Source organism: Saccoglossus kowalevskii, chromosome 20, assembly GCF_978046115.1.
Source record: "Saccoglossus kowalevskii chromosome 20, keSacKowa6.1, whole genome shotgun sequence".
Taxonomy (NCBI): Eukaryota; Metazoa; Hemichordata; class Enteropneusta; family Harrimaniidae; genus Saccoglossus; species Saccoglossus kowalevskii.
Window position 1 is genome coordinate 14,459,461 of NC_140660.1, and position 116,448 is coordinate 14,575,908.

General features: G+C 35.1%; 6 protein-coding genes across 8 annotated transcripts; 1 reads left to right on the forward strand and 5 right to left on the reverse strand.

The window, feature by feature from the left end:
- Positions 1–9,231: 9,231 nt before the first annotated feature.
- On the forward strand, positions 9,232–22,359 carry LOC102809509 (uncharacterized). The gene is made up of 17 exons (XM_085494293.1): positions 9,232–9,356; positions 9,760–9,790; positions 10,002–10,218; positions 12,450–12,533; positions 12,731–12,802; positions 13,690–13,755; positions 14,512–14,601; positions 14,729–14,812; positions 14,935–15,018; positions 15,142–15,225; positions 15,362–15,445; positions 15,575–15,658; positions 16,295–16,378; positions 17,871–17,954; positions 18,645–18,960; positions 19,427–19,492; positions 19,923–22,359. The coding sequence occupies exons 1-17, from the start codon at positions 9,292–9,294 to the stop codon at positions 19,933–19,935; spliced, it is 1,608 nt and encodes a 535-aa protein (XP_085350419.1). The 5' UTR covers positions 9,232–9,291; the 3' UTR covers positions 19,936–22,359.
- A 524-nt stretch (positions 22,360–22,883) lies between these two features.
- Positions 22,884–36,580, reverse strand: LOC144364567 (C-type mannose receptor 2-like). Its single transcript, XM_085494294.1, has 14 exons — positions 36,520–36,580; positions 36,116–36,162; positions 35,177–35,227; positions 34,741–35,056; positions 32,556–32,621; positions 32,127–32,161; positions 30,037–30,087; positions 29,606–29,921; positions 28,041–28,106; positions 27,609–27,643; positions 25,727–25,777; positions 25,296–25,611; positions 24,515–24,580; positions 22,884–23,587 (listed from the first exon to the last, which is right to left on the reverse strand). The coding sequence occupies exons 4-14, from the start codon at positions 34,890–34,892 to the stop codon at positions 23,566–23,568; spliced, it is 1,176 nt and encodes a 391-aa protein (XP_085350420.1). The 5' UTR covers positions 34,893–35,056; positions 35,177–35,227; positions 36,116–36,162; positions 36,520–36,580; the 3' UTR covers positions 22,884–23,565.
- Positions 36,581–41,521: 4,941 nt separating this feature from the next.
- LOC146730037 (uncharacterized) lies at positions 41,522–51,008 on the reverse strand. The gene is made up of 12 exons (XM_085494392.1): positions 50,941–51,008; positions 48,994–49,027; positions 48,429–48,582; positions 47,533–47,613; positions 46,381–46,440; positions 46,216–46,275; positions 45,999–46,070; positions 44,653–44,736; positions 43,588–43,668; positions 43,132–43,236; positions 41,960–42,025; positions 41,522–41,841 (listed from the first exon to the last, which is right to left on the reverse strand). Exons 1-12 carry the CDS (start codon positions 51,006–51,008, stop codon positions 41,522–41,524), a joined length of 1,185 nt encoding a protein of 394 aa, XP_085350518.1.
- Positions 51,009–54,510: 3,502 nt separating this feature from the next.
- Positions 54,511–74,492, reverse strand: LOC102809391 (uncharacterized). Of its 3 annotated transcripts, none has more exons than XM_085494209.1 (18): positions 74,373–74,492; positions 73,544–73,577; positions 72,654–72,816; positions 70,970–71,050; positions 68,270–68,332; positions 68,108–68,170; positions 67,949–68,008; positions 67,789–67,848; positions 66,318–66,422; positions 65,080–65,145; positions 64,638–64,797; positions 61,758–61,823; positions 59,194–59,259; positions 58,847–58,893; positions 57,003–57,059; positions 56,507–56,822; positions 55,675–55,740; positions 54,511–54,709 (listed from the first exon to the last, which is right to left on the reverse strand). In XM_085494209.1, the coding sequence occupies exons 1-18, from the start codon at positions 74,438–74,440 to the stop codon at positions 54,670–54,672; spliced, it is 1,581 nt and encodes a 526-aa protein (XP_085350335.1). In that variant the 5' UTR covers positions 74,441–74,492; the 3' UTR covers positions 54,511–54,669. The 3 variants fall into 3 exon arrangements, with proteins under 3 accessions (XP_085350335.1, XP_085350333.1, XP_085350334.1); XM_085494207.1 differs by having other exon boundaries at positions 64,638–64,953; XM_085494208.1 differs by lacking the exon at positions 61,758–61,823 and having other exon boundaries at positions 64,638–64,953.
- Positions 74,493–79,700: 5,208 nt separating this feature from the next.
- Positions 79,701–103,869, reverse strand: LOC144364566 (C-type mannose receptor 2-like). Its single transcript, XM_085494393.1, has 22 exons — positions 103,759–103,869; positions 101,756–101,789; positions 99,008–99,152; positions 98,074–98,151; positions 96,634–96,723; positions 95,937–95,990; positions 95,114–95,191; positions 93,545–93,616; positions 93,070–93,141; positions 91,714–91,824; positions 90,305–90,373; positions 89,747–90,062; positions 88,770–88,835; positions 88,359–88,405; positions 87,321–87,377; positions 86,370–86,685; positions 85,320–85,385; positions 84,715–84,761; positions 82,489–82,560; positions 81,905–82,220; positions 80,650–80,715; positions 79,701–80,145 (listed from the first exon to the last, which is right to left on the reverse strand). The coding sequence occupies exons 1-22, from the start codon at positions 103,782–103,784 to the stop codon at positions 80,124–80,126; spliced, it is 2,220 nt and encodes a 739-aa protein (XP_085350519.1). The 5' UTR covers positions 103,785–103,869; the 3' UTR covers positions 79,701–80,123.
- Positions 103,870–109,486: 5,617 nt separating this feature from the next.
- LOC144364561 (uncharacterized) lies at positions 109,487–112,743 on the reverse strand. Its single transcript, XM_078014471.2, has 3 exons — positions 112,610–112,743; positions 110,492–110,513; positions 109,487–109,958 (listed from the first exon to the last, which is right to left on the reverse strand). The coding sequence occupies exons 1-3, from the start codon at positions 112,668–112,670 to the stop codon at positions 109,670–109,672; spliced, it is 372 nt and encodes a 123-aa protein (XP_077870597.1). The 5' UTR covers positions 112,671–112,743; the 3' UTR covers positions 109,487–109,669.
- Between the last annotated feature and the right edge of the window lie 3,705 nt (positions 112,744–116,448).

Consider the following 116,448-nt stretch of genomic DNA (forward strand, 5'->3'; position numbering starts at 1 on the left):
TTTGAATTAAAAAAACAAACATTTTAGTGTGAGACAATAGCAATGTTATCAGGCACATTGCTATGCAATCTGATTTTTTAAACAATAATATGGTGATGTGATGCATTGTCTAATACTTACAGCGTTTCTTGTAAGCTTCTTTATGATTTTCCACCTTACAAAAAAAAATAATGACGAGTAGAGAAATATCAAATGAATTATGATCGATCGACTTTTGATATACTGATATAAATTAATTATGCAAGGTTTTAAAATACCATCAATTAAGACACAGCAGCAACTGTAGCACATGATGTGCGGTTAATTCGTATTGTTCATAGAAAGTAAAAATGACTAAACGAACACAAAACAAACGACCGACGAAAAAACAATTGACAATTGTTTTACATAAGTTCAATTAATACAACTGAAAAATATAAACGGCAATTACTATTATGTTTACAATTGACACTTATGCCATCTGAAATAATCCGTTTGAGAATGTTGTCTTTTTTAATAACTAGCTTATTACACATGCAAAATTATTTTGAATGACAAAGAACACTAATTTATAGAGAACGCTGACAAAGAAAAATATATCATCATGGCTGAGCTACGTCACAGAAGGTTTTACGTTGCTAAGATGCGCACCACTGTACCATGTATTTCTATAGGCTCTGTGCGAGCTGCTGTGGAACGCTGGTTGAAGAGCTGATAAAAACAACTGACTTAGGGGTAATCTTGTTACACTGTAAGGAGAATCTCAACTACTAGCCCAAAGTATATTTTTATGAGAGTTTTCAACCGTTTTTTTTTCACCGGATGTGGTTGCCGGGTGATAAATGCCCGGATGCTCCCTCCAGAGAATTGATTGATATCCAATGATCTAGTATAATCGAATTGACAAATATACTTTACGTTATTGTATTTGAGCACATCAGTTAAAATGAGCATACAACACTAATTCTCGACAAATTGTTCAGTGTCTCTTAATATTATTTTTCTTTGTTAATTCTGTAGCTTTTTGCCATGCTCAAACTGGTATGAAGTCACTAGTGGGTGAAATCTTCTAATACATTATAGTCAAAAGAGGTCAGTACGAGTTTTCTTATGTAATATGGTTAGACCATTCAAGGTTGTTGTTAACAGTGACTCCAAATAAATATATTTTGTTATCAAAACACCAGTTATATAGATTTTTTAATCTTGATTAAGATGAACTGATGTATTAGCTAAGGATTTATTGAACACATACGATATTGTGTCGTCTGCAAATGACACACATAAGGAATAGACCATTTTCCGTTCACTGCGAGAATCACGCGTTATGCGTGAAATCGAACTTAAAACAGGACAAACAAAAGTCATAGCGTCGTAGTCGCGTCAAACATCGCGTGGGATTCGACAAACGCGAAAGTATTTCGGGGACATTTCCATGCTTAATAATGTGCTGTCCACATTTGATGATAGGCAATTTCGATTAAGTAAGGGTATTCGGAAGCAATATTCCTCTGTCGAAGATCGGCCGGTCAATGTAAGCTACGAAATAAAGAAATTCTAGTTCAAAATCAAATCGTTCGATTTTTGCGGCAGACGTTCGACGCGCGTCTTTCATGCATCTCGCGAGATCTCGCAATTGTACGGAAACTCATCTTTACGTTCGTGTTAAATTGTAACTCCAGCACAATAAACAGACATTCCATAAAAATACTGGTTTAATAAATTAACATACAGCTGCAATTTGTAGGGAGGGATGCTTGAATTTCTATAAATCTTCATCCGACTAATAAAAAAGATTCAATATTTAAGAAAGATTCGACATTTAATAACAATTAGTCATAGGGGTGAGTTATAAACTTGGAATCAAAACATTTATATACAACATTACACGGCATCGATTAATTTAAAATGGAATTAAGGCTAAGGTTATATGAAATGCATGCATCACTGTAAATCCGATGAAATGATCTTTTCAAAATCACTCTCAGAACAGTTATTCTCTGACATTAATTTGAGAAATTTAGGAAATCTGCAAGAAAAGCAATTCGTGAATTGAAATATCCCGAGAACTACATTGTATTTCTTATTATTTCATATTTAATGAGAATGTGAAATAGTTTTTAATTATCGTTGTTCGTTCGTATTTTTCCTATATATATTGCAAGATTCAGTTGAAAGTTTGCACACAGTTAATATTAGAAGTTATTTTGTGATTTGATCGAATTTGTCGAATTGGCGGCCACTTTGTCTAAAATGGCGTATATAAATGTGTCCCGAATAATTTCTTGTAGATGAACAGAATTTCAGGATCACATACGGGTTACAGGCGCATGCCATTTTAACTGTTTCTCAGAGATGATCTCTTGGTTTCGTTCAAACTCGGCACAGTGCAGCAGACTCTACATACTAGATTTTAGTTATACATTATAATGTTTATTATTCAACAGAATATGCTCAGCACGTTGCGTGCAACGACTCAGCGAATTATTTAGCCAAACCTACACCCACATATCTGGATTGCTGTCAGTGCTAACGCATTAAATACAGAGCGGAAACTGTGCATTGTCAATACATATATATATAGCATAACACATTTCTGAATCTTCTTGTAAAAAATAGTTATTGTCACGGGCGTTTCTCCATATAAGTCATATAGGTATTGTAGTATTGTATATCCACTACTTTATTACCTTGGTGTCTAAACAATATAAATGACGTCAGAGAAATGTGTGTATACATAAACATATTTCGTGAATATAGGTTATGAATCTTTTCTTCCTGACAGTTGAAATGTCAAAAATACTGTATTCACGGGAGCTACGCTACATCACAGAATGTTGCTAGAACGCGTTCCTGTACAATGTATTTCTCTAGACTCTGTGCAAGCTACTGTGAAACAGTTTTCTGAGAGTTTTCGACCTTTGTTTTCACCGTGATGGTTGTCAGGTGGTGAAAACGCCCGGATGTTCGCCCGAGAACAATTTATACTGAACAATAATAATGATGATAGTACATTCCCATAACGCCATACATGATACTTTATAGATACTGTACAGGCTTGCTGTGGTGAGTATGTGGACTCATTGCATTTCTGATCAGAACAAAATGGTTTGTGCATTTTTCATCTGAGATGGTTTGACTTTATCCTGTTTAATACTCCAAATCGTACGTCATGCACGACGTGACGAAACACATACCAAAAATCTCACCCTTATATATTCCATGTTACTTACACATCGTCCACTGTCTCTTTCACCTCGTCAAAATCAATATCAATATCTGTGTCCATATCCATATCTGGTTGATTTTCCACATCTGGGGCTTCATTCGTCGGGGGCGTTGCATTTCCTTCCATGTTTGATTCTATACAAAGCGATCAAGACAAAATATTACACATTACTGTACGGTAGCCTAGATGTAGTAGACGACGTACATATGTCAAAGACAATATGTATCCATCCACTGACTACATGTATAAATTGTGTTCACGTTTTTTTTCAACAAACAGCACAGTTTCTCAATAATCCGTTGATTTATAATAATATGATTATACAACATAAAGGCGACATACCAAACGTACAATTACCCGAACAATCGCATTGCCTGTGTTCTACCACATCACATTTCTCACAAGATAGTTTATGTAATATAATCACTTACCTTTACGCCGTTGCCCTCTGATATAAATTGAATTCTTGGCGCACGCCTGTGGTATTGGTTGTTTCAATAATTGTCCGGCTTTAATACACATTGTCACGAGATTACAGTATAGTTAAATATAGTGCATCGTAACAATTTCGATGTTTGCTGGTTAGACGTTAACATAGCTGGAATTTTGGAACAACAATTCGAGCGACAAAATAAATTTTAACATCATTTTAAAGTAGTGTTACAAGTGGAGCATATCCTGGTGATTAAAGAACATAAGTAAACAAACCACCATCATTGAATTGCAGTTTTTCAGTGAATAAGTACGAATTAAAGAATCTGGTTAGAAATAAGAGAATAAAAAAGTACAAATAATGACTAACAACCCTTATAATTAAAGTTATGAAATATAATTCATATTACGATCAAATTAAAATAAATAAATCACGTTTTCTCAGTAAATTATGCAAAGTATACATCTAAACATATGAAGACACAAGTAATAAAACACAACATCTTAAACAAGCGTTCTCATTGAAAATTTATATTAGATATTAACATCAAATTTGCTCTTAGTGGCGGGATTACAAACAAATATATTTCAGGCGTGAACAAGTTGGTTTGATGGCAGTTTAACACATTGTTAGCATTCATTCACTGCTGACTGCGTGTTGTTGAGTAAAACATAATGAAACTTGTCACACAGACTATGATATGATTTAACAACAGGCAGAACATTGAGTGCGTGTGTTTACCATTGCTAATAGAATGTTATATTTGTTTCTGTCCACATAGCACGGCTAAAGTGTCAATGAAAGCTGCTTACAAGATTGTACATGATTGGCTACCCAAACCCAGCACCTAACAGGCAGACCAATCAGAGAGTAGCTTGTATGTTGTCAGAAGTTTTTTTTCGACAAATCAAATTCTGTCTTTTATACATCATTCGACTATATATTAGGCAATATCAAAATTGTAATTCTGAAATTGAAACAAAAAGAATATTGTAAAGAAATTACCAACACCAGTCAATCAACAATTATTAGTCTCACATTTTATGACGAATGAGATCCCAACCATTTATGGTGTAGAAGCTTTCCGGAAATGACGCATACAATAAATTTACTGTGATAATTGTATCTCCTACTCAACATAAGTTTAAATTTATCTTGAACTCCGTTAGACATTTTCTCTCCATACACTAATTGACAATGAAACACTTCGACAACAGGAATGAAAAAAAAAATACAGCTCGCGGCATCAATAGTCGACCAGCCATTGAGGGCGTGACACTCTCGATTAGAATTGATGTTTCTATATTTAGTGCATACTACGTTTGTCGTATCGAGTGGTGGAATATTGCAGGGTAGACGAAGCTCACTTCGATCCTGGTGGCGCTGTGGGACTAGCTCAGTACACGCCGGTGGTGCGTTGAAAACGCAAATACCCTACAAGCTAAATCCACAGAAGTAGCAAGTTGCGGAAGGTCGTCATTCCACAATAAATAGTGGATGTCAGAAACGCAATAGAACATATTTACCTGGCCAGTCTATAATTCAATTATCATTTGAATACGTTCTATTAACAATGGAATAAATAAAAAGTGAACATTTCTTCTCGGGTGAAAAAAATACATGACCCCGAACGACTGATATATGTACAAACACACCTATAAAAAAAATTCGACATATAAATAAAAAACAAACAAACAAACAAGCGAACAAGCGATCGGTAATCAAGCATATCCCTTCACAGTAACATAGCCATTTAAATGACAAGCGGTCTGTGACTAAAATCTAAAATAGTCGAATGGAATAGATGATTTTCCGTACAACTGCGAGATCTCGCGAGATGCATGAAAGACGCGCGTAGAACGTCTGCCGCAAAAATCGAACGATTTGATTTTGAACTCGAATTTCTTTATTTCGTAGTTCACATCGACCGGCCAATCTTTGACAGAGGAATATTGCATTCGAATATCCTCTTTTAATCGAAATTGTCTATCATCAAATGTGTACAGCACATTATTGACATGGAAATGTCCCCCAAAATACTTTCGCGTTTGTCGAATCTCACGCGATGTTTGACGCCACCACGACGCTATGACCTTTGTTTATCCTGTTTTTACGTTCGATTGCACGCATAACGCGTGATTCTCGCAGTAAACGGAAAATGGTCTATTGTAAGGAAAGAAAAGTCATGAAATAAAAGCAAAATTTGGCAAACTGTAGATGTTCAAATTCGCTGCCAATCATGTTATATTACATTTCAGTGCATACAGCCAATAAGTGAATGTGTTTCAGAAAAAAACTGGACAAATTCAGCTCCATATATTTTTCTTATATATATAACGCTATTTTATAGACAAGACGTAGTCAGTAAGTTATCACTGTGATTGAATACTCTATATAGATTTTCTCAAGAACATATTGAGAGCGTTTGAATACGCTGTTTCAAATACCCTGACTAGAGGTATATTAGAGATTTATACCAGTGCGTCGGTGGTAAGCTCTGTATCTAGTTATCCCCACCAAACGGCACTAAATAATCCAGTTCCAATAATCCAGGTGTATGACCTATAACCTTTTGGGTGTCATCACGTGATATACAGTGTTATTATATGATACATGTCAATTAATATAACTTCACATGCTGAATTGTCAACAGGGACAACCTATCAGCGTCAATGATTCAGCTGAACAACTGTTGTTTGTGGGGTTAATACGTGAATAGGATTCATTCTGACTGTACCTGAGAACAACAGGTAAATGTATCTCAATTATAACTTCCCATAACAAGGTATATCACTATACTACAATTTGACGTATGTTTTAAGTGGAGTATACCCACTGTTACACGGTTTGTATAATACGCTGTTAGAAGTATATACACGCATTGTGTGTAATCATATTCACGTTGTTTTAACTAATCGATTAACGATATAGACATGTATTTATATGACAATGGTACAGTTCCCGTTATTTAACACAGTTATAATCAAGATATCGTTTACAGTAATCAGTTTAATAACGGTTTTTACGTCTTAAGTTTGAATGAATGTTGTGGTTAATTAGAATAAAATATGCAAGACTAGCTTTAGAATCGTCTAGATTAGATTAGATTATGATAACGTTTTATTTTCTGGCTAGGAGCTTTACGTTCGATGGTTGTTAGGCACACCAAATCCATTCAAACGAGAAATATTATCGGCATATATATTTATTTTCCAAGTATACACGTGAACATAGTCTGGTAACGTCACCTGGTACAAAGAAGTTCCCGATAAAATTGTATGATTTACATTTTTATTGACGTCAGTTAGTAATTATTTCTGGTAGTAGTACGTGCTACGTACGTTAAGTGAAAGAACAGGTCATTTGAGGTTTCCCGTCGCAGAGGTACTATCGCGTAAACACAATAGTCTATAGGACGCAGATTGTATTTAGGAGCAAACACAAGCGGCGAGTCACCAGTCAAACAAATACTTGCAATGTTGACGTGTTGCTAGTTTATTATACAGAATACTTCTACCATCAAATATCACTAACGTGCGCCATTTTGAAATTATTTATAATGTCCATAATACTGTGTCAATTTGGATCACGTCCAGTATGTCAGGTTAATACAGACCGTGGTCATTTAGGTGTGTGTGTATCATGGAGCATATGCTTATGTCTATGAAAAAAACGCTCAGATTACAGAAATGTTCTCATTTGTTCGTGGTACAAACTTTCATTGTTTCGGCTTTATTCAATTATAATTTGATGGGATTGTTTTTCAGTTTATGACATCAGCAAAACTGATATAAAACAGACCGTGGTCATTTAGGTGTGTGTGTATCATGGAGCATATGATTATGTCTATGAAAAAAACGCTCAGATTACAGAAATGTTCTCATTTGTTCGTGGTACAAACTTTCATTGTTTCGGCTTTATTCAATTATAATTTGATGGGATTGTTTTTCAGTTTATGACATCAGCAAAACTGATATAAAACAGACCGTGGTCATTTAGGTGTGTGTGTATCATGGAGCATATGATTATGTCTATGAAAAAAACGCTCAGATTACAGAAATGTTCTCATTTGTTCGTGGTACAAACTTTCATTGTTTCGGCTTTATTCAATTATAATTTGATGGGATTGTTTTTCAGTTTATGACATCAGCAAAACTGATATAAAACAGACCGTGGTCATTTAGGTGTGTGTGTATCATGGAGCATATGATTATGTCTATGAAAAAAACGCTCAGATTACAGAAATGTTCTCATTTGTTCGTGGTACAAACTTTCATTGTTTCGGCTTTATTCAATTATAATTTGATGGGATTGTTTTTCAGTTTATGACATCAGCAAAACTGATATAAAACAGACCGTGGTCATTTAGGTGTGTGTGTATCATGGAGCATATGATTATGTCTATGAAAAAAACGCTCAGATTACAGAAATGTTCTCATTTGTTCGTGGTACAAACTTTCATTGTTTCGGCTTTATTCAATTATAATTTGATGGGATTGTTTTTCAGTTTATGACATCAGCAAAACTGATATAAAACAGACCGTGGTCATTTAGGTGTGTGTGTATCATGGAGCATATGATTATGTCTATGAAAAAAACGCTCAGATTACAGAAATGTTCTCATTTGTTCGTGGTACAAACTTTCATTGTTTCGGCTTTATTCAATTATAATTTGATGGGATTGTTTTTCAGTTTATGACATCAGCAAAACTGATATAAAACAGACCGTGGTCATTTAGGTGTGTGTGTATCATCGAGCATATGATTATGTCTATGAAAAGAACGCTCAAATTATGGAAATTTTCTCATTTGTTCGTGGTACAAATTTGCATTTTTTTGGTTTTAATTACTTTATTCAATTATAATTTGATGGGACAGTATTTCAGTTTATGACATTAGCAAAACTGATATATGGTTTTTTATTATAAAATGTCATATATTTGTACACACATAGACTACAATCTTGTGTCCACCATGTAATAATGGCAATTTGATGTGCGAAATGTAAAATTCGTTGTTTAAAATAACATTGTTTTACATGATATGACCTCATGTTTTGACCTGCATTCACTCCACAAGTGTTCTGCTTGTGTCAGGTGAAAAGTTAATACATTTTATTTTTTGCCTAAATGATCTTAATACAAATATTTGAGATAATCGTTTTCTATTTGGCTCATTAAATGTATTCCTCTTGCTTCATTCAAGCAAAAAATGCATATTTTCAAATGTTTTATTGCAGTTATTCAGTGATAGTATCTGCATTTTTCCTTATTAGGAATTGCGAATTCCAAAAATATGAAAAGAACATGCAATATTTCTAAGATGGTGGATATGTTTGAAATTTCCTATAATGTCCAACGTCTTTCTGACTTTCAAAATCTAAATGCTTGGATTGGGAAGACATTTACCACGTCAATACCATAAAATATGAACTCATACAGTACGTGGACGCACCGACGTCTGCTACTTGTCAATAAATACTCCCGCTGCATATTTCTCACAATAATATCATAATATATCATAAATAATGCGATACTTGTGCAAAATATATTTCATTGTACTATTGTGTATTTCAAAACAGAGTACTAGAGGTAAAGCTATAATCAGACAAGTGTACCCGTGTGTTGTACATTTTCCTAATCACGCCAATATGTCAGACGAGCCGGGAGGTGCCGATAATGTAATTGACATCGTACAGGACAATGCAGATGACGCGTACGTATACTTATATCTACCATGATTGCTATTTTATTGTGAACTTAAAGCGGCGAGGGTTCGTCATCTGCGCACGCGTCGGAATGAAGTACAACGCCACAATAGCAGCACATGCTAAAAGAAGAAAGACTTGTGGGTGGTTGGATGCTTGTTTGTAAACAGCGACGCGCTATGGCCGTCTGACTCATGCGCAAGTGACGATCCCCATGTGTTATCATGAATTATAGTGTTATATTTCGTGTTGTCATAATGCCTTTCTAAACTTCATTTTACATATAATGCAGTCTATCGCAATAGTGTATACAACCATAACCAAGTATTTAAATGCATACTACAAAATAAAACGTATTTTTTCCATTTTTATCGACAAATACTAAAGTTGATTTGTGTCTTTTTCTTTCAGGTGGGATTGTATTAAGCAATTGAAGAAATTAGTAAGTGTTTCGATTGAGTTTAAATGCTATTCAAAACATTAAAAAGTAAAGAATAATGTAATTTATTTTTATAATTCATGTTACAAGGGTGAACGACATGAAAAGAAAACTATAGAGTCAGTAAAATAAGTCGGGAATTTTAACATGGTGAGTGTGGAAGGATAACTATAAGTAACTATGATAGATATTAGTCACACTTTATTCAATCTAGCGTTGCTGTAACAACTCATCCACCGCAGCCACCGGCACAAGCACCTCCGGAACTGCTGGCAGCACAGCCACAACCGCTGTTACTGCTACTACCGCAGCCACTGTCGGAACTACCACTGCCATCGCCGCTGTCACCGTGCTAGGTGTTGTAGCTGTTGTCACCACAGTCACGGCTATACTACTCACCAGAAACACTGGAACTAATGAAACCATTACAAGTAGGTTATGCATGCACAGTGAGCGAATTAGTAGCGCACTCATTTTTATGATATTATCGTAACAATAAATGTTTGTCAACCCGGTTTCACGGGATTATAATTGGTTCATCATTATCATTACTAGGTACCTTCTTGAAGACAGCTCGTTCACGCCAATAACTACACAAAACATGATAGTTCTTTCTCAACCCCATACTTTCATATGAAAAAACGGCAATTATCGACAGATTTACATGCAATGACCGAAGTCATCAGCGGCTCTAACTTTAACTGTGTATCCACTTCTAAGCAAATACGACGATACATACTGAATCTGCCATAAACGCCGCCCTCTTAAGTTTCCCTCTAGAGTTGAAATTATGAAATGGTTCTTCCAATATCTACTCAAAACATGATTGTTCTATCTCAACGCCATAATTACCTATGAAAAAACGGCGATGTCTGTATGGTTTACAAGCTGGGCAACGACCGACGCCATCAGGGGCTCCAACTCTAACTGTGTATCCACTTCTAAGCAAATACTGCGATACACTCTAGAAGACACTAACGTAAACGCCGCCCTCTAACGTTGCAATAGGAAATTAAATTACGTGGTGATGAGTAACACTGAATTTAAACCAATCATGAAAACATCCGTTGACATTATAATAGCAATAGCGAATTGTGTCACCTCTAAGTGATCTATGGACTTGATGTTCAAGTATAAAGTACAAATGCGTGTTCATAGCAGCCTGCTTTGTTAGTTCGCCACATTTTGATTGACCATCAGAATAATCATCACATATATTGCAAGAGACGGATGCGTAGCTACTGCCTGGGTACATAATAGGTGATATCCACCCACTTCAAAATCTCGCGTATTGCGTGGATATGCAAATTGGTTTATAAGTTAGCTCAAGTGCTAAACAGCTAATATCAAGTCGGTTAAAATAGCTCAAGTACTGGCAAACCAATTTCTGCTTAGGTGTATCTTTAACGCATGCATTTCGGTTCATTTGGTGTACTTTATTAGACTCAGCAGTCCTCAAAATCTAATATTACATGTAAGAACGTAACAAATCCGACGAGATTTCACATTTTCCTTGTAAAAGGTTGATGGCTGTTTCCTCTCCGAACTCCCACTAAACACAAAATAATGTTCATATTAGGATATTAGGATTTAGATCGTGTCGTGTTCCGAATCACTCCAGGGAAAGTTATAAGCAGAAATTGTCTTATGAGCGTGGACAAATCGTCGGTTTGCCACGAAAATAAAATGATTTGATTAAAAACTTGAATTAGTTTTTTACAGTTCGGAGACGAAAATCCGATTCACAAAGGGAAGTATAGCTTTGAGATACTCTTATTATTTACTGTTCATGTGTTTACGCCATTGCGATACTTGGTTTCCCTGCCTATACGACTGATTCTACGCATAACGCAGTACTCTCCCAATGTAAGGGAATCAGGAAATATGTGGTATCGGAATAATCTAAATAGTTTATCAACGTTTAACGAGATTCGTGCGTATATGTGTGACGGCGCCCCTCGCTAAAAAAAGTGGTAGGGGCGTCACCCCTCCAAGTCGAAAACTTCTGTGTCAGCAAAATTGGCCCCTCGATCAAAATGCAGGAAATAGCGTTTCAAAGGCGACACCTCATTCCACACTAGATCATTGGTATCACAAGTTAGAAAAAAAAAACAACAACAAGAAACTGTTTGAATGTGAAATGAAAAACGTCTTTAATGTTGATATAGTTGACAGTAAATAAAAAGTATATCGACTGTTGGGACGAGTAAAAATACGGTCATTTATTAATAATGCAAAAAAATGGTGAATAGTATTATTTTATACTTAATTAGTGATATTAATATTTAAATATATCAATTCATTTCTTTTAGATGTTAATGACCTAAAGCTACAATGAAAGCTCTTTTACGTCCTCTTATACAAGCAATGTTGATTAAATTAAATTAAACAAAATGTAACTACATAGAATAATGTCCTTAAATTTCGCCCTCTAGTGGTCGAAGGAATTCAGTGACGTCGGCCACTGGAAGTCACTGTAGGTATATGTGTAGTCGTTTAACATATATTAAATATACTCGTTAATGATGAACGACTGCAGATCAAAACGATTAATTTGCTTTGAAGAGGCTTCGTCGCTCAAGGCGCTATTTAAAGGTACGGACTGAAATATACATTCAACGTCAAATGTTGATGGTTATTAAATGTTTATTTTTTTCTCTAGACATGACTACTTTACTTCCAAATATATCTTTTTCGGTTACTCAGACTGAATTGACAACACTTTTCAATACTACATCATTGAATGGTGAGTTCATAATTTCTGCTATGTTTACCGTTTTATTTTTGTTACTGGCTTTTCGAACCACTCCCAACATTTTCTTAGAACCTTAAGACTATGGATTGTAACTAAGCAAATTTGCGAACAAATATGTAGGTATACATAAAATGTATGTGTTGATCGGAAAAATATGTTGCTTTTAAAAAGATTATTTACTTTTACAGACATAACTTCGCCGCATGTATCAACACCAACTGCCAAACAGACGACGGAGTTAACGACGACTATATCCACGGGTACGTAGTTATTTCTATGAGATGTGTATGCTGTAAATGTAGACTATGTTGATGTAGTTATATGCAATATCACGAGTATATATACAAGCAGCGCATGAGATTTCAAAGTAGCAATCTCTGAAAGCGTCTCGCCACAGTGAGCAGACGCGCGCGTACATTTCTACAACGCCTACCACTCCAACGATGACGTCTCGAAATAACGTTCGATATAAACGCGGGTCTATAGAGATTATATAACGATGTACAGGCCACATAATTTTTGATACTATGTTTTCCAGTGTGGTTTGTAAAATCAGTTGTGTGATTCGAGAGATAATTACTAAAAATATGGTGACGTTTCATTGAAAAACGACTATAATTCGACGTGGAATTGGAACAGTGATAACGGGAAATAATATGAGGTTATTACGAGGATACTGCAAAATATGCACGAAGTCACTACAGCGTGGGAGTATCGACCGACGTGTGAAGTTCCCTAATATGAGCTATAGTGTGAAGATGGTTCACATGAAGATAGGACATTGGTGGATCCACATATTGACTAAGCTTGTTTACAATATAAATTAAAATACAATGCAGAACGGAAAAAAACACGATTGCTTGTTCGTTCATTCAAATCAGTTTTGTTTCCACGCTAACTCTATGACATACTATAGTGGTATTAGAGGATTAGATTAAAGAGCGATATTCGTCGTGCCGCGCATGTGCGTAATTTGTGTTGATGAACAATGATTTTCCCATAATCCAATGCGCTTTTCTAATGAAATCACGAGTACAAGTTTTGTCCTGGGCGTCGTTTGTACTAATTACTAACTAGAAGCTTTTTTTTACACAACCCTAAGAAAACTATCTACCACATATCATTTTTTATTTACTTTCCCCTACAGAAACCAGGAGCCAACATGTATCTACCACGCTCTTATCAACAACAGGACGTCTACCCACTACAAAAGGTATCTGAGTAATGTAAACCCAACCCAATTTGGTTGTGTCTGTTGTTTTTTGTCCAACGCATTTAGTGTATAATCGTATTGATATTGTTTAGTTTACAACAGATCTCTTTCATATTCTATGTCCTAATAAAACAGTGCTGATGATCGGCAATAAAACTTATTCGCGAAATAGTGTTTTATTGTTTTTTGCCACTGCGTCCATGGTTTTTGTCCTCTGTGTAACCGTGGTGAATAAAACATTGGGCGCAATAACGGAAGACAATACCTAACGAGATTCGTGATCACAACGAGACGATATCTCGGCGACCATTTACGTCAAGGGTATGTTGATGAAATCAGAGTATTAATACACATCAAAACAAAATACAATTTTAATTCAAGTACTTAATAATTGTAATTCAAGAACATAATGAACACGTATTAAAAAAATAAAATGTATTTGGCTACTCGGGTTTGAATCAGTTAGACATTGTTCATATGTAATTGGCAGTCAACATCCACGTGTGGGAAGGATAGGGTATCGGGGATTAGGTATAATACTAATCAAACACAACTATACTATGTGTTGCCATAGCAACGATCATTACTACCACACACAATTGTGGTATTCAGTAATTTGTGAATACTATCGTTAATAAATAATTTAAAATATTATATCGAAAACAATGTAAATATATATATATATAAACATTAACTGTAATGTATAATATGCCAAACATACCATAATGATTGCCAGTTAGTATTTTTTACTTTTAGATATCAGTACACGATTAGTGACCACAATGCCTGCTACAACTGAGTCTGTACCGCCACCGACAACTCTCAGTGCTATCACGCCAGAACTAGGTAGTAATTAATGTATCGTAATATTGGGACATAAATTGTCTCTTTTATCAAATTACATGTACATCAACAGATTTACGAAAGTAAAATTACGTCTATTTAATATTAATTGCCATTTTTTGTATTTAAGTCTCCAGTACACGAATCGTGACTACACTGGCGGCTACCACTGAATCTAAGCCAACAACAATCATAGCTACCACACCAAAACAAGGTAGTTTGTATTCTATAAATTGTATTAATTAATATGTATTACGATTATAAAATATCAACAAACAATATTTTCGATAAAAAATCTGTCATACAATATTAAATTTTAGTTTGTTTATTTTGCAGACACCAGTACACAGACCATGACTACACAGGCTGCTACCACAGAGTCGGAACCAACAACACTAATTATTACCACACCAAAACCAGGTAGTTAGTAATCTATATGTAATATTGGTTAATAAATAAGACGGTTATGAAATGATATCATAGAATAAATAATATCAACATTATATAATATATAATAAGACATTATACCATGTTTACTTGCAGACACGAGTACACAAACTATGACAACATTGTCTGCTACCACTGAATCTGAACCAACAACACCTTTTACTACCACTCCTAAACCAGGTAAAGAGTAGTCTATAAATAATATTGGTTAATAAATAAGACAATATCATAGCGAAATAGATGTGAACAATCAACATGTTTGTTTATACAATATGATATAGCGTAAGAAAAGATAGTATGTTTATTCACTTTGCAGACACTAGTACAGGAATCACGACTACACTGGCTGCTACAACAGAGTCGGAACCATCAACACTGAATATTCTCACAGCAAAACTAGGTAGATAGTATACCAAATTAATGCGTAGTTATGAGATGATATCGTGGAATGAATAATATTATCAAACATTACATTCAATGTCCAATAATCTGTTTTACAATAAGCATTGTTAGTATGTTCTCTTCGCAGTGATCAGCACACATTCTGCTACTACTCTGGCTGCTACTACCGAATATGAAGCAACGACACTATTTACTACAACCCCAAAACCAGGTATTGTTAATAGATAAATGCTATAGGTTAATAATACGTAAGCCTGTTAAAAGAAACTATCGTGTATTTAATCAATACCAACAAATATCTTCAATATAAACTGTGCATTACAACGATAAAGACTTTCCGTTTTCGGCATTGTAAAATTCTTTCGTTTTCTCGGGAGAGACAAACCTGAAAAACAAACAAACTGATTTTGACAAGATAATTGAGAAATATATAATACGAATAATTCATAACGAAATGTATTTTCTATGAACCCATAAATAATTTAACGATTATACAAGAATATTACAGAAAAAAGACAATTTGCTATATTCTCTATAGTTTTGCCTTCTATCTGTCTTCTATTTATCTTGTCTTAATTGTGACTGAAAGAAGCTGAATGAAATTACAAACTATTTAGTGTGTTCAACAACTATGTATAAACAATGACTTTAATAAATATGGTTTTACTTGGTAAAAATACTGTTGTATTTTCCTGCATAAAAACAAAAGAATTTCACAATGTGCGAAACGCAAACATTATAGTGTGTGTGATTGCTCGAAATCTCTAGCTATTTAGAATAGTTACTTAGAACAACGATAACCTAATACTATTTACTGTATAAAAATGGCAGTATGGTCTTCACGCAGAAACCAGTACACGAATAATGACTACACTAGCTGATACAACTGAATATGAACCAACAACTCTGATCACTACAACATCAGAACCAGGTATCGATTTTCAACTATTACCAGATTCTTTAATAAAATAACTGTTCATTTCTTTTTTTTAAAAAAGGGCCAAATAACACGAAAATTAGTGTTTGAGATATTACATACCGTTTGAGATTGTAGCATTGTGTTTCGAGGTCTCAATACCCGACTAAAAAGTCTTGTCAAACATTCCGTGTAAGCTAGACATCATTAATGACACGATTCTGTTCATTGAGCAAACAATGAGTGATTTCCATTCATTTTAATAAGACCGTGAACACGAGGTTTCGCATTTTGAACTACACAATACTACCTGTAATAGCAAAGTGAACACGAGGGATTGAATTTATTTATTTTTGACTACACAATACTACCAGCAATAACAAAGTGAACACGAGGGATTGAATTTATTTATTTTTGACTACACAATACTACCAGCAATAACAAAGTGAACACGAGGGATTGAATTTATTTATTTTTGACTACACAATACTACCAGCAATAACAAAGTGAACACGAGGGATTGAATTTATTTATTTTTGACTACACAATACTACCAGAGTTAAGAAGTTGAATACGAGGGTTCGCATTTATTTATTTTGAACTACGCTACACCACCAACAACAAAACAATACTACCAGTAATAAGACAGAACTACTGTAATAAAAAAGTGAACACGTAGATTTTAATTTATTTATTTTGGACTACACAATGCTACCAGCAACTAGAACTAATATAAACCTTGTAACCAAAGACAATTCTCGCCTATTTTATGATTCACAAAAGTGGAAATATAGACATCATACTTAGCTACTGAAATAAGGGAATGAACCATTTCGCGTCGCTCGACAACCCAGGAAGAAGACACTGAGTTTAACTTCGTAAAGTACTTGCAAATAAATATTTATCGTTAGAAATCGATAATAACACATCTATAATCTGAAGTAATTATGACCTCAATAATCACGTGTTTTTGCAATAGCAAAATGTATTGTTTAAGGCTATTTATGTTTGAACCGGCATGTGAAATATGGTTTCAAATAAAACAATATTTTTAATGTTATATTGCGTTACATATGAGTTATCCAAACTCAGGTGGTCTATAAACATAAAAAGAAAAATAACTGGAATATTTTAATACGATTTTATAGAAATATAAACAAAGGTTGACGATTGTAATTTAATTCAATTTAATGTTTGGTGGTCATCACCTGCACATGCGTCAGATGGCCATAGCGTGTCGTTGTTTACAACAAGCGTCTACCCATAAGCCATCGCGTTTTGGCATGCGTTGGGACTCAATTCCCGCGCGTGCGCAGGTGACGGCTCTCCTGCTTTACCAACATATAAGAAGAGTTTTCAGTTACAACTTTTCAAAGTTGTAACTGAATATGGCGGGATATGTCACAGCCATTAATAAACACACAACACTATTATATGCAAATCTTCAAGAACTTAAAGTTTATAGTTCAAAAAATATAAACTATTTATTTTTTTATTTTTCTTGCAGTGGTTTCCTCAGAATTTCTGACTACATATACCCCGACAACTACGTTAGCAGCAACCACAAGTGTCTATAGTACATTTGATCCAGGTAAGTGTTATTGACATTGATGACGTCATAATTAGTGTAAGCAGTAACATCATTTCAAAGAAAAGATTGCTTTTCAGTAATGTTGCTAGTTAATCGCGTATTTGCATAATTATGATAACGTAATTATGCGTTACGTCATAGTCCGGTCACAGATGAAAATGCACAGAATTATTCATTTTGCAATAAACTGTGCTCCCGTATCCTAATATTCGAGAAAATGATGCTTTCAATTTAGTAGATAGTAACCATTATAATGCTTTTACTGTAGATTTCAATGACAGAGATATTGAATTGATATAAAAATAGATTCTAAAATGTGTCGTAATTAGAATCGCGTTCTATGTAATATATGTGAATTTAATGATTTTAGGAAAATCTTATGACAAGTATGTCAGTGACTGCAAAAGACATGATGCCATGTGTTAAACTTCAATAATCATTTACTAATATGCTGTATTATATATAATGTATAATTATCCCAGTGATTTAAGGATTTAAACCTGTTCGTAACTTATAATTATATTTTCACTATCGAACATAAATTTTAGTCTTCCGTATCGAAAATATGAGTTATTTTGAATAATTACAGAAATTAAATACACGCTTGTATATGTCCAACTGCATGATGACAGAAGTTAAAAGAAGAAAGTGTAAACACACATTTATATACAACGACGTACTTTTTTTCAGATCGTCCCTTTATTAATATTGGATGCACTCGATACCAGATATATCTTGGGAAACTATCGTGGGACGAAGCTAAGACATCCTGTGAAAATAATGGAGGCGCACTTGCTTCGTTGCACACAGAAAATATCAACGAAAAGGTCATAGAATTCATCGAAAATAGTAATTTGGACGATGGATACACTGATTATTGGATTGGCTTGAATGATGTTTCCAATGAAGGGAGTTTTGTATGGGTAAACGGAGAGCCATTTGTTTACACGTATTGGTCGTTGGGGAATCCGGACAATACAAATAATCAAGACTGTGTACAGTTATGGTGAGTAAAAAATATATTACATGAAACATCTATGCATATAACATGCCACGTGGTCCACATCGCAGTTTGCTAAGAACAAACTCCTTCGTAACAATGATAGAAAAGAGTTATCAATTGACCATTAGAGTGCAAGCGTGACTTAGCTCTTTATATATTGCTTGCTGGCTGTATATCAGTATATCTACACGTACATTTTTAGGTAAACATGTATTGTAGTTTGTTTGTCTATGAAGTTTGTTTGTAAATTTGTTATTGAGCAAAGATCGTGGATGTGATGCTGTTTCCAGTCAATTATGTTCGACTTAATTTGCGTCAACACGGGAAAACTCATCCTGCCCGGACACGACGAGGATTGACAGATTGAGAGCTAAACAAATAATTGATTAAATGAATTTATCTTGGAATGTTTAAAAAATACTATGCCTTGAGTATGTACTAAAACTATCAGTTTATTTAAATATGTTAGGCATACGTATGGCTATAGATGGGATGATGACATTTGTTACTATGTGAAAAGATACATATGTCAAAGGTATGTATAACATATTATTTATATTAACGCATAAATATATGTCTTCACTAAGCACGTTACTGTACATATATATAGTACATTCTGGGATAGAACTTTTATTGTTTATTATGAAAAAATAATAATATTTTAAAAAAGATACTAAATTATGTTTCTACTTTTTAAATCAATATTGACTATCGACTATTTTACAGGACATTTTGTATTGTATCTCGAGAAATAACTGGTGACTGCAATCAACAAGTTCTGTTTTTACTGAATTTACCAACTGTTTCGCGCTTGCTTTATTGACTTATTAATTGGTATTATATATTGAGATAAAACTTGCGACAAGCACAAAATGAAACACGTTTTGAAGAAACTATAATTGAAATACTAATCTTTTGCGAAAATGCGATTTTTTATCTTTAATCATCGCGTTCTTTCTTTACAGTGCCATATGTTGACAATGTAGTCTATGCTGATTGGATGAAGGCCCGCTCACTTAAAAAGGAAAGTTAAGCCATATGATCTGAGTTTAATTAATACATAACGTGTGTGTAAAAAGATGCATTACATGCACAATTATTAATTCTTGAGAGAATGTCTCACAATTTATATGTTTGTAAATATATAGTTAGTTAGGCTCATTATACCCAAAACGTGATCGCAGTAAACATGTACATATATGAACGTTCCGTTCATTCATTGTAATTGTCTAAAAAGGCTGTTTTATTTCTTAGTTCATTTTCATACAACAATTGTGAAATGTCTGTTTAAAGTTTTGTCAATCATTGATAGCCAACTACCATTTTCGTTTTTGTTTTATGTGAGGTATTTACAGTTGTACTGTATACATATGTCTTCTCATTTATCTGCACTCATTGAGGGAGACGATACCTTTTGCTTACACATTCATACAAGTTATTCTATTTTAGTATAACTGTCAATTGACTGAATTGTTCTTAATGTTATGCACACATAATTAATTGTATTATAGACTATGTCAATCTTACATTACCCTATGATATTTGCCATAGTCAAGCACGTAACCGAGGCGCTAATTTTTCATCTGTATAGTTGAAATATAAAAACTAAAAATATAAAAAGTAATAAGTAATATTATAGGATGCAAATATCACAATCGGATATAGAAAACTAATTTTAAATTCAAGTAGTTTTTATTTTATTAATTGTATACTATAAGTGGAAGACTTCTCGAATATTGTTATTGCCAATGACGGACGTAAGAATCTGTTTTCCTTTCACTGGTTGAGCATTGTAACAAAATATACTTGTCAACTGTTTGTTAGGCGAGGTACATAGCTGCCTAGTGTATTATAGATGAATAGTGTGAACTCTATCGCAACTGGTCGCATTCTCCAATGTATAGTAAATTTAAATAAAATATTAATTTAGGAATGGTTTATTTATAATAATCGATAAAATGGTATTGCTATTTTTTATATATTAAAGCGCGGTGGTCGTCGCGCTGCGCATGTGCCACATTTGTGTTGATAAACATTTGATTTTCCCACAATTCAATGCGCTTTTCAAATGGAAATCACATGTATGAGGTTTGATCTGGGCGCGACTTGCACTGATTACCGCCGGTGACTCCTTTAATACCTTCCAATCACCTCAAAATTACCTAATTAAAACTTGTAAATGTCTCAGTTTGTACTCTTTGATTTGCGCAACAGTCAAAGTCGCCATCTTAGTTTATATGAGACCCATATATCTCATGCATGCATGGCACGACGACTGTCGCCCTTTTACAATTTGTTTTTGTTTTTTCGCAATAAAGAAAAAGAAACAGAGCAGACAAAGACAAAACCTTGACTGGTATACGGTTGTGAAACAAAATAAAAAAGAAAATTACTTTACTTGTATTTAGCCAACCTATCATTTAAGATCTCCCATTTACGATAGTGATATTGTTCCATTCCTTTATATAGGACTATTTCAAACTCTATGTTTCTGTTTTCACGGACTAGTGATTTAAATGCATTTACAGAAGGGTCTGTAGCATATCCTCTACAGTTATGAATATACTTTTTGAGCATTAAAATAGAGTGGTTTAAAATCAGTTTTTCCTCAGTTAAAAAAAAACTAAAATTATATTTACTTTATTATACACTATTTGTTGAATATTACTACACTCTGCCTGCAATGCATTCCAAAATCTATGAACATGGTGAACGTCAATTAAAATATGTTCAATTATTTCATTATACAATTGGCAGAGTGAACACAAAGGAGAATTTACAAGGCTCCATTCAAATAATTTTGCATTAACAGGTAAGTATCTATGTAGAATTTGGAACTTAAAAGCTCTCATGGATGCAGCTTTAGTTGTCCGAAAAAGAAGTGTAAATATCACATTACTCATTGTCGCATACGACTTGTTTACCACTTCCGTGTGATTGAGAATGTTCTAGAACCGTACTGTGTCTGGGTGGAATTTTTAGAAACTGATGAATAGGTAATAGAACACTGTAGGAGGCAATAGAAATTTGTATCAGGTTGCCATGACAACATCAATTATATGAATAATCTATTTAGTAAATAACTTATTATGTGACATAACAGGTAGCATATCAATGACGGGGTTGATATTATGTATTAATAAAAAACAAAACTATTGTGTTCCGGGCCACAATGACTCGCTACAAACTTTGAAGCAGCTTGGCCGAATATTTTAAAGTATATTTTTCACAAGGTGGGTTTATTTTAGTCAGTATAAGTGATCTGAGTGGTCAGTACTAAAATATGGTATAAAATAGAGCTTGGCTGGTTGGTTGGTTGGTTGGTGGAGGAATTATGTTGACCTTGCTGTGGACGTTTATACATCGATAATGAATACAAATTTTGCTATATATTGCATTATATTTGGAGCAACATCGATATTAACCGTATATTCATGTTGGTACTCATTGCATTACTCTGACCTTACACTTTAACAATCATCCACATGGTGTTGGCCAGTTTATTATTAAAATTCACCACTTATGGTATCTTGGTCATTGGCAGGATATGCGTTAGGAGAAAGGCTGTTATACACTACTTTATCGCTATCCACATCAAAAAAATATTATGTGACCTCTTTCCAAGGATTAAGACATTCGAAAAATATACTGCATGAATATCACCAGAAATGTAAACGATAGAGAATTTGTTCAACCCATTCTAGAAGTTTCGTTACACACAGAGGTGAATACAGGAACATAACTATGCAAAACTGAATTGCACTGTCTGTGAGTAAATTCCATGAGTTCTAAACTAAAATATATCATATTTAAATAAAAATACATGAACAATCCTCATATAAACTGAAAGCCTGATAGCACTATATGTGTACATTTCAAATTTACAATTAATACTGTATAAGTAAAATTACACAAACTCGGCAATATCACATTCAGGTACGCTTTATTCTATAACGCATTTTAAACAAGTGAGCTTTTCTAAAATTACAAAAAATGATCTAGCACATTTATACACAAATTGCTAAAATATTATAATTATATGGTGCACGAAAACTAGAAGTTCTTCTTTCTTTGTTTTATTTGTTATACCTTATCGATTATAAATATTCAACGGTAGGAGTCTTAACGATTATAACTGTTAGAACTATTCCCTTAATACTATGATATAAGTCTTAACTGTTAAAACTATTCCCATATTACCACGGTACACGTTATAACAATTATAACTGTTACCGTAATACTGTGTCATGCGTCAGGAATATTATTTTTCAATAATTTCTAAGATATGCGTTGTAATGTTAAAACATATTTATTCCATAAATCTATTGTGTTCACCCTGGCGGTTATAAATGCTATAACTATGGTGCACGTAATGTTAAAGTTTTGTATTTCCCCCGCAATTCTATAGTACACATAACCTAATGGTTATAACTGTTGTTCTCCTCAAGTATCTCCAAGATTACGATTGTTCTTCCTATATAATTCTCGATGATACACGTAACCTAATAATTGTAGCGGTTTTTTTTCATAACATTGCATTACGTGTAACTATGTGGTTATAATTCTTCTTCCAACTATTATATGGTACTTGTAACCAATTAGTTGTAACTAGTCATCAATACATATATTTCTGTAATGTAAAAAAAACAGTTGAAGATGAAAAAGCAATAAACTTTTGAATTAGATTGACCATCGATTGTAGTTCTGTTTGATGATGTAGTCATTTATTAGAACATATAGATATGTAACAAGCATAACATTTATATGCACTGCAAATCACATTGCTGCATCATTAAAAGATGTGATTTGAGAATGGATGCACCAATCTAGGTACGTCTTTACTGAAAGTCACTTTTTTCACTTATAAATAAATCTCATCACTATTATTATGCTTTTACAATTTGAACTCTCTATTTTGCAGTGGCAAGAAAACAGAAAATGTTCGCTATACTCTTTTATACGACAATTTAATGATTGTTAAAGGATGTATTAGTTTGTATTAGAAATTTCCCTGTATAGTTTACTATGCATAACATTTGACTAAAATTTCCCACAATCCAATGCGCTCTTGAAATTGAAATCACAAGTTTGATGTTTGATGAATACCGCCGGAGACTCCTCCGAAACCTTCCAATCACTAACAAAATATGTAGTTATTAAAGCATGGAAACGTCTCAGTTTGTACTCGTTGACAGTCAAACTCGTCATTTTTGTTTATATGAGACCCATATCTCGCGCATGCGTGGCGCGACGACTACCGGCCTTAAGCACCATGGTCAATCGCTGCTATACAACGTCATAACAAAACATGGAATGTTCTTATAGTTCCGTGTATGATCACTAGGTAAACTGTCTGGGGCTATTTTTATTGTCTTCAGCTACTCCAAATAAATACTAATTCATAAATAATTTGACAATTAATTTGCTTGTTAATAGTTAGATTTTAACATAGCAACGTATGGTGAACATAATGAACCACCAAGTACAAGGTGAAGTTTAGAGTGGATAAATAAATAATTGTAGTCATAACAATATTATCAAATGTGCATTTTCTTACCTTTGGCATATATATCCTTTAAGATTGGAGCAGATTTCATCATCCCATTGAAAATTCTTTTCATTCCTAACAGGTTTAAAAGAAGAATACTTATAATACGGTTATCACTAGAGAAACGTTGAACAAACAGTCCATATTCATTGACATTGATCGTAAGCCCCAAATTCGTGTTAAATCATAATTTAAAGAAGATCGCAAAAATTATTTGCCTCTTAATACGTGCGTGGTATTACAAACATTTGTGTTGATATTTGGATGTGTAGAGCGGAAACAAAAACAAAATGTAAATATTAATGTCAGGAATACCACACGTTATCCCCGGTATTCGTCCTTCACGTCATATGTGCACCAGTACAAAATGAATTAATCAGACCACAACATATACCGAACTACCCATTGTAGCGACGAAGAGCACAGTGTGGGTACGTCGGAGCGCACACTTGTTGTGGCATATGAACAATTTTATTTTGGAATTGTCGAATATGTAGACGATGTGTAAGAAGAAATTGGTAAGATTGTGTTGTGAATTAAATTATTAGATTATTACTGCAGAAGAAAACAATAGACAATTATTACATTTGTTCACTTTATAAATTAGTATTCCCTAATCACACAATTCATCTGTCAGGTTCACCAAATAATATGTCAGTAAACGCGATGGTGGGAGAAAATAGAACACTGTTTGAGAAGCAAAAATTCTCGTGGTTTTCTCGCTTTCAATGAGCCATTTGTTGCTAGGGCTGGTTTGTGGCCATCGCCATTTGATACCATTTCTACTCACCACAATTGTCCACAGTCTTGATTTCTCCAATTATCTGGATTGTGAGGTGCCCAGTCTGTGTATCCAAATGAATCCCCACTGAGCCATTCAAAACTTCCCTCTTCTGAAATGTCATTCAATCCAATCCAATAGCTGATTGTTCCATCGTCCAGATTACGGTCTATGATGAACTGTATGATACTGTCGCTGATTGTGCTCGTATATAAAGAAGCCAACACAGCGCCGACGTTTTCACATAATTGCTCAGAACTTGCCCATGTCTGTGTGTCGTTGTACACGTAGTAACGAATGCATCCTATATCAATATACCGACGATCTGAACATGAAAACCAACATGTAAATCTATCTATAATTCAATGAAATAAGGATTGAAACAATGAATGCATAACTAAATCCATGAACAGTTGACCAATAATGTTAGTATTGCTTACCTGGGTCACGTGTTGTAGGGAGGAAAGTCGTTGCAGCTTGTGTAGTAACCTCTGCAAGTAAGAGTGACAATCAGATTACGTATACAAATTATGAATTGTACAGAGACATTTTAACATTGAGACAGCACAGTACAAGTTTCATTTATTCCCATTCTTTCTCGGCCATTGGCCATAACCTTCACGTTGAATATTTTGTACACTCTCACATATTATGACTAGATTCCATTTTATTGGAGTCTAACCCCGGGTAGAACTAACCAATCATAGGTGTGGCACAGTGACCACTAACATGTGATCTGTCAATGAAGGATTTCTAGTGGTATCACAGGCTGTGGTTCACTAATAATAATAATAATAATAATAATAATAATAATAATAATAATAATAATAATAATAATAATAATAATAATAATAATAATAATAATAATAATAATAAATACAAGTTTACATAACAAGTAGGATTTGAGTTTGGTTTCAAAGATGTCCACATTTGGAGCACAACAGACGGTGAGGAATGTTCAAATGACCGGTCACCATAATTCTTGAGATGAGTTCTAGGTATGGCAAGTGTATGTTTCTTACTTGAGCGAAGGGTTCTCTGGTTTTGATTTTTTTCAATAAGGTCCGATATGTAGGGTGTGTCAATCAATGCAGTGACTTGTACGTGAGTAGTAAACTTTTGAAGTGTATCCTATAGTGAACTGGCAGCCAATGTAATTTACGAAGAACAGGAGTGATATGATCAAACTTTTTGGTACGTGTAATTAGACGGGCAGGATAGTATAATGTCATCAGTTATGGTAATTGTTACAAATATAGAGAGTCCATCTGGTGAAAAATTCATGTTACTCATTTGTTACTCACTATTCATAGGTCAAGCAATGTAAAGTTAGTGAGATTTTGATTCTGTGATACTGAATCTCTCCCTAAAATCCAGAATTACGTAAGACAATACTGTGTTTTATACATTGATGTGCATGTTCCTGATATAATGTGTTCATGTTGTGTTTCCTTTAACATCAGTGAATTTGTTTGCAATATTTTGAAACATCTTGTAATTTATAAAAACTTTTATTTGAAAAACTAAGCAAATTTACTAGACAATAAAAAAACTATAGCAGGCTGACTGGAGCCAAGGAGTCGCACATCGGCGATCTGACAAACACAGTGTGTAATGAGTTATTTGAAGCATGATTGTGGTTATTTGATTTTGATCCATATGAATATATTACTTAAGTCATAACTATTCATGAGATGATCACCTCTTGCGTACACAGTACACCTGCCGCGCTTATAGTATGGTAATTGTAAGAGAACAATGACTGCGAATTCCGAAAGGCCACGTTTGTGCAGACACGTAATCATTTATGCATTTATTACTAAAGACTCTAGAGCAAATTTCATTCCTCTTTTCATTCCATATTTCGTGCAGAATAGTTGTCTGAGCTTTCTGAATACTATCAAAATGAAATAATTTATTTAATAATTGTATGGATGGTTTGGAGAAGATACTTTTAGAACAGATGAAACCACCGTGCTAAGACTTCTCTGTGATGCAGCGTTCCCCCATGAAGAGTTGGCGTCTCTTTTATCTTTGATCTGATTTTATATGGAGCAAGAGCCTATATATTCACGATTTTTGTTCAAAACTTAAAGATTCTAATGAAGGATACACGTCATAAATTATGGAATATCACATAAACATATTTAAATGGCATTACAAGATATATTAGGGAAAGTACAAAATACGTTTGATACCATGGGACTGGTGACTATTTGTTTCTCATTACAATCTGCGCTCTCATTGGTCATTTCTGAATACATAACAATGCTCTTTATTCTAAATTACCCATGATGCATAGAGCATATCTCAGGTACTCACCAATTGTAGTTGTGTCACCACAGCCATCGAGAGGGCTGGTGATAAAAAGGATTGAGTAGTAAAAGGTAAAGAAGGTACATGTGCTCACGTTAATCACACTCATTTCTAATCTTTGAAGTGAATATAGCAACTGGTGCTTTAATAATCTAAAAGCAAAACGTTAGTGTTGTGTGTCACTACTGCCTTAGTATTGTTAACGTATGATGGGTTTGTCTTATGATCACTTTTGTTTTTGTTGCCCGTGCCTTCTTCCTAATACAAAAATCATACTACACCAAACGTTGGTACTGTTTAAACATTGTTTTGTTTGTTAATATTTAAAAAAAATATCAACAAATAATATAAAATACACAAGGTAACATATAGATTGGTATATACATAATTGTAATTACTATTAGATGTGATATAATTAATACATGTACATTTCCTTACCTTTGACATATGTATCCTTTCTGGTTAGAGCAGATATCATCATCCCATTGATAATTCCGATGAGTCCTAAGGGGTAAAACAGGAATACTTTTAATATGCTTTAAAATATAGTAGCCTATTATTGTTTACAATTTACCGAGTATTACATAGTCGCTTAGTTTCGTTATTGGTTTCTCCGAGACACTGAAATCAACATTGTCATATTCACGATTACAAAAGGCAATGCATCTAAAACTAGACGATGATTGTACTTCGAAATATCGTTATTATATTTAGAATATCATTAAAGTTTTCTGACTCGTTTTATACCTAGAACGATATAATTTTTGGAGTTTTTTCCGATTCTGATTATACCGATGATGCAATCACTTTCTCTGTATTTTTACGTCATGTGATTTTTATTTGCTATGACATAGTTTAAATTTTCGGAGATGTGTTTTAACAGTTGTATTAGACTTTATTTGAACATGTTTATTGTAAAAAATGCGGACCGTGTCCTCAGCATAGTAGATTTTTTTTAATAATTATAGTATTTGTATTTGCAACATTTTCGTCATGTTTAGAAATGTCCTTGGAATTTGTACTTAATTCAACGTAGTTTTTTGCACAACACACGAATTTAAATTGGCTCTATCAATGCACCATGCGTATCTGTGCTTGCATTACATAGGCCGGAGGAATAGTGAACGTGATGGCGGTCATTTGCTCTAACGTTGTGTCGGTGATTGCATATTGTAATAATTGGTATTGAATAATTCAACTGAAGCAATTATTACACATACCAACTGTACACAACACAGGTTACAATAATTTCCAATTTTTATTCACCCCATATCTGAAGATAAAATATGACGATGTCATGGCATTCTTTTTAGTAATGATTCAAGTTAATTAGTATATTGAGTACAAATTCGTTTGGCAAACTAAATCCAATAGTCATGCCATGATTTATATTTTCATATATTTAGATGTCCGCTTTTTGGCAATTATAACGACATTCACTGATTACGGCTGGATAATTGGTCCCTGGTGGAAGGGCTGAGCGAGATATGTCAACGCTCGCTCGTAACGTGTCATCATTAGGCTTATACGACGTGTTGGGCGGCAGTCGAGTCAGTGATTGGTACAAATTACGGATATAAATGTCGCCACGGCATGTTATTTTAATACTGTTGGCGACCACGGGTATAAACTAACGACATGGATGTAGAAGTAACTTCCCAATATAGGGAGCAATTAATCAAATATGATACGACGTGTTAAATACTTCGTGTGATTGGCTACATGGGTGGAATGTGTGGAGGCCACGCCTCAAGATCTCGAACTTCCATGTAAGGTGCGATGGTTTTGGAAAGGCGAATAAAGTAGTCTCGGTCACTCTACACGCGGCGCGAAAACTAGAGGTTGAGACGAATTCAATTTATGTGTTGGTCTTTGCTTGGTCGAAAGGGTTGCGGACGTATCGATCCCCGGTTACCTGACTTAACGCTAATAAGACGATAATTAAACCGTTATAGTCACCTATTGCAAAAGAATATTAGTTTTCATTGAGGTTTTCTACTCACCACAATTGCCCACAGTCTTGATTTCTCCAATTATCTGGATTACGAGGCGCCCAGTCTGTGTATCCAAATGGATCTCCATTGAGCCATTCAAAACTTCCCTCTTCTGAAATGTCATTCAATCCAATCCAATAGTTGATTGTTCCACCATCCATATTACGGTCTATGATGAATTGTATGACACCGTCGCTGATTTCGCTCGTATACAAAGAAGCCAGCTCAGCACCGACGTTTTCACATAATTGTTCAGAACTTGCCCATGTCTGTGTGTCGTTGTACACGTAGTAACGAATGCATCCTATATCAATATACCGACGATCTGAACATGAAAACCAATATGTAAATCTATCTTTAATTCAATAAAATAAGGATTGAAACAATGAATGCATAACTAAATCCATGAACAGTTGACCAATAATGTTAGTATTGCTTACCTGGGTCACGTGTTGTAGGGAGGAAAGTCGTTGCAGCTTGTGTAGTAACCTCTGCAAGTAAGAGTGACAATCAGATTACGGATACAAATTAATATGAATTGTATGAAGGCATTTTCACTTTGAGACAGCACGGTACACGTTTCATTTATTCACATTAAAATGTAATCTGACAGTATAAGAATAATTCTCGGCCATTCGCCATAACCTGCACGTTGAATATTTTGCACATTATACCCATTTTATTGTCTAACCTCGGGTGTGGCACAGTGACCACTAACATGTGATCTGTCCATTAAGGGTTTCGAGTGGTAACACGGATAGTGAACTATTAATATAACGTCATCATCTGTGTTATTTCTTACATTTATGCCCGTCTGGTGATATAATAATTGTACTGATTTGTCAATATTTATAGGTCAAGCCGTGTAAGTTTGGTGACACTTAGATCATTGTTCTGATGCCGAGTCTTTCCCTTCAATCCTACATTTCCTGTGCATTTTCCTGATAAAATGTGTTCATGTTGTGTCTATATGCAATTTGCTGAGACATATTTTGAAAAAAAAATTGTAGTGGGCTAGAAGAAAACTAGAACAGGGAAGCAATCGGCCAGACACAACGCTTAATGAGCTAGTTAGAGCGATAATAATAATAATAATAATAATAAATACAAGTTTACATAACAAGTAAGATTTGAGTTTGGTTTCAAAGATGTCCACATTTGGAGCACAACAGACGGTGAGGAATGGTCCCATAATTCTTGAGATGAGTTCTAGGTATGGCAAGTGTATGTTTCTTACTTGAGCGAAGGGTTCTCTGGTTTTGATTTTTGTGAATAAGGTCCGATATGTAGGGTGTGTCAATCAATGCAGTGACTTGTACGTGAGTAGTAAACTTTTGAAGTGTATCCTATATGAACTGACAGCCAATGTAATTTACGAAGAACAGGAGTGATATGATTAATTTTTTTGGTACGTGTAATTTGACGGGCAGGACAGTATAATGTCATCAGTAATGGTAATTGTTACAAATATAGAGAACCCATCTGGTGAAAAATTCATGTTACTCATTTGTCACTCACTATTCATAGGTCAAGCAATGTAAAGTTAGTGAGATTTTGATTCTGTGATACTGGGTCTCTCCCTAAAATCCAGAATTACGTAAGACAATACTGTGTTTTATACATTAATGTGCATGTTTCTGATATAATGAGTTCATGTTGTGTTTCCTTTAACATCAGTGAATTTGTTTGCAATAAATTGAAACATCTTGTAATTTATAAAAACTTTTGTTTGAAAAACTAAGCAAATTTACTAGACAAAAAAAACTATACAGGCTGACTGGAGCCCAGGATTCGCACATCGGCGATCTGACAAACACAGTGTGTAATGAGTTATTTGAAGCATGATTGTGGTTATTTGATTTTGATCCATATGAATATATTACTTAAGTCATAACTATTCATCAGATGATCACCTCTTGCGTACACAGTACACCTGCCACGCTTATAGTATGGTAATTGTAAGAGAACAATGACTGCGAATTTCGAAAGGCCACGTTTGTGCAGACACGTAATCATTTATGCATTTATTACTAAAGACTCTAGAGCAAATTTCATTCCTCTTTTCATTCCATATTTCGTGCAGAATAGTTGTCTGAGATTTCTGAATACTATCAAAATGAAATAATTTATTTAATAATTGTATAGATGGTTTGGAGAAGATACTTTTAGAACAGATGAAACCACTGTACTAGGAATCTGTGATGCAGCGTTCCCCATGAAGAGTTGGCGTCTCTTTTATCTTTGATCTGATTTTATGGGGAGCAAGAGCCTATGTATTCACGATTTGTTTTCAAAACTTAAATCTTCCAATGAAGGATACACGTCATCAATTATTGAATATCACATAAACATATTTAAATGGCATTACAAGATATATTAGGGAATGTACAAAATACGTTTGATACCATGGGACTGGTGACTATTTGGTTTCTCATTACAATCTGCGTTCTCATTGGTCATTTCTGAATACATAACAATGCACTTTCTTCTAAATTACCCATAATGCATAGAGCATATCTCAGGTACTCACCAATTGTAGTTGTGTCGCCACAGCCATCGAGAGGGCTGGTGATAAAAAGGATTGAGTAGTAAAAGGTAAGGAAGGTACATGTGCTCACGTAAACAAACTCATTTCTAATCTTTGAAGTGAATATAGCAAAGGGTGCTTTAATAATCTAAAAGCAAAACGTTAGTGTTGTGTCTCACTACTGCCTAGCATTGTTAACGTATGATGGGTTTGTCTTACGATCACTTTTGTTTTTGTTGCCCGTGCCTTCTTCCTAATACAAAAATCATACTACACCAAACGTTGGTAATGTTTAAACATTGTTTTGTTTGTTAATATTTAAAAAAATATCAATAGATAATATAAAATACACAAGGTAACATATGGATTGGTATATACATAATTGTAATTACTATTAGACGTGATAAAATTAATGCAGCTACGTTTCCTTACCTTTGACATATGTATCCTTTATGGTTCGAACATATGTCATCATCCCATTGAAAATTCCGATGAGTCCTAATGGGTTAAAAAGGAATACTTTTAATATGCTTTAAAATATAGTAGCCTATTATTGTTTACAATTTACCGAGTATTGCATAGTCGCTTAGTTTCGTTATTGGTTTCTCCGAGACACTGAAATCAATATTGTCATTTTCATGAATACAAAGGCAATGCATCTAAAACTAGACGATGTTTGTATTTCGAAATATCGTTGTTATATTCAGAATATCATTGAAGTTTTCTGAGTCGTTTTATACCTAGAACGATATAATTTTTGCGTGACTCTACGAGTTTTTCCGATTCTGATTATACCGATGATGCAATCACTTTCCCTGTATTTTTACGTCATGTGATTTGTATTTGCTCTGACATAGATATTTTTTGAAGATGTTATTTAACAGTTGTATTCGACTTTATTTGAAAATGTTTATTGAGTTGTAATTAATGAAGGTCTTGCGTGCAGCACAAATTAGATTTGTTTTAGTAATTATAGTATTTGTATTTGCAAAATGTTCGTCATGTTTAGAAATTTCCTTGGAATTTGTACTTAATTCAACGTTGATTTTGCACAACATACAAATTTAAATTGGCTCTATCAATGCACCATGCGTATCTGTGCTTGCTTGCTATGTGAAAAATGTTTGCTTCGATTAATAATAAGAAGATTAATAAGAATATTCATGACTCGTAAGTAAGTGTTGCCTTAAGGTAGAGATGCAGGTTTGTGGGCATTTAGGAGTAAATTTTTTTTGCTTTTTATTATTCAAACAATCTTGGCTATAGACTGTTAAAATTTTGTAGAATTGTGAATAGTGGAACATATTCAAAAAACGATTTTAAAATATAGATGACAGGTGCAAACATTCTCTCTTTTGAATGCTTAGCAAGATTTAGCAAGGCTGTACATAAATAATAAAAAAGAAACACGGTGAAAAAAAGAAATGACGAGATCTCCATATTATGCACTATATTTAACTTTTAACAAAACGATAATACATTTAAATTCGGAACTGTTACAGCCATTTTAATTATGAGCATCAGTAAACTTCTTACTGGGTGAATTGTTATGCAAATTAGCAATTATCTCAGCTTCTTTTTAGTGCACATCCCAGAATGTTAAAAACAAGCTCCTAGACGCTTTGACCTCTTGTTTTGAAATGTTCACAAATGATTGACAATGTGTTTATCTTCAAAACGCCGTCGGGGCATTGCTTTTGGTTGAACAGTGTTACAACAATTGTACAGACAACTAGCATGGGTGTTAATTTATGCATAAACTTGAAGTAGTAAAATTTGAGCTGCTACCCCGAAAAATTGACAACTGGTAGACAGTTTTCAAGACGGCACTTTCTTCATAGTAAACAGATATACCCATAAACCAATTTTGACAGGAAACAGAAGCATGTTTTTTTTTAAATCACCTTTGACCAAAAAAGCACATTTTGCAAACTACAGTGTCCATAAAAAAAACTAATAACAAAATTTTAAAATTCATAAAGTAAGATTTCCGAAAATATATAGTTTTGTGGACAAGCGAGGTCATCTTAGTTTTCTAATTAGCTAATTAAAATATCTGTCAGGTAAACTGCATCTCGAGCATAAAAGGTAATATGGTTTGTAGGATAAAAAAACGCTGAAAAGTATATAAAATATTATTGTTAATAAAATTCATTAATCCTGCTTTTTTGTAAATCACAGCTTCTTATATGTATTTACCAAATACGGCTGTATTATCATAAAATTAATAGAAACAATATTATGAAATCCATAATTTAATATTCACGAGATGTCCATTCTTTAGAAGACAGTATTTCATAGGCCGAATGTATAGTGAAGGTGGTGGCGACTGATTGCTCTAACGTTGTGTTGGTGATTGCATATCGTAATAATTAATATTGAATAATTCAACTGAAGCAATTAGTACTCATATCAACTGTACACAATACTGGTTACAATAATTTCCAATTGTTATCCACCCCGTATCTCAAAATACAATATGACGAAGTCATGGAATTCTTTGTTTAGTAAGATTCAAGTTAACTAGTGTATCTAGCACAAATTCATTTGTAAAACTAAATCCGATAGTCAACTATTGCAAAAAGCATATTAGCTTTCAATGGGATTTTCTACTCACCACAATTGCCCGCAATCTTGATTTCTCCAATTATCTGGATTACGAGGCGCCCAATTTGTGTATCCAAATGGATCTCCATTGAGCCATTCAAAGCTTCCCTCTTCTGAAATGTCATTCAATCCAATCCAATAGTTGATTGTTCCACCATCCATATTACGGTCTATGATGAATTGTATGACACCGTCGCTGATTGTACTCGTATACAAAGAAGCCAGCTCAGCACCGATGTTTTCACATAATTGTTCAGAACTTGCCCATGTCTGTGTGTCGTTGTACACGTAGTACCGAATGCATTCGATATCAATATACCGACGATCTGAACATGAAAACCAATATGTAAATCTATCTATAATTCAATGAATTATGGATTGAAGCAATGAACGTACCACTAAATCCATGAATAAAACTGTTGACCAATAATGTTAGTGTTGCTTACCTGGGTCAAGTGTGGTAGGTAGGAAGGTCGTTGCAGCAGGTGTGGAAACTTCTACAAGTAAGAGTGACAATAACATTTTAAATATGAATTGTACAGAGGCATTTTCGCTTTGAGACAGTATTTCAATACTGTATTTCATACATTGATGTGTATTGCCCTGATAAAATGCTATAAGAAAACTACAACCGGTAAGCAATCTGCCAGACACAATGCTTATTGAGCTAGTTGAAGCACGGTGACGGCTAATTGCCTTGATCTACATAAATATACGAGTTGCATCATGAATATTTAAAAAAAAACACGATCACCTTTTCCAAGCACAATCTGTCTTTAGTATGCAAATTGCAAGAGGAAATTAACACACATTGCAAAGGGTCACGTTTATGCAGACGTGTATATCATTCACGTACTTTGTACTATAGATTGTTAGAGCAAATCCCATTCCCCCTTCTCATTACAAATGTTGTACAGAATAGCTGCATGAGCTTAACGAACACCATGAAAACGAAAGAATTGATCTAAATATCTATAGGTGGCTTTCAATACAGATAAAGCCATCATATTAGGAATACTCTTGGACGTAACGCCCCCTGTGAAGGATTGGGATCGTTAATTTTATCTTTGATCAGATTTTGTATCCTCCAAGAATCTTCTTATTACCGTTTTCTTCCCAAACTCTTAAACACCAAATGAAGGATACAACCTATGATGTATTGATATCCCACAAGCACGTTTACATGCGAGGGCGTACTACAAAATATAACAGTGAATATGCAAAATATATTTGAAACCATGAGACATTTTGGTTTCGTGTCAAAATAATTCTGTAAAATTCTCTCTCATTCGCAACGAGGTCGCAGTGGCCTTTTCCGAATAAAACATAAAATGCTATATCATGTAAATCACAGAGAACGCTCAGAGAATGTCTTGGTGACTTACCGCTTGTAAATCCTTGTGTGGTAGATTCGATGCAATTATTGAGAGGGCTGGTAATAAAATGAGTGAATAGTAAAAGGTAAGAAACGTACACGCTTACATGAATGGGACTAATTTCTAATCTTTGAATTGAATACTGCTACGGATGCTTGAAATATCTGAAAGCATAACATTCGTGCCGTAGATCAATATTGTCTAGCATTGTTGACGTACGTTATAATCACGTGGTGCTATTTCTTGTTGCCCATGTCTCCTTCAAATTACAAAAATTACAGTACACTGTTTTGTTTGTCAGTATTTGAAAACATATAACATAAATATACCATACAAGGTAAGTATCGATTGATAAATACATAATTGTAATTACTATTAGACATAATATAATTAATACAGGCACATTTCATCACCTTTGACATATGTATCCTTTCTGGTTGGAGCAGAGGTCATCATCCCATTGAAAATTCCGATGAGTCCTAATGGATTGAAATAGAATACTTTTAATATGCTTTAAAATATACTACCATAGGACTGTACAAAAATGCTATGTAATCCCATCAAATTCTCAAAAAATACATTGTGTCAACACAGGTGGCGCTATTCAGCACAGATCTGTGTCTTATGACGCATAACTAGCCTCCGAAGGCTAGGCTAAATATCCATCCGCCACCATTTTACGTTTTTAGCAAGATTTAATCTTTAATGAGTTGTTCAATTAAAATACTCATTAGAATGTCTTATTTTATTAACATTAAAATGCATGTAATTTGGCATTGACACGCAGATCGCCGCAAACCAACCGAATAGCGCCACCTGTGTTGACACAATGTGAAAATAGTTCAGACCACTTTTCCCATAGTTCCACGCGCTGTATGTGTCAGATCGGTTGGTTTGCGGCGATCTGCTTGTCAATGCATAAAATATCATTTACTGAGGATCGCATAGTTTCGGCCATAGTCTCTCCGATTCATGGTACTTGTTGACGCCGAGATCAACGCTGGCGTATTCATGAATACAACTGCAGTTTACATATGTTGATTTTAGGTAGCAATGGATTTTTGTCATTGGTCGGACATATTGGACAAAGTGCAATAGTTGTTGCGAAGTTGGTCATCAGGTCATCGTCTTACATGTTTCTTACTGTACAATGCTTAGTGCATTGTGTAGCATACAAGGCCTGTTTATTACTATTAAGAGAGCCACCCACAAAACTCACACTCGACAGGGGGTTCTTTCACTGCTAGAATAGGCTGGACAAGACAATAGTACTGAACATGAAATACACATACACCACAATATCGAGTTAAAGCTCCTGGCTTTAATACCCCTCAAAATAATTACAAGAAATAAAGCACAGAATAATACAATGAAATACATTCACTAAAATGAGGGATTATCTGGGGGAAATGTGCATTGGGACAGCCAATGATTTCTGCAACAAAACAACAAAACAACGAAGAAATACAGGAGTCTTGCTTCCAGAGGAACGCTGTTATCACGCGCGTATTTAGGGGGAGGCTCCCCCTACCGAATTTCTGGATTCACCGCTGGCTTTTCTGGAGAACACTGCTGATAACAGGAGATCGCAGAGCAGTTCATACAAGTCTCACAGAATGATAAATGAAACCTGTATCACTTGTCTCACAATATCGCAGCAGCAACACACAGGGTACGCAGTTGAAATGATGGACCACAACTGTCCTCAATCTAGCTTATTAATAGGCATAAATGGCCCAGACTTCAGGTACATCACCTGGGTTCCACAGGAGTCAATCAGAACGTAGTCTTGCCAGCAGCTGTGTCACGTAGGCAAGTTAGTAGGTTGAAAACATTTATTATTATGTAAAATCACAAGCACACCAGTTAGATTCCAATTGTCATTCGAGTGTTGTAATCAAGTATGACCTGTCAATCACTTTTATGACAGTTATCACACGGCAATGCACACCGTATCTTCCCATGATTTCATGCACACTTCTATTTGCAGGGTTTGAGGTAATATGACAAAAACATAGAATAAAGGATGCCGACAACTAGTGACTTAAATTTGTGTAACAATGCCGTTATTTTATTATGACGCAATTATCTTCGCAGTGCTACCGCATTCAGTCAAATAAACGTAGATTTGGCAGTAGCTTGTGAGGTGAATGTGAGTAATTGCCCGTATAACCGACGACCATATTATGCGTACCTTTGTTTATATTCCCTAAAAAAAACTTAGCCGTAAATAAATAATTCCGCTAACATACAAGTGATAGTATAAGAAGTTGGTGCGATGAGTAGGTAAAGGTGGGGTTACATAATTGATTGACAGTTTAAGCATGCGAACTACGTGAGAATATTGGAAGAACTTGAACGCCCGGAAGCATACTGGAAGACCGGAAGAATTCGTTGAGCAGGGCTAGGAGTAAATAGGTGAATGGGATGCCGCTTAGAACCGACGTTGTGGTTTCAGTGAAGTCTATGTGTATATTGTTCGTGTGTTAAGTGGCTTTTAGTACCTTAGGTTAGCAACACATATGATACTTAGGATTAAACACTTGGAGGTTGATTCTATTTGCAATTGACTGGCAAGCATTAGAAAATCTTTGCTAGCTTGGTGGATTTTCAACGGAAACATCTTGACCAACAGGTAGAAAGTATGTAATTCAGTGTCCGCGAAGATTCAATATTGGGTGTAAACTGAGATTACGAGTATTTTCAAACTGATGAAAGTACATTCCCCTGACCACCATTTTAGTCAAATGTAGTGAATTGGCTCACATTTTCTCGCCTAAAATCATTCATTGGTACATCAGTACTATTAATTATCATGTTTCTAAACATAAATTATTTTTTAAGTGAAAAAATGCGTTTTAAACTCAACTTTATTTTTGTGAATTTTAACGAGGCTCCTCATTAGCTTCTCATTTGCATACAGAAGTTTCCCTTGTGAGGGGAACTTCATGGGCAGCTTGCATTGCCGATACGTGTAAATAAGGCGAAATTCTTCTACATTTTTCTCATCCTTGACTATATTGCCACTTATGTACTTTTTTGTCGAGGACGAATGGACTATAATGAACACATAGTATCAAGTTCGCACAGGGTCGAGTTAAATGCGAAATATGACCTTTCTGGTGAAGCTGGTCATTGTAATCGTCACCGTCAACAGCGCTCGTTTGTACACTGTCACAGGACCCCGACACCAACACCAATCACCGAACAATTCAGAAACTTTTAGCATGCGAAAATGAAAACAATTAGCAGTGTGTAAGGGCTGCGTAATTTCCTGTTTGTCCCACGCTTCGTTTTCGCGTCACTGTCAAAATTATTGCTACCTTTTACATAAAGGTTTCTATAAAGCGATATTCAAGACCCCCTAAAAAGTCAAATCATTTAAAATTCTTTCCCGACATCTGTCTCTCTTCTGACATCCGCCTCTGTGAACATGGGCTGGTCCGGAATCTATTTCTTTCAAAAGTGTTAGTAAGTTGTTGCTTCTCTTAAAAACATAGTTTTTTTTTCATGGACGAAGACAGTTTTTCAAAAAACGAGTCTGAGGACACTACATATGACGCTGTAAGGAAAAGGTCCATCCCAAACCTTTGTCGTTGCTTTCATGGCTTTCGTCCACTGACGTCAAACTATTTGATCGGTGTCTGTACGTATTACTGCTCCCGCCCACAACAGAACGTTTAACCATCATAAATGTTTGTTGTGAAAAACAACTTCTAAAAACTTCTGAAAAAAAATGCATATCAAAAAAGTGTGTTGATGACGCAGTGCTCAGGAGTATGGCTTCCTCTCTTATTTTTGCATTTGTGGCGCACTTTCGGCGATAGTCGGCAATCCGGAAACAGTCGACCGTTGTAGGATAGGTGGGCGTGCCTACAGCACGAGAAATATCTCAAATTTACTTGGATACGAGTAATCAGTTTTAGCAAAAAATCATTAATTGCCCGTTTTAGTGGGACACAGATCTAAAATGAAAAACGTGCGGGTGGGCATTTCACAGGCACTTCAACATAGCACTACAACCAGAACACCATGAGGTCTGAATTGGTATATTTATTGTACATTAATTACGATTACTATTCTTTTACTGTTTTCTGACTGATTGAAATTTCCATTATTATTGACTGACTGATTGACCAATTAACCGAATATATACACGTAAAATATTGGAATTGATTGACGCATAGTGGCATTGCTGGATGTGAATGACAATGTTCAATACGTTGAATTGTAGGCGTACTTCACGTGCAAAACTGGTGAAGGCATACTGTGCGTTATTGTTGATTATTGCCAGTGTTAGATCACGGAGCGAGCAAAGAGACATTTAAACAGAGTGAATACACCACGCGAACACACATAGAATATATCATAAATTCTGGAATCTCTGAAACTCATAAAAAATGTACAACTTTCACAGACCATGGTAGACAGAAAATATACATTAGGTATAGTTGCAGACGACATTTGTACTTATATATTAATACTTAAATAATATATACTAATATTTTAGCATAATTTAGTTTGACTTCGACAAAGCACATTATGATTATATTTAAATCACCAACTAACATGTGTGCCCCGCATGCTTCCGGGAAAGCCCAAAAGTTCACTTCGACGTGCATGCCATTTGACATGCAGTGTTACGCACGTATATTTGTTGCTGTTTCTCTACTCTGACTGGGATAATGTATTAATAAACCAACTCTAAGAATAACTAATACCAGGGGATATCATTCTTAGCATAAGCATATTCAGACATGATGGCATGGTTTTGTCAGACAAAATATTAATAATAATAAAATTCATGGATCGTACAATTTTTCAAATTACATCTCATATATTTACCAAATACGGTTGTATTAACAGATATATTGATAATATATATATTTTATAAATACGACAATATTATACTACCCAGAATTCCATATTCACGAAGAGTCCATTCCCGGTGTGATAACGTTACATATGTCAGAATAACAATGAAAACGATGGCAACCATTTGATTTTTCACGGAGTGTTGGAGATTGTATTTTTTAAAGCGCGGTGGTCGTCGCGTAGCGCGTGTTCGAATTTCATGTAAATAAACAATGTATTTTACACGCGTTGTATACGTCGCTATGAGTCCCATATCGAACAGGACGCGGCGCGACGACCACCTCCCTTTAATAATCATTGTTTAACAGTTCAACTGAATTAAAGTATCTTCTCATTCCAACTGTACAAAATATCGGTTCCAATATTCCCAAGGTTTCCCTACCTTATTATGGCAGGAACATGGCATTTTTTGTAGTAATGATCCATGTTAACTAGTATATTGAGTATTAATTTGGAGTTCATGTGTTTCTTGCAACCAAGATCAGGCTGCCACCTTATTAGAAAAAGCAAAAATAAATTTCCGTATAAGAGGCATTGTACTCACCACAATTGTCCACAGTCTTGATTTCTCCAATTATCTGGATTACGAGGCGCCCAGTCTGTATATCCAAATGGATCTCCATTGAGCCATTCAAAAGTTCCCTCTTCTGAAATGTCATTCAATCCAATCCAATAGTTGATTGTTCCGCCATCCATATTACTGTCTATGATGAATTGTATGACACCGTCGCTGATTTTGCTCGTATACAAAGAAGCCAGCACAGCGCCGACGTTTTCACATAATTGTTCAGAACTTGTCCATGTCTGTGTGTCGTTGTACACGTAGTAACGAATGCATTCTATATCAATATACCGACGATCTGAACATGAAAATCAATGTGTAATTCAGTCACCGAATCAAGGAATGAAAGAAGAAAAAGTATCAATAAATCCATGAATAAATCATAATAGTCAATTAATAATGTCAGTATTCCATACCTGGCTCAAGCGTGGTTAATATACTTGTTGTAGGGAGGAACGTTGTTGCAGCATGAGTAGAAATTGCTGTAAGAATATCAGATTATAAATACAAATTAATATGAATTGTACAGAGAAATATTTTATTTAAGTTTGTAATCGCCATCAAGTGTATTTATTCTCAACAGATTACGAATGATTCTTGGCAATTAGCTCTGTCCTTCACGTTGAATATTTTGCACACTCATAGTATGGCTAGACCCATTTTATTGGCGTTCAACCCCGGGTAGGACTAACCAATCATGGCTGTGGTACAGTGACTACTACGGTGTGATCAACCAATAAACCACTAAAATAAGGGTTCACTTTTGTTATTAGTTCTAAATATAGATTGCACAGCTGGGGTGAAAAGCGTTGTACTGAGTTGTCGGTATCTATGAGTCATGGAATGTAAGTTTGGTGAGCTTTTGTGAAGGTCTCTATCTTCAGTCCAGCAATATATACGACAATACTGTATTCTATATATACATCAATGTGCATGTTTCTGTTGACAGCAATCCATTTCGTACAATGCACTACATACATCGCGTTGGTAGTTTTCAAACTTAAGAATTTCTCATAAAAATAAATTCATAGATGGTTGGAGCGGTGGCTTTCAATCGAATAAAATCAGTCTACTAATACTTTACATTTAAAATTCATATGTTCGCATATTCGCGATTCTTTTCCCAAACTTAAAACATCAAATTAAAAGCAAAACTCACACAAACATGTTTACATAAGATGGCGCACTACAACACACATCACATTGAACGTGTAAAGTACATTTGAAACCATGAGACTGGTGACATTTTTTTCTTTTGCTTAATTGTATTTTTAAAAAAAGGAATGGTTTTCATCAATCAAATGCTGCAAACAACGAGATGCTGAATGGTTGGAGTAACGGACATCGAGTTACAAAAATAGCCACGCCCATATTTAAAAAAAAACACGCCCACTTTTGCGAAACTACCACAGTTAACCGAACTTCAAGTTACGGGAAACATATATTTGTATATACTCTCTGCAGTCTTACTTGCATGTGTCTGGAATTGTTATTTTATTTTATTTTAGGCCTTTTAGTCATTTCTATATTCTTTTTGAGATGCGAAAAATAAATTATATGTTACAGCACCAATACCTATGCCACTTACCTCGAGTAGTAGGGACATGTGTTGTGGTAATCGGTTGTGCTGTTGGAAGTGGTAGTGTAGTTCTTGTCCAGCGTTCAGTAGTCACGTCAATTGTTGTCACCATCTCTGTATATGTATAAGATCTAATTATTTCGCGTATTACTATTATTACTACTATTATTATTGTACTGGACAGCCATGACTTGACACATGTCAGATAATTCCTGGTACCAAACACTCACACAAGTTAGTTCTGCAATTTCAGTTATTCCACTATGCTTGCCATTTTGTAGAATATATTATTGTCATGGCCAGTTAATTCATGTGATATTTTACTAATATATATGTGAAGATTATTGAATGTTGTTTATCCCTCTTGGCACATGACGTCATGTTTAGGCCTTTTAATCATTTCTATATTCTGTTAAAATGCATAAATAAATCATATGTTACAGCACTAATGCCTATGGCACTTACCTCGAGTAGTAGGTACAGTTGGAAGTGGTAGTGTAGTTTTTGTCCCGCTTTCAGTAGTTACGTCAACTGTTGTTACCATCTCTGTATATGTATAAGATCTAATCATTTCGCGTACTACTATTATTAGTACTATTATTAATGTACTGGACAGCCATGACTTGACACATGTCAGGTAATTCCTGGTACTAAACTCTCACACTGGTTAATTCTGAAATTTCACTTATTCTACTATGCTTGCCATTTTGTAGAATATATTATTATACATCTGTTACCGTAACGCCATAAGTTACAGGGTGCCGACATTTTGCGGTATTTTACGAGGTATTTTCATCCTACCATATTAGGAAATGCGAATTCCTAATATGGAATGATTAGGCGCGTAAGCGTCCTCTAATAATAAAAAAAACATGGCTGCCATCAGGGTTTGACCGGACTCCGTACAAAGAAGTTCGCTGATTAAGTTCTAAACTATTTAGATTTCGGCATTCCCATGATGTATCCTTGGTAGGAAAAAATGTATATTATTATTTGTATGGCCAGTTAACTAATATATATGTCAAGATTATTTAATGTTGTTTATCCCTCTTGACACATGGTTGCTACCAACCACGGTGTGCTATGGTGTGTGAAGTGTATAATTTCGTACCCTTCACCTCTCATTAACCAGGTATCTGCATCTGTGCATGGTGAAAGTGATATATTGTAGGAGCGAGCGACACTGCCAGAGATGAGAACCATACCAAACATCAATTGTGTTGTACCTATGATTTCTAGCATGTCAGACAATGTGTGCTTTCCCCCCGTTAATTAACTCGATTTTGCACCAAAATTCATTTTAAAAACAATATGTAGGTCCTGTTTAGATGAATTCAGGAAAAACGTCGACCAGTAAAATGGATAAAACTGTGTGTATTCACTTGGTTTTAAAAACAAAATTATAGGCAGAACTTCAAGGCAATGCATTTACACAGCATGAACATAGAGGTGGTTGCAAAATATGGTATTTGTTTTCATAGCATTATACGTAATTACAATCAATTTTGCTGACAAGATAATTAATTCTACCTGTTTCCATTGTAGTAGCGATAACCGTGTGCGGTTTCATATCAGTAGTAGATAACTCCGTTGCCATAGCTTCTGTAGTAAATTCTACGTTTGAACAAGAAATGCATAAAATCGTTTGATGTATGTTGAGCATTTATTTAGTTTACACAATGTATAAAAACAATCTGTATGTGTGAAATAAAACTACATTTACCTTTCCGATTCGTATCATATACAGTTCATTGCTTTTCAACAGTTTATATGGTGTTATAGATACATCTATCTACGTTATACCTCTTTTAAACTTTGAATGCACGTCATGAATGACTTTTATTACTATGAAAACAACACAAGCGTTGACGCTCACGGTGACCATGTCCACAGGTCGTTCTGAGCGATTTTAGAAATACCGAAATGAACAAGATTCGAAAGCCTAATCTGAACCGGATGGATCCTGGGTTATAATTTACTGAGTTAAAGAGAGATGATGTACATGCGCAGATTGAATGTCAAAAAGTGCTTAGCTGAGCGAGCAAACCACAAAATCACTACAAATAAGATAATAAAATAGTGAAAATAAGCATGGCAAACTAGTCAATTCCTGTGGATTGCAGTGTGTTTCACCCTTAACAACATTCTCCATCCAGAGACTATGGGTATTTTATCACTAAGCTAGGTAGTCGCCAGGGAACGTCCCACTAGTCTCTGCCACAGGCTAATTTAAATATTAATGACCGGACCTACTTTTTGCTTTGTCTCGAGTGCGTTCGCGTCGCTCCCTGGGGGTGGTCCAAGCGACGCGGCAGGAAGTAGATGTAATGGACTGTTGCTATGCGAGCGAAACTCGTATAAAATGTATAAAATTTATTTTGAAATCACGCCCACTAGCATCGTCCAGTTGTGACGTCATATAACAGTCGAACGAAAACTGGGCAGCCGCAAGGCGTCCGCGTCACCCTGAGGCAACGACGCGAACGCGACGATTTGAACTGACGATTCACATCTACGTCTCCTACCGCAGGATCTTCTTTTTCTTTATTTTAACATTTCGAAAATATTTTAGCACTGAATGTAAAAATATTTGATATATTTATTTTAAATAACACACATTTTTTTCAACAGAAGCTTAGGATATAAGAAACAAATGAATTTAAAAAAAACGCGCAATACCAACAATTTTGGTGTAAAATGTCGCCTGTGGCAGAGTCTAGTTGTGGCTCTCTGTGGCTCCCTAGGTCAAGAAGACTCTGCAAGGGAGAGTGCCTTAACAAGCCATGTGTGTACATTGGGTATATTCGGAAGAAGGTACTCTTATATTTCGGACCATGTAGATTGGTGTCAATTAACGAAACAGTTCATCTACATACCTGTAGTAGCAATAATGGTTGTTGGTACCATCTCAGTAGTAGACAATCTCGTAGTTCTTGCTACTGTACTAGCTATGCAGAAAAATTGTACCAGGATGTAATTTACATGGCAACAATTATATGTAAAATAGCGACATGATTTAGTACATATGTAAATTAAACTATTCTTTATTTTAATTTGTTAACATATTATCGAAGGTAAAATAGTACTTGTTACCTGGTTCTGTCGTTTTCTCTGTAGTACTAGGAATTGTTGACACTTCTACTGTAGTTGTGTCTGTGGGCAATAAGTAAAATAGCGACATGATTTATTAAATACATAAATTAAACTATTACTTATGTTTTTTTACAATATTATCGAAGGTAAAACAGAACTTGTTACCTGGTTCCGACGTTTTTTCTGTAGTACTGGGCATTATAGACACTTCTACTGTAGGTGTGTCTGTGGGCAATAAGTACCGTAATAATATTTTAAGTGGTGTAAATACTGACGTGTAATTGTTTGTTCAAGCTGTTAGTTCATGTAATACCATTTGACTACATTCGGTGGCAAACGAATCATGATACTTGCAGACAAAAACATTAGTCTGACCAGGCATTACTTTTTTTTAAATCCGTCGTCAACCAGGGCTACATCAACACAGGGACATAACCAATGTTCCCATAAAAAGACATAAATTAGTTAATACTTTTTTCAGTAGCCTAAATGTTATTTTATTTCCCAACTCACCTAATGTTAAATATTACATATTATATTTAACAATGTGGTAAAACGTCATTTGTTTCAGCGAGTTTCACACGTTTTCATGGCATTACATGGTCAATGCGTCACAATGGACACGTGGTTAAGCTAACAATAGACGTTATTTTCAAGTGGCCGACATAATCTTATCCAGAGCGAGAAAGTCACGTGACTTTTAAAGCAACCCAAATAGTTTCATTCGCTTAAGCAATCGCATACACTGAATCAAATACTACACATGTGGATCTCGCGGTTAAAACCAGTTCTCAAATAAATATTTATTAATTTAAAGGGCGGCAGTCGTCGTGCCGCGTCCTGTTCGATATGGGACTCATAGCGACGTATACAACGCGTGTAAAATACATTGTTTATTTACATGAAATTCGATCACGCGCTGCGCGACGACCACTGCGCTTTATTATGTAATTATTTATTATCTATTATTTATTACTCTAAAGTGTCATATGGACGAGGGTGCTGTTCTCTGTCGATAAATTGGACTTTGATTTATCAAGAAAATAATTTGCAGCCCTCAGCTATATATTCGTTATTAATATATATATATGTATTATCTACTACGCATGTGCACTGATTATTATGGGATGTTCGATACCAATACGTAAATATGTACATCAGTGTTCCAATCAACGCGTGCTACAGATAAACGTTGATAGTTTACTAGAAATCATGACCCAATCCTGTCATCGGTATGCAGTATCTCTTACCGACAATGAGTTTTTTCTCAATATTGCCCCTTCACGGCAGCATTACTACAGAAATTAGAGTGCTTACCTGGTCCAAGTGTAGTAATGTCAACGGACGTAAACTCATTGGTTGTAAACAAGATGGTAGTCGGGATAGACGTAGTTACATCTGAAAATAATAGCAAACATTGACATTACTATCTTGCATATGACTGCATGAAATATCAGCAGCTGACAGTGTACGGTAAATATCACAATATTCACGTCAAACATGATTTATTTATTTATCGTGGAGATGCGAGATTTCAGCCGAATAAATAACAATTACGCAAACGGTGCGATTACAGTGTATCTCAAAAAAATATCTATAGAATATTTTATCCGATTATCGACAACCATATTTAAATGATTAATTAATTCACTGACATGATTTGACGTAACGCCACATCAGCATATGCGTTATGAGTGTAATCTATGAAATACTATAATATGTTTTTTTTTTCGCACTCGATGTTGGTCATGTGATGATTCGACCCATGAACTTTGTAGAACATCTCGCAGTAAGTCAAACGTTCCAATCGAATTTAACAATACAGGCTTTGTGTCCATCTTGGCACGTGACTCATTACTATAAAATATCATAAATTTCATTTCCAAACTTGTGGTATTTGGGATCCTTTATGTATATACTATAGGGATAGTCTAGACAAATCATCATACGATCGTATTTTATTTTAAATACAAAGTGATTGGATGACGGTTTACTAGGATGTAATCGCAGTATTTTTAATATCGTAAATCGTCAATCTACTTCTTTCTATTTGTTATGGCTTTAATTACAATCATTTCATCTTCTACCGGAAATTTGTGTTTATTATTTCAGCATCTGTACACTTATGATAATATTATTCACATAAATATTATTTAAAAGTGATATATTTTGTCGACTTAATTGTATGGAAAAAACTAAATTGAACTAAATACTTTCAGTGCTTGTTTCGTTAGTTCCAACTTCTCCACTTGTACCAGTGACAATCACAACTGCAATAATAATGCCAGCGATAACCGCAACAAGAACCACGGCTGCAGTTGTTGATGTAGCAACAGTGGTCGTGGAGGCGTTCTTGCAGCAATTCCGCTGTAATGGTTGTTTCAAAAACAAAGACAAGATTAAGTCACCAAAAATTGACAAGAGCACAGATGTTATACTAAATGTTTAATCATTAACAACTCTGGGAAGGGTAGAACATATGCAGAAAAGATCGTTTCAGAATAGTGAAGCTCTTTGGTGAAGCGGAAAAAAATAGTAGTAACAACCGCAGTACAAGTGAAAGCTTGATTTGATTTTGTGAAATGTCAGGACACTATTATCTGTTTGCAAATATGTCCTGAATCTATGCCAGTTGAATTCCAATTAATAAAAAAAGAATTAATTAAAGATGATTACAATTCTTATGTTGTTGGTTTTTGTATAACTTCGACGTAAAAATCATACATGGCAACAATGTTGAACATTGATTATGTTAGGTATGTTTACTATTAGACTTACAAGTTTTTTCAGCCCTTTGTTACAGCAATCCCATCTGTCAACAAAGAATGAATATAATGTAATACTTGTAACACTATAGGATACACATAAAATAACTGAGTGTGCGCCATGTGAATAAATGTTAATGATTAAACACGGCATAATTTACTTCTTCGCCCACCATAGACCGGCACTCTGTTATATATGGTTAACATGTTTGCCTGCCCGATGTTTGCCTACCGGATGTTTGATGAAAACGTTGCTCACTAATCCATACTAGCACTTTACTGATTAGCTCTAACGACGTTGCCCGTATTAAAAACAAATCCTTTTCATTTTGAAAGCTTTTTTTTTGCAGGTTATATTTGCAGTAAACGTTTTACGCGTATGTGAAACACAAGTGACCGCAAGGAGATTGGCAATTACAAATTTTGGCGGAAAGGTGTGTCTGGGAGATTTTATCGTTTTTTATGCAGACATATGTAAACAAAATATGAGACACCTTAAATTGAAAAAAAAAAACGTTTTGGGAAACTTTGCAAAAAATTTATTGTGCAACGTCATGTGAGCTACTATTACATATAGTCTATATTGTCACTGGAAATCCGTAAACAGTCTACCAGAATACCGCCTTACGAGAGTTATTGTTTTTTATAATTCGTGGTCTAAATTAAATGAGACTTCATGCTCACAATTCAAATTAAAGTGTAAACTGACAATTTGTTTGTGAATTCAAAGGTACATGTATAATTTGTATAATATGCTAATTATTGATAGCTTTTGTACGTTTCGACACAGTAACACTGACTACCCTACACATCATCACGGTTTGTAATGAAACCATGCAATTTTGTTGACAAGTGTTTAACATGCCGCTCAGCAAATCTGTTGTTAGCAGTCGAATTACAATAAACTAACCGTATGTATGTATGTTTTAATCCTCAGGGACGAAGCCACGTCACAATAAGTTCCACTGTACCATACATTTCTATGGGCTTTGCGCGAGCTACTGTGGAACGCCAGTCGAAGAGTCGGCGAAAATAGCTAAATTCGAGAAAGCACTACAAACTCAACTTTGAAGTAATCCTGAACAACCAAATTTATATACGTTGCACACGTAGGTCTAATCTTGATACACTTTCTCAACAACCATACCAAAGTACCGCTTTCTGAGTGTTTTCGGACTTTGTTTTCACTGAGATGATGGCCAGGCGGTGAAAATAAAATGCCCGGATGTCCGCCTCTGAGAATACATGGTTGCACTCTGTGACTTGTATGAATAATATTTTGTAGATAATACGTATTGCAAGGGAATACGTTTTGAGAGTGTGCAAATAGATTTAACAAACATATGCTCTACCCATTGGACGCTACTCCTAAATTTTGGCGCCATCTACAATATGATTATGTGTAGTTTGCTCCTTCCAACTAAAATGTGCACACAAATTTACAAATCAAAAAATTGAAGCATTCACTATCAGTATGGTAAAAAAAAATGATTAAATTTAATGACAATTTTACACAATATTTGCACTGAATTTTGGGCGGGAAAATGTTTTGTAGTAAAAAGCTCTTACGTGGTTGTTGGTATGTCAGTAACAGTGCCTTGTGGCTAAACCATATGTATTGTTATGCATCAGCTTAAATCTAGTAGCCGTACCTTACTTGTTGTATGTAACACATCTTTTTGGTTTATCGATGGACAAGAAATATGAGGTCAACCACAATTTATCGATGTCAAACTTCTTTGCTAACTAAATTTGGAAGAGGGAGAAATGTTGGTTCTGTAGTAAGCCTAATTGTTATAAAATCCACCATAAACCACTAAATACATTTGTCATCACTATATTTACTTGTTTGTAGCTGGCGAACGAGCCTGAACGATTTGCATTGTAGTTGATCGTTTGAATATTTGTGTAAGCATGTATGTAATTGTTGTGTAGGATCAGACTACTTCCTTGTACTTACATTTCATCTGCGTTGTCACCGATATCCTCCGCTGACAAAAGACCATTAGTCTCGCCTCCCTCCGCCATGTTGGGTATGTTTATATAAAAATGAGTGAAAAAAAGATAATCTTCTTATTGAAATGAAATACCACCTATATGCAAATTTGTAGGACTTTCAAATATCAAACTCCCACGTCTCTCCCATTAATAAGCATGTTGAAATCAAGCGCTTTTGAATTCGTGCGAATTCGTGTATTACAAAACTAACAGCAAGGCATTGTGTAACGTACTCGCCGAATGTGACAATGACGTACACATGTATGAACAAACATTGGAACGTCAGTCAAATAATATATAAACAAAGATTTTGCATAATGCAATGTATGGATAATAATAGTACAATATGATAAAAATACATGTATGTGATTAATGCTGGAAACGTTTTACTGAAATGCCATCATGCAACTGTTTACATTATGCTTCGTTAGTTATTAAATAAAAATTGTGTTGATTTTGTTATAACATATTAGGAAACGCGAATTCCAAATATGGAACGATTACGTACGTAAGCGTCTTCCAATAATGAAAAACAAACATGGCTGCCCCCAGGGTTTGACCGGACCCCACACAAAAAAGTTCACTAAATCTATTGTAAACGTTTTTGATTTCGGCTTTCCCACGATGTACTTCTGAATAGGAAAGATGTATAATAATACATTTATTACGAGGATACTGCAACATATGCACTCAGACAGTACGCGGTCGCATCAACCTCTGTTGCGCGTCGGCCAATACTCCGCTGTACTGTCTTCTTGAATACTTTGCAGTATCCGCGTAATGACCTCATAATATATACAGTTCATACAATATAAATAAATATATATAATTAAAAAATGTGTTTTATGAATACGTTCGTGTCACGATTCAAATGTCTGAAAATATAAACCTCACCCATGTTAATTATGTCTTCCAAGGGATTCAAGAACGGTGTAATGCAAACTGACTAAAACTGAACTCTGGAAAAATACATGGCATATTAACAGCTAAAATCTAAATTGTGATTACTTACCGCCAATCCATCAATTGAAATTACGTCAAAAACCAAAATGTTAGAATCCAGAAAACATTAGAAATTCACTTCGTTGCCATTGGCCATCGTTTCGAATATCCAGTAATGTAATTGTATATTTTATTGGATGTATTAGACACAGTTGCTGGTTTTCGTTATTTTGATCTTTACAATATAGGAATATATAAAATATTAATATTTTATTGAAATGATATATTCGTAATACAAGACCTGGTATTGTATCCTAGGTTCTCGGTGATATAGTTTCGTTTCTAGATTTTATTGTTGACCTTGTTTCTATTTGCGTGTATAACTTTAAATATTATTTATTATTAGACTAAAAACTAACATGTTATACATTTTGGTTTCGAAATTCTTGTAATTTACATATTCACGTTTATTATGCTACTGAATATAATGAGTGTTTAGTTTAATAAATTAGTGGAATAATCCATGTGTCTATACTATTTATTGTAATCTTTTTAACATGATTAATTCATGGAAGAAAATTGAACTTTAAATCATCACTGACTATCACAAAATATTCCAATATGCAGCTTTACACAGTATTTCTTGTTATATGGAATTGCATTAATTTGAATAGAGTTTAGTTATCGTATGAAATACATTAATGATATGAAACCGCATATATATTACCACACTTTAAATTTCAACCGTTGTTATTTGTCATTGTAATATCTATATATAATTTAATATTTTTTTATGTGATATAAATATTACTAATGTATCTAATGTTATTAAATTGGTGGTTGCGATAAGACACTTCTAGGGGAAGACTTGTGTATGAAGTCCTATTTAAAAGACAAACTAAATACCCATTAATGTTGTTTTCTGCATGCCACTCTCACACTCCCTAACACAACTGACAATACAGCAAAACTAATATGTATATAGTTTACCTAACAATATAAACACTTATACGTAGTCTGAATATTATATTATATATATTATATATATATTGTTATACATGCAATTTAAATATCAGTTTAGATAATTAACAACATTAAATATAAAATCGATGCAAACTAGACTCATTATTATTGCCAGGCACCAAAATGCGACACAGCTTACTAGAAGTGTTTTTCAGTGTCAATATTATAATATCATCATTGCCAATGATATTGATATCAATGAATAAATAAAAATATTGCTGATGTTTTTCACACAGCCATTTTAGATATATATAACATATTCAACAGAATAACGCAACACGTTATAAACCCTGATAATTGAATAGAATATCTAGAAAAATTAAATATAGAAACTCAACGGAGGTTGACCCTCACACAAGTGATCAACATTTAATAAAACGTTAAGAATATATTCTCATAAAATTGTCAAAGTAAAAATGAAATAGATTTTAGATTCCATGGATTGTGTTGCTATGAAACAATATTCTGGAAATTAATTTTCAATTACAACTAAAAATTAAACAATTAAAATAAAACTATGATTTAAATGATTATTTATTGTCTTATATTTAATAATCACATGACGATTTTGTTTTGAATCGATTTCAGACAGAAAATTATAACATACGTAAACAATTTTATGAATAATCTTTCATAATCGTTTGAGTAAATAACCTATTCAAGACTCTCTCGCCAAGAAATTGACAGAACGAGTAGCAAATCAGTGACGGTGTTGATGTCCTGTATTGAAAAGAGACTAAACAAAGGTGTTCTGGGCCGTCATGACCCGCTTTTGCACGATTGTTTCGCAGTGTGTTGCTCAGAAGGTGGTTTTATTTTAAGCAGTGAAATCCTATAGCAGACGTGTGCATGGCGTCTGAATGGCCAGTATCAATATATGGCATAAAATAAAGCTTGGCTGGTTGGTTGGTTGATGGAGGAATTATTTTGAGCTTGCCAGGGACATCATATTAAATTGGAGAACCCTGTGCATATGAACCTTGCGTCATGAGCCATCGGGAGTTTATACATCAGGAGTAAAAGCAACTTTTGCTACACATTTCATTATGCTTAAAACAGAATTGATCCTAACCGTATATTCATGTTGGCACTCATTGAATTACTCTGTTCTCACACTTAACAATCATTCACACATTGTGGCCAAAGGAATTATTAAAATTCGCCCATTTTTGGTGTCTTAGTTATTGTCATGATATGTGTTAAGAAATGAGTCTGTTATAAACTGCTTTCTCGCTATACACACCACAAAAATATTATCTGAACTCTCTACATTAAAACATTCGAAAAAATAAACTGCATGAGTATCTCCATAAATTTAAACAATAGAAGATTAGGTTAATCCCTTCTACACACAAGGGTAAATACAAAAAAACACAGAACAATGGTAAATAAATATTTAAATAATAAATACAAACCCCGTATATGCTGAAAGACTGATAGCATAGTATATATTATATTTCAAGTCCTTATAAGGTAAATGCCTGATAGCAGGATATGTGTATATTTCAAATTTACGATTAATACTGTATAACAACCCTCAAGATAATATTACACAAACTCGGCAATATCAGTGTATCTAATTCAGGTATGCTTTATTCTATAACGGATTTTAAACAAATGCGCTGGTATAAACTTACATAAAGTGATCTACCATCATTTTTCTAATAAGTTGATACAACATTATATTCATATGGTTATAATTATTCTTCCTATTATTTCATGGTACTCATAACCAATTAGTTGTGTAGTCATCAATACATGTATTTCTGTAATGTAAAAAAAACACAGTTGAAAATGAAAACAAAATCAAATTTTTGAATTCGATTGACCATCGAGTGTAGTTAACGTTGAGTTTGATGATGATGTAGTCTTTTATTATTAAGAACATATAGATATGTAACAAACATTTAATTGATATACACTGCAAATGACTTTGCTGCATCACTAAAAGACGTGTTTGGATGGATGCTCCAATGTAGGTACTTCTTCACTGAAAGCCACTTTTTTCAATTACTGAAAAATATTATTATACTTTGAAAAAACTCTCTATGTTGCAGTTGAATGCAAACAGAAACTGTTCGCTATACTTATTTTTAATAGACAATGTACTAATTATTATGGGATATAAACAAGTATCAATTCGTAAGAGAACTGTCTCTGAGCAGTTTACTATACATAGATTATTGAACAACGAATTAAATTGATGATTTGACTGTTGAAATAATTATGCAAATCAGAGAACATTTCTGTTTATTTCAGGAAACATTGCAAAATTAACATTTAGTTTGCACTAATACGAGTTATTGTCAGTTTAAAAAGTTCTTATTGCAGTGATAAAAACAAACTACCATCACACGATTTCGTTTATACTGTGTACTGTTCGAGCGCACACAAACTAGTGACGTTGTTCGACATTACAGTAAATGGTAAGCACCATGGTTATACGATTATGCGTTGAACAACGTCATAAAACACGGGATTTTTTGATAGCTCAGTTTGTGATCACGATGTAGAATGTCTGGGGCTATTTTTATTGTCTGCACCTTCAAGTAAAATACTAATTCATAAACAATTTGACTTTGGTACAGATCATAAGTTGATTTGCTTGTTAATACTTAAATTTTAATAACAAAGCAACGTATGGTGAACATAATGAATTGAAGGTAAATTTTAGAGTGATCAATACAAAATTAATTAGTCCTAACAATCCTACAAACAGTCATTCTATTACCTTTGGCATATGTATCCGTTCTGGCTGGAGCAGATACCATCATCCCATTGAAAATTCCGATGAGTCCTAATGGGTTGAAAAGAAGAATGCAAATAATATAGTTATCACTATGGCTACATTAAACAAATTGTCTTTATTAATTGACATTTATCGTAACCCCTTAAATATGTGTAAATCATTTATAAATTTAATGAAAATTGTGGAAGTTATTTGCCGCTTGATACCGAACAGTTGTGCTGATATTTGTATAGAGCGGACCACGAAAACACATTTTAATATTAATGTCAGGAGTACCACACGTTAACCTCGGTATTAGCTGACCACAACATATTCCGAACTACCCGTTGTAGCGACGAAGAGCACAGTGCGTGTACGTCAGGGCGCGCACTTGTTGTGGCATATGGAAATTCTTATTTTTGAATTGTCGAAAGTGTAGAAGATGTGTAGGAAGATATTGCAGGGTGTGGATTAAATTATCAGATTATTACTGCAGCAGAAAACAATATAAAATTGGAGATATTGCATTTGCTCACATTATAAATTTGTGTTTGTATTCCCTAATCAAACAACTCAGCTGTGAGGTTCACCAAATTATGTCAGTATACGCGATGGTGGGGAAAAAATAGAACTCTATTTGGCAAGCAAAAATTTCTCGCGGTTTTTCTCGCTTTCAACGAGATCTCGGCAGCCATTTCTCTTTACGGCTGGTTTATTGTCATCGCCATTTGATACCACTTGTACTCACCACTATTGCCTACAGCCATAGTCAGACAGTCAATTATTACAAAAAAACAAACAAAATAAATTTACATATAAGGGTAATTCTACTAACCACAATTGTCCACAGTCTTGATTTCTCCAATTATCTGGATTGTGAGGCGCCCAATTTGTGTAACCAAATGGATCTCCATTGAGCCATTCAAAACTTCCCTCTTCTGAAATGTCATTCAATCCAATCCAATAGTTGATTGCTCCATCATCCATATTACTGTCTATGATGAATTGTATGACATCGTCGCTGACTGTACTCGTATACAAAGAAGCCAACACAGCACCCATGTCTTCACACAATTGCTCAGAATTTGCCCATGTCTGTGTGTCATTATGAACACTGTATCGGCTGCAACCAATATCAATGTACCGGCGATCTGATCAAATATACAAATTTATAATGTTTATTCAATCAATCAATCAATCAATCAATAAATCAAACAATCGATCAATCAGTGAATCAATCGTTGAGTTATTCGTCAGTAAACTGGCTGTTTGGAGGGAGGGAGGGAGAGGGGAGGGCTAACACATCCTACAATCAAATCAGTATATCTTACCAGGATAAAGTGTTGACGAGGTAAATGCCGTTGATGGGACTTTCGTGCTGGAGACATCTGTAATTGTTATAGAGAGAATAACTGTTAGAGCATTACAAAACCGTTGTGGCAAATGATCGCTAAGTTCTCGTTCAAGAGCGAGAGTCAACAGAGTTAGTTGACTTTGCTCTTAAATATTATTCAATTTTCTCTCATTACTACGCCCAACGTTTTGGGTGATCATGTGCCCATGGTAATACAAATAGTTGGTATGGCAACGAGATAATGTAACACTACTCAATGATCGAAAACAAGTATTGTGGCTCTCGTTCTTAACGAGATCTCGGCAGCCATTTTCGTGTCTAAGGTCAAATGAAATTTAAAATTTGCAATGTGTCATCATAGTGGCACAGTCACCATATTTACCATAATAGTAAACAGTGTAACTTTTGTGAATTGCTGAATATATGTAAGATGCTTAATATGTATCATAAACGTGGCCACAAAATTTGTGTTTTTTCTTCAGCGAAGAGATTATTACTGTCGCGTAATACATCGTTATTTAGAAAAAAATACATAAATAGGGAAACTGCCCGTATAGCATTTGGTTGTAAGATGTCAATAGACCATCATTCGTACACTGCGAGATCCCGCGTTAGTCGTGAAATTGAATTTTAAAGCAGAACAAACAAAGATCATAGCGTCTTAGTAGCGTCAAACATCACATGGGATTCAATAAACGCGAAAGTATTTTGGAGACTGTTGAAACGCTTAATGATGCTGTACACATTTGATGATAGTCAGTTTCGATGAAGTAAGGGTACGTAAACGCAATACCGAGGTCACGATATGAAAAAAAGAAATTCGAGGTCAAAATAAAATTTCACGTCTTTCACGAAATACACGAGATCTCGCTTGTGAACTGAAAATCACCTATTTTCTCAGTATGTTTGTATTTATGACACATATCACATCTAACTAAACAAACGACAATGGATATGGTTTCTATGACGTAATTAGGTGACACGAAGGGCCTTTAAATTGACGATCTGTTTCAGATATTTAGTAATCTATTAACAAAGCATTGGTATATTAACGAAGATTTCGTATTTGATTGTTTCTACTATATTCTAGATGACGTACCAAAACAGTGGTCGATTAGAACGGAAATATCATTACTTATATAAGTCAGTTTGACGTCACTCTAAGAAGCACCATTCGTGGAAATGATGTGTTGCTGTTACATTTTAGCTACACGTGACATGGAACATTAATCTACAAATCTATAAATATTGTTTTCGAACAAAAAATGACTCAATAAAAGTCATACAAATTTATATAAACATAAACACTTTAATAAATTTAGCTGTATATTTATAATAAAGAGAACGAGTAGCCTTCAAATTACTCGTGAAATGAACAAATTATTACCTTTAAACAGTACCATCTACCTTGATAGCCAATCGAATTCCCCTATCATCTTTAGATGCCATGCCATGCATTTATATAGTCTGGTTGTTTTGTTTGGCACGGCCTTTTAGTTTGTTCTTGTCCTTGTCATTTTTGTTAATCAATAGACACACTTAACCGATAACTTTCAGCTCAACCGATATTTTGAATAACCAATGCAATGTTATAACTGACAAGGAATTCTTTTCATTATGTACTTCTAGCGCCCTCTTTTTTGAATACTATGGTTATCATGCGGTCGGGCGAACAGATAAAAAATACAAACACTATTAGGTGGTAGCAAATTGCGTTGCTTTTACGCTCTCAATGAGGTCTCAGTGGTAATTTACAAATAAAGCATAGTGCTCTGTCGCGTCAATTGACCACAACGCTTAGAAAATCACTTTGCTACATACCACTTGCCCATCCTGGTGTAGTAGTGTCGCTACAATCATCTAGAGGGCTAGTAATATAAAGAGTGATTAGTAAAGGCTATGAGTCGTAAATATGCTCACATAAATCAAACTAATTCCTGATAATTAAACGAAATATCGCAAAGAACGATTCTATAGTGAAAATGCATAACATTTGTGCCAGGTACCACTCGTATTTAACATTGTTAACATTGGTTGGGTTTACGTATAACTTAAAACGACAAACAATGCATCTGTCGTTTACCTTTGTTTATTCAAAGGAGTATCATCAATGAAATGACTACATAACTGAGTTAAGGGAACTATATGCAGCTACGTTTCCTCCTTACCTTTGACATATGTATCCATTATCGTTGGAACAGATGTCATCATCCCATTGAAAATTTCGAGAGGTCCTAAAAGGTTGAACAAAATATTGTGCTTGTAAAAAAAACAATAAAACTATTCTTCATACTAAACATTTTTCACAATTCCCATAAATGGCTGTAGATTATCATTTACTAGGGATTGAATACAGTCGTCGCTGGATTCGCCGATTCACGGTATTTTTTATTGCGGTCGAAGGCCGAGTGAGATTACTTAAATTACTATCATTGCATTATGACGTAGACTACAGAAGCGAAGGTGTAGGGGAATGGAACAATATTTCTCTATGGCTTGTTCGTGTTCTGCACCCTTTGGAATAATTTCAAAGACATCAAGCAACGGTATTGTTTCCGTTTCTAGTTTCCAAGGTCTTTCTGATATGTTTTCTTCGCTATCTTTCCTGTTTCTTTAGTCGGTCTTCATTGATTCCACCAGCATATCTCCATTCTTAGTTTTCAATAGCATGACCGGCTGCCTACTTTGCATAAACTTTCTAAGTGCACCCACAAGATATCCAAGTGATCATTCTCCTCTGTTTCTACTATCTGCTCTATCTCGATATTGTTCATAATTTCTTGATTTTTGCTTTGGCGTCGCCATTTGCTGTTATCTCCGGTTTTGTCCCCACTGCTCTCGCTGTCAAACCACCACTGCCGCTAATGCAACGTGAACAAGAAGTGGGTCTTTACAAACACAAATGTGAGCTGTAAGACTATCGTCATTACAGATCTACTAAAACCCTTTTTTAGTAGCAAGGTTGTTTTATATGCTTCTGCTTCTCTTCAGCTAATAATCTGTCGCCAGATATGGGGATCATTTGGTGAAGGTACATCACCATAAATAGGGTTGTGCGGGGAGAGAGAAACACACAGGAATAATAACAATAAACCACTATAACGCAGTATATATGATTTATTTCACTCGCTAAACTAAACTGTAAACGGAATTCAGAATATCAATCATCGCTGCACAGATGTTATGTTAATAAATCAGATGGTCTGCAATTACTCTATGATATGAATCTAGCTGACAATGCCAGTACAACAGAGGTCGTCTGACAGTGACCTTATGGGGTTCCCAATAAGATGATATGCATACTGTAACAACTGGTTGTTCGTTCCCTGCACAGCATTCAGCAGAGATAACTTCTGACAGTTCCTTCCTTACTTCCTTACTTGCTTGCAGTCTGTTGCGATTCCGATGAAAAATTCTTGAAAAATAAATATATATTGCGTAAACAAGGGGAGAACGCGAAAGTCATGTGATTGCGAAACCCCAACAGACTTGCCATCAGTGTTAGCGCCCTGACATTACCGGCCAGATTCAGCATCAAACAAGTCGGCTTTCTAACTGGCAAACAAAATTTACTTACTTCGGCTACTTTTATGGGATAAATTTGATAGACATATAGGTGAATATTTGATCAATTTGGTAGTTAAATAATAAAACCAATTTTTGTCAGAACTTTATCCTTTGATATTAAAAAAGAACGTTATGTAGCTCAATGACGTCATAAATTACTTAAGTAATATGCGTAACTCAGTACATTCTCAGCCACCTTTTGAAGCACGTCACTGCCTTCGTTAGGACAATTCAGTTTCCCACAGGGGGCAGGGTTGTATTGCTCTCAATTACTCTGTATCAAGTTGATAGATCTAATCCCAGAAATGGCAGTTTAATTCTACTCACTTGTCTCGGACATCAACTACACTTTGTATATTAATAAATCGAAGGACAATTATACTATATTAAATTAAATTTATGTGTATGTTAATTTACGAATCAATGTTTCAGACATAGCATATACAATGAATGTACAAAAATAAAGTAGGGTTAGTACACTAGATCACATAAACGCAAACTGATATATATTCCACTGTAATATTCCATATTTATGCGTGTTTAAGTAGTACTCCATTGCAATCTTGGCAAAAGAATAAGCAATCCCGGTCAAGAACAAACGCACCAAGAATAACACAAACATACGAAGGCGTATGATCAGATTGATTTCTATTGAACATTTTATTTCTCTTTGACAAGTTACATGTATCACGAAAATTTACCATTATGTTTTCAAAATAGAAATGTAGGTTGGAGGAAAAAAAATATTGCACATGCCATGCTTTATAACGTTCGATTTTCCAACATCAATAAAGCAATGATGAACGAAGTAAGTCACGGATTGCGTCGACGAGGGCGTCATTCAATTGGTGGCATAATATTTAAAATGTCTATTTTTGTCACTAAGCACGAAGAGGCAATACGCCTGCAGTATAACGATTTGGTGAATACACATATAAATATATATATTAAAAAAAATCAATTAAATAGAAAGATGTAAATGCACAACATTTGCGCCAGGTACCACTCGTGTCTAACATTGTTAACATTGGTTGGGTTTACGTATAACTTAAAACGACAAACAATGCATCTGTCGTTTACCTTTGTTTATTCAAAGGAGTATCATCAATGAAATGACTACATAACTGAGTTAAGGGAACTATATGCAGCTACGTTTCCTCCTTACCTTTGACATATGTATCCATTATCGTTGGAACAGATGTCATCATCCCATTGAAAATTTCGAGAGGTCCTAAAAGGTTGAACAAAATATTGTGCTTGTAAAAAAAACAATAAAACTATTCTTCATACTAAACATTTTTCACAATTCCCATAAATGGCTGTAGATTATCATTTACTTGGGATTGAATACAGTCGTCGCTGGATTCGCCGATTCACGGTACTTTTTATTGCGGTCGAAGGCCGAGTGAGATTACTTAAATTACTATCATTGCATTATGACGTAGACTACAGAAGCGAAGGTGTAGGGGAATGGAACAATATTTCTCTATGGCTTGTTCGTGTTCTGCACCCTTTGGAATAATTTCAAAGACATCAAGCAACGGTATTGTTTCCGTTTCTAGTTTCCAAGGTTTTTCTGATTTGTTTTCTTCGCTATCTTTCCTGTTTCCTTAGTTGGTATTCATTGATTCAACCATCATATCTCCATTCTTAGTTTTCAATAGCATGACCGGCTGCCTACTTTGCATAAACTTTCTAAGTGCACCCACAAGATATCCAAGTGATCATTCTCCTCTGTTTCTACTATCTGCTCTATCTCGATATTGTTCATAATTTCTTGATTTTTGCTTTGGCGTCGCCATTTGCTGTTATCTCCGGTTTTGTCCCCACTGCTCTCGCTGTCAAACCACCACTGCCGCTAATGCAACGGGAACAAGAAGTGGGTCTTTACAAACACAAATGTGAGCTGTAAGACTATCGTCATTACAGATCTACTAAAACCCTTTTTTAGTAGCAAGGTTGTTTTATATGCTTCTGCTTCTCTTCAGCTAATAATCTGTCGCCAGATGTGGGGATCATTTGGTGAAGGTACATCACCATAAATAGGGTTGTGCGGGGAGAGAGAAACACATAGGAATAATAACAATAAACCACTATAACGCAGTATATATGATTTATTTCACTCGCTAAACTAAACGGTAAACGGAATTCAGAATATCAATCATCGCTGCACAGATGTTATGTTTAATAAATCAGATGGTCTGCAATTACTCTATGATATGAATCTAGCTGACAATGCCAGTACAACAGAGGTCGTCTGACAGTGACCTTATGGGGTTCCCAATAAGATGATATGCATACTGTAACAACTGGTTGTTCGTTCCCTGCACAGCATTCAGCAGAGATAACAGTTCCTTCCTTACATCCTTACTTCCTTACTTGATTGCAGTCTGTTGCGATTCCGATGAAAAATTCTTGAAAAATAAATATATATTGCGTAAACAAGGGGTGAACGCGAAAGTCATGTGATTGCGAAACCCCAACAGACTTGCCATCAGTGTTAGCGCCCTGACATTACCGGCCAGATTCAGCATCAAACAAGTCGGCTTTCTAACTGGCAAACAAAATTTACTTACTTCGGCTACTTTTATGGGATAAATTTGATAGACATATAGGTGAATATTTGATCAATTTGGTAGTTAAATAATAAAACCAATTTTTGTCAGAACTTTATCCCTTGATATTAAAAAAGAACGTTATGTAGCTCAATGACGTCATAAATTACTTAAGTAATATGCGTAACTCAGTACATTCTCAGCTACCTTTTGAAGCACGTCACTGCCTTCGTTAGGACAATTCAGTTTCCCACAGGGGGCAGGGTTGTATTGCTCTCAATTACTCTGTATCAAGTTGATAGATCTAATCCCAGAAATGGCAGTTTAATCCTACTCACTTGTCTCGGACATCAACTACACTTTGTATATTAATAAATCGAAGGACAATTATACTATATTAAATTAAATTTATGTGTATGTTAATTTACGAATCAATGTTTCAGACATAGCATATACAATGAATGTACAAAAATAAAGTAGGGTTAGTACACTAGATCACATAAACGCAAACTGATATATATTCCACTGTAATATTCCATATTTATGCGTGTTTAAGTAGTACTCCATTGCAATCTTGGCAAAAGAATAAGCAATCCCGGTCAAGAACAAACGCACCAAGAATAACACAAACATACGAAGGCGTATGATCAGATTGATTTCTATTGAACATTTTATTTCTCTTTGACAAGTTACATGTATCACGAAAATTTACCATTATGTTTTCAAAATAGAAATGTAGGTTGGAGGAAAAAAAATATTGCACATGCCATGCTTTATAACGTTCGATTTTCCAACATCAATAAAGCAATGATGAACGAAGTAAGTCACGGATTGCGTCGACGAGGGCGTCATTCAATTGGTGGCATAATATTTAAAATGTCTATTTTTGTCACTAAGCACGAAGAGGCAATACGCCTGCAGTATAACGATTTGGTGAATACACATATAAATATATATATTAAAAAAAATCAATTAAATAGAAAGATGTAATTTCTTTGGAATTTGTACTCATTTTAACGGTGTTTTTTAACCATTCTGTTCAAAATATTAATTTAAATTGGCTAAAACAATGCACCATACGAAAATAATAATAATAATAATAATAATAATAATAATAATAATAATAATAATAATAATAATAATAATAATAATAATAATAATAATCATATATTACTCATATATTTTGCCTTACACGACGATGCTGTTTCTCAGATAAGAACGCCAAAAAATATATACAATTTTTATTATTAATACAATTCATTGATCGTACGATTTGAGTAAATCACACTTTCTTTTGTGTATTTACCAAATACGGATTGTTTTACCAAAGATAATAATATAATTTTATTATTACCTACCCAATATCTCACGAAAAAACATGACGGAGACATGGTAAATTAACTAGTATATCTAGTACAAATCCATTCAGCAAACAAAACCTGCAGTCAATAAAATTAGTATATAATCAATATAAGGGGAATTCCACTCACCACAATTGCCCACAGTCTTGATTTCTCCAATTATCTGGATTACGAGGCGCCCAATTTGTGTATCCATATGGATCTCCATTGAGCCATTCAAAACTTCCCTCTTCTGAAATGTCATTCAATCCAATCCAATAGCTGATTGTTCCATCGTCCAGATTACGGTCTATGATGAATTGTATGACACCGTCGCTGATTTTGCTCGTATACAAAGAAGCCAGCACAGCACCGACGTTTTCACACAATTGTTCAGAACTTTCCCATGTCTGTGTGTCATTGTACACGTAGTAACGAATGCATTCTATATCAATATACCTACGATCTGAACATGAAAACCAATGTGTAAAATCTATATATAATTCAATGAATCGTGGATTGAAACAAAGATTGTATCACTAAATCCACGAAGAAATCATAACACTCAATAAATAAATCCCGTATTCCATACCTGGGTCAAGCGTGGTTGAAATACGTGTTGTAGGAAGGAACGTTGTTGCATCATGTGTAGAAACTTCTACAAGTAAGAATACCAATCAGATTACGAATACAAATAAATATTGTATTGTACGGAGAAATGTTTTTTGACAGCGTAGTATAAGTTGAATGTATTATCACTTTCACAATTGCCATCAAGTGTTGCCTTAACAGTTTCTGAATGATTCTTGGCCATTAGCCCTGGCCTCCACGTTGAATATTCCGCACACTTAATCATAGTATGGCAGGAGCCATTGTATTGGCATTCAACCACGGCTCGGCCAACCAATAATTTATGTGGTACAGAGACTACTACAGTGTGAGCCACCACGAAAAGTGTAAACATAAGCTACGAGTAAAAAGTGTTCACTTTTGTTATTAGTTCTAAATTTAGAGTGCACAGCTGGAGTAAACAGCGTTGTAGTGATTTGTCGCTATCTATGAGTCATGCAATGTAAGTTTGGCGAACTTTTGGTCATTTTTGAGATGGAATGTTTCTTTTATTAATCCAGCATTACACATAGCAATACTGTATTTTATACATTGAAGTGCATGCTGATGAAAACAATATATTTTGTATAATTCGTCACAACATAAATCACAATGGAAGGATTATATTGTTGACTATGTGATGAAACTTGAGAGTTTCTCTAAAATATATATCTAAAGATAGTTTAGAGCAGTGTCTTTCAGTCGAATGAAATCATCTTACTAGAACTTTACATTTCAGCTTGGAACAACTTTTCATATTCTCGTATTTGCGATTTGTTTTCCAAACATAAAACATCAAATGAAAACCACAACTGATCAAGTATCACACACACAATCAATCATGTTTACATAAAAGAGCGCACACAAAATATAACAACAATGTGCAAAGTTCATATGGAACCCTGTAAGTGAGAACACTTTGCTTTCTTGTTAAAATAGTTTTGCTGAATGCTGTAATTTGTTTTTTAAAAAAAGGAAAAGTTTGCATCAAACAATTGCATGCACGTGCATTAAAATCATTATTTGTTGTTTTCCACGTTTAGTACTGAGTACACACACTGCAACCGACAACATTCTGTAAACATTCTCTGTAGTCTGATTTTCATGTGTCCGGATTTGCTGTTTATTTCAACTTCATTTCAGCCATTGCAGTTATTTCTATGTTCGGTTACAAATTCAATAAATAATTCATATGTTATATTACAACACTAATGCACATACCTCGAGTGGTAGGGTCATGTGTTGCTGTAGTCGGTGGTATGGTAGGAAATGGTAGTGTAGTTCTTGTCCAACTTTCAGTAGTTACGTCAATTGTTGTCACCATCTCTGTATATGTATAAACTAATCACTTAACGTAATATACATCTTATGCATTTATAATTGGACACATTTTACTCTCTGAGATACATCATATGGATGCGGAAATCCAAAAGTTTCGAACACATTCAGAGAACTTTTTTGTGTGAAGTCCGGTCAAACCCAGGGGGGTGTTTTGTTGATAAAATAGTCATAGCAATGATGACAAACTAGTTATTTCCCGAGTATTGTCGTTGATCTTATTCCTTCAACGTAAATCAGTTAAAGTTGGAAGAAGGTACCCGTATATTTCGAGGGCATAACGTAATATACATCTTATTCATTATACATTATACATATTTACATGGGAATGCCGAAATCCAAAAGGTTTCGAACACATTTAGAGAACTTCTTTGTGGGAGAACCGATCAAATTCTGGGGGGCTGCCATGTTTGTTTATTATTAGAGGACGTTTACGCACGTAGTTGCTGGAATTCCCATTTCCTAGTATGGTAGAGTGTAGATAGCCCTTGTAATATCGCATAATATTGCACGCTAACTGATGACGCAACAATGATAGATGTATACCAATTTTAGAAATAGTGCTATTATTTTGTTAATGTAGAAAAATAAACTGTCAATATTCTCTCTATCTGACTTTTCTATTCATCTTATTCACATTAAATAAATGTTATCATTTGCATTTATTAATACCGAAATAAATATTTATCACTATTACTTATTAATCGTTTTTTTATATTGGTTGGGAATGATTAACGTAAAATGTGCAGCCTGTATTGTGGCAAATGGCACGCTTAACAAAGGCTGCATAATTCTGTTTCTGACGTCAGTGGTTGTTATCATATCTGTGGTTACCAACTCGTATGAGTATTACAATTAATGGCTTAGAATATTACACAATCTTTGTTTAATACTATGAAACAAGCAAATGGGTCGGGCCCAGGCTGCCCATGTCCATAGGTCGCTCTGAACGCAGTCGAAAACCCAGGAATAAACAAGATTCGAAAGCTTAATCTGAACCGAATGAATCCGGAGTTGTACATTACTGGGTTAAAGAGAGGATTCACGCATGTGCAGGTTGCATCTCTCAAAGTGCTTAGCCGAGCAAGCTGGTAAATTTCAAAAATCGTAACAAAATCTTACTTTAGTTATTTCCCGGATATTGTCGTATATCTTGTTCCTTAAACGTAAGTCAGTTAAATTTGGAAGAAGGTACCATATATAACTCGCGGCCATATATATTGGAACCAATGAAACAACCCTGTAGTAGCAATAATCGTTGTTGGTACCATCTTAGTAGTAGACAATCTCGTAGTTCTTGCTACTGTACTAGCTATGCAGAAAAAAATGTGTCATACGTATTTTAATTAATTACCTGGTTCCGTCGTTTTCTCTGTAGTACTGCGCATTGCAGACACTTCTTCTGTAGTTGTGTCTGTGAGCAATGAGCAAAATAGCGACATGATTTAGTACGTACATAAATTAAACTATTACTTATATTTTTTAACTCTCATTGATAAAACAGTGCTTGTTACCTGGTTCCGTCGTTTTCTCTGTAGTACTGGGCATTGTAGACACTTCATCTGTAGTTGTGTCTGTGAACAATGAGCAAAATAGCGACATGATTTAGTACATACATAAACTATTACTTATATTTGTTAACATATTATCGAAGGTAAAACAGAACTTGTTACCTGCAGGTTCCGTCGTTTTCTCTGTAGTGCTGGGCATTGTAGACACTTCATCTGTAGTAGTGTCTGTGAACAATGAGCAAAATAGCGACATGATTTAGTACATACATAAACTATTACTTATATTTGTTAACACATTATCGAAGGTAAAACAGAACTTGTTACCTGCAGGTTCCGTCGTTTTCTCTGTAGTACTGGGCATTGTAGACACTTCTACTGTAGTTGTGTCTGTGGGCAATAAGTAACGTAATACTAATATTAAGTGGTGTTAATACTGACGTGTATTTGTTTGTTGACGCTGTATGTAATACCATAAGCAATTTGACTACATTGTGTGGCAAACGATACTTGCAGGAAAAAAAAACATTGCTCTGACTAGGCATAACGATACTAAAAAGCACTAATCCATCATCAACCAGGTCTACATAAACACAAGAACATACGTTACTTAACCAACGCTCCCACAATAAGCCATATCAATAAATATTTTTAGTGGCCTGAATGCTATTTTCGTACCGAAGTAATACATATTATATTCTTACGTAAAGGACTGGGAGGCGCCTTTGTGGGGCTACTCCGTACTCAGGTGCTTTGGACTTATTTTCTATCAGAGGGGAATTCTTCTCCTCTGAGGTTCTCCACACGTGTCAGGGGGAATCTCGTCTCGTCTCTCTCTCGCGTCCCCTTGAGGTACGGGATCGGGTAAGTCACTTAAGCCTTACAGTCAAATAGGACACGCACAACGAAATACGTTTCAACTCTCGTCTTAGTGGTCTTTTGAGCACTCTGTAAGACACAGCGCCCTGGGGAAAAATCCCCAAGACTATCGCAAGGCTGACCCAAGACTTGCCCAAGACTCTCCAGGACTGGACTATTAGACTGCCTCTGTCGTGGAGTACTCGCCAAGACCAACTCAAACTCTTTTTATTCATTTTCAAAACCTTAACCAATTACAATGCAGTAAAAAGACTCTAAGGCGTAACCTTCAATCATACAGCCAATCACACTAAGTACTGAATACGTCATATCTTTTGATTAATCGTTCACTACATTAATAACTACGAATACCAACTGTCAGAAAAAGTAGTCCAAATAGCGACGGTTATCTCGTAATTAGTTCCAAATCACTGAGTCAAGTTCCGTTCAGAACCTCACATGGCCTAAACGATGCCAGACATAACACAGCAATTCGCTAGTAATCAACTAAAGAAGTCGGTCAACAGATACGCGTAAACAAATTCATGACACTTCAATAAAGGTCTAATAATATATGACTCTTGTTGCCTGCTTATCTTATTAGTCTTCTCCCGTCAGATCACCCGCTGTCACGGGGTGGGGATCGTTTGGTGAAAGTATATCACTGGGCAGTGCCGGGAAGGAAATACACCGGTACGGAATACAATAAATAAAAACTACACAACATATAAGGTTTCCCTCATTTCAATAAATAAATACTACGGGATGAAAACGATGGAAACTAAAGACCTGATCGATGCTTTAGGGAGCTCTCCACTCTCCGGTGAACAGCAATGCACATATCCTCCATATCTGGCACACTGTCGAAGCAGCTGCATTGCAATTTAAACTCGTGGAACTGCACTGCTATCTACTGCTACTAGTAACACCCGTACAGCGGGGGTATTTCGGGCAGTGAGCGTCTACGGTTTCTGTTCATTAGCGGGGATTACTGCACAGCACGTTTGCATATGTACCTTAGTATAGAGACAGCTCAATGGAGTCAGGAATCAACATTACAGGATATTACAGAGTCAAGTCTGGTCACCTTCCTGACTAAAGGTTGTTTGGCCATGCAAACAATAAAATAAATATCTCCGAATAGCGGATAAATCAGGGTACAGAGGATGGCAATTTTGGTAGTGGATTAAACCACTTTTTATCAAAGTTCAACCAATTTAAAGTAGGAGAGTCGGGTCAATGACGTCATATCTATTCTCATTACCAGCAATGCTGGGCTCAGCACATTTCAAGGTATTTCACAATCACCACGCCACTGTCTGAGACATACCATTATGCCACAGGTGGGGGGACAGGATTTATGTATCTCAAATGCTGCTGACAACACAATCCAGCGACTGTATCAGCAGTCTAAAAATAAACGTGTACAATAGGTTGTTGCAAAGTATCAAAACATGTGTGTTTTTTATTCACATATCAAGGGCTCTGTTTTCTAAAACTAATTTTCACTTAAAATTAATGTCACAATATTTATATCCGTGTGGTAAAACGTCGTCTCTTACGCTAATTCATTCAAATCGTAGCAAGTTTGACACATTTCCAGAGTAATAAATGACCAATTCTTAACACTGGAGACGTGGGTAACAATGACGTTTTTTGTAAATGGCCGCCAAGATCTCGAATTTGTTAAGTTATCCAAATAGTTTCATTCGTTATGCCATCGCATACACTGAATCAAATACTACTGACACATGTTGTTCTCGCGTTTCAAACAAGATATCGACAGCAATATTTATTAATTAATATTTAATTAACTAATAATAATTTATTATAAAGATGTAATATGGACAGAGCATGTCAATTGCTAGTATTGATTGCTGCTGATATTTTCTCTGGATAAATACATTGGACTACGATTTATAGAGAAAATAATTTGCATCCCCAGCTATATATTCGTTAATAGAAAATTGATTATCTACTACGCATGTGCACTGATTATTATGGGATGTTCGATACAAATCTGTGAATATGTGCGCCAATGGTCCATTCAACGCGTGGTACAAAAAAAAACAATCCTGTCATCGGTATGCAGTATCTCTTACAGAAAATTCCTTTTTTCTCCATATTGCCTCTATACGGCAGCATGACTACAGCAATTAGAGTGCTTACCTGGCTCTGTTGTAGTAATGTCAACGGACGTATACTCATTAGTTGTAAACAAGGTGGTAGTCGGGATAAACGTACTCACATCTGAATATGATAGCAAACATTGATATTACTATAAGGTTATTACGAGAATACCTCAAAGTATGCACAAAGACAGTACAGCTGGAGTATCGACCGACGCGCAGCGGAGGTCGATGCCCGGCGTACTGTCTGAGTGCATACTTTGTGTTATTCTCGTAATAACCTTATTATTATACATCTTTTCCTACCAAGGATACGCCATGGGAATGCAGAAATTCAAAATGTTTAGAACAGAATAAGCGAACTTGTTTGTTTGGAGTCCGGTCGAACTCTGTTGGCAGCCATGTTTGTTTTTATTATTACAGGACGCTTACGCGCGTAATCGTTACATATTTGGAATTTGCATTTCCTAATATGGTAGGATGAAAATACCCCGTAAAATACCGCAAAATTACGGCAAGCTGTAACTTATGGCGTCACGGTGACAGATGTATAATACTATCTTGCATATAACTGAATGAAATATCACTAGCTGACAGTGTACGGTAAATATCACAATATTTACATCAAACTTCATTCATTGAGAGTGTCCGCACTGTCAACAAAGTCTAAACATGGTTTATTTATTTATCTGAATAAATCGAAATTACTATCAGTTACTTCTACTATTACATCAGCAAATGAGTGAATGAGTATACTTGTGTGGTGACTCGTGTGATAACTCGTGTGGTGACTCGTTTGATGACTCGTGTGAGGACTCGTGTGGTTACTCCTGTGGTGACTCGTGTAATGACCTGTGTGGTGACTCGTGTGGTGACTCGTGTGGTGACTCGTGTGATAACTCGTGTGGTGACTCGTTTGATGACTCGTGTGAGAACTCGTGTGGTTACTCCTGTGGTGACTCGTGTAATGACCTGTGTAGTGACTCGTGCGGTGACTCGTGTGATGAATCGTGTGATAACTCGTGTGATGACTCGTGTGGTGACTCGTGTGATGACTCGTGTGGTGACTCGTGTGGTGACTCGTGTGATGACTCGTGTGATGACGCGTGTGATGACTTGTGTGGTGACTCGTGTGACGACTCGTGTGGTGACTCGTGTGATGACGCGTGTAATGACTCAAGTGATGACTCGTGTTGTGACTCTTGTGGTGACTCGTGTGATGACTCGTGTGATGACTCGTGTGGTGTCTCGTGTTGTTACTCGACCGATGAACTTCGTAGAACAACTCAAATTCAAGTCAGTTTATATGTTCATGATAGCCATCTAGGCATCGACTTGTTAATGTAGAATACATTTTTGATACTAGTAGGCCAGTAGAAGTAGTATTTTTCAAACAGGTGTTTTTTTAACCCTCATATATGTAAAGACAGTCTATAGACAACTAGTCATACGATCATATTTTTAAATACAAAGTGCAACACGTGATTTGATGACTGTTTACTAGGATGTAAATTCAGTTTTTTTTGATATCGGAAATCGAGTTACGGTCCACTTCTCTCTACTTGTTAGGGCTTATTTAGAAGCATTCAATCTTTCACCAGAAATAATTGCTTATTTATTTTAGCATCTGTACATTTGTGATAACATTATTTACATAAATATTGTTTAAAATTGATATTTGTTGTCGATTTTACTGTACGGAAAAGTTGTATTGAACTACTTACTTGCAGTGTTTGTTACGTTACTTGAAATTTCTGCAGTTGTACCAGTGACAAGTACAACTGCAACAATAATGCCAGCGATAACCGCAACAAGAACCACGGCGGCAGCTGTTGCTGTAGCAACATTGGTTGTGGAGGCATTCTTGCAACAATTGCAACGCTCTCGCTGCAACGGTTTTTACAAAAACAAAAAAATAAAATTAAAAGGCGGTAGTCGCCGCGCTGCGTATGCGCAACATATGTGTTGATAAACATAGATTTGTCCGCAATCCAATGCGCTCTTCCAATGAAATTATGAGTACGAGTTTTAACCTGGCGCAGCTTGCACTAATTAATGCCGATGATCCCTTCGATACCTTCCAATCATAAAAAATGACCTAATTAAAGCTTGGTAACCTCTCAGTTTGTATTCGTTGGTATGCACACCAGTCAAAGCCGCCATCTTTGTTTATATTAAACCCATATCTCGCGCATGCGTGGCGGACGACCACCGCCCTTTAAATCAGGAAAAATCGATAAGAGCATATATATTATACTAATTGTTCAATCACAACTCTGGGAAGGAAAATGGCAGAACATATTCAGACATGATCGTTTCAGAATGGGGAAGCGGAAATACGAGTAGTAACAGCCACAGTTCAGTGAGTGAAATTTCATAACACCAACAAATAACTGATAACCATCGCAAATATATTTGGAAATATGTCCTGAATATATGACAATTAAATTCCAATTAATAAATAAAAATAATTAAAGATAATAACAATTATTATGTTCTTGGCTTTTGCTGTGTATAACATTTATGTAAAAAATATCAAATATGGCAACAATATTTGACTTTGATCATGTAAGTTATGTTTAAGATACTTAATATGGGTTACACTTAGACTTACAAGTTCTTTCAGCCCTTTTTTAAAATATTTCCATCTGTCAACAAAGAATGAATATAGTTTAATACTTGTATCAGTTATAGTAAGAACGTGAAATGATTGATGTGTGCTCCACGTGAATGAATGTTAACGAGTTTTGTTCATATGACACATGGCATAATTCACTTCTTCGGTCACCAACACGTTGCTCACTAATACACACTAGCACTTCAGCAATCAGTTGTAGCAACGTTGCCCATATTTAAAAAAAATAATATTATGTGTCTTACTATGTTAATGGGTTCCATATATTAGCACCCTGAATACATAGCCAACATTATTTTTTAACCATTGGACGCTATTGCCACGTTTTGGTATAGTCTGCAATTTTTTTTGTTATAGTCTGCTTCTCCCCAATGTTGATACAAAATTGCAAATCAAAAATTAAAGCAATATCTGAAAATATCTGTTTGTTAAAAAATGTTGATGATATTTAATGACAATTTAACAAAATATCTGTGCTGAATTTTAGGCGGGAAATGTTTTGTAGTAAAAAGGGTAGCTTGTTGATAGGTCAGTAACATTGATGTATCAGTGAACCGGAAATAGATCGTCATGGAAACATTGAACCATGTCATACTCCTTTGCTAACTAATCTTGGGAGAAAGGACATTTTGGTTCAATAGTAAGCCTGATTGACATAAAATCCATCACAAACTGTTAAACACATTAGTCAATCACGTGTTTTACATGTATATGGCTGGCGAAGGTGCCTGAATAATTTGCACTACAGTCGATGGTTTAAATATGTATGCAATTGTTGTGCCGGGTCATCCCACTTTCATGTACTCACATATCTTCCGCATTGTCAGTGATATCCTCCAGTGAAGATGTACCATTAGTCTCGCCTTCCTCCGCCATGTTGAGTACGCTTATGCAAAAGGGAGTAAAATAGATAATCTTCTTATTGAAAAGAAATACCGTCTGTATGCAAATTCGTAGGACTATCAAATGTCAAACTCCCACGTCTCCCCATAAATAAGCAGGTGAAATGATGCACTTCTGAATTCGTTTGAATTCGTGCATTACAACACTAACAGCAAGTAATACACTCGTGGAATGTGAGAATGAGGTAAACATGTTTAAACAAAACATTGAAACTTCCGTCAAATAAAGTATAAACAAAGGTTTTGCATAATGCAATATATAGATGATAATTGAACAGTGCAATCAAACTGTCTGTCTGTCTTGACATGTTTTACTGAAATGCCAACATGTAACTATTTACGTTATGCTTCATTAGTTATTAAATAAAAATTGTGTTGATTCTGTTATACAATATATATAATTATTATACATATGTCACCGTAACGACATAAGTTACAGCGTGCGGTATTGCACTGGGTATTTTCATCCTGTCATATTAGAAAACGCGAATTCCAAATATGGAACGATTACGGGAGTAAGCGTCTTCTAATAATAAAAAAAACAAACATGGCTGCCACAGGGTTTGACCGGACCCCACACAAAGACGTTTGCTCAATCTATTATAAACGTTTGGATTTCGGCATTCCCATGATGTATTCCTGGGAGAAAAAGATGTATAATACTCGGATATATACATTCAGACAGTACGCCGTCACATCGACACCCGCTACACGTCGGTCGATACACCGCTGTACTGTCTTCGTGCAAACTTCGCAGTATCCTCGTAATAACTTCATAATATATACAGTTCATACAATAATAATAAATATATACAATTATACAATTGCTTATATGAATATGATCGAGTCTTGATTCAAATGATCCAACTTCATATGAAAATGTTTGCTTACATCTGATTTTTAATCTGTGTCGACACGGCTTGTCAGTTACTTCAAAAGCTAAACCTGTAGGGTAAACAGGCAATGCCAATAGAGTAAACAAGATGTTAAAATGGATTAAGTACTGGCAAATCAAATTCAGCATGGGTTTGTCTCTACCGCCCGTTTTTCGGTTCATTTAGTGTACTTTTTTGAATTGGATTCAGCATCTCTCAAACCCTAATATTATATGCAATAACGTAAATACACGTTTTCCTCGTAAAAACGTGCTGGCTGTTCCCTCTAGCGACTCCCTCCCCGTGTGTACTACCAACTTTTTCTATCAAGTCTTCACGGGTTAAAGTACTCATTTTGCCCTATTTTATCGCTTTTTCGTCGCCCGCTTATTGCTTAATTTTCCGACTGGAAAACCACCACATTTGTACCGCTTTCTTTTCTCGCTCGCTTATTGAAAACACCGACCGCTCGCCCAAACACTGATCACTTGCGCATGAGTGGTCGAAATGGTGGTTCTAATGGTAAAGTTTGGGAATACAACGAGTATTAACTATTATTAATTCCATAACGAATCAAATCTATGACATTATGACGATTTGTATCGTGCGCGAACGCAACTTGAACTGTGACCTTTTGTTACGTGAATGGACCGTGTTCCACAATATGCTGATGGACCGGTACTGTGTTCCGTTTGAATCGAACAGAGCTTGACATAAATAAATAATTTAAAAGGCTTCATAAATAAACGTTATATGTTAAATTTAGTATATTTGGAGGCTGGTCAATGAACAGTTTGTTCTCTTGAAAATTGGGGACTTATCTTTTGGAGTTATCACCAAAAATAATTTACGTAATCGGAATAAGCAAAAAAAAAATGATTTTGTGAAATTCGTTTGTATGATGTACTATTGTATCATCCATTTTGTCAACCGAACGTTACAACCCTGCTAGTGCAAAGGTTAGTTTTATTCTTCCGGGTCAATTTAGAGTTTTGACGACGGATTTTTCACAAATGAGATGAAATTATTACGTCTAGGGGTAGATCGTTAATGGGTGAAGTGATGTTTAAAAAAACATAAGTTGGTCATAGTCTTGCATACATCGCAACAGCAAAGGATTACTTTTCAACACGCATGATGTAAATGTTGCACTCTGTCCATCAGTGAAAACTTCGCCCTTCCCAAATCTGATACCCTGTTAGTTTGATAGTACCATCTTTGTATGCAGTTGTGATCACCAAAGGCAAATATTTTAATATTATGGAGAAGGCTATTGATCATCAAACTTATCGACGCATCAGTAATATCATCAAACGAACTAACACGACAACGTGTTTTGGGGTGCAACGCTGACGGATATGTTACCTTATGGTAGCAATGCTTTATCCGAGGTGTAATCACCAAGATAAATCAATCCGCCTGTGATTAAAAACGTCCAGGTTTGAGTTTCATCTTGGTTCATTTCGGGGGGAGGGGGTGTTTGTTCTTCATCTCTTTCTTTCTTTTCAATCCGATGATTTTTTTTTATCATGGTTCAATGTGATTCATGGCAAATTTCTCCATCTAATATTGTCATAGCACTATATCATATTTTGTTATCCTCATTTTATTAGTGACCCGGGGGATTGGCACAGCGGGTGCCGGACCGATCTGAATGGAGCGTTTCGAAGTCGAAAAAACACAGGCTCTTAAAACAAACAGTTTGACGCCCCAATTTCTTGATGGAGCCTGAGTTCTACCGTGTTATTATTGCGTTCACACACACTGTGGCTTATCGAAATGCTTACTAATTAGGTAACTTGTCACTGATAAAAGTTACTGAGCAAATGTTGAGAAATGTTGTGCAAAAGTACGCATTCTCCATGAATTTTGCAACTTATTATGATCACGGTAAAGAAAAACCTGTCGTTATTTTCAACAGTTTGCTGGATTCTGGTCAAAAACGCGCCTCAAAAACACGTTTACATCAGTTTTCCGATATTTATTTCAACTCTTAGTGATAAAATAAGTCAAGCATTTGAAACAATGACGAGTTTTTCATTGCTCATGAATATTAATTTATGTAAATGAGACGATTTGTTTTTCAACCAATCACGTCATGCACCCCCGGTAGTGTCAATTAAATGAGAGCATATTCTGAAGCGAGGCAGTGCTAATGTTTATGGTTGATCAATCAATCAATTCGATTTGTATTGTTAGCTGTTAGTAAGCAAACGCATATAAATATATATATTCGGATATTTATCTGAGCTGAATGGACAAACAAGCCGATGACATCTGTTTTACATCTGATTTACATGACACAAGCGTTTCGCCTACCTTTACAATTGCAGTATTTATTTATATATAGTGAATAATATCTATTGGCAACAAAACTTACTGTATGTCAATAACCTGTCTGCATTTCGACCGGCTGTTCCACTTAAATGCTGGTTGTGTTGGGAAAGATTGTTACTCATAAAATGTAACATTGCTCTACTTCTCCAAATTTTTATACAATTTACCACACATAAGTAATGATTCAAATTTTAGGACAAGTGTAGATACGTTTCATTTCCACAAGCCATGATTTTTTTTTTTGCTCTGGGGACATACTACAATAAGGCTGTAATTAAATAAACAATGTACACAGATAACCTCAAAGTGCGATGACATTAATATGATTACTGTATGTTCTATCAATATTTAAAGCAGTATACATGTTAACGACAAATGTTTAATTAGATGCGAGAATTTGGTAAATAACACAATATGCTAAGCAATTATACAGTGTGAACTGCCTAGCAGGGGATATCGAATATTGTCACAGTCGTTAAAAATGTCAGACGATTTTTTTTAATTCGCTTTCAAAAAAACAAACAGCGTGTGGGACACACGTGATCATATAGGTTTTAGCAGATTAATAAGGTTCATACAATATAACTATCAATTGAAAATAATGTACTTTATATTTTATGGAAATGGAATTGGTTTTTAAATATATATATATATATTATATATGCCGTAAACAAACTTTCCATGGATTGCAATTCAGTTTCAGCACTTAGTTGGGAATTGCTATTACGGTAAATCAGAGAAATGAGTCTGGAACAGCATTAATTCGTACAAAATGACTGACATTTTATCATTTTAAATCTAATGCTAAAAGCAAAATGGCATGCATAAATGACCCTTGATGTCCGACTGACAAAAATCTGAGGGAAATGCTTGATTTTGATGAATTGTAGACATTTAAAAAGCCTCTACTTAGCCATTTGTAATCTTATGGTCAAACAAATACAGGTACGATAAAACGCCTTCAGATTGATATTTGATAATAATCATCTGGGTCACAATTCCCTGTTCATTGAAATATTTGTACATATGTCAATCTTTGAATTGGAATAATACTTTTTTGGAATAAATCGTCCAAAAGGTGTTGCCATCCTCCAACTATTGAATAATGGTATGTTCTAAAATTTTCTTTCTATTATCGGAACAACTTTGATTAGAGCAGTTTTTATGTCTTTCGCATGCTCATCGACTTGACATCATTGAATAAGACAAGATACATTCGATGTAGTTTGTTTTGTGGAGAAAAACGCAAATACGTTTCAAGCACCATATCCATAAGCCAATAGATGACAATTGTAATACGCATGCAATTGTTTACATTCAAACTATTAGTCTGTACACATAGGTGGGCGTTAGATTGCTTTCGATTCGTTGCACTGCAACATTCGCGCCACCAACTGACTTGTTATTCCTTCAATTTACTTATTTGGCGTTTGTGAGTGAATGCAGCTCCGACATGGTCAACGTGGGTCCTTGTGATGTATGTTGTCAGTCTGAACGAAGTCGTTACGCAACATAACACTTTTGAGCAGTTATGCCAGTTTGTTACATTTTTTTTTATTTATTTCGTCTATCCAAATCAAAAACGTCTTTAAGCAACTACGACAGGAAAGCATAGCATCTTTTTGACAAGGTTGTAATTACAAAAAAAAAACAAATAAAAAATAACTATGCTGTTTTTGAGAGTCATTTATGTCATTTGTATCACAGTTACACATATATTTATGCGCGCACATTCATTTCAATAAAATATGACCCTCCATTAGGACGTCTTATATCCAACACCACGTACCCTCGCTGTCTGTTTACAACCACCAAGTGTATACACACATTTGTACGTAGTTATATTGTATATATTTATTCACAATCTCTTGATGCAGTTGTTTTCTGATTTGGTTGTATTCGTCATGTGAACATTCAAAACAGTTTTATCAATGAATATATCAAAAATAACTCTAAATATATGTAGTTCATAATTAAATTAGATGCATATTCAAAACAGAAAAAAAATAACGAATAGATCAATTATATTATACAACATTTATATGCACAACATCTAAAACTAAATGTTTGCACGATATTACAACACCCAAATTCGCCTGACATAATCTATTAATGTATCCTTAAAATAAATAAATAGTTGAAAAAATGAGCACAAACGTCAGCTGTATCGAAAGAATGAATCTCGCATTAGAAGAGAAATTAAACAACATTCTACAATATTATATTCTGAATTATTACAATTCTTTCAACTTATATGCATAACCTTTCACCTGTTACAGGTTTAAAGAACTTAATATTTGCGAACAAGCGAAATCAGATATTGACTAATCCAACTAACAATTGCTAAAAACATAATCGATGGCGGGCGCTTTACCGACAGTGTAGTGAACGTATTACACACCATATATTCTCCACAGATTTAATGAGCCTATAACTTGATAATTTTTATTCATCCAAACACGTCATGCTGTGAAATAAATAACAGTAAAATGAAAGAGGAAATTTAAAGTTGTAGTTAACGACTTCCTAATCACAAATTGCGTTTTATTGTTATATCGATTCACCTAACAGAAATGGGCAATACCAATACTGTGCAATATACGATGAACAATTCTTTCCGCATGATTTGCATGTGCTCGGAAATCCACCAATGAAATTGAACACCAAGAAAACAAGTGAATGTTTGGAAAGCTCAATTTTGGTAAGTTTACACCCACTATGCAAATAAATTTTCAAAACAAGTGTAAGATGTATATTTACTAGTTTCACATTGAAACACTAATTGGAGGAAATAGGTTCCATAGCCTTAAGCTTCTTACAATCAACGAGGTCTCGGCAGCATTTGCATATAAGGTTAAAGGTGTTGTTTTAAAAGTCAAACTGAACTTAACAGAACATTACAGAGCAAAATACATTTGTAAATTTTAAAAACGTGCTGTTTTAACAAACAAACAAACAAATATCTTCTCACCTTTGACATATGTATCCCTTGCTACGAGAACATGCAGCATCGTCCCATAGAAAGTCTCGAGAAGTCCTGTACAGTGAAGTAGTTATGATATATGTAAATTACCTCGTGTTTAGGAATAAGGTAAGCAGATATATGTAAATTACCTCGTGTTAAGGAATAAGGTAATCCGTTCAGGTGTATACAGTATTAGGTATAATCGTCACAAGACGAATGAAACGTTTTAAACTAATACATTTGACATGTATTCATATTCTATACTTTGTCTATATTTTGATTATGTTCTTATTATTCTTATTTTAATTTTCTTAGCTCGGGTGTTTAATGTGATATCAGGATAAATAATTGGAAAGATACTACACTTTTTATGTGAGTTGTGTTCTCTAATTCGGACACATTTTTGCCGTAAATGATTGAATGATATCTATAGTTTAGTTTAATTTTATCTGTATTCTTCCTCAAATAAACACAGTCGTTTTGTAGGATTATTACTGGGCAAAAGACAGCGCTATCTTGAGAGCTCGAGGTACTTTCCGCGAGATGATGAGCACGCTATCAGACGTAGAATTGACTACGAGTTCAATGTGGCACTGTTGTAATTTTCATGTTTTTATAGTTTAATCTCAGTATATGTTTGATTTTTAATCAATTATAATCGCTTCTTTCTTCACTGAAACATATAAACAACACACTGGAGTAAAACGCTTGTTAAAAGTGCTTAATTTGTATCAACATGTTTTTTTTGTTTTTTTTACTTTCCGTCAAAATGTTATGCAGATAGATATTTAATATTGTTGTTCATGCAATGTATCTGGCTCAGATATGAATTGCTTTTCAACAGAGGTAAAGACAACTGTAGGTTCAATTGTGTATTTTTGTGTAGCATATGAAGTGTTTGAAAATCATTGCCACAGATTATATATCAAATATAAGGTGATCTAAAAAAATTGTATTCGTGGTATGTTTTTCACACAAGAAGACTTGACAAACTTTTAAATGATTGAAAAAGACTAAAGAGTAGAATTTTAAATAAATGCAAAACTTGAAACAGAAGTAAAGTAACAAATTTTCACAATTTATGTTTTTAATTTGTTCACAAGACCATCGACCAGTTAGTACATAATAACGCATTACATTACAAAATAGTACACATGCGACATCATATTGAAAATAACATTGTTTAAATGTATATATTTCTATGTGCAAATGCTGTTTCAACGAGCTATTTTCTTTCAAATACGATTCTTTTTATACTTACCATAACTGACCACAGTCTTGATTTCTAAAATTATTTGGATTGCCTCGTGACCAGTTTGTGTAAACGAATGGGTCACCGTTGATCCATATGTAACTCCCTTCTTGTGAAATGTCATTGAGTCCAATCCAATAGTCAACCAAACCATCGTCTATGTTATTATCTATGATGAATTGTATGACGCCATCGCTGACTGAACTGGTGCTTAATGAAGCCAGCACAGCGCCATTTTGTTGACAGAGCGTGAGAGAATTTTCCCATGAATGTGTGTCGTTATGAAAACTGTATCGATTGCAACCAATATCAATGTACCGGCGATCTGATCAGATAAAACAAAAATCAATAAATAGGTCGGATAGCTGGCCGGTTGGTCATTTTATTGGTTAGTCGGTGGGTCTATGGGTGGATTGGGGGATATGTTAGCGTGCGAGTGAGTTAGTATGTAGCTCAGAAAAGACTTTGCAATCCTGACGTCACACTGACGCAATACTGAACACTATTGATTCTCTATTGGTGAATAATTATAAACACCCAAGACTTTATTAACAATCGCTACCATTTCGTGTAATCTTATCAGTCTATAATACCTGGATCAAGTGAGGTTGGGATCATTGCAGTGGATGAAACGTGCGAAGGTATAGATTGTGTACTGATGGCATCTGAAAGTAAAAATAAAAACAAACTGTGACATTTTATGGATTGTAGCAAATATACCTGTACACAATACAATACACACTAGAAGCAAATAGCCGCCGTGAATGCTGGGCAATTATTGAGCACCTATGACATGATAATTTGTAATACATTTCTCCATCGGTCCATGGACCACATTCCCGGAAGTCGAAGGTACGGCGTTTCACATGCGCGCGCGCATATCGTTTTTGGGTGTAACGTAACGCGTGATATTGTGTTTCTTGGTGTACCAATCGACTTTAAGTTCAATTCTATCGACTATCCATATGATAAAACAGGAGTATTACTGCACCCCAGTTTCACTACTTCCGAGAAAGTGGTATATATTCCTTTGATTCGTAGTTGTTTTTCAGTGGAAATTTTAATCTATACTAATTAAATTAATTAAACACCGTGATCGATTTGAGTAACATTGCTCTCAACCATATACGTAATTTTCTGTCACTAGAGGGCGCATTTTAGAGTGGATCAATTCAGTTATATCCTCAGGGGCGAAGCTACGTCACAAGACGTTCCACGTTGCTAAGACGCGCACCACTGTACCACGCATTTCTAAGGGCTCTGCGCGCGCTGCTGGAGGAACGCAGAACGCCGAGCGGGGGGGCCGGTGAAAATTAAAGAAAACAACAGGAACTCAACTTTAAAGCAATCCTGAACAATCAAATTTATATGCGTTATACACGCAGGGGTAACCTTATTACACTGTTCAGGGGAGTCTCAACAACCATCGCAAAGTACCGTTTTCTGGGAGTTTTCGGCCTTTGTTTTCACCGTGATGGTTGCCATGCGGTGAAAATGCCCGGATGTCCGCTCCTGAGAATAGTTCACTTTTACTAAGTAATACATTTGAATGTATTTTAAGAAACATGAGCACCAAAAACCCAAATATTATGCTTGTGTGTATATTTATATTCAATATTGTACAGCTTTACTAAAAAAGAGTAATTTAAAATATCAAAACATATTAAGTATATTATATACACAGTTGTGTATATTTCATGTATAATAAACAAATTGCGCCCAGATCATCACACTTGCGGGCAGCACGTTCCTAAAGAACGGGACGTTCAGTTTGTTTATATCAAACAACAACGTAAAATAAAAACTGTTATTATTAGTTTTATTTACGTGGCTTACACATTGTTTAACACATAACCACATTACCAATTTGAATTTTGAACTTTCCTGACTAACTACAAAACGAAATACCAAAATAGCGAACATCTCTGGCCAACGGAAACTGACATGCATGCGTTTAGCTTGTCTTGTTTGTCATCAACGTTTAGTATGTTCAAAACAAAGTAGTGTTTTGTCATTGAGCTGCAACATTTAAATGGCGGCAGTCGTCGTGCCGCGTCCTGTTCGATATGGGACTCATAGCGACGTACACAACGCGTGTAAAATACATCGTTTATTTACATGAAATTCGAACACGCGCTGCGCGACGACCACCGCGCTTTAAATGATTATTTTCATTATTCAGTGGACACCGTGATGAATATTTTGTTCAACAACAATTTGGATTTACGGATCATGAACCAAATACTAATGTGCCCATGATTAGAATGTGTAATTACTATCAACCATTTTTTAATAGAATTAACAATAATGATTGCTCTCTCAAAAAAATGTCCATTTCAATTTCCATTCTCTACCGCCATTGCTTTTGCGTTCACTGTTTTAAATACCGTAGTTACATACGTCAGGATAACAGTGGAGTCGACCATGAGAAAGAACGGAATTCTTTTTTGACAGAAGGCGCAGACAATAGAAGGTTTTTCGTTCATCGCGTGGTATTCGACAAACGCGAAAGTATTTTGAGCTTGTTTCCATGCTATATACATACAATGGTCTTTAATTTTGATGAAATCAGAATATCACAAAGCCGTATTACTGTCTGGAAGACCGGCAGTTCCGTGTTGGTCTATAAAAACGGAACTTCAATTTCAAATTATTGAAATCTTTCACGCAATATACGAAACCTCACAGTTGAACGACAAATCACCTATCTGTGTAGCCATCTCACATTTAACGAGGTCTCAGCGATCGATTCAGAATAACGTATGCCCTATCACAAGAATAACTCATAAGAATATTGTAGAACAAATTGAGTTACTTACTACTTGTCCATCCTAGTGTAGTAACTTCGCTGCATTTATCGAGGAAGCTAATAACAATAGTGATAAGAACTAATTAGTAGATGCAAAGAAGGTAAAAGTGGTCGCGTGAATCAAACTTTGTTCTAATCTTCAAAATTACAATGTACGCATCGATAGTCGAAACAATTGAGCCGTGGGCCACTAGTGTATACAAACTACAAAGCTTCTATGATTCAACACGTTTCATTCAAGAGATTATTAGCAATGGATAATTACGTCATTGCGCAAAACAACACCCTATATAAATGATAGAATTCAAATAATCCGGAATTCACCTTGAATGGAATTGAAATACCCTGTATCGATTATTCCTAAGATTTTTTTACCGGATTTAACCTGATTTGCAATACTATCTTACTAATATATATATATATATACATATATATATGTATATAAATACGATTAATCTGCAAGCGCTTAAGGGGACTACTAAAATTGCATAAACAAGACGACATGTCTGTCTTAATGCGCATGCGCAATGGCAAACTGAAATTACATCACCTCAAGAGATCTCCACCGACTATCATCAAGGTTGCATGCTGGGAATGAGTAAAACACAAACATACCTTTGACATATGTATCCCTTGTCACGAGAACATTTAGCATCGTCCCATAGAAAGTTCCGAGAAGTCCTGTAGTGTGAAGTAGTTATACAAACTCATGTATATTACGTATCTTGTATTTACATTGTACACGATTACCACTCATTATTCAAGTGACACATTTTAAACCAATTAAATTAGTTTGAAATGTATTCCTATCCTATTGTATGTGTGTTTATTTAGTTTTTATTATCTTTTAGTTAACTTTGAAAAGTATTTGTATCCCCGAATCTTTTTTTATATTTATCATAATGTGACAGAAACTGTAACGCCACCAACTAATTTCTGCAAACCGACTATTAGTTTACCGCAGGGTTCGGCAATTCCAGCAATATTTTGCATTCATATCGATGACCTCAAAACTTCGTTTCAACAAAGTCACATACAAGAAAAACCAAAATGAGTGTTTCCACATGTCTGGGTTGCACAAAATGTCAATAACGGTAAGTGAATTTAAACTAAATGTCAAATTAATCCGCGGCAAGACTGGTCAGTAGATATAGATACTAATCGCAAACATGAGACATGTTAATTTTAAATAAAATTTGTTTAATGCAAATTATCTTAATTGCAATTTCGTTGCACCGAGTATAGCTTAGCTATATTCACAATGAGATTTTCCGCAGTTCATGATTGAAAAGGGAAGGACGAATGTTATACGTGACAACGAAACGAGCGAGTCGAAATTAAAAGGTCAAGCGACCATCCTTGATTGCTGAAAACTATTATACTCAGTCTACTATGTGGAAGTTTGTTAATTAATTACGCTTACCCTAACATACTTAAAGAAATTTAAATAGCATTGTTTAAATGCATATATATCTATGTGCGAATTCAATTTTAAATGAGCTAATTTACTTCAAATTTTATTTTTATCAGCAGAAACTTAACATTTTTCTTATTATTATTCCAAGTTTTTATTTAACTGGTACAGTATTTAAAATCAACATTTTAAGTCGGGTTTGTTCTAACACAAATTGTCACCTGTTTTCATACGATTCTCTTTAGACTCACCACAACTGACCACAGTCTTGATTTTTAAAATTATTCGGATTGCCTCGTGACCAGTTTGTGTAGACGAATGGGTCGCCATTGATCCATATGTAACTCCTTTCTTGTGATATGTCATTGAGTCCAATCCAGTAGTCTACCAAACCATCGTCTATGTTATTATCTATGATGAATTGTATGACACCATCGCTGACGGTTCTTGTGCTTAATGAAGCCAGCACGGCGCCATTTTGTTGACAGAGTGTGGTAGAACTTTCCCATGAATGCGTGTCGTTATGAAAACTGTATCGATAGCAACCGATATCAATGTACCGGCGATCTAAATAGGTAAAACAAAATCATATCAACCGGCTAATAGACCATTTTCCTTCACTGCGAGAATCACGCGTTATGCGTGAAATCGAACGTAAAAACAGGACAAACAAAGGTCATATCGTCGTAGTGGCGTCAAACATCGCGTGGGATTCGACAAACGCGAAGTACTTTGGGGGGCATTTCCATGCTTAATAATGTGCTGTCCACATTTCATGATAGGCAATTTCAATTAAGTGAGGGTATTCGGAAGCAATATTCCTCTGTCGAAGATCGGCCGGTCGGTGCGAGTTACAAAATAAAAAAATTCTAGTTTAAAATCAAATCGTTCGACTTTTGCGGCAGACGTTCGACGCGCGTCTTTCATACATCTCGCGAGATCTCGCAATTGTACGGAAAATCACCTATTGATCAATAGGTCAGATAGTTGGCCGGTTGGTTGTTTAACCGGAGAGTCAGTTGGTGGTTGGTATGTGTGTGTGTGGGGGGGGGGGTCTAATGAGCGTGTAAGCAAGTTAGTATCTTTGTATCCCCGAATTCACATTGGCGCCGCTAGTCAGTCTTCAGTGGTGAATAATTAAGAACATCAATGTTCTTGTTAACAAGGCTAACATTTCTTGCAATCCTATCGTTACATCATACCTGGATCAGGTGTAGTTGAGACCATTGCAGTAGATGAAACGTGCGTGCTGATGGCATCTGAAAAAATAAAAAGTACAAACTATTATTATACTTCTGTCAGCGTAACGCCACAAGTTACAGCGTGTAGTAATTTTGTGGTATTGCATTGGGTATTTCTATGCTACCATATTAGGAAAATTCGAATTCCAAATATGGAACAACTACGCGCCTAAGCGTTCTCTAATAATAAAAATAAACAAGGCAGCCCCAGAGTTTGATTAGACCCCATACAAAGTAGTTCGCTCAATCTGTTCTAAACTTTTTTTGTATTTTGGCATTCCCATGATGTATCTTTGGGAGGAAAAGTTGTATAATAATAGTTTATTACGAGGATACCGCAAGTAGGCTTTCAGACAGTTCACGGTTGCACCGACCTCCACTGCGCGTCAGTTGATACTTCGCTGTACAGTCTTCGTGCACACTTTGCGGTATCCTCGTAATAACCTCATATGATATCTTATGGATTATAATAGTGAGGATACCTGTTAGACCGAAACAATAAATGATTTGAGTGGGACAAAACTAAAAAAAATAGTTTTCAGTGTTTGTCTGATCACTGTAATCATGATATTTGGAATATTAGAGATGAGAAAGCAATAGTGGGACAGAAATATAAACAACATGCGTTCAGGATGCACATTTCGTTTGGAACTATCTTTAGTAATTTTAAAACAAGGCAGTGCACTTAATATTGAGGTGGCGAGTGATAAGCTTTTATCTGATCATTCCTGTGACGCGAGGACACACGTTCATTTACCAAAGTTGATTTAGAATGCCAGCGTGTTCACTTCTCCAAATGGCATTACAAACGTCAAGAGAACAGCAGACGCGATTATGAAAGAACAACATTAGGGGAGGGCACCAAACCTATTCGCGTGGCCATCAAACTATGAACAAGGTCTCAGAGGCCAATTCCGAATATAATATATATTTGATTAGTTCCAAATATATTATATTTCTCTATCATCTAAATTATTCTCATGGATGAAGGTCACTTACCAGTTGTCAATCCCGGTGTAGTAACGTCACCACAATGATCGATTGAGCTAGTAGGAGTGATGATTGATTAGTAGAGGGCTGGGAACGTAAATGTGTCTTCAAAATGACACATCGCAATGAATACATGAATAATATAGATATACAACTGTTTCGTGGGCCTATAATGTCTAGCATTGTTAACATCGAACGGGTTCCTCTATGTCGTTATGCAACAGGAAAAGCTCCTGTCACGGAAATAATTTTTCCTAGTTAATTTAATCTTATCCAAGATTTCTGGATAATTTGATTCAAATTCGTAAAACCTAGCCATGGGCGCGAGCGCCTACTTGGAATTAATTATACTTAATAAAAATCATGATGAATAAATAAATAGTTGACTACATTAGATAGATAAACTACACAAAAACTTACCTTTGACATATGTAACCCTTGCTACGAGAACATGCAGCATCGTCCCATTGGAAGTTTCGAGAAGTCCTGTACAGTGAAATAGTTATATGTATATTACGTAATTTGTATTTCAGTATATGCAGTTTTAAGTATACCACTCATTTAAGTGAAACCTTTTTAACTGAATGATTTCACATATTTTTATATCCAATTGTTTGTGTATATTTTAATTAGTTTTTATTGATTATATATTAATTATCTCAGTTTAATATGGTACAAAGATACATAATTGGAAGATAATTCACATTTTTATATACGTTATGCCATTTAACGCCGAACCATTTCTGTCATAAATGATAAGCCATATTTTGTAGGCTTGTTTTACCTGCAGAACTACAGAACAAGCCACAGTCGGGTGTTGATATTATAGTAGAAAAGTTGATATTTGTTTGTTTTTATTTATTTTTGCGACACGACGTGCAAATTATTAAAGGTAAAATCGAATATGGCACTATGTCGTCGCTTGTATACTTTGCTCATCGTATGTGCTGTTCAAAGATAATATCATTCTAAAACATACAGACGAAACACGGAGTAAAACGAGTTTTAAGGTGCTTCAGTTGTATGAATATACTTTTTATTTTCAAGTCAAACAATGCAATAAATGTTGTACTGACTTTTTGCTTTATTTTAACTTTAAAATGTTTTGCAGATTTAGGACAAAATGAACACAATATATTTTCATCTAATAAATATAGAAATGGCGTAACATATTCTAACAATGGCAACAGTACGGTATAATATGTATCAGACAAATGACTACACAGCAAAACGGTTAGTAAACAAACGTTTTGTTCGTGAGGATAGAGTGTCCAATCAACAAATGGTGCACTAGGGTAGTATGGAAAAAATATGTATGCCAGTCTTGTTCTCACAAAAATACAGTGGTTTAAAAAAGTTAAATGTTTTTTTTTTCCTATAACTCTTTTTACACTTACCACAGCTGGCCACAGTCCTGATTTCTAAAATTATTCGGATTGCCTCGTGACCAGCTCGTGTAAACGAATGGGTCACCGTTGATCCATATGTAACTCCCTTCTTGTGAAATGTCATTGAGTCCAATCCAATAGTCAACCGAACCATCGTCTATATTATTATCTATGATGAATTGTATGACACCATCGCTAACGGTACTGGTGCTTAATGAAGCAAGCACCGCACCACGTTTTTCACAGAGTATCTTTGAACTTTCCCATGACTGTGTATCGTTGTACACACGGTATCGAGTGCACCCTATATCAATGTACCGACGATCTGGGCAGATAAAACAGATGCACCTCAAAATGTCAACAATTCAATTACTCAAATAATTGATGAACAAATCAATACATTATTCAATCAATCAGTTAATAATAATAAGTCAATCGATAACCAATCAATCAATAATTCTATTAATAAACGATTGATAGTAAATATAGTTATAGATTATTATATTTTGCGGAATATAAGAACAAAAGTTTAATTTTCAATTGATCTGATCACTATGTATTTATTACCTTGAATAGATGTTGTTAAGATAGTTGCAGTTGTTTGGATGTGTGTAGACATCGACTGGGTGGAAACATCTGCAAGTAAAAATTTAAACTGACATATAATAGCCGTATATTGTGGTGTCTTTATCATGGTGTACAATCTACGGAGTGCTGACCAGAGGTCGCAAACAGTTGCAAGAAAAACACCACAACACGCCGTGGTCGAACTCTTAACTGATTACGAATATATACACACTGTCCGTTATGGCATGTCGACAGTCCATCTGCTCTATGGATGTTTTCATTAAAAAGGTTTCCCTCATTTGGAAATACACTTCACGTATACGTCACTAGAGAAAACCTTCTTTTGTTTACATCGGACGCGCACAGTCCGAAAACGCATTGATCTTCGTGACGGGTTGATTGATTGTCTTACTGCCTTCGTGCGCACATTGCAGTATTTTTAATTAGCTACATAGCAGCGTGAATATTCAGTGTATCATTTTTTTTGTGCGTTGATTGCTTTCTTTGTTAAATATAACAAAATAGTTCTGTTGACTTAAACGTAAATGTACACTCTCAATACTGTGCCAATATATTAACTTATTTATTTTATATTTTTTTTGTAAAGACTACAACTTAAGAATGAATATAATTAGTTTCTTTATAAAGTTTCCACATTTTTCAATATTAAATAATAATGACGACCCAGTTTCATAAATTTCATGGTGTAATGAAAATCCCATTTATAGAAATTATTGAACAACAATAAATTGGACAATTGAGATTATAGTTCCTAGGCGTCTGTGACAGATCATATAATAATAATTTTGTGTTGTGTATATATCAAACGGTTTAGAGTAATTTGTGTTCAGGACACGTGACATACACGTGTTCAGACTGTAATTTAGAACGTATAAAAACGCTGTGAAGTTGCTGGAGTATAACATCTTCATGATATTGACAATCCTAATGTTTATAATTGGGCTTGACATCGCCAACCATAATTACTTCTTAAGAAATGTTTTATGATATCTGGCTACGGCAAATCAATTTGTAGTTGTGTGCAAATTATTTGGTAAATCGTAACCTCTTCACCACCAGTACCTTTTTTCATATAAACAACATGCGTTCAGGATGCACATTTCGTGGTCCTGTGGTCCTGTTTATAATCTGCACTTTCCGTCAAAAGATTGGAACTAAAATAACCAAATTTGTTGAATACAAGCTGTATATTGGCCGAAACTTAAATTAGGGTTCATCTCATAAAATATTGAAGAATGTTAAAAAAACGTGCACACACATTTGAACAAGAAAGTCTGGCGGATAAAAGGTTAACCGCAACAAATAATTATTATGTAAATTAATAACAAGGCATGGACTCAATTTATATGGTATGTTGAATAATTAGTTCATTGACAAATGATACATACCAGTTGCTAGTTTCATGTCAGTGAACGGCTTTGACGACGTTGCCCATCCCATTGTACTTACGCTCGGTAGTGTCCATTGGACAGTAGTGACAGTGCCATGTGTCTTCATGTCTGTTAACAATACCCATATCAACGTTTTTAACTCACTATATAGACCATTATAACATCGAATGAATAAATATGTTGATTTCATCATGAGAACATTGTACACAATAAAAAATAAATTTGCAAATTGGAACTTGCCATACTGATTTCATACTGAATTATTTCAAGCTACTTGTCTTTTTATCGTTAATGGGTTAACAATTCATTATATAATAATTAATTGTCCGATGTTGCATGTAAAATATTGGCGACGGTGTCCTGCTACTTTTACTAAAAAGATTCTTGAAATCAGTTCACCTCTGTCTATTCACTGGAAAATTGGAACTTACCATACTGATTTTATATTCAATTATTTCAAGGTAGTTGACTTTTTTATCGTTAATGGGTTAACAATTCATTATAGAATAATAGTCGAGTTGTGAGATGTGTTGAAGAGGGAAATTGTTGAGAGAAAACCGGAAGTGGTATCAGACATGAAACCTACTTACACATGAAACTTATTCTAAAAAAATAAAAACTTGTGAAGTTCAGCAACATACATATGAATACAAACATTATCAAAGACATTGAAGATTACTTTTCGAATTCAAAGTCCCAAAAATCATTCTTCGCTGATTTGTCATTAGCATAATAATGAATTTGTAAAATTAATATTGATTTATATAATAATTAATTGTCCGATGTTGCATGTAAAATATTGGCGACGGTGTCCTACTACTTTTGCTAAAAAGATTCTTGAAATCAGTTCACCTCTGTCTATTCACTGGAAAATTGGAACTTACCATACTGATTTTATATTCAATTATTTCAAGGTAGTTGACTTTTTTATCGTTAATGGGTTAACAATTCATTATAGAATAATAGTCGAGTTGTGAGATGTGTTGAAGAGGGAAATTGTTGAGAGAAAACCGGAAGTGGTATCAGACATGAAACCTACTTACACATGAAACTTATTCTAAAAAAATAAAAACTTGTGAAGTTCAGCAACATACATATGAATACAAACATTATCAAAGACATTGAAGATTACTTTTCGAATTCAAAGTCCCAAAAATCATTCTTCGCTGATTTGTCATTAGCATAATAATGAATTTGTAAAATTAATATTGATTTATATAATAATTAATTGTCCGATGTTGCATGTAAAATATTGGCGACGGTGTCCTACTACTTTTGCTAAAAAGATTCCTGAAATCAGACCACCTCACACGTTCTAATAGTATGTGTTTTTGCTGATGATGTTTTGCATACCTGGCTCCAATGTTGTAGCAATAGCAGTCGGCAGTCCCATATCAGTAACAATTGAGCTGGTAGTACTGATCGCTATGTGAACACAAACAAATGTCTAATAAACATTGACAACTATTGTATAAGGTGAGACATTTACAGACTTTTTCTGTTCATATACAAAAGAAAGTATAGTCAACGTATAGTACGAGGCATGTAAAGTGGTCAAAAAATGGTGCAGTTATAAAATGGCTAATGTGGTTTTCAAAATTTTTTTTAACAAATTAAATATATTATTGATGCTAATACTTTTGTTGTTATCTATAATATGTTTTAGTTCGAACGACATTAAATATACAAGTATGTATTTATTTTCAATGAAAATTATTAGCCCAAACTTTTATAATTTTAATATGCTGACCAAGTTGTTCACACACCTTGCCCTGTGTATGTTGTTTGCTTTAGACAAATTGTATAATGTAATAATGTATTTGCGTACCTGGTTCGAGTGTTGTGGAAATATATGTTGGTATTCCCATCTCAGTAGTAGCTGAGCCCATTGTAGTAATCTCTATAGAAGAGCATAATGTATACTATTTTATAATATGATAAGAGATACAAACAATTTCTCAATTAATAAGTAAAATTTATAAACTTTATATTTGCATTTGCAAATAATGTATTTAAAAAAATATCATACCATTGAATTTAAACCTGGTGCTTTATTGGGTATTTTATTTTTATTTTATTTTATTTTTTTTTATTTTATTTTATTATTTTTTTTATTTGATTTTTTTTATTTTTTTTTATTTTTTTTTTATTTTTTTTTTATTTTTTATTTTATTTTTTGTTTTTGTTTTATTTTATATTTTTTATTTTATTAGCTTTATTAGCTTTATTGATTTATTGAATCGGTGATGACATATTTACTTCTGTGACGTAAAGCGTACTACGCGTTGTTGACAATTTCTGGAATACTGTTTCTTTTACTCTACTGCAAAAATGGGGCTAGCTAATAGGTTATATGCATGCAGCAGCGAACAATCAACGCACAATAACATACGCCGGCCCATTGTATTTACTCATGATCAGTAACCAAATACTTTTTTCAGAAGCATTTCGGACAAAAAAACAACGAAAACAGCTGACATGCCAATATACCCTGGTTTCCATAAAAACATGTGTTTTTGGAGGGGGGCAGATCTGTTTGCAAATTTTCTTTGAACTATTAAGCTCTAATAGCGCCCTGTCACGGGAAATATCTGTCTTATTCACTGTGGTGTGTATTTACACAATTAGGAACTGCAGTAACTCGGAATATTACTATTACAATGCTTTGAAAGGTGTAAATTAAATCAAACGGAAATATACTATAATTTAATCGAGTCGTGAGATGTGTTGAAGAGAGAAATTGTTGAGAGAAAACCGGAGGTGGTGTCAGACATGAAACTTACATGCACACGAAACTTATTCTTAACAAATAAAAACTTGTGAAGTTCAACAACACACATATGATTATATTGTTATGTATGGCACAAGTTAAATAGAAAATATTACAAACAGATTTAAATGTATTTTGATTTAGAAATTCAATTCAATAGCGCCCTCCACCGAGTCTGATTAAATGTGGTTTTGGCCGTTGATGGCGTTTTTGAATCCACAATGCTTTGCGTAAGAAAGCTGAGGGTTTTGGTCACTTTTTGGTTTACCGTCGACGTGTGTGGTTGTTTATTTTCCTTTTTATACAAACAAAGTAATTCTCAAGGACATTGAATATTAGTCAAAGTTAAAGTCACAGAAAAATAATTCTTCGCTATTTTGCATTAGCATAATAATAATTGTCAAATTAATATTTATTTTAGTTACGACTGTATGTAAAATGGTTGGAACAATGTCGAAAAAACATTATTTCTCCAATTTCAAGAGTAAAAGATCTTCGCGTCAAAAATATATGTATTCATACACCCACACCCACCCACACACACACACACGACGATTACAAGCGATAAAAAGCGTTGTCTACCTGATACAAGTTTTGCACTATTTTACTGATGTACTTGCTGCCTACCTGCTGGTACCTCTGTAGTAGAAATAACCGTTGTCGGTGCCATCTGAATAGTAGTAGGCATATCTGATGTAGTAATGTCTAGAGATGAACAGAACTTACAAATATTCACTATGAATGAGATATGGCGACGAACAATTTGTCTTGTTGCATGCAAAACTGCTCTGAGAGCGAGAAAGTCACACAAATTATTTTGGTTCCTGAAACCGTTTTTTTTTTACATTGATTATAGTGTTAGCATCATTTGTATTGCATTTTTATTCTTTAAAAGATTCATTTTTTGTATTTTCTTTAAGTTTTGAAAGTTCCAATTTCTTGTACTTCCTTTAAGTTTTAAATTTGTCTGTTTCCAGTAATTATATTGCAGCTCCTAATTACGTATTAGTAAGCCCTTGATGTAAAAGGGTAGCAACAAATAAATAAAATTGCATACCAAGGTTACATAGGCCATGGTAACAGAACACTATTTGTAAAGTGAAAATATTGCATGGCTTTTTCGCTCTCAGCGATATTTCGGAGTTTCTATGCTTTTAAGATTTTGTTGGTTTTTGCGGTAGCACACGACAATGGGAACTCTCCTACTGACTGTACATAATTTGAATTCATCCTCATCGTACTGATTTGACTTTGTTGTGTAGTGTACTAGTCTTTTGTTCTTTTGGATTGTGTTGTGTTCTCGGACCTCTTGAATCACTATATCTAGATTCAGAGTCAATGCAAAGATACTCGCAAGATTATTCCTTATTGGCTACATATTGCCCTAGCAACATTCAGACCAATCAGAAAGCGATAATATATAATGCCAGTGTATCACGTGACATATTACCTGATTTAATCGTGGTCATACCAAGAGTTGTTTCTTCCAGCTCTGTATTTCTCTCTACGGAAATCAAGAAATACACAAATTAAAATACAGATCAGGCGAGTGTATCGCTCTTTATTGGTTTGAAGATACTAGATCGCTCAACCTTTAATAACCACGACATATTGGTTACTTGATGCACCTGCAGACCTTAACCAAGGTTCCTCAGGAGTCGCATAGTAAATGAATCTCGGCCAGTGGAATTGGCATTCTTATTGCGTCTGTGGCACACTAACCCAGGGTAGGGGTTGACCCACTAAACTCCATTGACCGGTTTTCATATTGGTTACTTATACTCATCTCAATCTCTGCCAGTGGAATTGGCATTCTTATTGCGTCTGTGGCACACTAACCCAGGGTAGGGGTTGACCCACTAAACTCCGTTGACCGGTTTTCATATTGGTTACTTGTACTCATCCAAAAATGTAAGTTGACGACCATTTTTATGATGATTTACTACTGTTGTGTTTTTCAATATTATACAATTGTTTTTGCGTTCATCAAAAACGTCTTATGTGTTTGATTCTATTGTTTGCATTTATATAATTGTACAACTGCCAAATACGTATTGATCGGCTATTGACATATTGACACATTTTTTGTTACATTATATCGTTGTCTTTTATCTGTTCTGTTAGTTAATTAAAAATGTCATATATACCTTGCTCCAGTGTAGTTGGAATGTTCGAACTGTATTGAATTTCCATATCTGTGGCGAAAACGCTTGCAGTATACGCAAGTGAACTTCCATCTATAACCGAAATAATAATGAGAATTGTGCGGTTATTTGGTTATTTGGCTAATGATTGTTTAAGAAGCAGTGGTTTGACTTGTGACTAGTAGCTTCAGTCTACGTTAGGAGACTGCATTTTTTACCAACATATCATTGTATAGCAAATGCACAAATAATATAAAATACTGTGCACAATGTCATTGAAAATGCAGTCGCCTTGTTTATATCACAATATAAACTGGTCAATAAGTGGGTTTTATTTATTAAATTTCTATTTAAATGTCTTTTTCTTGTACCCAAGACTTCCGAGATCTCGTTGAAGGCGAGAATTCACGCGATTTGTTTTGTATTTCTAATGCTATTCCACTGTTCAATATAATCATGGTATTCCCGCGTTCAACGAGATCTCGACGGATATTTGGTTTTGGTATAATAGTCTCTGTATGTAACTGTAAACTCGCATTAATTACACACATTAATTTCTGCCTGTTACATTACCTGTCAGTGTGTGAGAATGACGCATGCTAATTTTGTTCACTATTCCCAAACATCACATCCGTTACAATAAGAACATCATTTGATGTATCCGGATGGGTTTATTGCCTCACCATTCAGTATGCGAAATACACATCAGAATACGGGTCAACTGCTGTTTGCGTTTTTACCCCAGGTATGCTTTGAATACCGCATTAATCCGTACTTTACGGTCGACTGGTTATCTATGTGTATTTTTATTCGTTGCTATTTATTGGCTAAGAATAAAATATTCTGCAAACGGATGTGAAAGTTCACAAATTAAGTGATACAAACAGTTTGCGGAAAATTGAGGTAACATTTCAACAATTTCTTGGAATTATAGTAATTCGAAAACCATGAAATCAGTCCTCACATGGGTAAAATGCCTGCCTAAAGGGTCCCTCTGGGAATAATCCTAATGTTTCCATACACACACACTTGCACGAATAAAAATGTTTCCTTCAGACGCTATCGAGATTTATATTTGACTGGACTAGAAACATTGACAACTCATGACAACTATATAGTTAAATATACAAACACGAAATGAAACGTGAATTATAGTTCTACGTCACCTACTCTAAAAATAGGTCTAAATCGCACGTGTGATCGTGGTCAGAATGTTCCACATGTACAGTAGCAACATGACTTGAAAAATATAAATACGTGAAAAGATCGCCATACAACACTGATATCCGCATTAATAAATCATACAGGAAAAATATAACAGAAAACAAAACAAAATAATGATGGACAACCAAATACATGACTGACATATATCTTCAAGAAATTAACAAATCATTGAGAGAACTATATATTAATGTACCTACCTACGTGACTGAGTGTATTTACCTGATTTTATCGTAGTCGTCATATCAAATGCAGACCCCGCATCGGTGGTGTATATAGTGGTGAAATTCGTACTGGTATCTGAAGATTGAACATTATATATGCGTTAACATGTATACACTATACAACTTACTGTACATGTCTTAAATTCATCTTTATCTTACTGGTTTGACTGTTTTGTCCCGTGTACTAGTGTGTTCTTATGGTTTGTTGTGTAGATTATAATCAGTGGAGTGTTTTGTGTTCTCGGACTTCTTCAATTCCTAGATTAGAGTCAAAGGTAATGCAAAGCTATTTGCAAGATTGATCCTGATTGGCTACCCAATCCTAACATCTAACAGTCAGATCAATCAGAAAATAGCTTGTTTTGTTTTTCTGTATTGTTGCGTCTGTAATTGCAACTTATATAAATGCTAAATAAGGAAGGATGTCAAGTGTGGTTGATTTTTTTAACTCATGCAATTTACACATTCGTAGAATCGAGGAATATAGCGTGATACAGTAAAAAATTGCCATACTGATAGTACGGTATTACACAATGTCAACACGTCAATACACGGTGATAACACAGTGATGACAGGATGTCAATACACGGTGATAACACAGTGATGACAGGGTGTCAATACACGGTGATAACACAGTGATGACAGGGTGTCAATACACAGTGATAACACAGTGATGACAGAGTGTCAATACACGGTGTTAACACAGTGATGACAGGATGTCAATACACGGTGTTGACAAATGTTGAAAAATAAAATAATTAGCTTGTTTTCAATCCCATGTATGGCTAGTACATTATAGGATTTTTTTATTGGATTAGAATATATTAATCAATCTAATTATGAAAAAGCATTGACCTTGGCCATTTGAAGAAACACATAATGTTAAAAAAAACAGATGATGGCAGGGAACCGTTGCAGCACCGTTTACTCACCTGAATGGTTTGCTTCGCTAGTTCCATTTGTTCCGGCTCTTGTAGTGACTATTGCAATTACAGTAATTGCTGCCAATAAAAAAATAATGATCACTGCAGCAACAGCGATAAAAGCTGCCGATGTGTTCTGACAGCAAATACGTACCTACAAGTAGTAAGAGTACTTTAGAACAAATTACAAATCAACAGTAAATACACGGTTAACCAATGTAGTACGGAAACATATATAAGTAAGACTAACTATCTCGAGTAAAATACTGTAGAAGCAAGTGTTTGTTTGTTGTTTGTTTTTAGAAGGGCATTGAATTATATGCCTTGAATGTCACACCTGTGATTTGCAACTTAAAAGGGAAAAAATAAATTCAATGAATAAATTTATTGGTTTGATGGACGTCACTCTATTTTGAGATTTTTGCGTGGTACAGAAATCCACGTGTGTAAAATAATAGTAGAAAACAAACAATAGCTCTTCTTCCGGCAGCAACTCACACACATGAGCTCTTATTCACTGGGTTCCATAGGGTGGGGTGGAGTAATGCAGCTTGTCAGGGCGAAACCTCTGAAATACAAGACTACATGCAATGATACCAGTCAAAAAAACAAGGCTAGTTCCCTACAAGTGGAGTAAACACATAACATCAAATATTACAGACTCTTCACACATCCAACACAGTGAATAGGATACTTGCCAGAATATTCAAATGCGTTACAAATATTTATCAAAACATCCGCCCTGCTAAAATCAACAGAAATGCCGGACGGATCCAACAATATGTAATCAACGCACTGACAAATTCACAATGGAAAACTAAAGTCATGAACAAGCAGTACCGGCTAAAAAGAGTCTTTAGTACAGCTAACGATTGTTCAATAATAACCGTGTTGATACAATAAATAAAACATGTCCCTGTGTACTCGCAACTGCGTGAAACTGTAAATATGTCTTTTATGGGTCAGAGGTCATCTATAAATACTGAAACCACGTGTGTGGATAGAAAGTCGACACGTAAAATAAATACATAGATTCTCAACATCAACGAAACATAAATGTTTATAAAACTCACGATCGCTGTCACTCGCGAATATTTCAATCGAAAATACAGTTTCTGTTCACAAAACCTAAATCAAACGATGACGCAATGTCACTCAAAACGTCTCGTAAACAGCAACGACTATAAAATAAACTCGGTACGTAACTGCGTTTCCATCCACAACTTAACTATGAAAAAAACTCCCTAAAATAGCTAATTATGTGGGCTAATCCCTGATTGATTGCTTCGAGGAAGGGCTCTCTTACATCCAGTCAAAATGTGTTCGCAGCGAACGACTGAGAAAAACAATGTCGCGGCAATTTAGTCGCGCACATCCGAAACAACAAAAACACAGCCAGGTTCACTTCAAAACACTTTTAACTCACTCGTATCTCTCTCATACGGGTCAGGGGTCTCACCTAAATAATTCCGAGTCTGGTGAATAGCCTTTATCTCGTCGCCGGCGTCTCTGAACTCCGTGCAAACTGGCGGTAGTACTTCTGATCCCGGTCTTCGTGTCTGTTTGTCTGTTTGTTTGTCTTTGAACCGCTATCTTCGTCCTGTCTCCTCTCGCTTCTCTTGCTCTCAGATTTCCTTGCTTCACTCACTTAGTTTCACACCAAATGTGCCGTAACAGATTTACTCCGACGGTACCGTCCACCAGCTATCTCGGGCAGGAAAATCACCTTCCAGTAGAAAGTTGCGTTCACCAACTTGAACGCGTCTCCGGTCTTACCGTGTTTATTTTTCGACGTCTTCCGAACCAACCCGAACGGTTACGTCATCATATAAGAACACGCCGGATGATCGTTACATAAACACCGCGGTTATTGTAATAGTTTGTCTGGTGGGCGTTTGTAGACGGTATAAAGATTCACTTCAATGTAGTCCAACCTATAAACTCACAACATCACCAAGTATCAGCTGTAATAATTAGCGGTGCACTAAGGGGACTCTCAAAGTTGTTTCCATGGCAATACACTTTGGTACGTTTCCTCGCCGTCGTTGGCCATAACGTGTCGCTGTGCCTCCCTACTCATGTGGCAACTCAACGATCGTGGTTAAATAAAAATCGCCTGTACACAATCAGGTCAGAAACAAACGTCCCTATCTCGACGCAATCTCAAAAAACAGTGCTAATTATAAAAACTTGTTTCCATTGACAACTGTCACGTGTAACAATAGTAAATTGAATAATTTCAAAAAAAATATTAATATTATTAACTCTATACTTCCTAAATCAAAACATCAATTTGTACACTGATATACAAAAACAGTTATCGTACTGTCATTCAAATTTGTTTTCTAATATAGCATCCAGTCTTAAAAATGACATTTTTATTGAAAATCGTTTTGATAAACTTATATTTTCGCACTGAATGTGCTAATTATACTAAACATCGCAACACCATAAGGTGTGTGTTTCATTAAAGCGGGGGGGGGGAGTCGTCACCTGCGCGTGCGTCAGATGGCCATAGCGTGTCATTGTTTACAAACAAGCGTTTACCCATGAGCCTTTGCGTTTTAACGTGTGTCGTATCGTCGCCTGGAACTCAATTCCTACGCATGCGCAGGTGACGACCCTCCCGCTTTAATCATTAACACTCTGTGTATCATTGTCACTAACCAGAAGTTGTTTTTTTCTAGTTTCTAAGTTCAAAAACACACATATACTGACTAGTTCACAATGAATGCTATTATTTACACATCAACTTACCAAATATTTTGTTCGGTGTTTTATCCTATCCCATCTGTTGGAAAACAACACCATTACATTGCATTTGTCACTTAAGCACACAACTGTTCCGTACAGTGAGTATTTTAAACATACCCTCGGATGAAGTTGGTATATCAAAAAAAAAATAAAGAAAAACTACCACAGAGGCGAGTGTACCGCTGGATTTTGGCCCATACATCTCGCTATCACTCGTGTCGTTTTCAGAATATATATAGTTTTTATCTACACCAGTTGGTAAAATATTAATTGCAGCCAATAGTGGTCCTCCTTGAAAAAATATTGTCAATGGTGTAATTTTGTTCAAAGAAGTAGGGTAAGTGCTCAGATATTTGTATGGGTAGATTCTACGATTCTCGTGAGTTACGCGTTTATTATTCCAAATTCGAGAGTGAATTTATGAAGGCTTCATTCACTGATATTCAAGGTTGGAGGGAGAAATCGACATGTTACAGATATGTTGTATATCAACTTTTACATGCATTTAAAACTGGAGTGTCAAATTATCCCCCTGATGGTTAGTTACTCTGTACGTCAGTCTAGAAATTTCAACTGTTTTTTTTTAATTCTGTGTATGACGAGGACAATTAGAGAATCTGAATATGACTTGAATGATAGTCGCCTAGCAACAAAAGTGTCACTGTCACGCTGCAATAAATATAAATGACGAAACGTTGGTATCCAACATTCTAACATCTGGTTGTCAGTCTAGTAAACCACAAAAAAACAGTAAGGGTGAAATAGTATTGTATATTATCAATATTCCATTGACGTGGCTGTCAGTTAAAAGGCGGTAGTCGTTGCATCGCGTCCCGGTCAATATGGGATTCATAGCGACGTATACAACGCGTGTAAAATACATTGTTTATTTACATGAAATTCGAACACGCGCTGCGCGACAACTACCGCGCTTTAAGGCTTTCAGCAATCTATGCGTTAAAAGACCTTAAGTAAATTGCTACAAACATGTTTTGCCACAGTTCCTTCTCTGAATGATGGTCAAGCCGAATTTCATTCTGTTTTTTTCTTTCTTGAAAACCCTCTTATAAATATGAATCATATATATTTACAGTGTATCTCTTTGCCGTTTTTTGGTAGAAAATAGAATTTTTGACACTGGTTGGTTTAGGTAGTTACAATTGGCGTAACTTAGCAACTAGTAGAGATAACGCTTTTCTTCCAAATATGTCTAAAGTTTGACTGTCGTTACAGGTATTTTGTTTTCTAAAATACTCTCCCAACGAATGTTTTTTCACACAGAGAATATCTAGCGATAGGAATCGATACGGAGTAGCTCGAATCTCAGAGTCAACGGATTACTTAGCAGTGGAAACCAGCGTACAATTGTCCATGATTTCAAACATATGGTATTATGTTTTATTATTCTTTTCACCTGAATATGTATCTACTTCAGTTTTTTACATGTAGTTTACTAGTGCTCCATATCTACAATACCCTACATTAACTATCTGGGCTACTTAATCACGCATAGCCAGTTTGTTTCAGTCATTTTTATATATTTGTAATAAACTCCACGCACCACCCTTCACTGAGGGATGACATAACTCGTACAAAGACTCAACTTTGCCTCGACTATTATTGCGCGCAGTCCGTCCTTTTGTTTGTATTTTTCCTAAACAACATGTGTTTATAGTGGCCTGCTCGTGATCCAGTGAAAAGGGTTAGTTAGTAGTAAACGTATTTACAATGGCTGTTATAGAATGCCAATTCAGACATAAGCCGTTTCCGGGATAACAATTGTGGTATCGTAAATCAGCATTTTAGTTTATAAACCATCATTCGAGAAAAGTTATATTAACATTTGAAACATTTTCGCAAAAATTATATGAAGGCGAACAGAAAAAAAAAAGATAAAAAACCGAGCCATTTATTTGACTGTCTAGCAAGCTGGGCATATTTAGCTAACAGGCGTAAGATATCGCATGTATGCAGATGTTCGATTATGTTACTGAATGTCTACTCACATACTTTCTTGATTACCCCCAGCCATGTCTTCAACGGTCAACTCCGTCTAATCAGTTCACATACAAATTCCTCACACACAAAATCGTGTATTCAGCAACGCGGTAAAATTGACTGCCAGCATGTAAAATCGCTACCACTTTCAAATAACCAACTCCCACACAATAAAAATAAATACATAAACACCCCACCGCTTAAGATCACCTAACAAAATGCATATCTTCCGTGTTCAGTAGACAACTGTAAACGCATTATACATTTTGTTACATTTCATATACATTTCCTATTTACACAGTATTAGTGACAGTATATTTGAAATGTTGTTAATTTCAATTAAATTATAATAAACAGAAAGGTTTTCCATATACCTGATTAGCTATATTAGGTACAGTATAGGTTCCTGGTATGAGATTAAGAGACCAGTTTTACTGAAAACCTTAAATATAATCATTGAATAACAAATACATGTATTGCGTTAAACAATATATGCATAATGCTCACAGTAATCGCGTAACAATAATTTTACTGAGATCGATACATCTTAGGTGTTTTCATCTATTTCTTAGATAAAAAAAATAACGTCGCCAATAGTATGATAGCTATGCTAGAAATAGATAAATCCAAGATAATCCGTTTCTGTTTGCTATCGTATTAGTATCACAAATACGATGCATTATACTGTATTTACATATATTGTTTGGTCCAATAAATATGTCGGTTAAATCGTTTAGCTACATTTTCTTTGTGCCTGTAGATAATACTCTTTGATGATATTGGTTTGTCAACACATCTCATTATCGTCTCATTATCGTCTCGTTGTATTCTGTGAGATTATTTCACAACCACCTTCTCCATCATTACCAGACAATATTTACATATATTATTTTGAATTCTCATTAATATGAGGTTATTACGAGGATACTTCAATATATGCACGAAGGCAGTGGAGCGGGAGTATCGACCGACGCGCAGCGGAGGTCGATGCGACGGTGTACCGTCTGAGTGCATATTTTGAGGGATTATCGTAATAACCTTATTATTATACATCTTTTCCTTCCAATGATACATTATGCTAATGCCGAAATCCAAAAGGTTTAGAACAGAATCAACGAATTTCTTTGTGTAGAGTCCGGCGGTCAAACCCTGGTGGCAGCCATGTTTGTTTTTATTATTAGAGGACGCTTACGCGTGTAATCATTCCATATTTTGAATTCGCATTTATTAATATGGTAAGATGAAAATACCTCGTAAAAATACCGCCAAGTTACGGCACGATACAATGTGTGGCGTTACAGTGAATAATAGTATAGTTTATCACGCCATACTGCAATCTAATTCAAAACTCATGTCAGGTTCAGTAGGTATTGTTATTTATGACTATGTTTTGGTTTCACTTGTTGTTATTGAGTTGTTGTTATATCGTAACACGGTTGTCCTGCCTACCATCTGACTCAATACTATTGGAAAACTCGTGCATGGGAGTCTCGTGTCGACTAGTTGTTCCAACCAATCACAGGACGCCTTACAAAATAAGTCGTCCAACTACTAGTAGCGCATGCGTGATTCATCGTAGTTAAAGAAAGCAAATTATGGTTTTAGATTGCTGTAAAATTGATTAGAGATGGTGATTTGGACATGAGTTTCGCCATTTGTGTGCTAGATTTATTAGTAATTATGACCAGAGAACGGAATTCATTCGAGCGGTTAGGGCGTGCCAGACAAGGCGCCGATACATTGTACTGACATGTGCGGATTTATGGGAAGCGCGCCAGGCGCCGAGTTTTCTTGATATCGGTGTCACCGTGTCATCCGGGTACTTGCCGATGTATGGACGTATTGGCACATATGTGACCCAATATTAATTATAACCAAGGAGGTTATGCTTTTATCTTCATTACGTAATTACTACAACTAATAACGATAGTTTAATTAAGTTAAGCTTCCAATTTGGAAAATTTTAATAAAAAAGCTAATTTTAAAATGTGCGATTATGATGAACAAATAAATCGTTGAACGATGAATCTAATTGTAAAACCTGTGTTTATCCAAATTCAATCTATTCGTTATGTACATTGTATATTTCTTTCAGGTATGTGAACGATTGTCCCAAAGTAACGGTAATTACCGTATGCATATGGATACCTTGAGGTAGATTATCCTCAAAACTATATATATATATATATATAAAAAAAAGAAAATCTAATCTTAGCTAATCAGATTTCGAGTTTAAATTTTCTAATCAGTCTCTCAATTAACAATAAAATCAAAATAAATGAACTTCAAAAATAACTATCAATCAAAAAGGTGCGAATAAAGAACAAACACATAAATACATGAACAGTGTCGATAGTTCGTTATTAATGTTGACAGGTCACAGCTCAGTGACAGTTAGACGATGAAGGTTCCAGAAACTTAATACCGTTGAGGGCGCTGGTCAACAAAATGTGGGTTGGTTGGTTGGTTCCAGCCTCAAGTGTCATGGCGCACCAAACCACAAAAGGCCGGTTACTAGTAATAAGTCAAGCATTCTGATTGGTTGATCACGTTCTCATTCTTTGTTCTATTTTGCTTGGTTACCTGACGTCAGTGCTTACACCCGTGGTACTTATATATATATATATATATATATATATATATATATAAAGCAATGTTTTCCTTTTGATTTCACAGATATAAAACCGTTTCTTTCGTTATCACATTTTTCGGGAATTGTGGATATTATTCAAAGTTGGTTTGAATATTATAGATGGCCGTTTTGATTGAACTTGTAGAACATACAGATGAACTAAATAATCGTTCCTTGAAGCCTGACGATCGTGAATTATCAAGTAAATGCCTAAAGATTGGTAACTGATTATATAGACAAGGGTAGAATATTAATCAACATATGAAAAATTGTTATTCACGTGCACTCTCTCAACATGAGCCCACCGATCCTTCTAGTCTCTAGTATTTCGTTTTCATGATGTTGTTTCTACATCCCTGAGTCATGCGCCGGATTTAAGGGGAGCCCCCTTTCTGGCAGAAAATAACAGATCATTTGACAAACCCACGCCACGTCATAAGAAGATCCAATAACAGTAGGTACCCGGTATCAAACAACCAACAACACACCTGCTCTTCTGGGGGGTTTCTCTATGTTTGTCTATTTCGGTGCAAGGTCAGATAGGTTATCTGGATAGTAAAGATTGTAGACAAGCGTGGGGATGAATCTTTGTATCATTTTTAGTGTTCATAGTTTTGAAGTCTCTTTCAGTTTCCTGCAAGTTCTCGATTTTCTCTTCTGTCAGTTTTGTCTGTGTGTTGCAATTTCTAAAGTAACTTCTGAAAATGTAAGGTCTGGGGTTAACTGACTGCCTCTAGATGAAGACGTACGTTTACGAATTTCATTGCAATACCAGTTAACTATTGTATATGCACATAGATCCGAATCTGAAAAGAATACGCCTCTACACGATGCTAATCGGGTGCATGAAATGTTGTATGAATTCTACCCCACTCCAAGCGCCGAACACAAATGCCATCCGAGTACCATGTTACGCCCTCTAGTGGTGGCCTGGCGAAACCCATCAACTCGTCAGGAATTGGAAAAACACAATGTGCTATCGCTAGATGAAAAAGATTTAATTACTTACCGCATGAGGGCGTGATTTCCCGCGATCAGCTCAGCATATTTGCATTTTATCGTCGCTTGTAGCCAGCATATTTAAAGGGTTGAATATGAAACTATCTTTCTGAACGCATTACATGTCTTCCATGCATATATTTTCAAAGCGGGGGGGGGTCGTCACCTGCGCACGCGCGGGAATTGAGTCCTGAGCGACGATAACAACACACGCTAAAACGCAAAAGCTCATGGGTAGACGCTTGTTTGTAAACAATGACACGCTATGGCCAATGACGCATGCGCAGGTGACGACTCCCCCGCTTTAAATATTTGAATTTTGTATGTGAAAATTGCTAGTGTTGACACGTGGCTTAGTACCTCATAAGCTATATTCGTTTTTGGAACTACGTCACGGTGTTGTATCAAATGACAATAACTTGCTATCGTGTCGTTAACCAGTAGGCACGGTTGTCAAACATTCCCTGTGGAATTGTTCTGTGGCAAACACATCTGGGGTAGGTTGACCCTTTTTGAGGTTCGGTCTACATTAGGATATAAACCCAGGCTTACCGATCATGAATCTGAAACAATATACGAATTCACCTCTCATGTTTTAATAATGAGTTCCAGGGGCGGACATCCGGGAATTTCCACAGCCTGGCAATCATCAGTTGCTGAGACTCTCCCGAACAGTGTAACAAGATTTATCCCTACACATGCAACATATATATTCGGTTGGTCAGGATTGCTTCAAAGTTAAGTTTGTAGAGTTTTTTCGAATGTAGCTATATTCACCGGCTCTTTGACCGATGTTTCACAGCAGCTCTCACAGAGCCCATAGAAATACATGGTACAATTGTGCGCGCCTTATTAGCAACGTAGAATGTTCTGTAACGAATCGTAGCTCCACCCCGAGAATGTTTATATTCTATTTGTGGTTCATAATATTTATTATGTTTTCTGATACAAATTGTATCTCAGTTTAATGTTATATAAATTACTTGAAAATGTATTGTGTTGTAATTTCTGAAGACGAGTTATGGATTTTGCCATCGGATGTGCCTTTGTTCAATATTCTAAAACATGACATCACCTCTGTCATCGGTGTTTTCTTGTGGTTTGGTTACAGATTATTTTATTACACGAAATATTATGTGATATTCTCCAATATCACTTTGCCGAACACGAATAATTTAGTGTTATCATAATTTAGTGCTAAAAGTGAATGTAGAATGTCATTGTTATATGCAAATGATTTACCTTATGAAAATGACATAACGAATATGCACACAGTATGGATTTATGTACATGCGTACAATTCTGGTACTCTGCAAACGGCAATATTTGCAGTAAATTGCCTTCATTCGAAATTGTCTTTATTTGTAAACTGCTTCCCAGATTATTTGGATCTTATTTGAACACGTCTCTTCGTTTACACAGGACACAGCTGTACCATACATAACGTATGACTGAATTGTAAACCCTGCCTGCCTCTCAACGCAAACGTGTGAGCAGCCACGAACCTCATAAATTATTGCAACATATGCTTCTTATGCAACAACGTAGATCACCGCTGTTTATTGGTCGACACTCGGTGTAACCGTACGTACTATATTTACACCTACTCCGTAGTTTCCATGCAATAACCTCGGGTTATTTGACTCAACGTTAGGTAAATAATAATATGAGGTTATTACGAGGATACCTAGAAGTATGCATCGGAGATCGATGCGATGGTGCACTGCCTGAGTACATATTTTGCGGTATCCTCGTAATAACCTTTTTATTATTATACATTTTTTCCTCCCAAAAATACATCATGGGAATGGTGAAATCCAAAAAGTTTAGAACAGATTTGGCGAACTTCTTTGTGTGGAGTCCGGTCAAACCCTGGTGGCAGCCATGTTTGTTTTTGTTATTAGAGGACGCTTACGCGCGTAATTGCTCCATATTTGGAATTCGCTCTTCCTAATATGGTAGGATGAAAATACCCAGTGCAACACCGCAAAATTATTGCACGCTGTAACTTATGGCGTTACGGTGACAGATGTATAATAATAATAATTATACGGGGAATGTGTCAATAAAAGATGTAATATCAATCAAATTGGACAAAAAGCTGATTTAAATTAAAGAATTGATATTAATTTGATTTATTTAGATTAGTATGTTTGTCAACAAGAAATGTTCGTGAATTACATTTTATAGTACCTTTGTGCAGCCATCTATTCTCAAAATATGTCACAAATGATTTCGCGTTTCTAACAGCATCTTGTCACGTTACATGACTGATGCGAACGTGAATTTTAAAAATTGTTAGTGAAATTCTCCGAACCTAACTTGTAAATTGTGAAGAAGAAATCAGACGTGGTTGTACACGATGCGTCTTCAACCTTAACAAATGTGTTAATTTTCAGATCACAGTAGCACCACTGTGAGAGTGCCACGCCTATGTATTCAACGCCAGGGTGAGCCATTTGATCCCAGCATGCCTCTACGCACTGTTCATCCGACCATGGGACGTGGATGTTGATTGGGTCCATGATTTTTGTAACCTGTTGTACGTCTTCATAACATCCAACATTGTAGTCATAGCTGAAAATTAGCATAATTACCCATAATGCAACACACGTGATGTCGTTTGTTAACAATTGAGGACAATTCGAGGGACTGCCATGCACCCACTCCGACGAGTACTACATTGAATTTTTGTCATTATATAAATTGCGTTCAATGTTGCAAACTTTGTAGAAATATACAACGTATTTAAACGCCGCGTATGCGTCGAAAGCGCTGATCTGCGGCACGCGTCGTTGTAAATGATTTACAGATTAATAACTTATTTAAAGAAATGCATGTATAATTACGTTATTGTATTCAGAGTATATGTGCATAAGAAATAAATATTGTGCATATTAAAAAAGGCTATATTATAGCATGTAATGAAACTACTGTTTTAAAATGTTATCTACACTATTTTACGGGTAACATTATGTTGATTCCACGGTATATTTCATCGTGGGTTCAGAACACTACCTTCTAATTTGTCACTGTGTGCAAGGCTGTGTATTATAATTAAATGCAATAGATACTGTATGTATGTAGATGGTGTAAACAAATTTACTTACGTAGCACTTCTCACTCCGTTATCTAGAGAGAATAGAGATTGAATATGTTATATTTAGTGATTCCAACTGCGCATGCGTATAATGAAATATCGCCCTCTACGTTTTATTCATCACACGGCAATGCAGACGATTTACGATTGTAGACAGCAAAGAATCTCAATTGTGATGCAGGCATGCATGTACGAGCGCAAAAATGAATGCATGGTTGGATGACAGTGTGTGGAAAGATGGTTGCATAGATGGATGCATGCACGCGTGGATGAGTGAATGGATGGGATATAGTTAATTGATCTTTTGTTTGTGCTTGGTATAACAGAAGCCGTTCATCCCGCTGAATATGAATAAAACGACAACGCGCTACGCATGCGCGATATATATATAAACAAAGATGACGACTTTGACTGTTGCGCATATCAACGAGTACAAACGTAACGAGTACGAGACGTAACCAAGCTTTAATTGAGTATTTTCTGGTGATGATCAAACTTCGTACTTGTGATTTTATTTAGAAAGCGCATTGGATTGTGGAAAAGTCAATGTTTATGAACACAAACATCGCAACGACGACAGCTCTTTAATGCAATAAACATGTCATTAACAGCAATGTGTGATTTCTTGCTGCGCAAATGGTTTATGTGAATGTTTGTTAATGACGTAATGAAATACTGTTCATTCGCACACGTAATGAACGTACATGGAATATTTTGATTAGTAATTCAATCATGTGGATACAGTTCATGGTTGAATAATTAACTTGAAAAAAATCAAGGTGACTAGCACTGGATGTAGGTAACATGATTGAATTGTCAAAACAATGCATCAGTTTATTTTACAAATTTCTACCTGCGTAATTTATAATATATACTGGTCTATGATATATCATTTTTTATATGTATTTTACATCGCGTTATCGTTGAATACAGCACAATATTTGATTTGTTTTATTCAAATCGAAACCAGGAATTTGTGTCAGTTGTCTTGCCACAGGGACGTAGCGCATATCATGTGTTTCTTGCACTGTTTTTAAAATCCATCAATGCTTCTGTTTTAGATAACCTGATGTTCTGAGTTAATTGGTCTACTGTTTTTGAAAAAAGTAATTTCATTATTTATGACTTGATAATAAAGTTGCCTTATCAGCAATTTAATTTAAACTGTTTTTTGACGCTATGTTTTTTTTTATGTTTACTGTAATACATGGAACAGTTATGGCATCCATACTAATAGCCTAAATCATTAAGAAGTTTCGTATATTCAATTATAGTTGAGTTTTCAGCATCCTAGAATGTCGTCGAGTCACCAAACCACGCGTGGGATTCTTTGATCGACGATGGGAAATGAACAGTATTACAAAATGTATATTCGATGACCTATAATTCTATTCTAAAGTTTCTTCTGATACGCACCAAAACGAGGTCTTACCAGTATAGCAATTAGGTCCCTGCTGTCAGGACGACAATCTACTCGCGTTTAATACTACTGCGTTCTATCAATTTTCGAACATAACACATACTATGTGTATGATACGTTTAGCGTGAATCCGAAGTTTGAACAATATTACATGACAAAATTTAACATACCCGACTAATAAAACATACCCGACACAGAATGCATTTTTTTTTAATTCGCAAACACCCTAACTTTCAGATTTGATTTTTAGCCAAATTATTCAAAGCTGCATAGGTTTTGCCGATTACTATACAATCTTACCCTTTTCACCGCAAGTTTTCTCTTTCCATTACAAATTCACAAAATAGTCCCCGTTATGCATTTTCCTTTAGAAAACTGAGAAAAATAGCCAAATTTGCTGAGTAAAAACTAATACAAATTGTGTCTGTTGGCTCCAAAATTAGGGTTCATTTCAAGAAATCTTGAAGATTATAAGAAAAAAAAGCAAATTTGAGCGAGAAAGTATGGTGTTGAAAAGATATGAATGAAAGTCCCCTTGTTGCATACAATCCGGGCAAACAAATACGAAAAATGAAAACGGTTGATCGTGAATAAATGAATATAGCAAACATTAAGAGTCGTCGTCATTTCTCGACACTGCATGCAACACTATAGATCAAAGTATGATAAAACAGTGAATTAAAGACGCAAATTAAACATAATAGTTACTTGTTTTCACCGGAACTGACATGGAACAACCAACCAACGTGATTATTACCAGTAGACGCATTTTGCATCAGCAGTTGTTATCGACTTCGCTAAAGCACCTGAAATGAAATGTGCAGCCGGCGACAGCAGGTCAGTTTAAACACAGATTGAAATATTGTTTATTATATATTCAAAACATTACTGGATAACCCCCGGAAATATTATTGTAAGGCCTGACCCTCCTCTCCTGTCAGCCCCAGGTACTTCTCAATTTGAAGAGTGCGTTTTTGGCATATTTGGTAAATATTATTTAAATGAGATTGTTTAGGGTATGCAAAATACTGCGATTTGTCATTTCATGTTCTAGCACTGACATAACGTCATTACCTCTGCCTAAGAGGTTATATTCCCAATAGCGTTAGTTTATTAAAACGTTTGTCTATTCTGTTAACGAGATAATACAACAATTTATTGATGTCTTCTCGTATTTTTTCAGGAAGTGTTGCCGTTGACACGCCAACGAACACATTAAGTTTTAATACGGCTATAGGTGTGCTTACCATGGTATGGCAATTTTTAAAAATATTCTTTTTTTATTTATAATTTGATTAGTAATGGACGAATTTTCATAAAATCTTGAATGTTGCCTTTGATACAAAGATCAATCCATTACATGTTGGAAAAGATGGGAGCCTGTAATTTCGGGAATAATTTGTAACTGATGACTCAAAGTATTGTTTAGTGAATTCTGGTGGAATGTCCTTGATACAAACAAATTGATTACATTTTTGTGGAGATGTGGATCTGGTGGCCATTGAAACAGAAATTTTGGTAATGCTTTCATTTATCAAAAATTCATAGACGAATTCTCATATTTTGCTGGTATAGATATTGTTGGTAGAGATTTTAACTTCGAAACTCAATATAAAGCATGGACGGTTTTTCATGAACATAGCAGGAGAGATTGATGCATGATCAATTTATTAAATATTAGTACAATGTGGTATGTGGATCCGATGTGAAACAGGAGTTTTGCAAATAATTAATCATTTATAACTTCAAAAAGTTTATCATTGATTTTCAGTAAATTGTCAATGAGGGAATAAGTACTAATCGATAATATTTTACAAAAGATAAACCCCTGGTTGTCAACGAAACAGAAATTTCGTAATAATTACATATTTATAACTCAAAATGTTACAGATGTATCCTCATATTTACAAAAGGTGTAACTAATGTAAGCTTTTGGTTGAAATCTGGATCTCAATGTAATGGATTTTTTTTAAATGACTAAGGTAGGTATTGTCCTTCAAAACATAACCAATTCATTATATATTAGAATGGATCTGGATCCAGTTGCTTTGTAGTTATTTTTTAAAGACTTTTCCACCATTGCCAGATAACGTCTTTCTCTAAGTCCCTGAGTGATCAAACATATTCAAGACTCAATTTGGTCTTTCTTTTGTAAAACAAATTAGACGCTTATTGCGTCAGAATGATAATAGTACACCATACGGCGGTGGTATTAGTGAGGATATGTAATTTGCATTTATGGGGAGGGAGTGTCCTTTCATAGGGCCTTCGAGTTATGTATGTGGTAATTACTTATAACTATGGTGAATGTTAAGTATGAGGCTTGTTTGATTACTTGTTTAAAGTAATCAGCTCAGAGACAAATCCGTTAATTAATGACGTCGTATATTATCTGAATGACATTATGCTCCACACAGCGAAGTTCGTCGCACTGTCGTTGTTTACATTTTTACCAACCAGCATGCTATTGTCTGAGTACAAATGTCGCTCACTGATCAATTCTAGCTCGCATTTTTTTTTAATAGGAGTAATACATATATATTTAAAACAACAGCAGTGAACAATTCTCGACAACCGGTCAGTGCGCATGCGTACGTTCGTAAAACGCAAACATGTGCGGCGGCCTATAATAAACACGATACAAAACGTTATTTCTGTTTACGTATCCTGTCATTGTTTACAAACAATCGTCTACCCATGAGCCTTTGCGTTTTTAGCGAGTGTTGTTATCGTCGCTAGGGTCTCGCGTGCGCAGGTGACGACCCTCCCGCTTTAACATGTTCGTTATATTTTAAACATGTGATATAAAGCGGATATGACGTAGCTCACCAGAGCAGCTGCATATGATTTACTCATGTGTTGTCACAGGTTGCTTTTTTTATGAAAATAAGATCCATTTCAGTCACACCCTTCGATAATAAATATCAACTAACTAGTATCCAACACAGTGTGCACGTTTCGGATTGTACAACTCATAAAATACGATGTCGTCAGTGAATTGAACTAAACAAATATCACTTCCATTGTTGCAAACACACGTTTGCGATGAGAACTGGCTCAATGCGAACTAAATTATTTCGAAGCCGCGATTCACCATCGCCAACACTGCACTATGTCGTATTTGAGCTATTTATTATCTCTTTGTTTGTATTTATCTTCTAATAAAAACAATAATTAGATTTATCAGCATGTCTACCGGATCCCATTTACATTGACGTTTGCGAGAGAAACTAAGTTCATCAACAAGTCAACGAGATAGTGACCGGCAATTAGAAATAAGCTTCCAAACCTGTTTCGAATCAACGATGTGTCAACCGCTTTACATCTAGAACGGGCATTAAAACCCCATAGATGAAACCTTTTTTTTCAGTAAAATTACGATTTCAATTCTTTGTTAGAATTATTTATATACAGTTATTAATTCAAAATACGAAATTAAAGTATGCACCTCGGTCATACACAAAAAATACACTTGATACTAGACCAGGAAGTTATTTTTTGAGGTGAGCTGTGTAACCTACTATTCGGGTCATTCTGAGTTGTTATTTTAATTCTCAGATTATAACACTGTAAAATAAACAACAATATTAAATTTATAGTCATTGAAGAGAAGTATTACTTTTCTATCCTCTGGGGCGGAGCTACGTCACGGACGTTCTACGTTGCTAAGACGCGCACCGCTGTACCACGTATTTGTGCGCGCTGCTGTGGAACGCCAGTGGAGCCGGTAAAAACTCGAGAAAACAACACAAACTCAACTTTCAAGTAATCCCGAACAACCAAATTCATATATGTTACACACGTAGGGCTAATCTTGTTACACAGTTCAGGGCACTCTCAACAACCATCGCAAAGTACCGTTTTCTGTGAGTTTTTGGTCTTTGTTTTCACCGCGAAGGTAGAAAATGCCCGGATGTACTAGCCCGGTAGAAAATGCCCGGATGTCCGCCCCCCGAGGATAACGTTTTTTACGAAGTATCGAAAAGTCTACTGTTCCCCCGGAATGACCAGACGTTGCATGCTGTGACTTCTCCAATCCGATATGTACATAATGCGTTGGCTGATAGTTTGTTGACAGACAGTCTCAGGTGGTGTGATTGAAACAGTTCTTATTCTCATAAAAAAAACAGTCTGTCACAGTACAAAAATAAACTATTTTTGTAACTGATTTGTGAGCTGTATAAATTCAGATTGTAATTGCTGAAGGGTTAAGAGTTCAAAGTTTAAATTCACTGTTTTATCTCCAAAATTTTATTTCCGAAATCCCAATACATTTTGGCGGGAAAATAGCATTTATCATACTTTGAACATTACTGATAACTAAAATTTGTGTTTATATATTCATTTTGACCAAACATATTTAATGCTATATTTAATAATTCTTGAATCTATAATATTGTTATATATATTATTAATATTCACTCTGATGTACCCGTGAAGAAAAATTTGTTATAGCCATTACTGATATGCAAAGTGGGCAATAAATATGCATAATCACGTATGTTTGTTTGTTTTTTGTTGTTATTGTTAATGCAGAAATGCTTAGA

What these genes read in the sequence shown, in the direction of transcription:
- LOC144364566 (XM_085494393.1), bottom strand. Translation starts at nt 103,784, where the DNA reads ATGGCTGGGGGTAATCAAGAAAGTAT. An exon ending in TTCCACAACACTCGAACCAG is followed by an intron (nt 93,142 to 93,544) that starts GTACGCAAATAC and finishes GTGTTCACATAG; the next exon opens with CGATCAGTACTACCAGCTCA. An exon ending in TACACTAGGATGGACAAGTA is followed by an intron (nt 82,561 to 84,714) that starts GTAAGTAACTCA and finishes TTTTACTTTCAG; the next exon opens with ATGCCATCAGTACACAATCT.
- LOC144364561 (XM_078014471.2), bottom strand. Translation starts at nt 112,670, where the DNA reads ATGCGTCTACTGGTAATAATCACGTTGGTTGGTTGTTCCATGTCAGTT. An exon ending in GTCAGTTCCGGTGAAAACAA is followed by an intron (nt 110,514 to 112,609) that starts GTAACTATTATG and finishes TATTCTCTCTAG; the next exon opens with ATAACGGAGTGAGAAGTGCT. An exon ending in AACGGAGTGAGAAGTGCTAC is followed by an intron (nt 109,959 to 110,491) that starts GTAAGTAAATTT and finishes GCTAATTTTCAG; the next exon opens with CTATGACTACAATGTTGGAT.
- LOC102809391 (XM_085494207.1), bottom strand. Translation starts at nt 74,440, where the DNA reads ATGGCGGAGGAAGGCGAGACTAATGGTACATCTTCACTGGAGGATATC. An exon ending in TAACGTAACAAACACTGCAA is followed by an intron (nt 71,051 to 72,653) that starts GTAAGTAGTTCA and finishes TATCATATTCAG; the next exon opens with ATGTGAGTACGTTTATCCCG. An exon ending in ACATGACCCTACCACTCGAG is followed by an intron (nt 65,146 to 66,317) that starts GTATGTGCATTA and finishes TCTTACTTGTAG; the next exon opens with AAGTTTCTACACATGATGCA.
- LOC146730037 (XM_085494392.1), bottom strand. Translation starts at nt 51,008, where the DNA reads ATGGCGGAGGGAGGCGAGACTAATGGTCTTTTGTCAGCGGAGGATATC. An exon ending in ACAAAGGGCTGAAAAAACTT is followed by an intron (nt 48,583 to 48,993) that starts GTAAGTCTAATA and finishes CAACCATTACAG; the next exon opens with CGGAATTGCTGCAAGAACGC. An exon ending in AGAAAAAACGTCGGAACCAG is followed by an intron (nt 46,276 to 46,380) that starts GTAACAAGTTCT and finishes TATTGCCCACAG; the next exon opens with ACACAACTACAGTAGAAGTG.
- LOC144364567 (XM_085494294.1), bottom strand. Translation starts at nt 34,892, where the DNA reads ATGGATGGTGGAACAATCAACTATTGGATTGGATTGAATGACATTTCA. An exon ending in CAAGACTGTGGGCAATTGTG is followed by an intron (nt 28,107 to 29,605) that starts GTGAGTAGAAAA and finishes TTTACCCCTTAG; the next exon opens with GACTCATCGGAATTATCAAT. An exon ending in CCCTACAACACGTGACCCAG is followed by an intron (nt 25,612 to 25,726) that starts GTAAGCAATACT and finishes TTTCATGTTCAG; the next exon opens with ATCGTCGGTATATTGATATA.
- LOC102809509 (XM_085494293.1), top strand. Translation starts at nt 9,292, where the DNA reads ATGTCAGACGAGCCGGGAGGTGCCGATAATGTAATTGACATCGTACAG. An exon ending in TACTACCACTCCTAAACCAG is followed by an intron (nt 15,226 to 15,361) that starts GTAAAGAGTAGT and finishes TTCACTTTGCAG; the next exon opens with ACACTAGTACAGGAATCACG. An exon ending in CTATAGTACATTTGATCCAG is followed by an intron (nt 17,955 to 18,644) that starts GTAAGTGTTATT and finishes ACTTTTTTTCAG; the next exon opens with ATCGTCCCTTTATTAATATT.